Raw genomic sequence first — 144,179 nt, forward strand, 5'->3', positions numbered from 1 at the left:
AATATAACTACAAAGGGTTAAAGAATTGTTACCCAATGATCTTCTCTTTAATTTCCTCTCAAAATCTCCCCCTCCCGAGCGCCAAATCGTATTTCCAACTTTTGAAACTAAACCCTCGAAATTTCATATTTCTGCCCAGCTGTTTCCGCATCTGCGGTCCCGCTTTTGCAGACCAAAGGTCGCATCTGCGACTTCTCACTTAAGGAGGACTTTCCACACCTGCGACTAAATTACTGCAGATGTGGTGTTGCTTCTACGGTTATCTGACCGTATCTACGGACTCTGGCCTCTTCCTCACTTCCGCTTCTGTGACTGCTGAGCCGCTTCTACGGTGCCGCACCTGTGAAACCTAAACCGCAGGTGCGATTATGACAGAACCAGCAGCTGAAGCTGCAACTTAAATTCCAAAATCTTTCCGTCAACCATCTGAAATCATCCTGAGGCCCCGGGACCTCAACCAAACCTGCCAACCAATCCTAAAATATCATTCAAACTTGTTCCAACCATCGGAATGCTCAAAATAACATCAAAACAAGTATTTTTCATCGGATTCAAGCCTAAGAATTCCAAAAACTCTAAAAATATGCTTTCGATCAAAACTTATATCAAACCTCGTTTGAATGACCCGAAATTTTGTACACACGTCACATTCAACACTACGGAGCTACTCCAACTTCTGGAATTCCATTCTGACCTTCAGAACAAAATCTCACTATCGAACCGAAAACTTCAAAAATTCAACTTTCGGCATTTCAAGCCTAAATTATCTACGGACCTCCAAAATACAATCCGAATACGCCCCTAAGCCCGAAATCACCCAACAAAGCTAACAGAACCATTGGATTTCCATTCTGATGTCGTCTTCACACTGTTCCAACTATGGCCAACTTTCCAACACTTAAGCTCTCATTTAGGGACCAAGTGTTCCAAAACTCTCCGAAACTCAAAACCGAACGTCCCGACAAATCAAAATAGCAGAAATAACTCAGGGAAAGTAGTTACTAGGGGATCAGGGTGTTAATTCTTAAGACAGCCGGCCGGGTCGTCATAGAAGGGTTTCTTATTTTTTGCAATAAAAGTTGGGTATGCCTATAGGTCTAAAATTGTGCTATTATATGTAATGTGTTAGAAATCCTGCCTGTAGGTCTAATAGTGTGCTATTATATGTGATGTATTAGAAACTATGCCTATAGACTTAATGCTTGGTTCTGTTACGTTCTGCTTTTCTAGAAACCATGCCTATAGGAAATTGTATGATCCAATATGTGTGCAAAATGCCTGTTTACATACTGTTCTATTCAAGTTATAGAGATTATGCCTATAGGATCTAAACTGGATCAAATTGTAGAGATCATGCCTATAGGATCTAAAACTGGACCAAATTGTAGAATGCGCGTTTACAGGCCTGAATTTGTTTAATTATAAGTTCTACTGAGTTTCCAAATACTGTGATGTTACCCTTACTAGAAAACATCCCTATAGGATTCAAAAAAATAATTCTGGATCTATTTCTGTGGCTTGCCACTTTCTACTATCGCATAAAACACCTAGATACCATGTAATAAGCTTAATCGTATTATGCTAAAATCAGTAGGCAAACCTATGTAGGTTCTACTTATCGCATTAAGAAACTGATTTTTGTACTTGACTGTTTGTTCGTTCACTCAATATCACATAGATATCCTACCTATAGGATTCTGAAATTAATAAAATTTGTCAATGTTAACCAATTTGGCGTGCATTTGATGTCTAAATGTGGAGGCTAACTTTAGCCTATACTTGTTTCTATTTGAAAGACCTAACTGTTTTGTCTATCGCTTAGTTTTTCCCCCTTTTGAGCAACCTAAGTTAAGGTCTAGAACCACACTGAAATAGAAGTCCAAATGCCTCCTGGACCATAGGCATGAGACATGTAGTGCACGCATAAGGCACGGTTTAGAATCAACTAGTGCGCTTTAGGTAAAAACTTAAAGATAGTAATTGGGTAGCAGGAGATGATAGTCTGTGCCCACTGAATAATACGAGTAACACCCTATGTCGAGGGAGTTACGAAGTATTATTTATGTTGCACGGGGTGATCCATTAGGTTAAAAACCTTAGGACCCCACCCTCAATTTCTATTTAAAATAAATCATTTATTTTATTTGTCCAAATTGCTTCCTTTCCCTTAGACTAATTCATATAGTTAAGTTCAGCCGGGACCCACAGTTGTGGAACACGAAGAGTGCCTAACACCTTCTTTTCAAGGTAATTTCGAGCCCTTACCCGATCTTTTGTGATGTAAATTGGTCAGAAAGAGTTGTTTGCAAATAGGTGCCCTAATGTACCTTAAAAATCGTTAGTGGCGACTCTCTCTTTTAAAACCCTTCCTTAAAAGAGTTATCACGTGTCGAAACCTGATTTCACGAGAAAAAGAGGCGTGACAGGCGATGCCGAATCGAGGTTCCCTCACCTGGAAAAGTTAGCAATCGATTTGCTAAGCACTTCAGAAATCCAAAACCGTACTTTCAATGGCATCATATATGTGTCGTAACCTCTTACCTGCTGAGGAATATCATGCATAAGCCCAAGCTCTCGGCCAAGTTGTCCAAATGGGCCGTGGAGATTAGCAGGTACGATATCGAGTATCGACCACAAATTGCCATAAAATCTCAAATTTTGGCAGACTCCGTGGCCGATTTTACACCGGCCTTAATACCAATGTCGAAAAACAATTACTGCTCACCTCGGGGGCTAATTCGGGAATCTGGACCTTGTTCACGGGTGGTGCCTCCAACACAAAGCGGTCCAAGCTCGGTATCGTGTTAAAACCGCCTACAGGAAGTGTAATTAGGCAGTCTAGAATGAGGCCATAATTGCAGGTCTAGAACTGGCTAAGAGCCTTGGGGAAAAAACGATAAAAGCCAAATGCGACTCCCTGCTCATTGTAAATCAAGTCAACAAAAATCTTAAAGTAAAAGAAGAACGGATGCAGAAGTACTTGGACAAATTGCAGGTGACCCTCCACCAATTCAATGAATGGACTTTGCAGCGTGTACCTCGAGATCAAAACAGTGAGGTCGATGCACTGGCCAACTTGGGATCGGTTGTTTACTCCGATGAATTCAGCTTGGAAGCAGTAGTACAACTGATGAACTTGGTGGTAGAAGAAGGTCATACTGAAGTAAACTCGACAAGTTTGTCTTAGGATTGGAGAAAAAATACATAAAATACTTGAAAACGGGAAAATTACCTTCGAATCCTAAGGAATCGAGAGTTGTGCACACTAAGGCTGCCAAATTTTGCCTAGTCGAAGGGGCATTGTTCAGGAGATCCGTCTTCGACCCACTAGACAGATGCTTAGGTCCGAGGGAGACCGAGTATACCACGAGAGACATTCACGAAGACGCTTGCAAAAACCATTTGTGGGAAGAATCCTTGGTTTGAAAGCTAATCTGAATTGGCTACTACTAGAACAAAATGGATAAGGATGCGAAAGACTTCGTGCGAAAATGCGACGAGTATCAAAGACACACCCCGATGATTTATCAACCGGATGATGCTCCACACAGTCCTATCGCCATGGCCGTTTATGAAATGGGGAATGGACATTGCCGGTCCCCTGCCATGGACACCCGTGTAAGTTTCAGTTCATACTATTCATGACCGATTACTTTTCCAAATGGGACGAGGCTCAGGCGTTCGAGAAGGTTCGAGAGAAAGAAGTTATCGACTTCATCTGGGATCACATAATATGTCAATTTGGATACAAGTTAAGATCGTTTGTGACAACAAAAATAATTCGTCGGCAGCAAGGTAAGTGTTTCAAGGACAACAAGATCAAGAATATATTATCAATGCCTTACCACCCTAGTGGGAACAACAGGCAAGCTGAATTGATGAACACAACTATACTCCAAAACCTAAAAATAGGTTGATCGGTTCTAAAGGAAAGTTGAAGGAAATCTTGCCCGAAGTCATGTGGGCATATCGTACGACTTCGAATTCAAGTACCGGAGTGACCCCTTTTTCTCTGGTCTGCAGAGAAGAAGACTTAATACCAGTCGAAGTAGGGGAACCGAGTATCGAACGGAGAGGCAATGACCACGGGCATGGAATTGTTGGACGAAGCAACGAGTAGGGAGGTATTATAATCGAAGATCCAACCTCCAACATTTTCAAGTCGAGGAATTGGTATTGAGAAAAGTAATACTACACACCAGGAACCCAAATGAAGGGAAACTGGGTCAAAATTCGAAAGGACCATATCGAGTCATTAGAATAACTGGCAAAGGCTTGTATAAACTCGAATCGGGAAACGATGTACAACTATTGAACAACTGGAATGTGGCACACTTAAAGAGGTACTACTACTAAGGTAAGAGCTTAATTTCGTTTTAATTTAGTTACATTACGGACTAACTTATGCAGGTACTTGGCCAGGGACGAATATGACTATTAGGTCTGAAAGCACGTATTGTACTATTTTCGCTTTGAACTGATTTTGTCCCGAAGTGGTTTTTCGGCAAGGTTTTTAATGAGGCAACAATAATATGTGCCACCTTAGTTTTGAAGACCGACCGTAAACTAGAGTTGATGATAATTTGCAACAAATCAACAATATCCGAGCCCTCACGATGTTGGCCTCAAATATTGGGGGCCATCACCCCTAGGTTAGGATTCTTAGAAAAGGAAAATTTTATATGTCAAAAGTCAAGTCCTTGTAATTAGGATTCATTTGTAAGGCTCAAATGGTCATGCGAACCATGCCCACATAGTCCACTCTAGCCACGACACAAGTTTTATGCGTCACCGATTATATACCTTACATATTAAACAATGACAGAAATCTCTATTTCCTTTACCCTTTATTACTTTGCATTTTACTACTTCGATCCTTGATCCTAAAGCCCATGGGCTACCCCTACTCGGGGACTGTCAGCCTATAAAAATTTGGACAACTTGAGCTACCTAATCCTGAAGGACCCAAGCCTATTATATAGTGCCTGAATACAAAAGGCTATGGACACCCTAAAAATGGATCGGAGATGTCCAAAGTCCGTACTCAGAAAGTAAGGCCCTTACGAAAAATCAAAACCTATTAAAATGTTACTGTCATGACCCAAACTGATGGGCCGCGATAGTTGCCCGAATCCTACATGTCGAACATCCTTAACATGCGTTTAAGATATAAAAATGGATAATATATGTGAGGGAAATCGATCCAAAAGACACATATACATATACATGCGGAATACAATGGGCGAGCCGGCAAGGGTGCTATAGACAACTATATACTCAAAACTAAAAGTCGACAAGGCCACATACTATCCAACTATGCATAACTGTCTACAAAGCTCTAATAGGAATACAGTTGTACAAAGACGGGACTAAGCCACGTCATACCTATATATATATATACACAAGCACATCGTACCAAAATCAAAAGCAACTCCAGATCAAGTGGAGCACGCCAACTCTCGTTGATCAAGGATTCTAAGAAGGGGGACCGTCGGCTTGCCTACCTGCATCTACGGGCATGAAACACAGGCCCCGGGAAATAGAGCATCAGTACAAATAATGTACTGAGTATGCAAGGCATGAAAATCAGTACATAAAAGACATATATGAAACATGGAATGTAGAAATTCATGTGTAAGTCTAAATAACTTTGTAAATTCTGGAACATTTATAATGTCGTGCACGTGTATATAAATGTTATTCCATGCATACGTATAGGTGTACATAACATCATCAAGCCTCTGAGGGCATCCCATCATATCGTCTCGGCCACTGTGGGCAACATCATCAACATACACCAATTGATCTGGCGGTGGTGCATATATAACACCGTAACCTTTTTCTCGTATCCCATATAAATATAATATACATATATACGCGTATATAACGCATCTGATCATGGATCAATGTACGTGTATAAATGCACGAAATGAATAAGAAATAAGTCAATAAAATTTTCTCGGGATGCCATAAAACTTAATATGCCTTTCGGATAAACTTTATTAAATACGTATTTTCTGAGACCCATGAACAGACGATAGAGTAATAAGACTTTTGGGAGAATAAGAATATACACATCTTTAGCATTTCTACGAATAGAGTAATTTATTAAAGTTGTGCATTTGCTCGTTTCGTTTGTGTCGTATAGATCATGCCAAAAAAAAAAAGAAGGGATAGCCTTAACATACTTGGAGTAGGGAAAAATCTATATGATATTCTTGGAAAAGGTTGCACCGTACTCCTTTAGAACCGCAAAATTTTTACGTTGTTAAGCTTCTAATAATTCTCGTTAGATTTTGGTTGAAAGATGTTTTGTTGAAAGCTTTGCAAAAATGGATAACGTTCTGGTTGTGTCTTTGTATTCAAGACATGAGAAAACGAAGTTTATTGAAAGCTTTGTGAAAATGGCTAATGATAGTTTGCCATTAGTTTGCCACCTAATGCCTTGAGAATAAATGTGAAATGTCTACAGTCTTGAAACTTATGAGAATGTTAATGTCTTGAAAATGAATGTGCAATACTTTTACATTAGTTTGCCACCTAAGCTCATATGACTACTTAGTCATATGTATTAATGGTGGCTTACTGCCACGTGGGGGTGGGGTGTGGGTGGGGGTGGGTGGGAAAAGTTAATCTTTATCTACTTATTAGGTAATTAGGTAATATTCCGTTACTCGGTAATTAACCAATTACCTACATAACTAAGAATTGTCTCACATTACTTAAAATTCTACTCATTTTAATACACTTTATACACCATACTACCATGGTCATATGGTACTAGTCCATAAATATCGGGTATTATCGCTCAACCCGTATTTTATCCCAAATCGGCAACCTTCATCAATGAAACTCATTTTCTTTAATTTGTGTACCATTTACCCTTCATGCACTTACTTATCGCTTGTTATAAATAGCATAAATACGTTAATCTCAAGATAATCTCATCCCCGAGTCTGCATCGATTAACTGAAGACGAAACTTTAACGTACAAAAATATGAGATGTAACATCCTTCCCCCCTTAGAAACATTCTTCCTCGATTGTTTAACTCCCCGGGATCTATATAACTTTGGCAGAGTTGCCTTTGTAACAATACTACTATGAATGCTTCCTATAGAAACTCAATAATTCAATGTCATATAGGACCACAATCATCAATAACGACAATGGCCTCACACGACCAATGACAATACCTAACACAAGAATCCGTACGCGTACCTTAAGGTTGTGATGTCTCAATCGGACCCTTCTCTGGAGGAGGAAATAAGTAGGGATATCTAGACATCATGTCTTCCTCGGCCAAGTCATTTCTTCCACATTGTTGTTTCTCTAAAGTACTTTCACCGAAGCTACATCTTTAGTTCTTAATATACGAACCTGTCTATCTAGTATAGCAATGGGAGTTTCTTCATATGATAGATGCTCTATGATTTGAACGTCATCAACTGACACGATTCTAGAAGGATCTCCAATACATTTACGGATCATAGACACATGAAAGACTGGATGTCAGAAGGCAAGTCCAACTCATATGCTACCTGGCCTACCTTGCGTATGACCCTATATGGTCCAATGTATCGAGGGCTAAGTTTTCCCTTCCTACCAAACCTCATGACACCTTTCATCGGTTATACCTTTAGGAAACCCAGTCGTCAACCTGAAACTCCAAGTCTCACCGTCGATTATCTGCATAGGACTTCTGACGGCTTTGATCTGCTAATAGTCTTTCATGTATAAGCTTAATTTTTTGCCTATTGTACCAATTCTGGTCCTACTAACTAGTTTTCTAAACATCGAACCACCCTATGGGGGACCTACACTTTCGTCCATAAAGAACTTCATTTGGATCCATCTGAATACTGGAAAGGTAGCTATTATTATACGTGAACTCAATAAGTGACAGATGATTATCCCAGCTACCCCTGAAGTCTATCACACAAGCTCGTAACATATCCTCAAGTGTCTGAATAGTACGCTCATCATGTCCGTCTTTCTGGGGACGAAATGTTGTACTAAGACTTACCTGAGTCCCCTGTCCTTTTTGTAAGGACCTCCAGAAGTTAGCTGTAAATTGAGCTCCTCTATCCGAGATAATATATATAAGGACACCATGCAATCATACTATCTCCTTAATATAAAGCCTTGCATAATCCTCTACGGAATATGTAGTCCTAACGGGCAGAAATTGGGCTGACTTTGTAAGCTTATCAACAATCACCCAAACCTAATCGAACTTAGGCTGGGTACGAGGTAAGACTACGATGAAATCCATATTGATTACTTCCCATTTCCAAGTCAGAATCTCCATAGCCTGTAATAATCCACCTGGGTTTTGGTGCTCAATCTTAACCTACTGACAGTTAGGACACTGAGCAACAAACTCCGCTATATCTTTTTTCATTCCATCCCACCAATACACTTTCCTAATATCATGATACATCTTTGTCGCTCTTGGATGGATAGAATAACGAGAATAATGAGTTTCTCCCATAACTTGCCGACGCAGACCTATAACATTAAGGACACATAATTGTCCTCAAAGTCTGAGGACCCCATCTTCTATAATTGCAAACGGTGTCTTCTTCTTCTGAGGGGCGGTATCCCTATAATGAACTAATGCATGATCCTCGTACTGGCGTTCCTTTACTTCAGTTACTAAAGAGGATGTTGTCGTATCCTGAATAGTAATTCTAATATCACATGAGTCCAGTAACCGAACTCCAAGACTAGCTAGCTGATAAACCTCATGGGATATTCCCTTCTTTTCTAGCTGTAAATATGACAAGCTACCCATAGATCTACGGCTGAGGGCATCGGCTACTACGTTCTCCTTCCCCGGATGGTATAAAATATCAACATCATAGTCCTTAAGTAACCCCAACCATCTTCTTTGACATAAATTCAATTCCTTTTGCTTGAAGACATACTAGAGGCTCTTATGATCCGTATAGATATCAACATGAATGCCATACAAGTGGTGCCTCCACATCTTTAGTGCATGAATTACCGCGGCTAACTCTAAATCGTAGGTTGGGTAGTTCTTCTCGTGGTTTCTTAGTTGTCTGAGCACAGTACGCATCTGGATGCTCAGCCTCTGAACGAGAATACACCAGTATATCATCGATAAATACAATTACAAACAGATCTAAAAAGGGCCCGAACACACGGTTCATTAAATCCATGAATACTGCTGGGGCAGTGGTCAAATCAAACGACATAACATGAAACTCAAAATGCTCATAGCTAGTCCTAAATATTGTTTTCGGAATATCTTCCTCCTTAACCTTTACCTGATGGTACCCAGACCTCAAGTCTATCTTTAAAAAAATACTCGGCACCTTGCTACTGATCAAATAAATCATCAATCCTCGGGAGCGGGTACTTATTCTTGATCGTCACCTTATTCAACTACTATAATCAATACACATCCATAAGGAACCATCTTTCTTCCTAAAAATAACACAGGTGCTCCCCATGGTGATGTACTAGGTCTGATAATGCCTTTTTAAAGCAAGTCCTTTAGTTGTTCCTTCAACTTTTTCAGCTATATGGGGGCCATTCTATAGGGAGGAATAGATATTGGATGAGTATCATGTAGTAGGTCAATAGCAATTTCTCGCTCTGGCGGGAGACCTAGAAGCTCACCGGGAAAAATATCGGGAAACTCATTAACCACAGGATGGACTGAATGGTTGATGACTCTACTTCCACACCCTAAACCCGAACTAAGTGATAAATACAACCCTTTCTGATCATCTTCCTTGCTACTCAATTTCTCGCTCTAGCGGGAGACCTAGAAGCTCGCCGGGAAAAATATCGGGAAACTCATTAACCACAGGATGGACTCAATGGTTAATGACTCTACTTCCACACCCTAAACCCGAACTAAGTGATAAATACAACCCTTTCTGATCATCTTCCTTGCCTTGGGATAGGAAATAAATCTACCTCTCGGTGACACCATATTACCTTTCCACTCCAAAATAGGCTCCCATGGAAATTGAAATCGGACTATCTTTGATCTACAATCAACGTTGGCATGACAAGAATCCAACCAATCCATATCCATTATAACATCAAATTCTACCATATCTAACTCGAGTAGGTCCGCTACGTTAGATCAACTATGAAATACTATTATACAACCCTTATATACTTGCTTAGCTATCACTGAGTCCCCAACAGGTGTAGACACCTCAAAGGGTTTAACCAATTCAGTTTTTATTCCAAACTTACTAGCAACCAACAGAGTAACATATGATAAGGTGGAACCTAGGTCAATCAATGCATATACATCAAATGAGGAGACCGATAATATACCTGTAACAACATCAGGGGATGACTCTTGATCATGTTGTCCTGCCAACGCATAAATGCGGTTCTAAGGACTGCTCAAGCTAGATGTTCCACCTACACCTCTACCACGACTCATTGGTGCTTGTGAATCTTGCCTAGGGGGCGTATTGACAATGACGAACCAGTTATAAATCCCGCTTGCTGAGCTATGCTTGCTTCACCTCTCGTTAGACAATCCCTCATAACGTAACCCAGATAACCACAAGTATAACAAACACCCAATCCCATACGGCACTGCCCGGCATGCTGCTTACCATAATGAGTACATCGTGGCAAAGGAGACCTCATCTGGCTTGACTCACCCCTATACTGAGAACCTAAGGCCCTGGAATTCTGACCAGGCCCTGAATATGTGGAACGATCAAATCTCTTACCGCCAAACTGGGGGTGAGCTAGCCGTTGGCTGGGCTGGATACCTCGGGTACTGTTGCCTCTAACCACCTCGAAACTCACACGAAGAACCCGAAGACCTATCTCTCTTATTTTGGGACCTATCATGCTCACAATCGGCCCTATGTTTCTGCTTATACTCCTCTACACCCTGGGCATATGCCTGAATATGAGAAATATCTATGTCTGGCTGAAGTGAGACCGATATACAATTGTTAAGCAAGTGCGGCTCTAATCCTATCACGAATCGGTGAACCCGATCCTCCATCTTAGATACAATAGTGGGAGCATACCTAGCCAACGAATCAAATAGAAGACTGTACTCCCATACACTCATGTTACCCTACCGAAGGGTCAAGAACCTATCAACTCTAGACCGTCTAAGCTTTGGTGGCAGATAATTATGAAGAAAAGCTTTTGTAAAATCTTGCTATACTGCTAGAGGGGCATCCTCACCTCTAGACAATTCCCAAGACTCGTACCAATTAACTGCAACATCTCGGAGTCTATAGGAAGTTAGCTCAACTAACTCAGTCGTAGTGGCCTTCATTACCCTTAACGTCCTCTGCATTCTATCAATAAATACTTGAGGGTCTTTATTTGGGTTTGCTCTAGTGAAAACCAGAGGGTCCAAATTAATGAAATCATGAACCCTTGCATTGACGGACCTATCTACATAACCAATAACTACTTCCTAATGCCGAGCCTGCACAGCTACTAATTGACTTAATAGTTGAATAGTATCTCTCATCACCTGACCCGGTGTATCTGGTTGAGGTGCTGAACGTACAAGGGCGGGCGTTGCAGCTAGTGCCCCTCGGAGTTCTTCTAGAAAGGGCGGGGTATGTGAAGTATAAGATATAATCTCACTATGAGACTCTCCCCGAGCCCTGGTAACTCATGGCGGTCGACTAGTAGTCTCACCATCCATGGACATTCCCTTCTGGGCAGCTGTAGTTTTCGGAGGCGTCATTAAAAACGTAACATATTGTTAGGAACATGAATTCTTATATCGTACCATGTGAGATAAAAAGATAGGATAACATCTTATATGTCCTGTAGCCTCCTATCTATAAGTGTGGTGCACAACACATCCATAAACAAGACTACTAGACATGGTTTGTAAACAACCCTAGGACATAGCTGCTTTGATACCACTATTGTCATGATCCAAACCGATTGCCCGAATCCTACATGTCGAACATCCTTAAGCATGCGTTTAAGATATAAACTTGAATAACATACGTGAAGGAAATCTATCCAAAAGACATATGAACGTACTATATACTCAAAACTGAAAGCCGACAAGGCAACATACTATCCAACTATACATAACTGTCTACATACCTTTAATAGAAATACAATTGTACAAATACGGGACTGAGCCATGTCATACCCATATATATATATACACACACATTCTAAGAAGGGGGACCGTCGGCTTGCCTACCTACACCTGCGGGCATGAAACACAGGCCCCGGGAAATAGGGCGTCAGTATGAATAATGTACTGAGTATGTAAGGCATGAAAATTAGTACATAAAAGACATAGATGAAACATGGAATAAAGAAATTCATCTGTAAGTCTGAATAACTTTGTAAATTTTGGAATATTTATAATGTCATGCACGTGCATATAAATGTCATTCCATGCATAGGTATAGGTGTATATAACATCATCAAGCCTCTGAGGGCATCCCATCATATCGTCTCGGTCACTCTGGGCAACATCATCAACATATACCAACTGATCAGTTGGTGGTGCGTATATAACACCGTAACCTTTTTCCTATATCACGTCTAAATATAATATAATATACATATATACACGTATAAAAATCCATTAGGTCATGGGTCAATGTACATGTATAAATGCATGATATGCATAAGAAATACGATAATAAGATTTTCTCTGAATGCCATAAAACTCAATATGCCTTTCAGATAAACTTTATTAAATACGTCTTTTTCTGAGACCCATGAAACGACGATAGAGTAATAAGACTTATGGGAGAATAAGAATATACACATCTCTAGCATTTTTACGGATAGAATAATTTATGAAAGTTGTGCATTTGCTCGTTTCGTTTGTGTCGTATAGATCATGCCAAAAAGAAAGAAGGTACGGCCTTAACATACCTGGAGTAGGGAAAAATTCGTATGATATTCTTGGAAAAGGTTGCACTGTACTCCTTTAGAACCGCAAAGTCGTTTTGTTGAAAGCTTTGTGAAAATGGCTAACGTTCTAGTTGTGTCTTTGTATTCCAGACATGAGAAAATAAAGTTTGTTGAAAGCTTTGTGAAAATGGCTAACGTTAGTTTTCCATTAGTTTGCCACCTAATGTCTTGAGAATGAATGTGAAATGTCTACTGTCTTAAAACTTATCAGAATGCTAATGTCTTGAGAATGAATGTGTAATACTTTTACATTAGTTTGCCACCTGAGCTCATATGACTACTTAGTCATATGTATCAATGGTGGCTTACTGCCACGTGGGGGTGAGGGTGGGAAAAGTTAATCTTTATATACTTATTAGGTAATGTCCAGTTATCCGGTAAGTAACTAATTACCCGCATAATAAAATTATCTCATATTACTTAAAATTGTACTCATTTTTAATACACTTTATACATCATACTACCATGGTCATATGGTACCTTGTATGGTACTAGTCCATAAATATTGGGTATTATCGCTCGACCCATATTTTATCCCAAATCGGCAACTTTCAATGAAACTCATTTTATTTAATTTGTGTACCCTTTATCCTTCATGGAACTTACTTATCGCTTGCTATAAATAGTATAAATACGTTAACCTCAAGATAATCTTATCCCCGAGTCTACGTCGATTAAATGAAGACGAAACTTTAACGTACAAAAACGCGAGATGTGACAGTTACCCTCGGCAAAAACATCATCTTAGACACTTAAGCACCTTAAAGGCCTTTGGTTTTATCAAATATTCAAAATGGGACCCCATTCGAGACTCTAAAGAATGGATGTTCTAGACTACATTTTATTTTATGCTACGGCATTCAAAATGATATGCAAATAGAAAATTACAAATAGATGCGGGAAAGTAAAGATATGGTGTTGCCAAAAGGGGAAAATTTTATATATTACAAAAAACATTTATAAAGGCACAATAATACGGCCTCAAAATAAACAAAAAAGAAAATACACAATGAAAAACTAACAAAGAACTAAGGCATTTATGCCTGGTCTTCACGAGGGCTCGACTCGTCACTAGAACCGTCAGAACCCTTAAAACCCTTAAAGCCTTTGGGACCCTCAGGCTCATAGTGTTGCTTTTCCCCGGCCTCAAGTCTCTTGGCTTATTCAATATCGGCAGACATGTCAAAACCTCGGGAATGGACCTCCTCGAGGGTCTCTCTCCTGGATAGCCTCTTTACGTACTCGGTCTTCTTCTTTAAGCGAGCCTCGGCTATCTCCATATCATCCTTATACTGGGACAGCATTTCCTCTGCATCAGAGGAATTAATAGAAGGTACCTCCAACTTGGACAATAGCGCGGCATATTCTTGGCCAAGGCATCATGTTACGTGACGGATGAATTCATCTGTGCCTGAAGTTCATCGTTTAGCTGAGACAACTTGTCATACTTATTCTTTTCCATATGGAAGTAGTCCTTGATCAATACCAGCTCCACTTTTGCAGCCTTTTATTCTAAAGCAAACAGGTCCATCCTGCCCGTCCACTCCTTGGTCGTGGCTTTAGCCTCATCTATCTCAGCCCAAAACTAGTCGATCAGTTTTACCTTCTCTTGGCCATGCGAAGTTCCGTTGTTAGCCACCACGAGTAGCTTCTCGTTTTAAACCTCAAAGATCTTTACTTTTGTATCAAGGTAAATGTGCTCCCGCTTCACGGACAAGGCCTCTTTTAAGCCTTTTACAGCTCGGCTCGGAGAATTAGGAGGTCCTTGAGGGCATTGTCTTGTTGCTCACTAAGATCCATGTACATGTCCTTATTTTGGACTTGCTCTTTGAGCTCGAACTGGAGTTGGTTGATCTCCAAGCGGGACCGAAGGAAGCTTTCATGGTGAAGCACTAATGCTTGAAGAATAATGAAGTCATTAGAACATGTCTAAATGCAAGCAAGATTGAGTACGAAGGGTAGGCGCCATACACGATTTAGTGCCTGTTGTGCCTCATTGAAGAGGCTCGACCTGCCTACTTTATTCATCTTTACTTGGTCTTCCTCGGTCACCTGACAATGAAGGTAGCTGGCTACGCCCACCTGAGCGAATAAAGCTCGAGTGTCCGTTGGGATAGTAAGAACGACCGTTCTCTTGTGGTTGGGGTCAACACTTGGGGCAAGGAGGTGCTTCATTAGTTTCGGGCTTGAGCTCAGTTCGCCCGCTCCCGATGGCGCATTCTTTTTTTTGACCTCCTGGTGACCAAGCCCGGAAAAGTCCTCCAACGCGGCCATGTCCATACCATTGAAGAACGTGTTGAGGGCATCATCTGGGACCGGTACCGTCTCGTTTGATTTCTCTTTACCTTCTTGAGCCTCTTCAAGAATGGACATTGTATAAGACGGTGTCACTGATGACGCCCACAACACACCTCAATAAGAGATATGATACGGTTGTATGCAATAATAATTACACAACTAAGAGTTAAGGTCGAATCCACTAAGAGTTATGCGGGGTGTTAGGAGTATATAATCAAAGAAATCAAATGGGTTATCTAAGATTGCACTTCCACATAAAAGTTTTGTTTTCTACTTCTACTGTTACTCTAATGAATGCAATATAAAGGAAATAGCTTAGAGATAAATGTTTTTTTGAGTTTTTTTTCAAATAAATTAAAGGCTAGGGTTGTAACCATAACCTAGATGTTTGCTAATAGGATAAAGATGTTAATGCTTGTTTTGTTGATTGGGGCGTATTATAGCTCTCAAATCTACATTACCCATTCAATACCTCTCGGTCAGAGAGTGATTTTGTCCAATTTGGCTTTCTCAAGTCCAAATGGGTATCAAACAAATCAGTTGATATGAGCTCAAGTCGGGTTCTTACTCTTTCTAGTTTGAACCCTTTAATTAGGCTAATCAATCTCTCAACTAACCTAATTCCTTGTTAGCTAAGTTATCCTAGACTAGGCACTTCTTTCTCAAGTAGAGCCTAAGTTAAATAGGAATGAGTCAATGTTTGCAACCATTAATTCTAAAATTGAAGCATCAACTAAGCTATATAATCAACATTCAATCATAAATAAGAACTAAATTAAAATACCGAGAAGGTTTATATACTAGGGTTGGGTCACAACCCTTATAAAAGTCTAGCTACTCATAATGGAAATTGCAGAAAATAAAGAAAAAAGCTAATTAAACTCATAATGGAAGATTAAAATGAAGAAATCTAATATTAAAATACTCAAATAAGCTAAAACTTCCTAAAATAGTAAAAATAAATGGCTACAACAGCTTTGGATGTTCAAACTTGACCTAAATTTGTGAAACTCATCTATTTAGGTAGGACCAAAAATTGTGGACAAAAATGCCCCTCAGGAGGTTCTGCGGTCGCACAAGTCCATGTGCGATCCTCAAATTTCTTTAGTTGGCAAGAAGGTGAGTTTCGCGGCTGCACATTTCTGGACTGCGACCGCGAGGCAATTTCTGCGGCCGCACAATTTTTGTTCAGTCCGCACTTCACAAAGGCTTTAGGATTTGGATTTCTGCCCATTCTCTGAACTTGAAAATATTTGTCGTTGCAAGACCAGTTCTGCGGCAGCACAATCCATATGCCCTGCACATTGCTGAAACTCCTGATGGGCTCTTTAGCTTGGGTTACGGCCGCAGATGGAATTCTGTGGTCCACAATTTTTTCTGCAGATAGACGAGGTCAAGTTTTTTCTTCTGCGCCTTTGGGGCAGAATTTTTTCTTCTGCGCCTTTTATTCCCTTGTGCTTCGGAACACTCCTTTTTGAGTGGGATTTCATCATGGGAGACCAAACTTCCAGCATTCCTGCAATTTACACAATTTCATTAGTTTTGGGAACACAATTCAATACTTTCGGACTAAAACAAAAGCAAAAAGGTTTTAATAAGCAGTCAAAATCCCCTTATCAACTCCTCCAAACTTAAGTCTTTGCTTGTTCTCAAGCAAATAAATTTGTTCCCACCACCAAAAGTTAAGGGTCATTTCAGCGAGTCAAAGGTGATCCATTTAGACATCAGTTAGGACCAACAATTACCCACACTACTCATGCATTATCAACAAGGAGACAAGTTAAGCATTCATGCACATATAGTTCTACTGTGACATTTGAGCTTCAATAATTGACTTTACTCATAAAGGATTCTTTCTCTATCATGTAGGCCATGGTGGACACAAACTCTTCCTCCTCTACTTTCCATTTTCCAAGCTCACTCAAGAAATTTAGCAATCAATCCAAAGATTCATGAAGGATTCACTCATCTCTCATAAGAGAATGTCACAAATACGACCTCAAGTACCATAGGCTTGCCCCTCATGTAGATCGCCACTAATGTAAGGTCACTCGGTTTGAAATCAGGTAGGACTTCTTTTGGGATGTAATGAAGGGTTTTCTGTTAGGGTAGGATACCATATGGGTAAGTGGTTATAGCTTTCCTTAAGCACTCCTTTGTTCATTTATCAACTCACACTTTCCATTTCTTAGAGGCACTGTCTTCTCATTAAGAGACTAGAGAGAGTTAACATCACTCTTTCTTGTTCATTTTATTCTTTTTCTCCCTTTTTAATTTCTTAATGCTTTGGATAATTACCTCTATTTGGATCTATTCAACCCTTCCACTTATTCACTTTTTGCATTTTTTTTTTGTTCTTTTCTTTTCTTTCCTTCTCTTCTCATAGAAATCAGTTCTTTCTCTTTTTATGCCTTGATACCTTTTTCAAGTTCCTCATCTCTCCCCCAAACATACGTTTTAGGCCATATATTTTACAAGAGTGTTAAGGAAAGCTCGGGTGCCAAGAGAGGGTCACGACAAAACGGGTAAAGGCTTGTAACATTGTTATCAAATAAGAAAGACTAGAGGATCAAAGGGGTTGAGTAGGGATAACGACATTGGTTGGTAATAGAAGAACTCAAACGGGACAGGGAGAGCCTACAACTACTTCTCAAACCAAGCAAAACTTAGGATTTTGCCTTGAAACACATTCGGGGCAAGTACTAGACCCTTCACACTGACACTTGGACTAGCAACAATTCATCTCACTCCTCACGCAACTAGATTGTAAAAGAGGATAGAGTCGAGGGCCCACAATGACCACATTTAAGTTTAAAGATCAATATGGTCCAATTAAACCACCCGATGATTGCCAAAGTCAACACAAGAGTCACAAAGTCACTAACTTGAGCTATTTTTTTTGGAAACCTTGTCTCTAACCATAAGCACGTAGTTAAGTGTGTTGTTGCAAATTGAAGCATGGTTGACTCTTTGAGCGTGACTTATTTAGGTCTTTTTATTCATTACTACTAATATTATTTCCTAAACACAAAAATGGAGTCATTCTCTTAAGAAGGTTATCGCGACATCCATCATTGGGATGAGTCATCTGGTTCGCACAACAACTACCTTGGAAAGAACCATGGCGTTAAGAAACCAAAGGCTTATTATCTACTAAAACATAAGAAGAAGCTACTAAATCAAACAATAACTAATAAGGAAACAAAAATAAAGAAGCTAATAAGCAAAAGCTACTGAAGATAGAGTGAGTATACATAATGAGAGAGAGAGAGAGGGAGAGAGAGAATATATATACATAATAAGAAAAGAGAGAATATTATCAAGTTATTACAGGCCAATTGTCTGAGAATGTATCAAATGTAACAAATAAACTCCACCCCCCCCCTCCAGAATAAAGGTAAGCATTGTCCTTAATGCTTGCAAAATAAGAGTAGAAGAGGGAAAAGAGTGAAGAAAACTCCTTATATCTCCTTGGACATCTCTATGTCCCCAGCAATGTCATCGCTCTCTAGCTCAGCCAACTGGATCTCATCATCCTTGACTCTAGGTATGGCCGGGTTGGCGAACATCTGACGCACTTTCTCAACAGTATCTGCAGGAAGGTCTGGCTCCTCAGACTTCCTAGTTGGTGCTACCTGTGCAGATGGGGCTGAAGGATATGGTGCCGACTGGTGCGGGTCAAGTAACATGTCAAATGGAATGTCTCCGGCTGTAGCAATTATGTTCACCTTTTTCTGGAGCTTATCCACTGACTGCTTGCTGGCCTGGGACTTCCTTATCTTTTTTACTTCCTCTCCTAACTCTTCGATCATTGACCCATGTTGTACCAAGGTGTTCATGATTGTGTTCTGGTTATCCAGAAGATTCTTCAATGTCTCCTCAATGGTTGAGGGAAGTTAGGTGCCTGAGCAGTTGGCTACACTGCAATAGTACTGGACAAGTCAAACAGCTTTTCAGTAATTGTCTGCATCTAATTGTTGAGACTTACCAATGTATGGGACACTTGCAGTGTAGAGAGTGGGACAGTAGGTGAAGGCACTGGCTTCAAAGCCGAGGTGGGAGTTGTAGCAGGAACTGCAAAATAGGGGTTGTAGATGATGGTGGAGGCATGGCTGCGGCATTGGAGGAAGGCTCGGCCGAAGTGGGTGGAACATCAACTTTCTTAGCAACTACCACAGTTGGCTCATCAGACTAGCCTATGGTGGTAGAAGTATGACCTTTCTTTTCAGGTTGTTCGCATCCATCAGTGAGTACCAAGAGAAAGGCTTCTTCGGTCTCACCTTTGTATCATAATCCCTCGGCTCTACCCATGCATCGGTGAGATATTCTATAATAGTGTTGGGAGATGGGTAGGACGAGTCATATTGTCGAGCAATCACTGAGATGTTGGCTGACATCATGGAACCCACATTGATAGGTTACCCAGCCATAATAGAAGCAACCAAAATTGCCTGAGGGATCGGATGATGAGTCTCATTTTGGCTTGGGTCTAGTCTGCTGCACACAAATGTCTGCCACCCATTTGTCTCAAAGCTCAAGGACTTTCGATGGATAGGAAACTCAGTGTTAATCCATGGTAGTGGTGGCCCTGGTGCTGCTAGAATCTCCGCTAACCAAGGTCGGGCTGCATCTCCCATTGCATACTTCTCCAAATATTCCTTCGGCTCAACAACTTTGAAGCCCGAGTTTGTGTTGAGTGTATGTTGGTCAAATCTCACTTTGAGGTTACACACTTTGGTTACTTTTGTCCCCTTTTTGATATGCGCCACATTGGGTTAGAATTCACGGACAAGTTACTCTTTGGCATCCACTACACTCTGAGTGAACCACATCCACCCCTTGCTTTCCCTGAACTATCTCAACACTGATGGGTTGTACCTCTACAAGTGTTTCAATGAAAACTGTCGCTCAAGGGTTAGTGACCTCGTTGTCCACCTTGTACAAAAGCTAGTAAAGGCAGCCAGGCTAACAAAATGGTCCTTCCAAACATCTTTCTTTTTCGATCTTTCAAGACCGGCAACCGTAGAATCTCCCCCTCTGCTATAATCGGGGATATCCTGAGCTGGTGTATTCTGTTCCTCATGGACAGGTGTATCCGATACCTCAGAAGCCTGACTAGCACTTTTCGATCCCTCGAAAGTGCTATGAGATGAGGACAATTCTTCCTTGAGTTGGAATCACCCTTTATACTTTGACTATACGGTCGACTACTCGTGAACAGAGGCTGAGTTGCCCTCTGATGCTTTCCTAGATGGGACATATGAACTCGCCTTGGAGAGGTCTGCACCTCTCCCTCTCGCGATTGTTGTCTTCTTTCTAATTTCCTTTTGTTGGCCAAGAGGTAAGGCTCTCTTGCCTCGTCCCTGAGAAGGTTCATCCCTCCCTTTAGAATTGACGCCTCATCCCCTAGATCGAACCAGTGTCTGTATCAAGCAAAGGCGATTGTTAATAGCAATTCAATGTACAAACATACACAGGAGATATGCAAGTAAGGCATAAACCAGAAGACACAATAAGGGTACTAAGTCAAAGCATGCTTGTAGGGAACAGGGTCTGCGGTCTGCATAATTTTTCTTGCGGCAGACCAAGCTTTGTGGACTGTACATTGTTTATGTGCGGTCGCAAAAGTCAAGTGCGGTCCACACAATTTCACTTGCTCCCGCACCTCTGAGACCCACAAATTCCAACTCTCTGATGATAGAGAATTGGGTGATGTGCGGCTGCAACATGTTTTCTGCAGTCCGCACAATTAGACCTGCGGTTGCACATTAGAGTCAAAATGTATGGACTCTCTGATGACTGTAAATGGGCTATTTTGCAACCGTGATGAGAATTCTACGGTCCACACATTTTAATTCACCGCCACAGAATAAGTTATTCACTAAGATGCCCCAAATTTCACATATTCGGACCACACAAATTCAAGTGCAGGCACAGAATTTAAAAATTACGTACAGATCAGTTATTTTAGTCTAGGTTTTTCAAATTCGTGCATACTTTGACATGGAAACGTCATAGAAACATGAATTGAATTATAATGATAAATGGCCTAAAAATAACTAAACTGCTACAAATTAAACTAAAATGAAAAAATTAACAAGGAATTTGAAGCATACAAGATGAATGAGCATAAAGAGTGAGTGATCAAAGTTGTTGGGAGTGTATACAGATGAAATCACCAAGAAGTTTTAGCAGAGGAATATTTTTTATGCTCAGAGAGTGAAAAAACGTAACAAATACCTTTGTTCCTCTATTTATATGACTTGGTTAGATAAGGGAAAGAAGGACGAGTGCGGCCGCAGATTTCCTATGCGGTCGCAGATTTCCCTTGAGGCCGCACATCGACCTCTTCTCTGACATGCTCAAACTTCAGAGAGTTTATATTTTCCACCTCTCATTTGTGCGGTCCGCAAGATAATTGTGCGTATGCATTGATTTTTTGCTACAACACCCATAATCGTGCGGTCCACACAAATCTACTGCGGTCTGCAATTCTTACAACAATTAGCCCGATTTTTTTCCACAATTCCTGTAAATCATACTCAGTCATGTAGCACACTTCAAATCAAGTTAGAACAAAAGTAACACCTAACTACCAAAGAAAAAGGAAAAGAAACATGGGTTGCCTCCTAAGATGCGTCTGATTTAATGTCACGGCACGACGCAGAATACAATCAATTGAAATGACTGCCACGACGTGGCTATCTCCAAATTTTTACAAGTAGTGCTTCACCCTGTGACCATTGACTCAGAATACTTCATTATTTTTGTTCTTCAAGTCCAATGCACCAAAAGGTGTCACACCCACAATTTCAAAAGGACCATTCCATTTATACTTTAGCTTCCCGAGAAATATCCTCAACCTTGAGTTAAACAACAATACAAGATCCCCCACCTTGAACTCTTTGTTCCAAATTTATTTGTCATGAAGATATTTCACCATTTCTTTGTACAAGGACAAACTTGCATAAGCATGGTACCGTAACTCATCTAATTCATTCAAATGTGCAACCCTCAAGTTACCGGCTACATCCCAATCAAGATTCAACTTCTTTAGAGCCCACATGGCCTTGTGCTCAAGTCCACTGGAAGGTGACAAGCTTTCCCGAATGCCAACCAGTATAGTGACATTCCAATATATGTTTTGTAAGTTGTTCGGTAAGCCCATAATGTATCATCAAGTTTCTTGGACCAATCCGTCCGATTAGCATTTATTATTTTGGATAAAATACTCTTTATCTCCCGGTTGAAGATTTCCAGTTGACCGCTAGCTTGTGGCTGATAAGGAGTCGTGACTTTGTGAGTAGCATCATACTTACTAAGTAAAGTGTGGAAAGCCTTGTTGTGAAAATGTGATCCCTCATCACTTATAATAGCCCGTGGAGTACTAAACCTTATGAAATATTCTTCTACAAAAACGCCACCACACTTCTCACCTTGTTGTTGGGTGGAGCCATGGCCTCAACCCATTTGGACACATAATTTACCGCGACCAAGATGTAGGTTTTTCCACAAGAAATCTCAAAAGGACCTATGAAGTCAATACCCCACACATCAAAAATATCAATCTCCAAAATGATAGTGAGAGGCATTTCGTTTTTTTTTTAGATTCTACCGGCCTGTTGACATTCATCACATCTTTTCACTAACTCATTTGCATCCTTGTAAAGAGTGGGCCAATAGAAACCACAACTAAGCAGTTTGGTTACCTTTCTCGCTCCACCATGATGACCACCATATGGCGACGAATGACAAGCCCCAAGAATTTCACCTTGCTCTTCTTCCGGTACACATCTTCTAATCACCCCATCCATACAAATCCGGAAGAGGTATGGTCCATCCCAATAATAATCTTGACAATCCCGTTTGATATTTTTCCTTTGGTTTGAAGAGAACTCATCCAGAATGATCCCCCTAGCAAGAAAATTTGCTAGATCCACGAACCATGGAACCTCTTTCATTGAAATAGCCAAGAGTTGCTCATTAGGGAAAGAATCACTAATTTCAAGGCCATCATGCGGCCTCCCCTCCTCCAAACGAGACAAGTGGTTGCCACTTGGTTTTCACTACCTTTTCTATCTTGGATGTCAATATCAAACTCTTGCAACAAAAGCACCAATCTCATCAACCGAGCTTTAGAGTCCTTCTTGCTCATAACGAAGCATCGCATGATCTGTGTAGACAATGACTTTTGCACCTATCAAGTACGGGCGGAACTTCTCAATTGCAAACACAATGGCAAGGAGCTATTTCTCCGTTACGGTATAGTTCACTTGGGGACTATTCATGATCTTACTAGCATAGTAGACCGGATGAAAAATCTTGTTGATGCATTGCCCCAAAACAGCCTCAACCGCTATGTCACTTGCACCGTACATGAGTTCAAAAGGGACACTCCAATTTGGAGCGGTGATGAGGTGAGTAGTTGTGAACTTGAACTTTAACAATTCAAAAGCTCTCATGCAATCATCATTGAAGTTAAACTTAGCATCCTTCTCAAGAAGCTTGCACAACGCGTTCACCACCTTAGAGAAATCTTTTATGAAACGCCACTAAAACTCCGCGTGGCCTAAGAACTCCGCACACTCTTCACCGAAGTTGGAGGTGGAAGTTTAGAAATCACCTCAATCTTTGCCTTGTCAATTTCAATTCCATTCTTTGAGATTTTGTGGCCAAGTACAATGTCCTCCTCGACCATGAAATGAAATTTTTCCCAATTTAGCAAATTTGTTTCTTCACATATTGCCAACAATTTATCCAAATTTGCAAAACAATCATCAAAAGTATCTCCAACCACCGAGAAGTCATCCATGAAAACTTCAAGGTAGTCCTCCATCATATCTGTGAAAATAGCCATCATACACCTTTGAAAAGTCATCGGTGCATTGAACAAACCAAATTCCACCCACTTCAAAGGAAAATTACCACATGGACATGTAAAGGTTGTTTTCTCTTGATCTTCCAGAGCAATAAAATTTTTGTTGTAGCCAGAATACACATCAAGAAAGCAATAGAAAGCACGACCGGCCTATCTATCAAGCATTTGCACTAAGAAAGGAAGTGGAAATTGATCCTTCCTTGTGACTTTGTTGAGCTTGCGATAGTCCATACACACTTTCCAATTGGTCACCATTCTTGTAAGAATCAACTTATTCTTTTCATTAGTGACCACCGTCATGCCCCTCTTCTTTGGGACACATTGAACCGGAGAGGTCCACTAACTATTAGAGATGGAATAGACAACCCCGACATCCAACCACTTGATAATCTCCTCTTTGACAATTTTTTGCATAGCCTCATTGAGTCTCATTTGATGTTCAATAGATGGTTTGGCGCCATCCTCCAAGTTGATCTTATGCATGCAAAATGCGGCGCTTATCTCCCGAATATCCGTCAAGGTCCACCCAATAACCTTCTTCCTCTTTTGTTGAACCGACAAAGTGGAATCTACCTGCACGTTAGTCAAACAAGAGGAAAGAATAACTAGTAAAGAAGAACAAGGACCAAGAAATTCATACTGAAGATATGGAGGCAATGGATTCAACTCCAAGGTAGGAGGCTATTCAATAGAAGGCTTTGTAGGAGGAGTTGTCCTATTTTTAAGATCCAAGGACAATTTCCAAGGTGCATAGTTATACGACCCCATTCCTTGCAAAGAGTTCACATATTCCATGAAGCCATTCATCTAGTCATCATCAAAGTTGAGCAAGACGACCTCCAACATATCACCAACATTGATCATAGCACTTGTTTCATCAACAATAAAATTGGTCACCAAGTCCACAAACGAGGACACATCATTACTATTTGGTTGCCGCATGGACTTAGGCACATGGAAAACCACTTTTTCATCACCAACACGAAAGGTAAGTTCTCCGGATTTAACATAACAAAGAGTCTTCCCCGTGGCAAGGAAAGGTCTCCCAAGAATAATCGGCACCTCATAATCAACTTAACAATCTAAAATGACAAAATCTGCCAGAAGAATGAAATTATCAACACGAACCAAGACATCTTCAATCACTCCCAAATGTCTCTTCATAGTATGATCGGCCATTTGTAGTCCCATAGAGATGGGTCTTGGTTTCCCAATTCCCAAAGTCTTGAAAACCGAATAGGGCATCAAATTAATACTTGCCTCATGATCACAAAGAGCTTTAGCAAATTCGACACTTCTAATTGTACAAGGAATTGTGAAAGTACCGGGATCCTCCAACTTAGGAGCCATTAATTGCACAATTGCACTCACTTGATGAGTGACTTTGATGGTGTTAAAGTTCATTGACCACTTCTTTGTCACATGATCCTTCATAAACTTTGCATAGCCAGGTATTTGCTCAAAATCTTCAACTAATGGTACATTGATTGAGAGACTCTTCATCATTTAAATGAACTTTTTTAATTGATTCTCACCATATTGCTTGGCAAGTCTTTGAGAGTATGAAGGTGGAGTCTTAGGCAATGGTGACTTAGCCTTTTGCACTACTGGCGCCGGTATATCAATAATTTGATCCCTAGATGAGTTCACCTCCTCTTAAGCCTCTTTCACACTACTATCAATATCAATTTGAACTTTATCATTTGATTGCACCACATTATTCGAGATCTCTGCTTCTTGTACCACTTGCTCATCATCCACAAGTTGCCTTTGACTTAAGGTGGGGGCATTCCCACCTCTTCCACTTCTTGTAATAACGGCTATGGCATGCCCCATGTTGTTTTTACCCTTTGGGTTTACTGCCGTGTCACTTGGTAGTGACCCTTTAGGACAAAAATTTAGAGTTTGAGAGATTTGCCACATTTGAACTTCTAGGTTGCGGATTGATGTGTTGTATAAGGCAAGTTGGGCATCCGAAACGGTATTCTTTTCCATCATTTACTTGAACATATTCTAAATACGCCCCATCTCATTGTTGGAAGAACTTGGACAATGGGAATGATAAAGAGGTTGCTCGATTGTTGATACATCGGGGACCTTTGAAAACTAGACCCCGATTACCTTGATTATTGTTCCATCCGCTTTGATTGTTACCCCCCAATTTTCTTGATTGTTGTTGTTATGCCAATTTCCTTGATTGTTGCCACCACTCCAATTACCTTGATTGTTAGAATTTCAATTGCCTTGATTGTTTTGAGGCTGCCATTGTTGTTGGTTCGGGCCTTGGAAGTTGTTTCTTTGCCCTTGAAAGTTGTTCACATATTTCACCTCCTCTTCTTATTCATTATAAAAATTATCTTGATCAAAACCACTATCCTCTTGCACATAATTCTCCACTCGATTTTGCACTTATGGACCCTTGGTCCTTCTCTTGTTTAACATCATGTTCACCCCTTCCAAGGAATTGACTTGCTTAGAATTTTGCACTTGATGAAGTTGAGCCTTTGAAAGTTGATTGATGATGGTAGTCAATTCAGCAATGGCTTGCCCATAGTCATGCAACTCTTTGTGAAGTTGGATTATGTTTGGATCACCTTGCAGAACATTTGTCCAAGATTTCCACGCCGATGATGTTTCTGCCATTTCATCCAAAATCTCACACGCCTTCGCATAAGGCGTAGTAACAAATTTCTCACTGGCAAGTTGATTCACTACACATTGGTTGGTTGTGTTAATCCCACGATATAAGGTTTGTTGAATCATGTTTTCCATCATATCATTGTTGGCACATTCCTTGACCATTGTTATATATTGCTCCCATATCTCGTGTAGTGGTTCATTTGGCTCTTTCTTGAATGATAAAATATCATCTTGAAGTGTAGCCATATGCCCGAGAGAGAAGAACTTAGCAATAAATTTCTCCGTCAAATCATCCCAAGTCCGAATGGAATCATTCGGTAATTGTTCCAATTAATCTAAACCTTTCCCCCATAGAGAGAAGGGAAAAAGCCTTAGCCTCAACGCATCTTCGGAGACATTTGTTTGTTTGCTCCTACAACAAGTATCCACAAACCCCTTAAAATGTTTATACGCATTTTGACTTGGAGCACTGGTGAAGAAAACCTGTTGCTCAAGCAAAGTAAGCATCACATTGGTGATTTGAAATTTGCCTGCCCTAATACAGGGAGGGACTATTGCACTAGCATATCCTTCATTGGGTAACACCCGGTGTGGAGCCTCTCTTGGTGGAGGTGGGGGTGGAGCGGGGACATTGTCATGACGCACTCGACCTCTTTTATTGGCTTGAGGTTCAAGAGGAACCTCATCAACTTGCCCATCGTCGAAGTCCACATTCCCCAAAGGCATATTTTCGAGTTCATTTTTTGCTGCCATAATTGTACCAAAAATTGTTTCACACAAGTTAGTAACAATGGAAGGAAAAGAAGATAGACCAAAAACAAACCCAAATATATAGCTAACACCGTTTTAACTCCCTGACAACAGTGCCAAAAATTAATGACGCCCACAACAAACCTTAATAAGAGATATGATACGGTTGTATGTAATAATAATTACCCAACTAAGAGTTGGGGTCGAATTCATTGCGAGTTATGAGGGGTGTTCGGAGTATATATTCAAAGTAAGCAAATGGGTTATCTAAGATTGCACTTCCACAACAAAGTTTTGTTTTCTACTTCTATTGTTACTCTAATAGATATCATAACTTAGGTGTTTGCCTAATGGGATAAAGATGTTAATGCTTGTTATTTTGATTGTGGTGTATTATAGCTCTCAACTCTACATTACCCACTCAATACCTCTTGGTTAGAGAGTGATTTTGCCCAATTTGGCTTTCTCAAGTCCAAATGGGTATCAAACAAAATAGTTGATATGAGCTCAAGTTGGGTTCTTACTATCTCTAGTTTGAACCCTTTAAATAGGCTAATCAATCTCTCAATTAACCCAATTCCTTGTTAGCTAAGTTATCCTAGACTAGGCCCCTCTTTCTCAAGTAGAGAATAAGTCAAATAGGCATGAATCAATATTTGCAACCATTAATTCTAAAATTAAAGCATGAACTAAGCTAAATAGTGAACACTCAATCATAAACAAGCACTTAATAAAATACCCATAAGGTTGCACACTAGGGATGGTCACAATCCTAGTAAAAATCAATCTACTCATAATGGAAACTGTAGAAAATAAAGAAGAAAAGCTAATTAGACTCATAATGGAAGATTAAAATGATGAAACCTAATGTTAAAATACTCAAATAAGCTAAAACTTCCTAAAATAGTAAAGAAACGGCTACAACAGCTTTAGATGTTCAAACATGACCTAAATTTCTGAAACTCGTCTATTTATAGAGGGCCAAAAATTGCGGACAAAAATGCTCCTTGGGAGGTTCTGCGGCCGCAAAATTCCATGTGCGGACCACAGATTTCTTTAGCTGGCAGGAAGGTTAGTTTTGCTACCGCACATTTCTCGACTGCGGCTGCGAGGCAACTTCTGTGGCCGCACAATTCTTGTGTGGTCCGCACTTCACAAAGGCTTCAGGATTTGGACTTCTGTGCATTCTCTAAACTTAAAAATATTTTTCATTGCAAGACCACTTCTGCAACCGCACAATTCATGTGCGGTCCACACAATGCTGAAACTCCTGATGGGCTCTTTGGCTTGGGATGCGACCGTAGATGGAATTTTGCGGACCGCATATCTTTGCTTATGCACCCTTTATTGCTTTTTACTTCGGAACACTTCTTTATAAGTCGGATTTCATCATGGGAGAACAAACTTCCAGCATTCCTACAATTTACACAATTTTATTAGTTACGGGAACACCATTCAATACTTTCGAACTAAAACAAAAGCAAAAAGGTATTAATAAGTAGTAAAAATCCTCACTTATCAGTCCCCACGATGTCAATTGTCGTGCCCCCTTTTTCCCTCGCGGGAGTTCGGGTTTCGACATTTATGGGGGGGAATAACTCGTTTCCCTTTTGGAAATTTGGGTATTTGAAGAGTCGCCATCTAACGGATTATGGTGTATTCGGGCACCTAAAGTGACTAACGCATGTAACTAGTATGAATTACCAGAGATTAGTGTAAGGGCTTGAAATAACCTTGAGGGGAAGGTGTTCGGTACCCTTCGCGGTCCATAACGGTGGGTCCCGACCGAACTTAAACTATGTGAATTAGTCATTTTAACAAATAAACAATTTTAACACATACTCGCAAGTAAGGCATGTTTTGACATTCTAAGTACATGTATGATTCAAGTAATGAAAACAAGGGAAAAGGTTTGAACAATTTGTACATATGTAAAGAAAAGTAAATTCATTTAAACAACGGGAGTTAGGAAAGAAGGGTCCTAGGTTGGTTAGCCTACAGGATCATACCCACACAATGCCCGGTAATCACTCCTCAATGATGGGCTACACCTAACATTAGCGCGTAGTCATCATATCCTTACTACCCAATTCCCTCCCCTTGGTCATAGCCTAAAGCGTTCTAGCAACCTTGAAAGATATCCTATGCGTGCACTACATGTTCCTTCCCCATGGCCTTGGAGGTATTTAGGACCTCTAATTAGGTAGTTCTAGACCATCCTAAGGTACTTAAAGGAGAAAATCTAGGCGTCAACCAAAAACAATTAGGACTGCATTTAAAGAGGGAATAATTAAAGGCTCACATTTTACCTCCACAAATAGAACAAGTGCACGTCTCAAACAACAGTTTTCAGATATTTAAGAGGAATTCTAGAACATGATATCTAGATGAGTAGAGAATATGCAATATTAAGTTGGACCAAAGTGTCAAAGACCTATTCAGCTTGCCCACTGCTTTTAGACATGTTGAATATGAGCGGTCACAGATAACAGAACATAGTTTTACAGTTGTAGGATTTTTAAGCGCCCTATAGGCTTGCCTAGGCGTATAATAGTGATATCCTATGAGCATGGTATCTAATCATTAATCAGGAGTGCAATAAATCAGTAAACAGTTTTAAACGGGTAATTTGGATCTTATAGGCATGCTTTCTAGTAATATTATTTAACGCAGTATAAAGAAACGAGTAGATTAGTTAATTAAACTGATTTAGAATCTACAAACATGAATTAAAGTTAAACTGATTTTAGGTCTAACTAAATTGGTTTTAGATCTTATAGGCATGATTTCTAATTGAAAATAAGGTGAAGCAAGCAGAATTTATCTGACCAAAGCGAAATCCCTATAGGCTTGATTTCTACTAAAACTGATTTTTAATCCTATAAGAATGATTTCTAAGGAGATGAATTTGAATACATGTTGTAATGGAAACTGAACTTCAATTACTTTACACCATATAGGCATGACATCTAATTATATGAAATGGAGCAGGTAGAATTCATTTCAACCAAGAAATCATATAGGTAGATTGTCTAACACAGCACATGTAAATCAAATAAATCCTATAGGCATGTTATCTACCCAACTTTACCCACAATATACAACTACCCTCCCTTTTCACTAGTCATCCCAGTATTTGTTTACAATTAATTATTACAGACCAAGAATTGAATAAATTACATAAATACAAATATATATTGATCTATAGGGAGCCTGAAGTTAGCCCAAAATAGTTTCCCAAGCCTCCAGTAGTCTCAAATGCCCAAAGTTCCATAGCCAATTTTATGTCTAGGTGTGTCAAAGTTCCCTAAGGACCTCAAGGATCCCGGGCAGTGCTCACACCTAGACCTTTCTCAAATAATAATTGATTTATGTGCAGTGTGGAAGTGCCAGCCCTGATATGTTAGAGTTCATAGAGATCTCAAGGGTCTCTAAGCAGTACACATATCAGAGGGGTGGGACTTAATAATCTAGGAGTAAGTGAGCATAATGGTTTGAAAGAGTTTAATAGACAGTATAAAGAAAGTTCTTAGGAGTGAAAAGAATTTCTAAAAAGCAGTACTGATTTAGGGATAAAACAGTTTGAGGAAACTATGAAAAACAATCTGCAATCAGAACACAAGTCATAGAACAAACAGGCTTCAGGAAGTACTTTGGCAAACAGCTTTCACACAAGGAAAAAGGGGTTGGGAATACAGAGAATATTTCTTAATGGAGCACATAAACAATAGGATGCATAGAGTTCTTAAGGGGTTCTGCAAAACTAGTAGGTTAGATAGAATGCAGGTCATACAGCAAAGATCACAGCAGAAATATGTTGAGGACATCTAAACAACACAGCTAGAGTCACTCTAGAGGGATTAAATAACTTAGCAGGAGTGAGGCAGAACAGGCAAGGACTTAAACGGGCATGTCAGGTAAGTATTAACAAGTGAAGGCATGCTAATTATACAAAAGCAGAGTTTAGGCATGCTAGATAAACAGTAGTCAGTCAAACAGGCTTAGTTACATATGTAGACATGTTAAACAAGATAGCAACAAGCAAGTAAAGTGGAAACATGCTAATCACAGATTTGAATAGGCAGTATTTGGCATGCTGGGTAAGCAGTAAACAGAAGTAAGAATGGACTCAGGCCATATGAACTAAGGCAGTAAATAAACACATAGGTTTAGATTCTTAAAATTAATGAGAAACATACCTAGTTAAAGAAAGAAAACACAAGATGTGAGAAAGGTATTGTGATATTTCCAGCCTTGGCTTGCAGCCGGCTAGAATAACAGAGATCACAAGTAGTAGAGAGAGCCATTTTAGAGTGTAAAGGTCATAGTTTCTGAACTATTGTTCGTGTTTTGAAGTGAAAATAGGTAAGGTCAGATATAGTAATCAAGAGTTAAACAAAATAAGGTAAAGGATCAATTATATAGCAATTAGGGAAATTCACAGAATCAGTCACACACGTGAAATTAGTAAAGTCTTCCCCTTAATCAAGGGATAATCACTCAACGGTAAAAGCATGACAGATATTTAAGGAAGGAAATCAAGTAAGATTTGGGTACAGAGTAGGTAATTAGGGGCAAATGAACAGGAGTTCAATTAAGGAAACAATTAGTAAGAATCAGCAAGTAACATCGTTAATTCAAATAAGGCAAGAGAAAACTAATTAAAGAAAGAAGTTCAATCAAACTAGAAAGAGTTCAAATCAAACCAAAAATAAGAACTTCAGAATAGTCAAGGGTTTAATTAAAAGAGAAAATCACGTAAAGAGTCATCTAACATCGCAGACAATTCAAATAAGCAAGAAAGGAATAGTCAGAATTCAACACATAGGTTTTAACGAAGCAAATTGGTAAATCAAGAATCCAAATCAATTACTGATTTAAGGAGAAAAGTATAGGTTTACTATGAATAGGCAAAAAATGAACATAGACACATAGAATCAGTATAAAAGTCAAACCAAGAACATTAATAGAGGCACATTAGGATAAAAAATCAAAAGACATCGAATTAGGCTAAAGAAGGATCACAGAAACCAAAGTATAGGACAAAGTCAGTACACAAGTAACTCAAAAACCAAACAAGTGTTGAAAAATTAGGGTTTTTAGCATAAACGAGTTGGGGTTGGGGTTAAAGCAAACCTTACAAAATCGGTTAAAACACATAAGAAACAGAATATTAAACACTCAAAATTCTGAAACATTTTTGGAAAAGAAATTTTCGGGAAACCCTAGTTTAGAAAAACTGGAAAACCATTCGAAAATCAGAAGGTCTTTGTAAAAATCAGAAGGTTCTTGTAAAACTCATATGAAATAAGTTCGATCTATCTCAGATCTTGCACAGATTTGAGAAGTTCAAAGGACAAATTAGGGTTTCGAGGAGAACAATCACAGAGATGAAGAAGTTGGTTTAGAAATCCATAGATCATAGGAAGATTTACTCGAAATCGAACCGGAACAGCCTAAAACAGGCGGGCAAAGACCAACGGCATAAGCAGTCTAACCCTGGTCCCTTGAGGACCCCAGAGACGATGAAACCATCGTAGGAGAGGCCATTAGAGGCCTGGGGTGGTGAGCAACCACCATGAATGGCCATAGATGAGTGACAGCGAGGGTGGATTAGGGTTAGATTTTGAGAGCATTTTGAGAGAAGAGGGGATCAGATGTCGGCGTGAAAGGAAAGGGAAATAAGAGGTTTTGGGGGGTCATTAGGTTTAATTTCTGAAAGGGGAGATCTGGACCGTTGATCAAAATGATCAACGGCCAGGATTTGGCAAGAGGTGGGTCGGGTGAATGCTGGGTTTGGGCTGGGTAGCTTTTAGGCCCGATTGGGATTGGGGGGTTAAAATTGGGCTAATTAAATAGGTTGGGTCCAAAATGAAAAGGGAATGTTTGTTAAATACGTAATTAATTGCTAAAATAATTTGTAAAAATAGTTAATAAATTATAAAAATGATTTTCATGCATGGAAATATTTTAAAGTAATTACGTAATATTTGAAAAATATAAAAGTCTATTTTTCGATAAAAATAATGTAATAATGCATGCATAGGCTATAAATGCAAAGTAATTACAATTGCATTCTAAAAATACATATGTGGCTATTTGTACAATAATTGAAACTTAATACGAATGCAAATGATAAAATTAAGCCACAAAAATTATTAAAACTATTTTGTGATGCAAAATGATGGGATAAATTAATTAAAAATATTTTAAATGCAGAAATTGTATGAAAAATACTAATTGTTGCCAAGGCATAGTTTTGAAAATATTATAGAAAAAATTGGGTATCAACATCAATAACCACCAGCTACCTCCTTAGGGACATGAGCGTCTTCTTGGGAGGTTGCGGCCTCCATCTCCCCCTCTCGTTCCAGAGCTAGAGGGGGATCGACCTCGTGGTCACCTTCCTCGACTACCGCCTGCTCCCCCTCATTGAGGGTCGAATCGTGGGCAATAAACTCAAGGTCGTCTTCCTCGGGATAATCCCTGAGCCGGTAGAGGGAATTAGAGTTCGATACCCTAGACTTGGAGCGATTTTGCTTGTTTGGACACGGGTGGTCACCCTCTTCTTCTTTACCTCGGCGTCTGGGGAGCTCGAAAACTTCATCATCTTCTTTTTCTCCTCCTTTGCGGTAGCCCCGAGCTGTCCCGAAGTGAAGGGTTCGGCAAGCGAGGATGGATCTTCATCCTCATCCAACGACCTAAGTTCGGTGGTCTTGGGCAAACCTATAGGAAGAAAGAATACTTATCGATGTATAAGCCAAGAGTATGAAGGTACTCATTGGGAGAGAGCCTCACCACGGGAATGAGCCTCCATTTGTCCTTAGAGAGCTTGCGCCAAGCGCGCTCGATGTATGGCATCTATTTGCAGATCCCCTCGATCCACTCCTTGAAGTGGGGGACTGCATTGGGAACTTGGGAAATCGCTGCACAACGACAAACACAAGCAGTTAGCAAAATAGTAAAATGGAATGCCAGATACTCGAGAAGGAAAAGGCTTGCGGGAGGCGTTCCACTTCTCTGGGTGTTGATACCCAATTTTTTCCTCATATATTTTAAATATACATATATACTTTCAAATAGTGCACATGCATTATCATTTGTTTACAAGCATGCACAAGTATTTTTCATAATTTTTCTATAATTTTAAGGGTTTTAAATCAACTTATTTTTTGCATTTTTATTGTATAAATATCTAATAATTATCTTTCATATTATTTTTATGATGATTTAATAATTTAAATTTATAATTTATGTCAACATAGTGTTTAAATATTTTTAGTGCATTTTGCATAATTACATTTGTATTTTTTGGTTGCACATCTTTGCAATAATAGACCATTTTAGTATATAATTACATTACTTATGCAGGAAATGATCTTTTATATTTTTAAAATGTTAAATAACCATTTTAGTGCAAAAGGGATATTTTTGTGTTTATTTATTATTTTTACAAAAATTTTACTAAATAAATTGGGTATTTAAATAACAGCCCATTTTTAGGATTATTTCGGACCAATCCCCAGCCCAATTACCTAAAATATACTAGCCCAACACCCCAACCCAAATCAAACAACCCCTAATCCAATACCCAACCGGTAACCCATTGTATACCTGACCCAAAACCTTTCTTTCAATCTTGGTCGTTGATCTTTCAATATCAATAGCCCCCATTCACCTCTCGCCCCTTTTAATTAAAACCTACCCTAACCCTAACTCCACATTCCCTCCAAGCCACCGACCTCACACTCTCTCCTATCCTCCTCTTCTGAAACCCTAGCATCGTCACCCCTAATCTCTTTCGATTCCAACCAGATATGGAATCAATAGGGGATTTCCTTACCTTATTGATCATCTCTCGCTATTGGCTACTCGTTTATGGCATAACATAATTTCCTGCCTAACATGGTAAGCTGATTTCCCTCATTCTGAGCCAAATCTGGTTCGAATCATCACTCCTTTTTCATCTATATTCATTCTTCGTCTCTTTATGGTATGAATCTCTGAGATTTTGTTCGATTCTTCATTTACCCTAAAATTAAGGCTCAGATCTTTTCAGATCTGCTATAGCCTTTCCTTTTTGTTAAGTACTTCTCTTTAATGTTTCTGTATACCTATCTATGTGCATTTTTGTGATTTTTGTTGATGTTTCTGACTAGTTTTACTTGCCCTCAAATTAAGGCTCAGATCTTTTCAGATCTGTTATGGTTCCTTATTTTGTTAAATATTTCATTAGTACTTTTGTATATTTACCTGTGTGCATTTTATTTGATTTTCTTCTGATTATTTCTGACTAATTTTACTTACCCTAAAAGTTATGGCTTCCGATCTCTGTTTCATTTTCTTTATTGATTATGTCTATCTGTTTGTGACTCTTGTCATTAATTGCTTCACTTACCCTAAACCTAAGAGTCCTTGATTCCCCAGATCTTTTTGATTCCCTAAATTACTGTGACTACATGTTTTACGCGTCTTTGTACTGTTACTTCTGGCTTACCTTAAATAATGTTCTGAGTTTCCTTTCCTTAATTAGTTGATTGATTACTTCCATGTTTATGTGCTCTAGTCTAATGCTATTTAAACTCCTCCCTTTTCCCTTCGGACAAGACTTAGAACTCGAGTATTTCTCACTACTAAAACTATATACTATACTGTTATTCTATTCTGCTTTGATTCCTGGCCGGCTAGAAGCCAAGGCCAAAAATCTTCTATTATTTGCTGATGTTGATGATCATTGCTGCATCACTAAATTTCTTTCTGTTTCATCTGAACTAGTAAGTTATTGAAACTTCCCTAATTTTTCACTTGTTCAATATGCTGTTGTTATTAGACTCATTGCTCTATGTGTTTTAGACATGTTTAAACTCAGTGAATTAATAGATGAAACCTATTTAATTGTGTGTAACTTAAAACTGCTATTTGGTATTAATTATGTTTTGACACTGATTCACCATGTAGACTCATTAATTTGTTGTTAAGTTTGTTGTCATGTTATTTACTTGATCCTGCACTCACCATGTTGTATCCTCTTTGTTAATGTTTATTTATAACTAATGTGCATATTGACTCATAATTGATCTCACATGACTTATCCTAATCTGAATTCCTTGTTGCCTTTGTGAAGCATGTTTAGAAGTTGGTCTTCGTCAGCTTGTTTCAAACTTGTTAGTTTCAAGTATGTTTAGTTTCAAAGTGTTTGTCTCTACTTCTGTGTATGATTCTATCCCTAAGTGTACTTCCAAATCCTGCCTTGCACTCTTCTAAATTCTAATTCTTTGCTGGCTGTAATCCAAAGTAATCTAAGTACTTTTCCTTGACCTTCCTGGTGTGAGCACTGCTCAGGGTCCTTATGAGACCCTTGTGAACTCTGACACACCAGAATGTGGTCCATAGTTTTTCTTTAATTGGTTCTGATATTTATACTCTAGTGTAAGCACTGACCGGGGTTCGTGAAGCACTTGGGAACTCTAACACTAGAGAATTGGGTTTGGTATGCGTATCCTTGAAACAAAGGTGAATCAGTCATTGGGGTCACTATGAACACTGGCTTTTTGGAGTTATTGTGGATTGAAAGGTCCTGGCCTATCAAGATATTTCTGGGCCTGCTGCAAGGCTTCCTATAGTCTATACACTTTATAATTTAGTCGTTTGATTCTGGTCTGTAGTAATTATTTGTAATGACAATTGGGGGTTATAATAAAATTGGGATATGGGCTTATTTGATATTCTGTATAAAATGGGTAGATAACATACCTATAGATTTTTCTGCTATTATATGTTAGATAACATGCCCATGGGTTTTACTTTACGCTCGAAAATTGTATTTTTAAAACTTGTCTAAATATTTGCGTATGCTATCGCATGTTAGATAACCTACCTATAGGGATTTCATTCTAGCTCAAATAAGTTCTGTGAGTATACTGTCTATTCTGCTTCACATGATTAGATACCGTACCTATAGGAAATGCAACTTATAGCATACTCTGAATTGTTCCTTTAGAAATTACGTCTATAGGTTTTTAGTTAATTGTCAACACTCGCTAAGTTAATATGTGTATCTCTAAGAATTAATAAGTAGTTTCAATTACCAAAAGTAGAATTCATGACTATAAGAATAATTATCACTTGTGCCAAATATTAAAACTGGATTCAACATGGTGTCTTGCTAAGTACCACTAGAAAGCATGCTTATAGGAGTAACTAAATCTGAATATTTCTGTTGTCAGCTGTCGAGAAAATCATATAGATAACCTGCCTATAGGTTTAAACGCTTATAATTGAAACCAATAGGCAATTATAGAATCACCTAGAAATTACTTTCATAATTTGTCAGCATGTTTAAAATCCAGAATCGCATAGAACTCATGTCTATGGGATCCAATAGCCTTAACTGTTAAAACGGTCAACATGCTAATCTGTTTGCTTGCATTTGCTGCTTAATGTGTGGAGGCTAAAATGAGCCTTTAACTGTTCTTGTATGAAAGTCCAACTTGTTTTTGTATGTCACCTAGTTTTGCAATTTTGAGCAACCTAAGTTGAGTCTAAAACCATCCAAAATAGAGGTCCCAATGCCTCCAGTACCATAAGTAAGGGACGGGTAGTGCACGCATATGATACGAGTTAGAGTTGATTATATCACTTTAGGTAAATAATTTTAAAATAATAATCGGGTAGCAAGAGATAATAGTATGTGCCTGCTGAATAATATGAGTAACACCCTATCTTGTGGGAGTTACGAAGTATTATTTATGTTGCACGGGGTGATCTTTTAGGCCCCATTCCTATTAAATAATTCCCTCGCTTCTTTATTAGACTAATTCACATAATTGAGTTCAGCCGGGACCCACAGTTATGGACCTCGAAGAGTGCCTAACACCTTCTCTTTGAGGTAATTTTAGACCTTACTCGATCTTTGGTGACGTAGACTAATCAAACAGAGTTATCTGCAAATAAGTGCCCTAACGCACATTAATTTGTTAGGTGGAGACTCTCTCTTTTAAAACCCTTCCTTAAAAGAGTTGTCAACATCGAAACCCGATTTCACAAGAAAAAGGGGCGTGACATCGGGAACGATAGAAATTTGGAGGGATGAGGTCTTCTATTTTCACCCGAACAAACCTCCCCTGCCAGCCTTGATCTTGGTCATCATCGATGCTCAAGAACAAAGCATTGCTTGCTCAGCGGACGAGCTTGATCAATCCCTCTCAGAAGATCGGGGACAATATAGACGAAGCAAATTGTCGAGGGTGAACCGAGGTGCTTTGTTATTGTTCACGAAATGTCGGAAGAGGATTACAATCTTCCAAAAGGATGGGCGAATCTGCCCAAGGAAGACCTCGTACCTTTTGCAGAAGTCGAGAACAACGGGGTCCACCGGGGCGAGCATGAAGAGGTAAGTGTAAACACTTAAGTACTCCTCTACGTGAGTGGTAATGTCATTGATAGGAAAGGGGACATCCACCTCCTTGTCCTCCCAGTTACAGTATACCCGGACTGTAGGTAGTGTTTCCGCAGCAACGGAGCATATGTACCTCCATTCTCCCTAGCCTCAGTCATGTTGGCTGGAGGCCTTCTCAATGTGGAAGTCATTCCTAATAGAGCAGCCCTCGGGTACAAAGCTCTTTAAGGGGGCTCCTGGGCCACCTCAAGAACGGTCACCTCGGCATCTGTGGTTGGGTTGGAAGATGAAGGAGCGGTTTGCTGAGACATGTATTTGGAAGTTTTTTCCATCGAGATCTAGGAAAGATGAAGGTTTGATAAAACAATATGAAGTTTTGAAGAAAAAATATGAAGGTTTGAAGAAAAAATATGAAGATTTGAAAGTGGGATGAAGATATAAAGGTCTGGGTTGAAAATTCAAAAATAATGTATGAAAGTTGTGGATGAAGATATGAAGGTCTAAGGAGCAATGTATGAAGATTTGAAGGAGTTAAAGGCAAGTAGAGAATTCGAGGGTAAGTCTAAGAGTTATGGAATAGGAAAGTAGAGAAGTAAAAATTTGTGGGAGCTTTTATAGAGGAAGGACAATCATTGCATGACGTTTCACATTCGAGGACAGTCAGCCGGTGGCTGGCACAAGTCTAAGTCAGAACGACACAATTGATGGGATATTTTGTTGACCTGTCACCTCGGTTGTAACGTATGAAAGAAGGAATCGAGGTCCATCTATCGCTTCCCATTATTTCGGTAAAACTATTCTTTAAAAAAAGAGGGGACTATCTGCGTCTACCCCGATTCCTCGATGAGAGAATGAAGGGAGATCATGGATCCGCAAAATTGTAATCAAGGTTAGAGACCCTTCGTATCGAGACCTAGGAAGAGTGAACGATGCATCCCTCATCAGGTATGGTAAAGTAATGCACCCCAGGCTAAGTATAAGTTCTAAGACTTCAGGAGACACGGTGACCGATGTTGTAATGTATGAAGGAAGGAATCGGGGCCCATCTACCTCTTCCCGTCATTTCGGTAAAACTATTCTTCAAAAAAAGAGGGGACTATCTGTGTCTTCCCCGATTCCTCAATGAGAGAATCGAGGGAGAGCACGGATCTGCAAGATTGTAATCAAAGTTAAAGACCCTTCGTATCAAAACCTAGGAAGAGTGAACGATGCATCCCTCATCAGGTATGGTAAAGCAATGTGCCCCGGGCTAAGTATAAGTTCTAAGACTTCGGGAGACACGGTGACCGATTTTGCATGATGGATAGAGAGTCGTGATGCTCACCCTCAACCGGATATCATGGCGCAGATCTCGCACAATGTTGATTATGGATTAGTAATTACCGAGAAAGAAGATTTTTACCTTTTTATACTTTTACTAGGAGTAAAATTCTCCTACTATATAAAGGGAAAGTTTTTCTTTAGTCTCACACATTGTAACACGTAATTCAAGGTAATTTTAATTTTACCATCTAGCAATTGTTAAGAACTTTTCTCACTTGTACTATTTTTCATTCACGACTAGGCTCGAACAGAGGGTCCAATCGAGGATGAGGTCGCTGTTCAATCCAAGATTAAGCTTGGTCATAACATTACGATTGAATTTATCGTTTATTTCGTCTTTAATTCATTTATCTGCTATTCTTAATTATTCATGTTGAATTAACCATGTATCCTTTAAACCACATAATTTAATTGTTACCTAATTTTAGGGCAAACATGTAGGGCAAGTTAATTAAGGTCGGGAACTAAAGCTTTGTTGCCTTGTTGTTTTGATCTTAGAATTAACACAAAGAAAAGTCTTGCTATCTTAAACTTTGTTGTTTGTTCATAATACAATGATTTTGTATCTCCGTGTGTGCTACAAGTATCTATATAGCATTGGGATTCAAATCAATCCTACATGTCCGGTGTGCAACTCCATGAAGAAAACCATTGATCATATCTTCTTTCAGTTCCTCAAGGAAACATCCTTCTAGAATACTATCTGCACATTTGCTAATGACTAGTCCATGCACCTTCAGTTCACTCCTAGAACCTGGAATACCACTTGGAACAAGCTAAAAGCCGAAGACATTAAAGATCTTTTTGAATGGCACTTCCCACTGCCCTTCTGCTTTTAGAATATTTGGTTAACTAGGAGCAATAACCTCTTCAATAAGAGGAATGATCATGTCCAAGCAAAGTTGGTGATTTCTTAGGCTACTAAATATCACCTGCTAGCTAGGACTAAGCCTCAAAGGCAATGGACAATAATCAGTGTTAAATGGGAATCACCTGCTAGAGGATTCTTCAAAGTTAACACTGATGGTTCCTCCATTAGTAACCCTAGGGTAGGACGATCAGGGTAAATTATTAGGAACGACTCCGGAAACTGGGTTTTAGGCTATATGAGAGGTTATCCATCTATAACCAAATATCTAGTTGATTTACTAGCAATGCAAGAACGGCTTAAGATGGCAAAGGAGCATAATATAACCCCTCTTATAATCAATACTGACTCAAAAGAGATCATTAGAATGTTGGAAATTTGTTATATCCCTTATAACAACTTTGTTTTTGAATGCAGGTCATTGATGACCCCGTCGGGGAACCCAGCAATCAACCATAGCTTCAGAGAGCAGAACACGGTGGCGGACCTACTAGCTAAGGAGGGAGAAAGGAAGACACTGTTCAACACCACTAGGATTATGGAAGTTCCTTCGGTGTTTGTCAATGAAGCACTCTGGGCAAACATCCTAGGAACTACTTTTGTTAGAAAAACTCTAGTCTATAATATAACAAATATTGTCTCAAACAATACTATCCAACTGGACAGCTCCAATGTGGCGCTACCCATGTAATTACCTTTGTTAATTAAGTATCTGGTTAACTAAAAAAACTTTGTGTGTGCTCAGAATATATGCAAGAATTATAAATTTTTAAGGCAAGTATAATATATATGAAAGAATTATAAAATTTTAACAAATACGATATTAAATTATGAACTTGGAGTTTTAAAAATGAATGAGTTTAATGGCAAAATCTTAACATATTGAACATATCAATTCAAAATTATGAGAGGGTAATGAATATATTTTGTAATAGCTCGTTTTGGAAAGCATGAGAAACATGGCGAAAATATTGTTGCATATATCTAACGCATTAAATGGAATTTACTTTGTACACAGAAAATACAGCTCTTTATATTTTATCTTTTTTATACGTCCCAAACTACTCCCTAGACGTGATTGACACCTAGCTAATACCATTTGCCAAGCGAACCCCTTTCACAAACATTTAACCATTTACATAAACACTGGAGAAAAATTAAGTGCATGCTAAAGGTATTATTAATAGTTAAAGACGAAATAATTATTACCCAATACCTTAGACAATTGATAAAAGAACTAGTAACTACTCAAATAATTAAACTCTAGCTCAAATCTCACACTAGCATCCGATTCTTCACAATATGTATATGTTCAATACTTTTATGAGATGATATCACTACAAAGCTAATTTTGATGATACCTTTTTGTGGCTCAATATCTGTAAAGAATTAGAAAAATATGGAGAAATTTATTGTTGTATTTCCTATCTCAATCTGTACAGTAGCTCACGTATATATGCAACCTAGAAAGAATCTAAGAAATATCTAATTGTTACATGTGTCCCTATTATATTTGTGTATTGATAACTAACTACGGGATAAATACAAAAATATACGTATAGCAAATAAAATTATTTCTAGAACATTCTGTTAACGTGCGTCCTTCCCATGCTCCGTGACAACGGCGGTACCCCGAAACAAAGGGGCCAGTCTTCGTCGTGCCAGGGTATCCCGATCCGGATGCCACGAGTTGGGCTCTAGTCAGAGCCAAATTAGGTCTAAGGTTTTGTGAGTGCAAACAATCAAAAAACAGGCTCAATAGTTGTTTTCCCAATCCAATATCCTCAATACTCTCAGTAGGTCCTTATCTTTCAATCTTCAGACAAAGATGAAAACATTCTCAATTAAAACAAAAGCTTCTTCCTAGGTCACAGCCTGCTCGACGATTTGTGAACCATTTTCGGCAATATTTTCTCCGTCAACACTGTCCCTCAAGTTGGAGGCCAATTTTCGGACTCCCAACTTGGATAACAAAGAATGATGAAGAGGTCCGACGAGGGCTTTTGTAAAGAGATTTGCCAATTGGGAAGAAGACGGAACAAACAAAAGCGGAATCAAACTATCAAGCAGTTTCTCAAGAACGAAATGGAAATCGGGCTCTTTATGTTTCGTTCGTTTGTGAAAGATAGGTTTTTTAGCAATATGGATCACTGCTTGACTATCATAGTGGAGAGGAACAGGCAAAATCGGAGTGACAGTCAGAACTTGAAGGAGACGAACCACCCAAGTTATTTCTGCAACAGGACGTCGCATTGATCTATATTCTACTTCTGTCGAGGATAAAGCAACAACCGGCTGCTTTTTCGACTTTCGAGAAATTGGACTTCCACCAAGACTCAAGAAGAAACCACTCACTGACCGCTGTGTCTCAGAACATGAAGCCCAATCGGAATTGCAATAGGCCAATATCTGAAAAGACAGAATTGCAATAGGCCAATATTTGAAAAGACGGCGTAGAGGATAAGAACAATCCAAGACTAGATCTCCATTCAAATAGCATAGGGTGTGCATAGCTTCCCGGAAGTGACCTGTACAGGGTGATTGCATATATTAACTAAGAGTTTGGACTGCGAAGCATAGGTCCGGTTGAGTGTTTTTTAAAAAATTCAACTTTCCTAAAAGTCTTCTATACATGAGAGGGTCTAGATGAGGTGTTCCACGAAAAGAGGAAAGTTTGAAATTGGGATCCAATAGAGTGGAAACAGGTCGTAAACCTGTACAATTGAATTCAGAAAGCATCTCCATAGCAAATTTTCTTTGTGTAACAACCAATACACCATTTTCACGCACCAATTCCATACCAAGAAAGTAATTCCCAAATCCTTTATTTTAAATTCAGGGTCAAGGAATTGTTTCAACTCACTAATTTCGTTCGTGTTGTTTCCAGTCATCGGTATGTCGTCAACATAAATTGCAAGAATAGTTACCAGATTGCCATTTATTTTGAAGAAAAGAGAATAGTCATTGAGGGAATAAATAAAACCCATGGTGGCCAAAGCAGATGATAGCCTGGCGTACCACTGTCTCGGGGCCTATTTAAGGCCATACAATGATTTGCGGAGCCTGCAAACATGAGAAGATGAAGGTGCAGACATACCGAGAGGGAAAGCACATGTTTACCTCTTCATTCAAGTCATCATGAAGGAATGCGTTATTCATATCAAGCTGGTATAATTCCCAACCTTTCTTTACCTGAATAGCTAGGATGCACCGAATTGTAGTCATTTTTATAACTGGGGAAAATGTCTCTGTGTAGTCAATCCCTTCTCTATCCCCTCGAATGACCAAGCGTGCATTTAAACTTTCCAAGGAACCATCGGACTTCAATTTCACTTTATAGACCCATTTACAAGGGAATGGCTTCTTTCCTGCTGGGAGTTCCACAATATCCCATGTCTTGTTAGATGCTAATGCGTCAAATTCTTAGGTCATTGCATCCTGCCAACCAGGGTGTGGTGATGCTTATAGATAGGAGGTAGGCTCAGTGATTTGACAAATGAAAGAATTGAGTGCTTGGTTGTGTTGAGTCAAGCCAGAAAAAGAGGAATGATGAAGAAAACAAACAAGAGGGTTAGGAGAAATAACAGAAAAAGCAGTATCACAAATATAATCAGAAAAATACTTAGGTGGATTGTGGTCCCGTTGAGATCTGCGCAGCAGTTGCCCTGGTGCAGAGGATAACACTTCAGTAGAGGGGAAGGGTGATACAGCTGATGTACCCGTAGAACGGTTAGACACAGGGGAAGAACAAGGAGAACGTGTTTGATTGGGTGTTAATGTAGAAGTAGAGTTAGGACATTGTGTAATGATTCTAGAAGGAAAAATAGCTTCCGTAGATTGTGGGAGACATGCTGGAAAAAGTTTGGTCATAGGAATAGAATAAGAGAAAGGAAAATTGTTTTCTATAAACCTGACATTTTCAGAGACAAACACCTGATTAATCTGCAAATTGAGTATTTTACACCTTTTTTTCCCAAAAGGATATCCCCAAAACACCCCAGGAATAGCTCTAGGATCTAGCTTATCCCTATTTCTAATAAGAGTAGAACTAAAATACATACACCCAAAAGCTTTAATAAAATTGTACTCAGGTGTATGACCAAAGAGAGACTGTTTTTCAACACTGTAGAAGGGTATCTGTTAATTAAATGAGTAGCAGTAAGTAAACACTCCCCCCAGTATTTCATAGGTACATGCGACTGAAACAGAAGGGCTCTACAAGTTTCCAACAAATGTCTATGCTTACGCTCAACCACACCATTCTATTGAGGACTTTTCACACTAGAGGTTTGATGAATTATGCCTTTGGAATTGAAGAAATCCTTAGGAAGTTGTCCTTATCCTTAGGGGTGTCAATAGATATTCGAAAACCGACTAAACTAACGAATCGTACCGCACCGAACCGATTTTTAGGTTTCTTTTTAAGAAACAATAGATTTTTATATAAATCTATAACTGCACCGATAATTAGGTAGGTTTTTTATTTTATAAAAATAAATCGAAAAAATATCGAATAAATTTTACATATGGAAAATATATTTATTTGATGCATTAAATTTTCTTTGGGCCTTGGAATTATGAAAACTATTACAAGCCAACAAGTAATTAAACTCAAAATACTAATTCCTAAAACCTATTATGCTACTTCTACTTAAACTAAGTTATTTCAAGTATCTTTATTAGCAAGACACAAAGTATTCTAGCGATTATAAGTAGCAAACTACAATGTATTGAATAAGTTTCCTTTCATATAATCTAGATTTATCTTTTTGAATATTTTATCTTTTATGGACTTTATTCTTGAGCCCCATCTTGGTATATCTTTCAACTCGTGTGATTTATATTTTCTTTGACTTTGTTTGATTTATTTTACGTTGTTGTAGAATAGTTGATGGATCTATACTCTAGCCATCTTTTTTTTAATTCATCACCCTTTAAACAACAAAAATGTCTAGAGAGTTTTGCTAAATTCTATAAAAGAACGTATGTTATTGCATTCTACTTCTACTAGTGAATTTTACATGATATTTAAAAAAATACCGAAAAGTAACTGAATCGTACCGATACCGAAGAAAAACCGACATGATTGGGACGGTTTGGAAAAGTCTAATTTTGGTTATACATAATAGAATAACTGAAAAACTGGTATGGTACAAATTTTATAAAATAACCATTCGAACCGAACCATTGACACCTCTTCTTATCCTAGCTCATAGGTATTGTCCGACCTTATAACTTTTACTTTGGTTGAAAATTGTTTTTTAACAAAAGTAAAAAAAGATTATATGGCAGGGAAAGCATTTGATTTAATGGAAAGTAAAAATATCCATGTACTTCTTGAGAAAGCATCAACAATACTGAGAAAATATTTTTCTCCTTTATATGTGGGTATGTTATATGGTCCCCATGTGTCTATATGTTTAGTTCAAAATTTTCAAGAATTCACTTGCTGAGAAAGACTAAGATCAGACTGCTTATCCACAACCCGTGGAGTTTTGGGATCAAATTGGTTGTCTCCCAATGTTAATGGAAGTTAAGACTAGAAAATAATTTTGAAAAATAAGGATCTTCTTAGAGAAGATGCTCTGATACCATGTAAAGAATTAGAAAGATATGGAGAAACTTTCGTTTGTATTTCCTTTCTCAATCTGTACAGCAGCTCACGTATATATACAACCTAGAAAGAATCTAAGAAATAACTAAATGTTACAGGTGTCCTTATTCTATTTGTGTATTGATAATTAACTACTGAATAAATACAAAAATATATGTACAACAAATAAAATTATTTCTAGAACATTCTGTCAGCTGGGCTCTAGTCAGAGCCAAATTAGGTCCAAGGTTCTATGAGCCCAAACAATAAAAAAAAACAGGTCCAATAGTTGTTTGCCTCATCCAATATCCTCAATATTCTCAGTATGTCCTTATCTTTCAATCTTCAGATAGAGATGATAACATTCTTAATCAGAAGAAAAGCTTCTTTCTAGTTCACAGCCTGCTCGACGTTTTGTGAACCATTCTTGGCAATATTTTCTCCATCAACAATATCTTCTAATATGCCCAAATTATAATATTACTATATAAAGATTTTATCCATTATAAATTGGTCTACATAACAACATAGTAGTAGTAGTATTTAATAAAAAATTCTAGAAAATAATGATTTTATCCATTATAAATTGGTCTACATAACAGCTACTATTATTTAATAAAAAAATTTGTAAAAGTAAAATTTTAACAAAAAATATACTTCCTCCGATCCTCAATAAGTGATCAATTTATTTTTTTATTAAATATCCAATGCGGAAGGATAGCCCAAAAAGATAGACAACACATCCCACCTATGTGACGACAGTAAGAAGTGCGAAGTTTTTCCTTTTTCTTTTGTTAGAAGTACGAAGTTGACCATAATTTATTTTGTGAGGACTACGCTATAGTATAGACTACTATAGTATACTACTACTGTTTTACCACTTTGCTACTCTCGAGGTCTTGTAGTGCACTTTCATTCACTCGCTTCTAAAGCACGTTTGCCTCACCCTTTCACTCAACTACTACATCACCCACATATTCTTTTGCGAATAGATCGGCACTACTTTAAAAGTTTTGGACCTAATTGTCAGAAAGAATACTTGGGAATTTATTTTATACTTTCTTCTTTGATCTTTTGGTAGATTTTTTGTTTCGTATTTTCCATTTCATATACTCTCTCCGTTTCAACTTAGATGAGATAGTTTGATTCGACAAAAAGTTTAAGAAAAAAAAAGACTTTTGAAACTTGTGATCTTAAAAGTTTAGGGCAAAAATTTTGTGAGGTCATGATATTTGTGTGGTATATAAAAGTTTCTCATTAAGGGTAAAATAAATAGTTTAAAGTTGAATTATTTTCAAATTTAGAAATGTGTCATTTATTTTGGAACAGACTAAAAAAAAAGTACTTCATTGTATACAGGTAAAACCGGGCTCGTGATACACTCCGGTTCCAGACGTAATAAGCCAAGCCCGAGACATGATGGCAAGGGGCCAAAAATCGAGGCGGAGTTCTCATCGAGTCGGAGTCCAGGGGCATAACGCCTATCCTCGAGAATATCGGGGTCATGGTTAGGGACCGGTCCTAACTTTGAATAACTTCGAAGGACGTTGTCAAGTAATCAAGCACGGCCAACAGAAGGCCGTGATATCCGTCATCAGCCGAGTATCACGGCGGAGATCTCGGCACGTATCGATAGGAACCGGCAATCAGTTAATTAGATGATTTTTACCTTTTATAAGAATTGTACCAGAGTGAGACTCTCCTACTATATAAAGAGTGTCTGATGATTCATAATACACGTTGTATCACGCATTCCAAGGTAATATATTATTATTTTTCTCTGTTATTAGCTCTCTTCTTGTTCATTAGTGTTGGCCACAGTGAGCCCGGATCGAGGGTGAACATCTCACTAAAGCTGAAAATATCCGCGTGGTTTGAATTTATTTTTATCTTTACTTGTTCAATCTAATTCAATTTATTGCTTTGTGTCAAATTAATCCGCATATCCTTAAAACCACTTACAAATCCAATTGTTATCCGATTTTGAGGGTAAACACTCATCTAATTTGAAACGGAGGAGTAACTATAAATGGGTAATTTTTGGAAGCAAGTATAGCTTTCGAAGAGAGAGATGAATAACGAGTAATTATCATGGAGATTTAAGTTATATATAGTGTAATTTTTTTTTAAAAAAAAAAAATCAATTAATCTTGATATGTACTTGTAAGTAAATTATCATTTGATTACATTTCCAGCATAATTATTAAAAAGTATATTCGTAATTACCTAATAAATAACACGATTGTGTAAGTAATTTTTAACCCACTGTCAATAGCAATTGACTTAAAGATCTTATCATAAAAGTTTGGCTTTGTGAATGCAACAAGCCGCTTGGTGTAAAAAAAAAAAAAAAAGGAATCACACAGTAAAAAGTAATGTTATATATAGTAGTCATATACTCCCTCAGAAGAACTACGTACTAAATTTAGGTGCTTCAGCACCCATTAAACTTTACACAACATATGTATCGTCATATAAGAAATTTAAAGCATCTGATATAAAAGGAAAAGAAAACACTACCAACCAAAAAATTAAGTAGTTACTACACATCAAGAAAAATTAAGCACCCACGAACATAAAATTCTGGATCCGCCACTGCCTCTGTCTCAAATTATCTGTTGTGACTTCTAAAAATAATTGTCTCAAATTATTCGTCATTTTATAAGTTTAATACACAATTAATTATTTTTTCTCATTTTACCCTTAGTAATAATTGTTCTAGCAGATGGAGATAATACATAAATAGAATAACTATTCAATGAAGATAGAGAATATATTAAAATACTAGTTAGGAATAACTGGTCTTCGTTGGCACTTGCAAGGAATCCAAGATTTATCCCCTTGGTGCATACTAGTTGGCACTTGAATGCTGCACTTGAAGTAACCGAAAACCAGTAGATTTTAAAGTTTCTGCTGTGCAGATTGAAGGTCTTGGTGCTTTGGATAATACAGCTGCTACAGGGGTTGAGGCAGTGATTAAAGATGTTGAAAAGGCAGAAGGTGTTATATCTACTGGTGAGGTTTTAAAATCTGGTGCACAAGAATGTGGTGATGCTTTGGATAATACAGCTACTACAGGTGCAAAGGCAGTGAATAAAGAGGATATGTGCCCTCAAAATCCTGCAAATGTTCAGGTCAATGCTGGGGTACAAACAACTTTTTTGAATGATGCAACTAATAATTTGGAAGGACATGAACATGCTTCAACTTCCTCCAATGAAGATGGACTTAATAAGAACACAACTGGGAATGATTGGACTGTGGTAAGGGAAGCTTTTACCAAGTAGAACACACCTACAGGTGCGAAGACACAGCAACAAAAGACGAGGGGTTCAGGTGATCGACGAAATGCTCTACAAACTGTCGCCAGTCCAAACAGATTTGAAATCCTAGCAAATGAGGTGGGTGTTGATATAAACTCATCAACTCTAAATGATCCTAAATTGTTGCAACAAATAATTTCAGCTACTACCTGTGACAACCACAAGCGAGATAGTATGTTTTCTTCTAAGGAATTGAGTGTTCGATGTAATGCTTCGGAGAACAATTTAGTTGGGATTTCAAGCCTAAACTAAAACCCCACAAACAATTAACAGAAAACACAAATGAAACAGACAAAATAAAGGTCCAAAAAAGTACTTAAATATCTACAAATCTAAAGGAAAAAACCTGCCATCAATAAAAAGTCTTATCTTAAAGAACCCACAAACAATTAATCACAAGAAAACCAACGAAATATACTTACTCAGAACCCAAATTAGACTATTCAACCCAAGAAAAAAAGCACAAAGTAAGCAGATAAATAAAGGTCCAAAATAGTACATATCAATAAATCTACAGTTACCCAGAAGCCAAATTAGTGTAAACGAAAACCCAAATTAACGAAGCATACCCAAAAATTAAACAAAATAAAATTACTTCTTTTTAGCCTAAGAATCTGAAATTATAAAAAGTTCAAAGCTTTGAGTATAAAAGAAAGATTGTACAGAGATACCTAGATATTGTACACAATAAAAGATTATTTTTTCATCTCCATTAGTAAGAAACTAGAAAAATTGAATCTTAAAATATAAGAACAAAACTAAAAATTGAAAAAAATAGAAAAGTTTTGAGCAAAGAAATACTTACCAATAGAGAAAGGGATGGAGATTTGCAATATATGGGTGAGAGTAATCTGAAAACACATGCAACAGAGAATTAAAAGGAATGAATTAGGTTAAGGAGGCAATTAAGGTGAAGCTGCAGTGAGAGAAAAAAATGGGGAATAGACAATGATATTGTACTGGGGGAGGGGGGAATATTTTCATTAATTCTAATATTTGGGGGGAAATTTTGAGTGAAATTTTATATAAGAAAATTTTAAACTTTTGCCTATAGGTTCCTAACTGAACGTCTTTAGCCTTATAGAATTGGGGGAAATATTTTATAAAGTGCAATTTTGGTGGGAAATTTTTTGGGAAATATTTTATAAAGAATTTTTAGGGTAAGCTTGTAAAGTGTTGTATTTAATATGATAATATAACAACTCTTTAAAAACGTTTTAGATTTAGGCAACACTTAAAAAATGTTGTCTTTATATTTAAAAGAAACGCTTTATAAGTGTTACCTTAAAAGCTGTGGCCGAAGACTATACTCAAAGGTCACGCCTAAAAAGTGTTCCTACAGATACTTTTGACAACACTTTTTAAGCGTTGCCTAAATTAGTGTGGCTGAAGGCATAAAATGTTGCAGTGTTCGGACAGAACTTTAAATACAATTAAAATCGAAAAACAAAATATTGCACAGCTGATTAAGCTCATATATATATGGTGCTTTGCATGAGTTATTCTGTCGGTCGTTATTTAACAATTAATTGTGTTGAAAAACATTTCAAGTGTATATATTGTTTCCATTGATGGTTTTCTTGTATGGACAGTCATTTGATTTATTAGCGGATAAGGTAAGAAATCTTGCATATAATTACTAATGATCAGAAAAGGATATTCATTGATTTGATGGGTTAGATAAGGATTACACCTATTACACCGAATAAGAGAATGATATTTTACAAGTTGCATTTATATATTCTCATGTACCACATTAAAAAGATAAATCAAAGTATTGGATTCAACCCGCCCATAATAAATATTGTTTGTTTTGGACATCTTATATATTTCGAACCTTCTCACTAAACAATGTGTTACTTTATTCGCACATCGAACACAAATAATATAATTAGTTCTAATGACTAAGTTAATCACATTAATTACTTCAGGAAACCAAACAAGTAAATGTTGCTCTTCATGTGGCAATTAAAGTATTTTAAAAGCCCTCGTCCATGTTATTGCTTCTAAATGCGTCCTTTTAAATATATTTCTGTTTATTAGTAAGATACTTCTTTATAAATGATGTAACTTGGCCGTGAGATAATCGGGTTATTGCAACTCACACACAAGCTACTATAATATAAAGTATAACAATCAATCAATATATATATATATATATATATATATATATATATATATTATAAAAATATTTTTAATGGAGTTTTGGCTATTGAAACTTTTTCTTATTATAAAAACGGACAAGGTCCGAAAGCAATAAATTTTAAGTAGATTTTTTGTCTTCGGATACTGAATCGCATACTTCCTTTTAATAAAAAGTAGTAATTAATAAACTAATAATTATCAAGTAATTGTCATCGAGATAAAATAATCATTCATGTTATAATTAATCATCACGTGTTCGATATTTTTGTTTCGATTAAGCAGTTAAATTTGTTAATACTTATGCCGTTAATTAATAGATATTGACAATTGACATTATCCTCTACCATAAAATAGTACTCCTAGTAGATGGAATTACCAAAACTGGACAAGAAATTTGGATGACCACTTTGTGCGTATTATTAAGGGTAATAAACGATAGTTATTGTTGAAGAAATTCAACCCAAAAAAAGAAAAAGTGAAAATATAACTCCCGTCAGAAATTTCTTCCTTTCTGGCATGAATTGTTTCTCACGCTCCTTGAAAGAGTTGAAACAAAAGGAGTAAACCAAACCCTTATTTTCTGAAAAGCTACCAGACAGAAAATGACAAAATACATGAAAGAAATGTTAAAAATTGGATAAACTATTAAGATGAAAAAAGGAGAAAAAACATTAACCAAATGAAAGAGAATTTGTCACAGTACTAACTTGATGAATTAAATTAACTGTAAAATTAATTAGTATAATTTTTTTTTTAACTCAACCAAACCTCTGTAATTCTAGTTTAAGGCATAGGACATAAAGGTAATTTTAGGCATAGGGAGTTTTAAGGATCACATCGTCTATCCCTTTAACTGAAAACGACTGCAAGCAACCTGTGGTCTACCTGTATATATATCCCTCTCACATTAATAATATATTCATTAATTTTTCTTCTGAATATCCAATAAATCAAATAACAAAATAAAGTACTCCATTATTTTATATAACCATGTCTCTCTCTATATAAATGAGATATGACGCGCAAACACCGACTCAAAACGTTTTGTTCTGGTTTTTTAGGCTTTTAGTTGTTTCTCTGCAGTTGCTCTTTTGTCTCCAAAACACAGAAAAAATACTAAAAGTTGATAAAGAACAGAGAGAAAATGGTGGATCTTAAGAAAGTTTGCTCCATGTGCGGCGACGTCGGCTTCCCGGAAAAGCTCTTCCGCTGCTGCAAGTGCCACCACCGCTACCAGCACTCGTATGCTCCGCCACCCCTCCCTACACACACACACACACTCATACATCATGTCGATGATGATTTTCTTAATTAGAATTGCTTTACCCATCGTTGAAATTAATTTTTTTTAGTTTAGATTTTTGTTTTTCTTTCTTGGCATTAACTTTCTTGGGAAACTTTAGTCCACAGATTGGTTTGCTTTTATAGTCTTTTTGACTGATTTTCTGTCCGTATTCTCTTTGTTTTGCCTTTTTCTTGTTTGTGGCAAACCAAACATGACATTAGTCCACCGCCACCATGCGCTATTTGAGGGAACACACATATATCCTACCCAGACTTTCAATACTTCATAATTCGGAAATTTTAGTTTGTGATCATATAACGATGATTAGGCCTTGTTATATTAATTACTTCACCTTTATGTTAGATACTATATTGTTATTTAGAAATCTTCTTGTCTTCTCAGAAATTTAGTCGTACCTTCTATTTTTTACTTTTATTTTGTATGATAATAGTATGAGATCATGAGTCATAATTATTGATGTTAGTATGTCATGATTAGTACTTAATTGTGATATTCCGTGTACTTGCAAATACTGTTTTTTTTTTAAAAAATATTTGTTTTAATGTATGTGTAAATATCATACAGGTATTGTAGCAACTACTACAGTGAATTATCAGAGCCAGTTCAGGTATGTGACTGGTGTCAAAGTGAGGGAAGAAGCAGCTCGAGGCGTGGAAATTCGTCTAAGAAATCAGCGGCGGGTAGTAATTCAGGAGTAGGCATAAGCAGCAGATCAGAATATCCAGGTGATAAAATTAAACAACAGCATGATCATAGGGAAGAAGGAACTCATGATCAAAAGCCAAAGAATAATCACGGCGGAGCACCGTCTCCTCGTACGTCCACTCGCAGGTACAAGCTTCTTAAGGATGTCATGTGTTGAAGAAATTCACTAAAGGAAAGAGAGAAGCTTAATTCTCAGGTGGTTAATCATGTTAATATTATGGATAATTGTATGTTTTTTTTTATTTTAGTTTACTCTTTTGACCGGTAAGAGTTTTCTGCCCTATATGTCCTAGCTGAATAAGTTTGTTAAAACACAATGGAGCTCTATATACAAATTAGTAGTAGATGATAATCATGCGATAATATGGGTTTTTCCATATGCCTTCTCTTATAAGTATATTATATCTTTCTTGTCTTTTTCTTTTGCGTAATATCTTTTCTTGATACTTAATTAATTCCCTATCTTCATTATAAGGAAGTTCATGCAAGAAATATATATTACCACTTTTGTTTTTCCAACGGAAGAGATTAATCTTAGTGACTCCGGATTTAGAATCTAAACTATGTGTATATCATTTAATGCGATTTTACTTTTCTTAATTTTACATGTATATACAAAGTTCGAGTAGAAAATAGTAAGTTTAACCAAGTCCACAAAAACCTAACCGTCACAGTAGGGATTAATACTTTCTTGATATAGTAGGGTTTCTGTGGTAGGGGCTGGACATTTTGTCTATGTCAATTCACAACTTATTTGGGTTAGGGAGTAGAGGGTATAGGCTTAGGGGTGGGGCTAAAGTAGCACTTCCACTTGTGCACTCTATTGCTTGCATAGTTGAGTCTCTTAAGAGGAAAGGAAGGGGAAAAAAGTTGAGTCTCTTAAGGAGAATTGAATGCGCCTTTAATTCCTTATTGCATAAGAATTCATAGTACTTAAAGCTGGTAACTTTTTCCAGGTTCATTGAAGGTATTTATTGAGACCTCTCTTCCCCTTCTCTTTATTATTTATTGGAAATAAACTTAGAAAAAGTAGTAATATTTTAAAAAGTCAATGAACTTGGTAAATTGTACTTCCGCCGATACACAATAAGTGACTATATTTTTGTTTTTTAACTTTTGGTCCAAAATAAATATTCATTTACATAATCAAAAAGAAATTAATTTTATTTTTTCAAAATTTGGCCTTATTTACATATTTCAATGTGTCAAGATAACAATTAATTTAGTCAATACATTTTTTTTCTCGAGGAGTTTTGTATTTCTTTAATGGATGTGTCAAAGATAAAATGAGTATTATACTACATTGTAATCCAGTGGAATTGCTTTGGGAATTTAAGAAGATTGGTATGAATTAAAGTGACGTTTATCTCCTAGCTAATCAAGATTATCTGCTAATTAAGTTTCGCTCTCGAATAAGTACATAGGTGATAAAGCTTTGTCAACTGTTCATCTTTTGTCTTTTTCTGTTGTGTCAGCAAAAAGCTCCCTCGAAGTGAAAGATTGAAGTGTTAGTCAAGCCATGGGACATTACTTCCAACGAACAAATTAAAATCACTCCCAAACTTCTTAATTTTCCTTTTTTTTTCTTCTCATTTTTCTTGTAATGTGGTGTTTGATGAGTCAAATTGAAAGTGCATAATCCGATTGTGCTGCCTATGGAGTAATTACCTCCTACCAATATAACTATTTAGTTCTCTGCCTATCAAATTTTAAGTGCATGATTAAATTATCTCGTATTTTTTGTCTCTATATGGTTGTTCCACACTTCTTTCTTCTTGCTATCCACCATCTCTTGGGTTATTTCTTTAAAGTCTCCGGATCCCCTCCTTGAGTCTTCCCAGTTAAAACGGTTAGATTTTATTTAAATTTATTATTGTATTATTCTTTTATATATGTACACACACATGTTGTAGCTTTAACTTAAAATTACAAGTCCTAAGAGTGAGCAAGACTCACGTTTTGAACCTATTTTCATGGTAAGAAAGGTACGTAACTCAATAGATCACCTATAGATATAAAAGAAGGTTTATATGTTTATATATATATATGATAAGATAGTACTAGTAGTTGTGTGTGTCCAAGTGCATGTCTTTTCACTTTTCTTGATTTGTAAACTATCGAAACAAGAAGCCACATGGTGGGCTTGCTTGGCTTCACAAATCACAACTTTTAGTTTGAAAGCAACAGTTTCAAGATGAAGTAGAATCAACACTGATTAGAATGCAATATTCTAGTTGCTTCTTCCGTTGGTATCATATTCTTAATTATTATTTAAACAAGAAAACGTACTCTTTACTTATACAAGTAACAGTAAACGAAAGTATTCTGATTTAGCTTTTTTTCCGATGTGCAGATTCTTTTCCCATCGATCCATGCAATGTTGTTTACTAACGTGGTATCTTTGCTCTTTTTAAGCAATGGCTTTTCGTTTGTTCCATTTAGTTTGGCTAATACATGGCTTTTTGTACGTTTTCTCGATTTTTCTTTTCTTGAAGAGAAACCTAATATGCAAAAGTTTGAATAGTTTAATCAATGTTACATTAAGTACATCGATGTTGACAAACAGGCGTGATTAGGCGGAATAGGGTTGTACACATTCGAATTGCGAGAATGGGGTTATACACATGCAGTAATGTCCATGCATGAGATCTATCTTTTCAGCAACGGTAAAGTTACGTTGTTCGAGCCGCGGAATCAATTACTAATGCGTGCATCAAGATAGGCTATGTAAACGCGGAATGCTTCGTGTAATAGACTACCTTTTTTAATGTCCCGGGCTTGTAATTAAAAGGAATACATTTCCAAGACCAAACTGCTCGAAATTGAAAATATGAGCCTCCAACTTTAAAATCTTAAGCAATGAAGCATTTCATGACCTTTTCTGGATGCTCTTATTATATCTCAATGTGAGAGCCGATAGGTACTATACATTTCTAAGATCCTCTTACATGTCACATGTTTATCTGAGCTCGAAAAATATATAGGATTTCTTAAAGCTTTTCACTTTAATATTTTTATCCGTAAGTACTATATAGGTAGAAGTGGCTTGATTGAATATAATGAATCGATCAGAGAAAAAAAGGAATGTAAATTCGGAGTGACTTGACCGACTGAGTTAGAGAGAAAGAAACCGACGTGATAGAATACATATAGAAACAATACACGTACAATCTTTGTGCTATTCCTAGTAAAATAGCACAAAGAATATGAAATTGGCCAAAAATGACTTTTTATAATAGAGCTTTAATGGAGTAATAGTACTACTTTTTTGTAGTTTTCCCTAGTCATTTATACAAAAAGTAACTTTCACAGTTCAACTGACTCTTTTATCATTTTAGTATCATCAACTCAATAAACAGGTCCCCACTCTTCTAACTACATGGCTTATATTAACCCCAATGAAAAGTGTTTTTAACTCTTTATCCATAATACTGTGTGGTGGAAAGCTGTGGATGGTGATATACAACGAAAAAATCTCAGTTTTGAGTTATTCGGGTAGGTAGTGTAAGAAAAATCTACACAATTAACATATAGAGTAATTATAAAAAGAAATTGTAATAAATATTTGTTAGGATCATATGATAAAAATATGTAACTTACTATCACAAATTCAAATTCAAGAAAAGTGCAAAAATTCTATATTCTATCAAATATAACTTTTAATTTTATGCTAGGTTCTTGGTACTTTTATGTAACAATCCAACTCACCAGTGATGTTGTTGTATTGGGAAAATCGAGTTTACATATTAAAGTGATTGGAAGATGACGTGTCATGACACGAAGACTGGTCAAAGAGTGATGATTGGCAAAGAGACACTAGTTGCAATAGATACGAGCAGAAGGTACAAGTAGAGGCACGAGCAGTTATTCAAAAGACTCAACGCTCGTACCTATTTATACTCAAAAGTCAAGGAGAATGAATCTGACAACATAAGAGAGTACAAATACAGTATTTAATAAGCAGTAAATACTAAAAACGTTATAGAATCTATATTAAATTACAATGATTATGTAACGTAACATTTAATGCCTTTAATCGTCTATAGTGACCTAATTATAACAAAGGCAAAATGTTTATCTTTAAGATAACTATAAAAAGGAGAGAATGAATCATTTATAAAGACACAAAAGATCATCTGAATATACTGGTTTATTTTGTTTTCTTTTGTCTTTCTTATTGTTAGCAAAATTACTTTTCTTTATTCAGTTTTGATTATCAGTAACCCGTGTTCTTCTAAATTAAAGTTTTGACTGAAATTCCACTTTTTGGTTAAACAATTGTCCGCTTTAATTCCATGCCCGCACAGTTTTAAAATACGTTATTAGGGTCCAAGGCATGTTTACTTATATACCAATATCTCTCGTGCTTTATCGATGAGAGATTGGCCTAGGGTGTCACATACACTCTTTAAGGACTCATCATATTTGCTGAGGTTTACCCCACCACCGTTAGGGTCATACACAAAGTGACTTTCATACCATATATAATAGCCCGATTCAATAATGATATTGTCCACTTTAATCTAGGCCCCACGATTTTAAAATATGTCACTAGCTAAAATCTAAAGCACGATTATTTATATAATATAGTAATAACATCTCTTCCCTATTTTATCGGGTGAAATTCGCCTAAAATATCACATTATGACATCAATCAACTTTTGGTATCACACTTGGAGTTCAGTGCCCAAAATGTCAACTTTGCAGATATTTGTATTCTGGCGAGATTAAAAAGGGAAGAAGATATTTGTCCCGTGTTTACGGCATCATGAGAGCAATTGTTGAGGCTTGAGGGCAACAATGATAGTGACCCCCATTCACTTTTATTGGAGCTTTTTAATTCAATCTTTATTTAATTATTTAAAAAAATCTAGTATTGGTTGCAATTACGGCGACGCAATATTCGATGATAACTACGTTTCCCTTGTTTATTTAATTTAAAGTGGGATTTGTAGTTAAGATTCTAAGCATGAGTTTTGAGTTATCTTCATCTTCTTGTCTCGGGAGATGAGAGATCTGCCTATGCACTACAATCAGTCAATCACTACGCAGACATGATAATGTATTCATATTTGCATCAAACAAAGTAAATATATTTTCCATAATTAAGTTAATATTTACTCTCCCTTTAATTTGATAGTTATGAATAAATTATTTGTTTGCTGTAAGTATTTGTGCCTGTTTTTTTCCTTCATATTTTTATATATCCTAATTAAATTAATGTAATTTGATTAAATATGATTGCAAATAAAAAAAATTGAGTTCATCCCGTCATCCTTTTATAGAATTATCTCGTTGAGCTAACCTAAGAGTTCCTGGTGATTTCACGAAACCTTCCCCTATAAGATAGGAATATATAATTGGGAAAATGACGTTATATAGTCACTCTTAAAATTATAATTGAAAAAATATTTTTTAAAATTTTATATACGTTTTCTGCTATTGAATATAAATAGTTTTTGGTGCGGGCTAAAAGTAAAAATATTAGCTTTTTGTAGACTAAACTGAATATGTTCAAACAATTTAGAAGAGTTTTGTTGGACCCTTAAGTGGGCTAGTCATATTGAAGGACTGGATTGGCCTCCTATTGAGGGCCGGTTTAGAAGATACAAGTTCCCAAATGTGAGATGTGACCCTCGTAAAAATTACGCGGAGTAGCCACTTTTGAAAGTGGTATTTATATTTTATCCAGTATTTTTAATGCTGAGCAAAAATAGTCACTAATCTATTAAAATTAATATGAAAAGACAGTGTTACCCTTTCTTCTATCTCTTTTTCTTCCCAAACCCTCTATCAAAATTTCAAAACCCTTTCTCCCGATCAAACTTTCCCAAACTCCTCTCCTCTGATTACCAAGAGAACGATAGGCACCTCACATTAACATACTACTTGCAAGATAAAATGGCAAAATTGAATTTTTCACAATCTGTGGACTGGAAATTCGATATAGTTATATCATAAATAATTTGTCCTACAAAAAAATTAAAGATAGCTAGCCTCTTTCCCGTGAACATTTTATTCGCATTTATAGGTTCAACAAAATCAATCTATCTAAATCAGGCAGATTTCAACTTGGCAGATGTGCACGCCAGATGTGAGAGGGTTCTGTGTCCGACGAATAGTAAGAAAATCCCCAAGAATCCAAGCGTTCTCAGTGTGTGGAACAGATTCCACTGCAAGCAGATAGGCAAACAAATATGTTGAATTAGCACGCAAGACTATGTCTTTGTTCAAAAGTTAAGGATACTTGGTCCTGAACTTAGAATTATAAGTTCAAAAGTTAAGGACACTTGGTCCTGAACTTAGACTAACAAGTTCAAAAGTTAAGAACAATAGGTCCTGAACTTAGGCTAAGAAGCCCAAAAGTTAAGACAATAGGTCCTAAACTTAGACTAACAAGCTCAAAAGTTAAGGACAATAGGTCCTGAACTTAGACTATTAAGCTCAAAAGTTAAGGACACTTGGTCTTGAACTTAGACTTACAAGTTCAAAAGTTAAGGACACTTGGTCTTGAACTTAGACTTACAAGTTCAAAAGTTAAGGACAAGTAGTCCTTAACTTAGAGTTACAAGCACAAAACTTAAGGATAGGTGGTCCTGAACTTCGAGTTCCAAGTTCAAAAGTTAAGGACATGTAGTCCTGAACTTAGAGTTGCAAGTTCAAAAGTTAAGGACACTTGGTCCTGAACTTTTATGAGCAGAAGGGTGTTTTCGTCCGGGCAGGTAACGTTTATTAAAGCAGTGGCTAAAGACTAAAGACATTTTAAACAATAACTTAAAAAAAATACATATGTTATTAGAGGCTAACCGTGCACTTCCCCCGTGACCTTCCTTCCCCTTAGAGGGTCAATATTGAGGGCCGGGTTCGGACTTTTTCTTAATAAATAATCATAAGTATATATAACTATCTACTGTTGACATCATGATCGCAGATATATCACTGATTTGGATTTTTTATTTCTTTCCATTTTTATTCAAAGGAGTATTGGGTTGTTTAGGTGGCTAGCATTAGCAAGTGAGATAACATGGGCTCGTATTCAGATTATCCATCAGATAGTCTTGTAAAAATAGCACGGTATAACCAGTTTTCAGACTGTTCATTTAAAAATAGCCAGCGTTTACTAAGTCAATAAAAAATAGCCACTATTTTGCTGCAACAGAGATCGGTCCAGCATAATATACTGGAGTTCGGTTCATCTGTGTATGAACTCCAGCATATTATGTTGGACCGGTATACTTTGCTGGCTCCAGTATAATATACTGGAGACTGGAGCACCGGTGCTCCAAACTCCAGTATATTATGCTGGACCGATATACTTGCTGGAACTCCAGTATATTATGCTGGAGTTCTAGTGTACTTATGCTGGAACTCCATCATATTATGTTGGAGTTCCAGCATACTTATCCTGGAACTCTAATATAATATGCTAGAGTTCAAGTATACTTATGCTGGAACTCCAGCATAATATACTAACGCATTTTTCGGGTTTTGAACAGTGTTTTCGCTCAGATTTATCTTTACATGAAAAGTGGCTAAATTTCGATTACTTTTGAATTTGGGCTATTTTTGAATGACCAGTTGTAAATCTGGCTATTTTTGAATTTCATCCATCAGATAGTCTTGCGACACTTCCATATTGTTTAGGCCGAACTCATAAGCGACCTCTTAAAGTTGGCATTATTTTTTCATTTTAACATCTTATCTTAATCATGTTCCATTTGAACATTCTAACCACATTTCAAATGCATCACTTAAACACAAAAAACTACAAGAAATGACACAATTTGAGAAACACATTACATGTTTTTATACCTGATATACGTTTAATACTACAACAACAACAACAACAAAATAGTCATGCTAAAATGTTGGTAATAAAATTTGAAAAGGACATGAAGATGAATCCCAAATACTAGCAACCTCAATGCGCAGAGAAAAAAAGTTACGTAATTGATAGGGGTTGGAATTGTTAAATTTCGTCGAATGTTCGGAAGAGAGGGCTTAGCTTGGTTTTCAAGAAAAGCATGAAAGTAACATCTTTAGAGAAGCTTCTTCTTCATTTCTGATGCAACACAAAAAACGTGATAACTATTACTCATATTGATAATTGGTCCAAGGATGATTGATTGAATTTCCATTGTCAAGAAACTATACCAATTACCACTTCCCTTGTACTAACTATATGAATGTGGATGAAATACTGCCAGTATATGATATTATGAATTAATTAATGACACATGACCAAAATTAATGAAGGAAAATTAAATGCCTCAGAATTGGAGAAAGGAAAAAGGGAATATGAGTAATAGTTATCCGGTTTTTTGTGGACTTGAGAGTTGGGAAGACTGATCCTGATCTTAGAGAACATAAGAGTTAGTTCACTCAATGCATCGGTGATCAGCTAAAGTTGTGGACAGGGATAATATTATTATTTGCTTTTTGTTTATTACTATTTTGAAGATCATTTAACTTGAAAGGTTCTTGGAGTAAAGTCATTCCAAGGTTGATTATATTTCATTACAACAGTTAATTTGACAAACATTAAGAAAATACACGTGAGAATTCACCAAATATATTGAACAAATTTACTTTTACGTGGAAACATTAAGAATACCGTATAATTTTAATATATAGAAGGATTCAACAATAGAATTTTCGTGGATATTTTTAATAGTAATTAAAATCCAAGTTAGCTATATAATGTCGAAGAATTTTTCATGCTCTATGCAGCCTTCTTAATTATATTAGATTCTAGTGATGGATGTAGAATATAAGTTGTAGTTCAGTTGAACCCAATAATTTTAGCGTAATCTTTATATATACATGTTAAAATATTTAAATATTAATACTATATTTTAAATTTAACAGACAAAATATTGATCAATGGGTTTAGTGACATCTCTAATTCAAATTTTAGATCTGTCCTCTTATACACAACTAACATAAACTCCTTTGAATCATGTCTCACTGACAAGAAAGTGCCAAACAATTGATACGTAGAATAGTCAAGGACAACAGTTGGTCCAATTATTAGTATTCTACTTAATGACAATAAAACACCCAAATAAAAGTAAAGATATCATTTATTAGGAAAACAATAAAGAAAGGGAAAATAGAGAATGAAAGAAGACCATGAAATACTAGATATTTATGTGTTATTTGATCATTAAAAATCCTTTTATAGGGGACCCTCAACGCATAAAAGCTTGATAAAAAATACTTTCATGCACGGAACAGCTTCACTATTATAAACCATTTTTAATTGTCTTTTAATTTGCTTATTTACCAATTTTTATACGTGGTAAAATGTTGTGTTGTAGTAAACACGTTATTCCAAGTTGAACAACCTCTGAATATGCTGTTAAACCTATAAAATATCATAGAAATATTAAACCTCTGAATATGTTGTGTCGTAGTATTTCTATGCGTTTTTCCATAGAAAGAAATACCAGACAAAAGAAAAATATAATGATGCAAATTTTGAAAAATGGGAATTCACCTGCCTGCACTTGCCTGCCATGCATGTCCAACCCTTATAGCAAAAATAGAAACTTCTATTTTCTCGTGAAAACGTTTGAATGTAATTTGTCTTACCCCTCATCCTATTCAACTAGTATCAATTAAGAAACTGTTGGGATTAGGCCGAAATACGAAGTGAGGGGAAATGTGGGAAACTTAAATTCTTTGATAATTCAAGATTAATCAGTGTCTAAGTACATGCATATGATAATAAGATTAATAAGTCTTCTCTATACTATATTAACTTGATTAACGAAATCAAAGTTTAGTCAGTGTGATATGAAGGTGGGATAAACTAGTTAGCAAATATATATAGATATATATCATTCATAAATTTCATATCTAAACTTCCTTTTTTTGGTGGGGTGGGGGTGGGGGTGGGGGTGGTGGGTGGAGGGGGAAGTATGTAATTTTGTAGATGCATGGTAGTACTAGATTGTTGTGGCCATTAAAGCAAGCTTGAAATTATGAGAAGTTCAAAAGAAAATAGATTAATTTGCGGTCACCCAATTGAGAAGAAGAGTGAGCTTGTTGATGTTGAGGAAGTTGGTATTGTTGCAGCTGCAGCTAGTAGTGGCGAAGCCAGAATTATCCCTAAAGGGAGTCAAAATATAAATAAGTAAGCATATGAAAAAGTTAAGGGGAGTCAACACATAATATATATATACATAAAAATAAAATATTTAACCTATCTACGCTGTATAATTTTCCGACGAATGAGTGTCAATTGACTCCCCTTGCCAACGAGTGGCTCCGCCACTGGCAGCTAGCTGATATGCTCTTTGCCTAAAACAATCCATTGAATTACTTGGTGGTGATATGGCCACTGTCACTGTTGATGAATGTGCTCCTGATTCAGCTGGAGACTCTTCCCCAAAAGATAAAACAAAATTTATTCAAAAATAAAACCAAGAAAACGCCAATATTCAATTTCCTATCATGAACAAAAAGGGAACCACTATACAGAAGATAACAAGAGTTTAAGTTTTATGCGTTCTAGTATAAAAAAATATTTACATAGTTAGGACACTTATAAGGTAGTTATAAGTCATATCTTTATTATTTGTATTAATTGGCTGGAAATCTAGTAAAATTAATGTGTTGTAACTAATATGCTATCACAAGTTAATTAAATTACACTATAAAAAAATCTTTACTTGTGAGGATTTATCATGAATTGACTGTAGTTTTATGCTGGCTATCTTCCTAATGCGATCCTCCTGGCCTCTTTGCGTTATCAATATATATTACTCCTCTATTTCAATTTATATAAATTTATTTGACTGAACACGAAGTTTAAGAAGAAAAAAAAAGAAGATTTTTTATTTGAAATAAGACACATATATTTTGTGTGGCTATAAATCAATGTATAAAGTCAAATTGTTTCCAAATATGAAAAACCGTCCTTTTTTTTTGCCACACACTAAGGAGCCTGTTTGGACATAATAAATTTTTTCCTTTTGTCCAAAAATTTTTACTTTTTTTCGAAATTAGCGTTTGTTCATAAAATATTCAATTTTCATTTGAAGATGCATTTTGAAAATTTTCGTAAATTTGAAAAATTTCAAAAAGCTGTTTTTCAAAATTTTCACTCAAATCACTTACAAAACATCAAAAATAACCCAAAATTCTATTCATGTCCAAACACAACTCTAAATTTCAAATAAATTTCACCATTTTTTGAAGTTTTACAATTCTTATGTCCAAACGCCAACTAAAAAGAAAAATAGGTTCACATAAATTGAATATTTAAATCCCAAAAAGCCGTAGGAGATGAAAGTTACTTGAATTAAGCTTGTCGGATAATGAGGCTGTTTCTTGTTGAGGCTGTTTCTTGTTGATTACTTGCTGATTCTTCCTCCTTCTCCGGTTGTGATCTGCCAATCTTTTCCGGCAACTTCTTTTACCATTATCGAATTTTGACAGATCATGGAACCTGCGCAGCTTTTTTATCAGAATAATTATGAAATAATGGTACTAATTATATTGAATTTAAGAAGAAATTAAAAAAAAAAAACTTTTCTCTGTGTTGATTAAAGCTGATGATTCTTTCTTTTAATGCTTAAACCAAAACGGAAAATGCTGTCTTTACTATAAGAAGCAAAAATAGGACAGTATGTAACATGTCATAACGGGGTAGCAAAACTAATTGAGGAACATAATTTTACGGACATAATTGCCCTCTGGATATATCTCCCATGTACGTACGACTTTTCAACTCCTCAAACCCCAATCATTAGCTCTTTAACATACCAAAGGGCATTTCCGTCATCTACTTTCCCATCTCCGTGGAAGTTGGAACGACGCATTCTCATTGTTACAGTCGTACAATACAAGATTATTGTAATGTGGAAAAGGAAAAACACATGGAAAGGCAAAAACAGTCCAAGGTTTCTAATTATATCTGTGTGTTTTTTAAGCATAAAAAGAATAAAGTTAATTAGCACTCTAATATTATTCTAACTTCAGTTCATCACATAATTATCATAAAATAGTGTGATTTAATGCATAAAGATTTTTTTTCCCAACGTAATATAACCTGCTGCATTGTTGGCAGAAGCGCTGAGTCACACCGGCGGCAATAACGGTGGCAGCTTTTGAGTGAAACTCACACACTTTATGTCGTCGGTGGTAGTGCTTTGCATGAGTGAGATCAGCGTTGCAGCCGTCAGCTTGGCACTTCGGCGAACCGGCCTCCACCGCCCTAGTCCGTCGGAAAAGCCGGTTCACGAAATCGTCTTCCGACGATGCAAAATAAGTTCTTCCGCCCAAATTCAACCCAATCCTACTAGTATTAGTGAAATCAATACCACCCATAAACTGGAGTTCGCTTTTTGGTAAAACCGTATTGAACCCGGTCGAACCAGTAGGTTGTAGAGAAAGCATGGATGTATGATGTGTTTGAGAGTAGGGAACATCATAAGTGTGTGGGTTGTACAAGGAGCTAAAATGGTTGTTATTTGGAGTTGTTTGAAATTGGGGAAATTGATGATTTTGTATTTGTTGTTGTTGTTGTTGGTCGAGGTGGTTTCTTATAGGTGAAAAATGGGCAAGAGGGTTGACAAAAGGGTCAAAAAATTGATCGTTTTGGTCAGTTTCTTGGGTGGTTTCCTCGCCGCCAGTTTCCCATTCATAGTCCAGCATAATTTCTCCTAACTGTTCACTGCCAATAAGCTGTGTATAAATAAAGAAAAAAAGATAAGGAAATTGGAAATTATAACATCTCTATATATCTGAAAATTGAAAAAAAAAAAAGTTGGGAATTTTTGAAGTGAGGGTGGAGTGGGGAGGAAATCTGCAGGGAAGATTTTGTGGAGTGAAAAGGCTGCAGCTAAAGACTTTACTGTTTAGCATTCAGTGAAGAGAGTTTTAGTAGGTGGGCTTTATAGGACTATGTAGGTAATAGCAATAAATAGAAAAAAGAACATTTTTTTTCCATCTTTTTGAGTTCTCAACAAAAGAATAAATAAAGTTTGTGTGTTGAGTTTTAGAATGCCTTTAAGAGACATGTCGGTTTATTGGAGACTTATTGCTTTTCTTGCTGAATGAATTTAACTTAGATAGAAATTCAAGTTTTTTTTTTTTAAATATATAACATTTTGATTTTATATATATATATATATATATATATATTAAAGAAGTTCTCGTAGACTACCACGTGTTGTCGGTACAACTTCAATAAAGGCATGTCCGACGTCTAAGCGAACTCTTAAGAAGTGATCGAAGGGCATGGCCGATAATGCTATTGAAGATCAAAGTCGAAGAGTCAACAAAGATCGAGAACGAAGAGTCAACGAAGATTAGAGTCGAGGTCGAGCACTCACCGTAAATAGAGTAAATAACAACTAGTTTTATGATAAGACATCAAAGGAGAATATTCTAGTGGATATTCTTTGTACCTGTATTATTAAGGTATTCTAGGTATATATTCCTTATAAATAGAAAGAGACACAAGAATCGGGGAGAGAAGATGTTCACTTGTAAGAAAACACACTGACTTTATAGAGAGAATCTGGCGTTATTGCAAGCACACGAGAAATACATTTTTACTAAGATTCTTGCATGACTTTTCCGCTTGATCCAAGAACTACTTGAATATTCGAAGACTCATCAATCATTCATCATTGTCAGAAGGAATATCCACAAATCTCACCCCTTTTCGGGTGACTCGCATGTTCTTATTTACTTAAATGGCATTCATTTTGCTATTTATTATTATTATTATTATTATGAGGTTTTGGCATGGTATAACAACATACTCATATAATTGGCAGAAAATAGCTCTAGTTATAGATATTGGCATCAAATAACCAATAAATGTATATCACAATAATAATATGTATATCACAACTCTTTTTTTTCTTCTTTGTCTATACCAACATGTATATTAAAATTTATTTTCATTCTTTGTATATAAATAATATTATTCTTTTTATATCAATAATATAAATTATATATATAGTTATTGCTGCATTTATATCAATGTATATCACAATAAAAATATTGTATTATTTGAATATCACAGTGTATAGCACATCGGACATATGTATATCAAAATAGATATCATAAGTTTATTTTTCTTCTTTGTGTACATCAAAAATTAATTTTCTTTGTATACTAAAATATTATTTACTCCCACAATTATATTTATTATTTTTATATTTTAGAACTTTCTTAAACATGCTATATCAAAAATTTATTTTCCGTTTTTTATCAATAATTAATAATTATATTATTTGTATATCACAGTGTATAACATAATAATAATGTGTATATCAAAACAATTATTAAAATTTTATTTTCCTTCTTTGTATAACACATTTCAGATTGAAAATTCAAGTTCAAGATGACTCCACATGTGTATCCCCTATTGTAACCCGTGTATATCTCTATGTACATCAATGATATCTCATGTATATTATGTGTATCTGTGTATATCCATGAAAATTTGTGTTATATATACGATATATAATGTGATATACACGGGCATCCATAAAATTGTGTTGTATACCGATATACAAAGTGATATACACAGACGTCCTTAAAAACTTGTGTCTGATATACACTGATGTACACGATATACAAAGTGATATACATATTTCACAGTTGGATTTTTAGGTATGATTTTTTGCTCGAAACTAGTCTAAATCACTTTTAATCTTGCTCAAATTTTGTGTATAGCTTCGTTTAGGTATTTTCAACTAATTTCAATCACACTCGCTCATTCAATCCAACCAAAAAAAGGAAGAGAGAATAAAAACAAAGTTGAAATATATTTGTTCTCTCTTAGTTTTTGTTAATCTTGCTCAAATTTTGTATATAGCCTCGTTTAGGTATTTTCAACCAATTTCAATCACACCCACTCATTCAGCCCAACCAAAAAAAAGAGAGAAGAAAAACAAAGTTGAAATATTTTTTTTCTCTTAGTTTTTGTTTCTGATTTTCTCTGATGTGAGATCAACCTTACCTTTTCATCCCACTGATTTTTTTTTTTTTGCATAATTTGCAAGAATTTTTGCTAAACTATGAGAGCAAAAGAGAAGAGATAGAAGAAGAAATACAAGGAGAGAAAGGGATAGGGAAGCTAAGTGTGTAGTTTTTTTAGAGAGAATATGAAAGAGAGTAGTTTTTTTTAGGATTTGGCTATATAATGCCAATTGTTTGGGCTATCTTTTCCAAAACTAATATAAGGCTAAAAAATTGCAAATCCCTATTATGGGTTGATATAGGATGCCATTTTTTCTTATTATTTAACGCTACCTACCACCTTTTGGGTCATTGAATATTGTTAGCCTTGTCTACATTTACTGCCATTCGGTCAAATATACACCTTATCTACCACAAAATCGGATATCTTGTCTATTGGGATATTAATATTAGCTAAGATTGACTCTACTTTATTTGAATCTAATTGGTTGAACCCGGATCTAAATTTTGGGTCGAACATATATATAGATATCAAGCCTTTTTTGTTTATGTTGAACTCTTTAACTCCAATTTTTCATAATTTTTACTCATTTTATTGGTCGTTAGGCCGCAATATTTCATACATAAGTGAGATTTTCTTAAGGAGAAAAATTAGGTAGTGTTTGATTGTTGGGATAATGGGGTAGTAAGCAAAGGGTTGGAGGAATAAGAAACTCTCTGTTGTTGAAGAAAATAAAATATCTTCAGGCTGAGGTGCGGATATCTCGCTTTATTTAAGGAGATTCAAGCCCACTGCAACAAAGTCTTCACTGGTCCAGCAGTAATCCTCTTGACTTGTCTCCCCAGGATACAACAGCCCGATCACGTCGTATGACTCGAACAAACTCTAGACAAGCTGTTGAGTCCAAAACTCCACCAAGATGAACACCTTCCTTCAATAAAAGTAAAAACTCTCTTCTTCTTTTTCACAACTTTAACCTCACTTTATTGAAACACTCCACAATTATTTTTCATAACACATTAGGGAAGAAAGACTCCTATTTATAGGTGTAGGAATTCTTCCTTGAATTAAATTGGAAGAAAGTGGGATAATAAGTTATGAAATCATGGAGAACATGAGATAATTAGTGTGTAATTAGTGATAGAACATGGGAGAAGAGTTACAACCATTTTCTACATCATGGAATAGTGGGAGTTATGGGAGTTATGACCATTTTCTATATCATGGAGTAGTAAAAGTTATGGCATTTTTTATTTTAATATTAAAATGCTAAAATACTAACACTCTCCCACCTTATGCACCGTTTGGAAGTGAGAGAGATAAAAGAGAGCAATTTAGAACTATTCAAAACCTACTGTACTTGGCCATTACAAATCAAACAAAACAACTTGGGAAACACATTTATTAGTTGAAACACATTTATTATTTGAAACGCATTTATTTTGTCTCTCTATAATGGCATCTTTGTATCTCCTCAAATAATTGTCTTATGTCTCTCATGTTTGTGTCTCTAGCTAAGAAGAGAGAGATAGAAGTTGAGAATAATAGTAAGTAACTAACTGATGTGAGGCGGCTTTGCTCAGAGATAGGTTGTATAACCATTTACAGCCACTAGAAAGGATACAGCCATACAGGGAAGAGGTGAGGAGAGCACATTATAGATGGAAGTAGGGGTGACAGACGAACGGGTTGGGTCGGATACAGGCAGACCGAGAATGGGTAATACAGAAGTAGATAAACTATTCGACCCAACTTATATTTAATACGGATAGAGAAAATCTTTTAATCGAGAGATTATATTATAGATGACTTCTGGATTATGATCATTTTTGAGAGAATACCTAATCTCCAAAACATGAAAACCTCCAAATTTTAATCTTTATTGATTATCCATTTTTAAGTGATAATATGGATCTTATTCACACTTGACTCATTTCAAAAGAAGTTTATTATCTAACCCATTTTTTAATAGATACTCCAATATGGATGGATAACTGTTTTTCTTAAAATCTATTTTGCCACCGCTAGATGGAAGCAGCGACTTCAATTACGTATAAAAAAGTTTTATGTTGTTAGTGTAATTTAACCTTTATAGAGGTTATTTCCTTTGTTTTTTGGATTGTCAGATCATGTTAGTTACAAATAATTATTTATTACTGTGAGTAATTTCACTTAATGGTGTAAATCTATTAACATTATCATTTATCAGTGTACAACAATTAAACTTTTTTATTTACAAGTTTCACCAAAGTTATCTATTCTAACCCAACCTATTAAGAATATAGTATAATTGGATGCTAAAAGTCACATTATTCTACTTTTAATTTACGGTCTCGATTTCATGTCTTAATTAGAATTGAAGAGTTCTTTATGGGAGGATGCTTTACAACCTGTCATATGCCTTCTCCGCATGAATCTGAATTAGCCGAGCTATGAATTTTAATTTAAATACATGTTTGGAGCAAAAAATAAATGTGAAACTCTGTTAGGATCGAAAAACTAGGTGTCATGCGGAAGCTAGTAAAGCAAACCCTCAACGATGATAAATCAGATAACAAAAGAAAAATCTATCAAAAGAGACACAAACATATAACGTAGTTCGGTCAACTGACCTACATCCACGGGCGGAGATGAGCAATTCACTATGATAAAAGAGAGTACAAAATATCGAGAGAACAACCTCACGAAGAGGCAAACACAAGTGACACACTAACATTTGTCCCGTAAAGTTCTCACCCTAAGCACGACTCTCAAACATCATATGGCTGCATTGTGGATGTTACTGAATGAGAATGATGGATCTTCAATTTAAGGAACTCCAAACATTTTTCTACAAGAAAAGGAACTAGCAAAATATGGGAGATTTGTAATTTCCTTCTACAAGAAGGAAAACTCAATTAAGGTAAACATGTTGTCCTTTCCTTCAATAAATAGGAAAACAAAATATGGTAAGAAAATTAAAATGTATTCACATTGATAATGGTGGTGAATATTGTGGTCCCTTTGATAACTATTGCAAGGAATTCGTTATCAGAAAACTCCGCCCAAGACGCCTCAATTGAATGGTTTGGCAGAGAGGATGAATAGAACTCTGGTTGAAAGAGTTAGATGTCTGCTTTCAGAGGCTAAACTTCCAAATACATTTTGGGTGGAAGCACTTAACACTGTTGCTTATGTTATTAATTTGTCTCCTGCTGTTGCTTTGGATGGTGATGTCCCAGACAGAGTTTGGTTTGCCAAAGATGTTTCTTATGATCACCTGAGAATTTTTGGGTGTAAAGCTTGTGCGCATATTCCTAAAGATGAGATATTGAAACTGGATGTCAAAACTAAGCAGTGCATCTTTATCGGTTATAGTCAAGATGAGTTTGGGTATCGGTTTTATGATCCAGTTGACAATAAACTTATTAGAAGTCGTGATGCAATATTCTTTGAAGACCAGACTATTGAAGATATTGACAAAGCTAAGAAGATAGATTCTCAGAGTAATGAGAGCTTAGTTGATAGTGATCCAGTTTCTATTGCTAAGGCACCTATTACACATGAAGTAACCCAAGACAATAATGGAGTTAGTGATCAAGATCAAAATGATCATCATGATGTAGACGTTATGGATGCTTCAGTTGATGAAGTTGTGGTTGATCGACAACCAATTCCTGCTCAGGTAACTACTTCGAATGCTCTTGAAACCTCTCTTAGAAGATCTACAACAAAAATCGATGCGCTATCCTCCTGATGAGTATGTACTTTTTACTGATATGGGAGAACCTGAGAATTATGATGAAGCCATGCAAGATACTCATAAAGATCGGTGGATTGAAGCCATGGAAGATGAGATAAAGTCACTCCATGAGAATGGAACATATGAGTTAGTGAAATTTCCGAAAGGTAAGAGAGCTTTATCTAATAAATGGATATTCAGAACAAAGCAAGATAACCATACCTCTGCGCCTAGATACAAGGCGAGGTTAGTTGTTAAAGGTTTTGACCAGAAGAAGGGAGTTGACTTTGATGAAATTTTCTCCCATGATGTGAAGATGTCTTCTATCCGTGTGGTTCTAGGCTTAGTCGCAAGTCTAGATTTAAAAGTTGAGCAGATGGATGTCAAGTAAATGAGGAGATTTATATGGAGTAGCCTGAGGATTTCGTAGTTAAGCTTGCAGATAAGCATGTGTTTTGCAGAAATTTGGCAGGCATGAAGCCTGTCAATAGTTCCTCTACTTGAAGATACATTTGGTCTCTTGGCTGGAGAGGGAGTTTGTTGGGTATATGCCCATGTTGTCCAGCCAAAGTCCCAATGGCCTAATCCTATTCTCTTTTGGTTTCCATTCCTATTCGAAATTGGATTCGATTTTTGTTCCCATTTAGAGTTGTTTTGTCTTTAAGGGAAAGCACCACTCATGATCTAAAAATAGGACAACCTTGAAGAATTATTATATGCTCATTGATACAAGTCTTTGAAATATTTAAGCACATAAGAGTGATTTTTGAGAGAGCTTTCATCAAGAGAGAAGAGAGAAGAAAAGTATTTGTGTTGCTGCAGATTTTTATTCTGACTAGCCAACGTCAAATTGCGTTTTCCAATTTGTTAACCGTTGGTTCGAGCTAAAATTTTGATTGAGTGTTCATAACATCTTGGTCTTTGATTTGAACGGTGAAGATCGGATTTGGAGGTTCGTACATCTGATTTCAAGCCTCGAACAATAGCTTCATTTTTGTGGATTCTCCTCTTTCTTCAATTGATTTATTGCTATTGTTGCTCCGTATTTGGCACTTGTTGTGTAGCTAATTTGAAAAACTTTTGTAACCCTCTTATTGTTATAGTGGATCTTTTTGGATCTTTGTACTCCCGTAGTTTTTATCTTCGATTTGAATGGTTTTCCACGTTAAAATTTGGTGTTCTTTACTTTTTTTATTTTCGGGTTTGCCTCTTTCTCGACATAACAAAGCTCTAACAGTAATTTGTTAAAGATGAAAAGGAGAACTCTTTCTCTGTTATTTTAATTTGAAATTACATAAAGATCTATAAATTTATGATCCATATTATTTACTAAGAACGTACGCCTGAGAGACTGTTGCATGCATATACTATTATTTCAAAATATCTTCAATGTACATAGTGTTTAACTTAAAAGATTTTGAACTATTTTAAAGCAAATCAATCAAAGATGAAGGGGTAAATCGTAGTCAAACCTAATTAATACCGGATCGAAAAATTGAATAATAACAATTGCATAATAGATGAATAGAGTATCAAAGATCTTATTAAAATTGAGCACTGTCTTTCCTCTCCGTAGAGAGGGAAGAAGAATTACAATTGCTTTGCCCTTTCGGGGTACCAGAATGGAGCTCTTCTCCTCTTTTCTTTTTGAAAAGTCCCCATCTTCCCCTTTAGAAGTGGAGTTTTATTCTTCCCTTTATTCTATGAGAGGGCCTGGAGAAAAAAGCCGCCCCCTCGGAGTTTCCTTTTGCTTGTATATATAGTCGAAAAACCCTCTTACCCTTGCCACGACTTGGCGTGTCTGGGTCAGTGAAGTTTCCTGGTCGTGGAAAGGCATTGCTTTCGTCGCTGTGTCGAATGTCTTAAAGGATGGATGAGGTTAACTTCATTGACTTCTTCTACCTGGTGGCAAGAATGGGGTCGTTGCCACCTTGGTCGTGGTGGTCAGATCTTGACCAATACAGTTAGTCCCTCTATTCGTCGGGGTCGTGCCTCATTGGGATCGACAGACGGAACACATGTGTGACGTATTCGAGAGAAATCTGACCCCTTATTCTGTTCCTTAGTTGCATTTTGTTTATTTTGGATGGCTTGTGGATGTTTTTTTAGTACTCGTGAACTGTTACGAGGGTTTCAGAGTCGTAACGCCGGTTGGTAAATGAAGCCTTACTTCGTGCGCAAGCCATCATTATGACACACATTTCTGAGGAACTGAAACGTTTCGTGTCTCGTTGGATTCGAATGGTGACTCTCGGGTTTCAAGCTCGGGGAATTTGTGTCTCTTATAAATAGGGAAACTTTGTCATCTGCTTCTCACACTTCATCGTTCATTTTGAGAGAATTCCCCGGATATCTCTTTTTCTGATATCTCGAGTTCCTGCTTATTTTCCTGCTCATTGCAACCCCTAATCTTTTCACTTCTTCCGGAAAGTTTTCCTTTTTTGCTAAAAATGGCCGGCGATTCTTATCGTGACAATCTTCCTGCCGCAACTCCGGTAACTGAGAACCCTGTACAGGCCATCAGAGAAGTGGATGCGGTAGAGGATGAGGAGGTTACCTCGGTGGATGAAATCCTGCCCCGCCCAGGAAGGGACGCGACTGACTTCAGTATCGATGGTGGAATAGAGCCGGAGGACATTGCTCCCGTTATAACAGAGAGAGGTATCGTGGAGTTGAGGGAACAATGGGGAATCCCTAGTTTTGTCGAGATACAACCGGTGGGGAGGAACGATCAGGTTTAATTCGACCGTCCTTGATTTTGTATGTTCTATGCCTACCCCTTCATTGTAGGGTACACACTCCCGCTTCCTATGCTAGTGGTGTATTTCTGCCGCTACTATGAGGTGTGACCTGCTCCGTTTTCCCCTTATTTATACAAGTTGTTTCTTATGCTACTCAAATACGCGGAGCTCGCCGGTCGTGAGGTCACTCTGGGCTATGTGCTTAGCCTTTTTGCTCCCCAATTTATTCGAGGCCCGATGATTCATGCACGTCCTCGGGGATCGAAGGGTCTGGTGGTGAAGATGGACGATAGAACCAATCGTCACTTCTACGAGAATTTTTTCTACGTGCGGACCGAGCATATTGTGGTGGACTCGACGGGGTTCCCCCGAGAGATGAAATTTTGCCCGTAAGTCTGCGTCTTTGATTAACGGAATGTTCGATTTTTTTTGTGATGTGGATACTAAATTGCCTTATTGTTCTGTAGCTGAGAAGTTACCCCCGCCGCCTCTTGAAAGGATTCGTGAATGGGTGGAGGCCATTCTTCCCCACACGGTGGGGGTTCGTACCTGGTCGACTTTTCACGAGAGGTTTGGACGTAGGCCTCTTACAGGTGAGATGACGTCCTTATTTACTACTCTCTTTATTCATTTTTATTTCGCCTCTTATACATTGTTTGTCGTTGTCAGGGAGGGTACGGAGAGCCAGGGTCCCGCAACTAGCCTTCTGCCAGCCGGCTGCATCCGCTCATCTTGTCGCGGTACCTGCTGTATGTCCTTCGTCGACGGTTGCTTCGGTCGAATCTGCAGCCTTGGTTACTCCAACAAAGGCTGCTTTTCAGGACGAGGTCACATCCAGTGCCGTCCGTCCTACGAACGAGTCACCATCGATGGGGGAGGAGGAAGGGCTGTCAAAAAGACGAAGGGTAGAGTTCGAGATGGCGCCTCCGACAGTGATTAACCTGGACGAATCTCCCCCGACAGGATCAGGGGAAGGCGTTGCCATGGCGTCTCCCGTAGAGGTGGAGCAAGTTGTCAAAGCTGGCACCGGCAGTCAGTGCCTGGAAACTCCGGTTGCCGCAATGGCTCAGCCAAAAGTCCCTATTGTTACTGATGTTCAACGCCCTGTTGGAGCGGAGGACCAGATCTTAGCGCCGGAGATAAAAGAGCTTAGAAAAAAAAGAATCCCATTAGTGAAGGTTCTTTGGAGAAATCATTCAGGCGAAGAAGCTACCTGGGAGCGAGAAGAGGATATACGAGTTCAATATCCACATTTGTTTCGGGACTAGTACAAGGTAAATTTCGAGACGAAATTTTTTTTAGGGAGAGAGAGTTGTAACACCCCAAAATTTTTACAATATTTGCATTCTTGATTGAGCATTTTTTTAACGAGAAAATATTTTACTTTGCACTTCCTAAATGTGAAATGGTCAGTATATGAAAATTTCTTACTTAGGTTGTGTTAATATTGGCAAGGAAGTTCCATGGTGTTGCTATATGTAACACTTAATATTATTTTGACGAGTTGTTATTAAATATAGTATATAATTAAGTTTTGGGTTTCCAACCTTTTGTATTTATCTAAGAATATTTAGTAGTTGAGGAATCATTTTATTTCATATCTATCCGTAAGCTCCCTATTCTTCTACTCTTCCGAAACAAAAAAAGAAGAAGAAATATCTACCTCTCTCTTTCTATCTCTATCTTTCTACTCTATCTCTCTATCTCTATCTCTCTCTATCTTTCTCCTCTGTAAGAACAAGAAGCTGAAGGTTCATAAAAAAAACTCATGGATTTCTACTAAATCAACACACAAAATTCGTTTTTGGTGAAGATCAAGTTGCTCCTCTTGGTAAGTTTCTATAACCCGTTTTTATACTAGACATCTACTAGTATTTTCTATATATCTTTTTGTACAGAGCTCCGATTTAAGTGATCTAGGACTTTCTGGAAAGGTATTTCATAAATCTACAACTCTTATAAAGGAATCAAAATCTAGTTTTGTTGTTATGTACCTGAAAAAGAGTCAGAAAGTACAGGGCAGGTGCTGTCCAGATTTTCAGTTCTTGAAATACTCCATGTACTGCTGTTAGTAAATTTAGCATAACGTTTTGTTAAAAGTTGATATGGTGGTGATTCAAGATGTTCTGAAATGGTAAGACATAGATCTACAACTTTTATGAAGACTATAAAGTCTAGTTTGTCCGTATAGATCTTCAAAACTGAGTCACAACTTAGAACAGTGATACTGTCCAGAATTTCTGTTTCAAACGTTTTTGGGTAATTTTCACCAATATCATATTTAGTTGACTTGTTAAATCACTAAAATTATTTATATATTTGATTATGTATTTAAGGTATATAAACCCTTGAAAAAAAAACATCAAAGGAGAAGTGTTTGAGGAAGTGGACAGATTTGGTTTGTTTACGGCGTAGACGATTCGAACGTCCCCAAGTTGTGATTGAACTGTTTTATGGTAAAACACCAAGGTTTGCGTATAAACTTGTACTCTTTTTGCTTGCTGGAAATATGTTGAAATAACCTGATATTTTGTTTTTATTGTCTTCAATTTATATTGTTTTATTCGTATTATATTAAGTCTTGTCAGAAATTTGCTAAATCGCCCATTCGTACGGATTGTTTGATCATTTTGCATTCTTGTTGGGACTTTGTCCTTCTTGTGGCAGTGATTTGGTCACTCACTTGGCATGCCTCTTGATTCGGATCTTTTGCCATCTTGACTTTGGATTTGTAGTTCGTCTTGGATTATGGAACTTGTCCGTGTTAAGTACGAACTAGGAAGCCATTTTTAATATGGTTCTTGATTCTCTTGTCTATTGGGTTTTGACCCTACTTGATTTGGGGCTTCGGTCCATCTTGATATTTGATTATGCTTAGTGTGATGGCATGACGTACATATTGGGCGAAAAATGGATAATTGGTATACTTCCTTAAATTGATAGTATACACTTTCTAGACTCTTGAGCATTGTTATTAATATTTGGAAACATTTCAAAGTTTGATATTGGTATGTTTGATATATTTGTTCACTTGTTTTAAATTATGTTAAATTGAGCTAACTATGACTGAAAAGGGGAATTGGAGAATTTAATGACTCCAAGCCTAAAGTTTATACACCACTAAGCTTTATGCTTAGCGATAGTTGTTTTCTATCGTAGGAAATGTTCGGGATGAAATCTGAAGATGTCCAGGGTGAATTGGTCTTTTGGAAGAACTTATGAAGATCACATTTGCATATGCACCTTGGTTTTGCATAGTTTTGGGACGTATACATGATGTACAGGATATACAGAATATATACATATATATATATATATATATATATATATATATATATATATATGTCACACTTATGTTATTTGGAGGCTTGTTGGGTTTTAAAGACCAAAAAAATCTTGTAACTTGAATTTGTAACCTACTTTATTGTATTAGGGTATTTTAATGACTTAGGTCTTGTAATATGCTGAATTTACACTTTGTCTTGTAAATATGTAGAAAAGGAGAAAACTAGTTTCCCTTTCTTTATACCCGATAGTTTAAAATTTATGTATAATACAAACTTGCAGTGATTTTGAATGAGTGTATAAATTTGTTAGAAAGTTGTTTTAATCTCTTGATTGCTCAAGAAGGGTTATATCACCCTGTGTTAATATTTTGACATTGTATTTTATGTTAAATAAAATTATGGTGTATGTTAAAAAAATATATATTGCACTTTGAACCTTTTCGCATGGGCCTATTTCCGCTACTAAATTACTTTTGATATTTTTATTAATATCTCTTTTAATATTTTGTTAGTAGGGAATTAGATTTGTTTCTTAAGTAGTAGCCTCCCAAAGGGGTTGCTACAAGTTTTGGTATCAGAGCCACGGCTTGTGATTCTAGGATTTTTTTTGTTGTGATAGTACGTAGTATTTGTTGTTATTTTTTTTTTGAAATGACTTGGTGTTTATAAATTTTTGCATACTTGTTTAATTTAATTTATTGGATTCTGTGTGTACGTGCATCATGTACATGTCCCTAATGCAGTGTGATCTTATCTTTTATAGGAATTTTAATATGGCCTCTTCTTCGAATAGAGCTGTTGAATCCGTTGATGAAAGTCAGGCTCAGCATAATGTCATGCCTCACCTTCAGGGAGAAAATGAGGAACCCTTGCCTGACCTAAATCATCCTCGTGTTAGTGGAAATGAAGTGGGCAGTAATCCAAGAGCAATGAGTCATAATACTCCATTTATGACTCCTCCATTCCAGCAAATGGCTGAGTTCTTTCGTCACTTGGCTGGGACAAGGTCAGAACCTAGTGAAATGAATTTTGAGAAGATGAGAAAAATGGGCGGAGTTGAATTTGAAGGCACTACAGATCCCACGGTAGCTGAACAATGGCTCGAGCGCATGGAGAGGGTCTTTGAACAACTGGAGTGTACTAATGCTTCCAAATTTAAGTATGCTATCTCTCTTTTACAAAAAGACGCCTATGATTGGTGGGTAAGTGTGCCAAATGCAAAAGCAAAACCTCCGGTGCTGACTTGGGATGACTTTGTGAAATTATTTCGTGCAAAATATGTTCCCCCTGTCTATTGTGATGCTAAAAAGAAAGAGTTTTTGAATTTAAGACAACGAAGTATGTCTATTGCAGAATATCAACAAAACTTTCTCAGGCTTTCTCGCTATGCTAAAGGTATTATTGATGGTGAAAGAGACAAGTGTAGAAGATTTGAAGAAGGTTTGAATGGTTACATTCGAAAATCAGTGGCAATCTTACAACTTGATGATTTTTCCAAGCTGATTTCAGCTGCTCTTACTTGGGAAAGAATTGACAAGGAAGAAGCTAGTAAGAGAGAAAACAGGTTTAGGAAGGGTAATTCAGATTATGGCGGTCCATCCAAAAAGGGAAAGTTTGATTATTCCAAGACTGAGAGTACACATAAATCATTACATCATAAGCAGAACAAGTCGAATTTTTCTACTGCCAGTACTCCAAGTTATGGCCAAGGCAAAACTCATACCCCTATTTGTGCACAGTGCAGAAAGAATCATTATGGTGCCTGTAGACGAGCTTCCGGTGCTTGCTTTAATTGTGGAAGTATGGATCATAAAGTGAAGGATTGTCCTAATCCTAATCCTTTTTCGTATTCACATACAGATGGATCAGTTCAAAAGCCTGTCACTATTCATTCTCAAGCTAATAGCAGTGCTAGACCTCGAAATATGCAAGCAGCGGGTTCGAGTGGAGCTAATCAGGCTGGTGGGTCAAGGGCTACTGCATGAGTTTATGCTATGAGACAGAAGAATGACCAGGATGGCCCAGGCGTGGTTGATGGTAAATTTCACTTATTTGGCATATCTGTTGTTACACTATTTGATCCTGGATCTTCGCACTCTTATGTTTGCTCATCACTTGCATTTCCTGATACTGTTAAATCTGGGAGACTTGACTTTGATGTGCTGGTCACGAGTCCATTAGGTCATCAGGCTATTGTTAACAGGATTTACCGAGATTGTCCATTCATGATTCAAAATCTGGTCTTCCCTGCCGACTTGCTTGAAATGCCCTTCCAAGACTATGATGTTATTGTTGGCATGGATTGGCTCCATAGGCACCACGCAGTGGTTGATTGTAGGTTGAAGCAAGTGACATTTAGAACTCCTGCACATTCACACATAGTAGTTCAAGGAGAAAGATCATTGACATCTAATATTATTTCAGCGGTCTTGGCAAGGAAAATGATTTGTCAAGGTTGTGATGCCTATCTTGCTCATATAGTCGATACACGATTGGGGAGTCCAAGTCTTAAGGACATACCAACTGTGTGCGACTTTCCTGATGTATTTCCTGATGATCTTCCTGGGTTGCCTCCAGAAAGGGAGATTGAATTTCCTATAGATCTTGTCCCGGGAACTACCCCTATTTCTATCGCTCCTTATAGAATGGCTCCAGCTGAATTAAAAGAGTTGAAGGCTCAATTGCAAGAACTTCTTGAGAAAGGTTTCATCCGTCCCAGTATTTCACCTTGGGGAGCTCCTGTTTTATTTGTGAAAAAGAAAGATGGCACTCTTAGGCTTTGCATTGATTACCGACAGCTGAACAAGGTAACAATCAAGAACAAATACCCGCTGCCTAGAATCGATGACTTGTTTGACCAACTGAAGGGTGCCAGCTTATTCTAAAAAATTGACTTGAGATCTGGATATTATCAGTTGCGTGTGAGGGAGCAAGATGTTCCTAAAACTGCTTTTAGGACCAGGTATGGCCATTATGAATTTTTGGTAATGCCATTTGGTTTAACAAATGCTCCTGCCGCATTTATGGATCTAATGAACCGTATATTCAAGCCTTATCTCGATCAATTTGTGGTAGTGTTTATTGATGATATTTTAGTCTATTCCAAGAATAGAGAAGATCATGATAAGCATATCCGAATTGTCATGCAAATTCTGAAAGAGAGACAACTCTACGCTAAGCTTTCCAAATGTGAATTTTGGCTGAATGAAGTGGCATTTTTGGGGCACATTGTATCATCTGAAGGTGTGAAGGTTGATCCTAGTAAGATTCAAGCTATTGTTGATTGGAAACTCCCAAAAACTCCAACTGAGATAAGGAGTTTCTTGGGTTTAGCAGGATACTACAGAAGGTTTGTGAAGGGCTTCTCTATTATAGCTTCTCCTTTAACCAAACTTTTGGGGAAAGATACTAAGTTTGTATGGGATGACAAGTGTCAAGAGAGCTTTGAAAAGCTCAAATCCTTGTTGACACAAGCTCCAATACTTTCTTTGCCAGCTGAAGGAAAAGATTATGTGGTATACAGTGATGCATCTCATCGTGGCTTGGGTTGTGTTTTGATGCAAGAAGGGAAAGTAATTGCTTATGCCTCTCGAAAGTTGAAATCACATGAGTTAAATTATCCCACTCACGATCTTGAACTTGCTGCCATTGTTTTTGCCTTAAAAATTTGGAGGCATTACTTGTACGGAGAGAAGTGTCACATATTTACTGATCACAAGAGTTTGAAGTACTTGGGTACACAAAAAGAGTTAAACTTGAGACAACGTAGATGGATTGAACTCATCAAAGATTATGATTGCACGATTGATTATCATCCTGGTAAAGCCAATGTGGTTGCAGATGCGTTGAGTCGCAATTCCCTTGCAAGTTTAACTCTAAGTCATTTGCCTTTGCTTCTTGAATTAAGAACCTTGAATGTTTGCCTTTCATTTAATTCTAATGGTTCTATCATTGCTAATTTGCAAGTCAAGCCAGTCTTACTTGAGCAAGTCCAAGAAGCACAGAAGTTAGATGAGAAGCTGGTGAAACGGGTTGAAGAAGTCCAAAATGGAAGAGAATCAAATTTTTCATTAAGGAAAGATGGTACCTTATTTTATAAAAATAGGTTGTGTGTTCCTAATGATGATGAATTGAGAAAGCAGATCTTGATTGAAGCACATAGTTCACCTTATGCAATGCATCCTGGAGGTACTAAAATGTATCGGACCATTAAGGAACACTATTGGTGGAGTGGTATGAAGAAAGACATTGCAGAGTTCATTTCTAAATGCTTGGTATGTCAACAAATAAAAGCCGAACATCAAGTCCCAGCTGGTTTACTGAAACCTTTGTCAATACCTGAATGGAAATGGGAAATGATAACGATGGACTTTGTTTTTGGACTTCCACGTACTCAAAGAAATCATGATGCAATTTGGGTCATTGTAGATAGACTAACTAAGAGTGCTCATTTCTTGGCAATCAGAATGGACTACTCACTGGAATGTTTAGCAGAATTGTACATTAATGAGATTGTGAAGCTGCATGGAATCCCTGTTTCTATTGTGTCCGATAGAGATCCGAGGTTTACATCTAGATTTTGGTCTAGTCTGCAAGAAACTTTGGGTTCCAGGTTGAATTTTAGCACCGCTTTCCATCCACAAACAGACGGCCAGTCTGAAAGGGTAATACAAATCTTGGAGGATATGCTTCGAGCCTGCATTATTGAGTTTAAGGGTAGTTGGGACAAACATTTGGCCCTAATAGAATTTGCTTACAATAATAGCTACCAATCAAGCATAGGCATGCCTCCTTATGAAGCTTTATATGGGAGAAAATGTAGAACGCCTCTTTGTTGGAATGAGGTTGGTGAAAGAAAATTTGTGGGTCCTGAGATTGTGCAACAAACTGAAGATAAGGTAAAAATCATCAAGGATCGTTTGAAAATTTCTTCAGACAGACAAAAGTCCTATGCTGAATCTTAAAAGACGTGAAATTGAGCATCAGGTGGGCGATAAGGTATTTTTAAAGGTATCTCCATGGAAGAAGATTATGAGATTTGGCCAAAAAGGTAAACTTAGTCCTCGATTTATTGGACCTTATGAAATACTTGAAAGAATTGGTCCGGTTGCATATAAGCTAGCTTTGCCACCTGAATTAGGTAAGATCCACAACGTCTTTCATGTTTCTATGCTTCGAAAATACCGCTCAGATCCATCTCATGTTCTTCCTATTGAGTCTATTGAGGTTAATCCTGATTTGACATATGAAGAAGAACCAATTCAAATCTTAGCGCGGGAGATAAAAGAGCTTAGAAAAAAAAGAATCCCATTAGTGAAGGTTCTTTGGAGAAATCATTCAGGCGAAGAAGCTACCAGGGAGCGAGAAGAGGATATACGAGTTCAATATCCACATTTGTTTCGGGACTAGTACAAGGTAAATTTCGAGACGAAATTTTTTTTAGGGAGAGAGAGTTGTAACACCCCAAAATTTTTACAATATTTGCATTCTTGATTGAGCATTTTTTTAACGAGGAAATATTTTACTTTGCACTTCCTAAATGTGAAATGGTCAGTATATGAAAATTTCTTACTTAGGTTGTGTTAATATTGGCAAGGAAGTTCCATGGTGTTGCTATATGTAACACTTAATATTATTTTGACGAGTTGTTATTAAATATAGTATATAATTAAGTTTTGGGTTTCCAACCTTTTGTATTTATCTAAGAATATTTAGTAGTTGAGGAATCATTTTATTTCATATCTATCCGTAAGCTCCCTATTCTTCTACTCTTCCGAAACAAAAAAAGAAGAAGAAATATCTACCTCTCTCTTTCTATCTCTATCTTTCTACTCTATCTCTCTATCTCTATCTCTCTCTATCTTTCTCCTCTGTAAGAACAAGAAGCTGAAGGTTCATAAAAAAAACTCATGGATTTCTACTAAATCAACACACAAAATTCGTTTTTGGTGAAGATCAAGTTGCTCCTCTTGGTAAGTTTCTATAACCCGTTTTTATACTAGACATCTACTAGTATTTTCTATATATCTTTTTGTACAGAGCTCCGATTTAAGTGATCTAGGACTTTATGGAAAGGTATTTCATAAATCTACAACTCTTATAAAGGAATCAAAATCTAGTTTTGTTGTTATGTACCTGAAAAAGAGTCAGAAAGTACAGGGCAGGTGCTGTCTAGATTTTCAGTTCTTGAAATACTCCATGTACTGCTGTTAGTAAATTTAGCATAACTTTTTGTTCAAAATTGATATGGTGGTGATTCAAGATTTTCTGAAATGGTAAGACATAGATCTACAACTTTTATGAAGACTATAAAGTCTAGTTTGTCCGTATAGATCTTCAAAACTGAGTCACAACTTAGAACAGTGATACTGTCCAGAATTTCTGTTTCAAACGTTTTTGGGTAATTTTCACCAATATCATGCTTAGTTGACTTGTTAAATCACTGAACTTATTTAGATATTTGATTATGTATTTAAGTTATATAAACCCTTGAAAAAAAAACATCAAAGGAGAAGTGTTTGAGGAAGTGGACAGATTTGGTTTGTTTACGGCGTAGACGATTCGAACGTCCCCAAGTTGTGATTGAACTGTTTTATGGTAAAACACCAAGGTTTGCGTATAAACTTGTACTCTTTTTGCTTGCTGGAAATATGTTGAAATAACCTGATATTTTATTTTTATTGTCTTCAATTTATATTGTTTTATTCGTATTATATTAAGTCTTGTCAGAAATTTGCTAAATCGCCCATTCGTACGGATTGTTTGATCATTTTGCATTCTTGTTGGGACTTTGTCCTTCTTGTGGCAGTGATTTGGTCACTCACTTGGCATGCCTCTTGATTCGGATCTTTTGCCATCTTGACTTTGGATTTGTAGTTCGTCTTGGATTATGGAACTTGTCCGTGTTAAGTACGAACTAGGAAGCCATTTTTAATATGGTTCTTGATTCTCTTGTCTATTGGGTTTTGACCCTACTTGATTTGGGGCTTCGGTCCATCTTGATATTTGATTATGCTTAGTGTGATGGCATGACGTACATATTGGGCGAAAAATGGATAATTGGTATACTTCCTTAAATTGATAGTATACACTTTCTAGACTCTTGAGCATTGTTATTAATATTTGGAAACACTTCAAAGTTTGATATTGGTATGTTTGATATATTTGTTCACTTGTTTTAAATTATGTTAAATTGAGCTAACTATGACTGAAAAGGGGAATTGGAGAATTTAATGACTCCAAGCCTAAAGTTTATACACCACTAAGCTTTATGCTTAGCGATAGTTGTTTTCTATCGTAGGAAATGTTCGGGATGAAATATGAAGATGTCCAGGGTGAATTGGTCTTTTGGAAGAACTTATGAAGATCACATTTGCATATGCACCTTGGTTTTGCATAGTTTTGGGACGTATACATGATGTACAGGATATACAGAATATATACATATATATATATATATATATATATATATATATATATATATATATATATATATATATATATATATATATATATATGTCACACTTATGTTATTTGGAGGCTTGTTGGGTTTTAAAGACCAAAAAAATCTTGTAACTTGAATTTGTAACCTACTTTATTGTATTAGGGTATTTTAATGACTTAGGTCTTGTAATATGCTGAATTTACACTTTGTCTTGTAAATATGTAGAAAAGGAGAAAACTAGTTTCCCTTTCTTTATACCCGATAGTTTAAAATTTATGTATAATACAAACTTGCAGTGATTTTGAATGAGTGTATAAATTTGTTAGAAAGTTGTTTTAATCTCTTGATTGCTCAAGAAGGGTTATATCACCCTGTGTTAATATTTTGACATTGTATTTTATGTTAAATAAAATTATGGTGTATGTTAAAAAAAATATATTGCACTTTGAACCTTTTCGCATGGGCCTATTTCCGCTACTAAATTACTTTTGATATTTTTATTAATATCTCTTTTAATATTTTGTTAGTAGGGAATTAGATTTGTTTCTTAAGTAGTAGCCTCCCAAAGGGGTTGCTATAGAAGTTGTCGTCATGGGCTTGAGAATACGGTACATTTGGCTTTTTGTTTTAAATTTCCCCCTTGTTTGAAAGCATTAGTTTAATTGCATTTCTATTTTTCAGACGTATATGGTGGAGGTGGAAAACATCCGTAGGGCCAATACTCGGTCGAGGATTTTCTTGCAGATGTTGGAGAAATACCGTCGCTACTACAACAGGTGTCGTGAGTTGCATGAACAGCTGAGGACGGATCCCCGTAACCGGGCTTTGGGCAAGGAATTGGAGAAAAGGATCAAGAGTTGCTGCAGACGATCCGTAGCAAGAGCGAGCTTGAGGAGCAACTCCGCCTCAAGGACAAAGAGCTCTAATTGGGTAAGGGGGTCGCTGCGGAATGTGAGTATTTGCAGGGCAAGTTGAGGTCGATGTAGGCGGAGATGGATCAGAACTTGGTTCGAGTCGAGGAGATGAGCCCAGAGTGGAGAGGGAAGTTGGCTGCGATGGAGAGCAAGGTTGCTGGTTTAGAACACATTGAGAGAGCCTGGTCTGAGGCTTTGGCAAGGGCGACGGCCTTGGAGGACACCATTCGCGTACTCCAATCTGAATAGGAATCGGAGAGAGCGACAACTACTCTTAGGGAGGCGAGGCTCGAAGAACGCATTGGGACGATTGATCAGGAGGCGTCGACCCTGGGGGATCGAGTCGCGGCCTTGGAGGTGGAAAATTCACAACTACTAGCCCAGATTGCGTCACCTGCCACTGCCGTTCTTTGCCACGTGCATGAGCTCTAGGTTTATGCTGAAGCTCAACGGGATATATACAAGAATTTGAGGGAAGCAGGCACCGTGACTGAGGCATTTTATGAAGAAGCGCGAGCGAAATCTCGTGAGGCTCGCACAAATTGTGGATACGATGTGGCGACACCCGAAGCTAATGGTGGTGCGGATGGTGATGATGACGAGCCTTATGGAGATGGTGATGACGACGGCGGCGATGACACCGAGTAAAGAAAGTTGTACTTTGTTTTTATTTTCATTTCATTTGTCGGTTGGCATCTGTTTGTTCCCCCATTTTTATATTTGTTGGTTGGCTTGGGCCGTATGTAAGCGGCGATTGCCCACACCTATGACTTTGCATGAATAAAGAGTTTTCTTCGCTATTTGCCTTGTGCTTCAATTTTTGTTCTAGCTATTTGTGACTGTCGCAAGACGGATGCCCGCCAAGCGAGTCCTGGTTTTCCTTCTACTTTTTGGTGAAGTCGTTTGGCCTCGAAAGGGTATTCATTCGAACCTGTCGAAATAACGACCCGTCGTGGTTTGAACGAAGTTGAAACTTTTTTTTTTCCTTTTCTGATGGCGAAGGCCCTTGGACTTAAGGGTGTTATTTCGAACTTATTGAAATAACAACCCATCTGAGTTCGAACGAGGTCGGACCTCTCTTCTTCTTTGATGGCGAAGGTCATTGGCCTTAAGGGTGTTATTTCAAACTTATCAAAATAACAACCCGTCTGAGTTCGAACGAGGTCAAACTTTTCTTTTTCTTTGATGGCCGAGGACCTTGGCCTTAAGGGTGTTATTTCAAACTTATCGAAATAACAGCCCGTCTGAGTTCGAACGAGGTCGGACCTCTCTTTTTATTTGATGGCGAAGGCCCTTGGCCTTAAGGGTGTTATTTCGAACTTATCGAAATAACAGCCCGTCTGAGTTCGAACGAGGTCGAACTTTTCTTATTCTTTGATGGCGGAGGCCTTTGGCCTTAAGGGTGTTATTTCGAACTTATTGAAATAACAGCCCGTCGTGATTCGAGCGAGGTTGAACTTTTCTTCTTCTTTGATGGCGGGGGCCCTTGGCCTTAAGGGTATTATTTCAAACTTATCGAAATAACAGCCCGTCTAAGTTCGAACGAGGTCGAACTTTTCTTCTTCTTTGATGGCGGAGGCCCTTGGCCTTAAGGGTGTTATTTTGAACTTATCGAAATAACAGCCCGTCTGAGTTCGAACGAGGTCGAACTTTTCTTTTTCTTTAATAGCGGAGGCCCTTGGCCTTAGTGGTGTTATTTCAAACTTATCGAAATAACAGCCCGTCTGAGTTCGAACGAGGTCGGACCTCTCATTTTCTTTAACGGCGAAGGCCCTTGGCCTTAAGGGTATTATTTCAAACTTATCGAAATAACAGCCCGTCTGAGTTCGAACGAGGTCGAACTTTTCTTCTTCTTTGATGGCAGAGGCCCTTGGCCTTAAGGGTGTTATTTCGAACTTATCAAAATAACAGCCCGTCTGAGTTCGAACGAGGTCGGACCTCTCTTTTTTGTTGATGGCGAAGGCCCTTGGCCTTAAGGGTGTTATTTCGATCTTATCGAAATAACAAACCGTCTGAGTTCGAACGAGGTCGAACTTTTCTTCTTCTTTGATAGCGGAGGCCCTTGGACTTAAGGGTGTTATTTCGAACTTATCGAAATAACAGCCCGTCTGAGTTCGAGCAAGGTCGAACTTTTCTTCTTCTTTGACGGCGGAGGCCCTTGGCTTTAAGGGTGTTATTTCGAACTTATCAAAATAACAGCCCGTCTGAGTTCGAACGAGGTCGAACTTTTCTTCTTCTTTGATGGCGGAGGCCCTTGGCCTTAAGGGTGTTATTTCGAACTTATCGAAATAACAGCCCGTCTGAGTTCGAACGAGGTTGAATTTTTCTTTTTCTTTGATGGCGGAGGCCCTTGGCCTTAAGGGTGTTATTTCGAACTTATCGAAATAACAGCCCGTTTGAGTTCGAACGAGGTCGGACCTCTCTTTTTCTTTGATGGCAAAGGCCCTTGGCCTTAAGAGTGTTATTTTGAACTTTTCGAAATAACAGCCCGTCGTGGTTCGAGCGAGGTCGAACTTTTCTTCTTCTTTGGCTAAGGCCCTTGGCCTTAAAGGGTGTTCTTTGGGGGAGTCCCAATTTGCTTAATTTTGCTTGCATTGGAGAATATGATGCATTTCATAGGGGTGTCCCAGTTTGTTTAATTTTGCTCGCATCAGGTGGCTCAACGTCGTGGACATGAGATGCTAATATTTTGCACAGGCTCTCGTTGCACGCGTGTTGCAGTTTCCTGTACGACTTGGGTCGTTCGTCTCGAAGACGCCACCGGCCGGGAGGGTTTTGGCTGTGTCGTAATCTTTGGTTCCTCAATCTGGGTACCCTGCGCTCGTTTGCTCGCGTGGATTTTACGTACCCGGTTTTGACGAAGTATGGGGGATGAGGATGAGATGTTCCTTGCCTCTGCCCGACGGTCTTGAGAGAAGGGGATAAGCTGGATTGCAACACCTTTCGCCTTGTCCGGGATATTCGAAGCCGATAGAGCAGGGAATTCCAGACCTCGCGAATCCGTTTGGTTTCTTTTCCCTCAGCGCGCTCTCCACATCTTGCGTGAGTTGGGTTCTCTTCTCGTGTTTCTTAGTTTCGATCTGGGAAAAACTAGGAATTTTCACTAGGAAATCCCCACAGACGGCGCCAAATTGTTTGACCCAAAAAAATTTGAACTCTTTTTAAGCAAATCAATCAAAGATGAAGGGGTAAATCGTAGTCAAACCTAATTAATACCGGATCGAAAGATTGAATAACAACAATTGCATAATAGACGAATAGAGTACCAAAGATCTTATTAAAATTGAGCACTGTCTTTGCTCTCCGTAGAGAGGGAAGAAGAATTACAATTGCTTTGCCCTTTCGGGGTACCAGAATGGAGCTCTTCTCCTCTTTTCTTTTTGAAAAGTCCCCCCTCCTCCCTTTTAGAAGTGGAGTTTTATTCTTCCCTTTATTCTATGAGAGGGCCTGGAGAAAAAAGCTGCCCCCCTCGAAGTTTCCTTTTGCTTGTATATATAATCGAAAAACCTCTTACCCTTGCCACGACTTGGCGTGTCTGGGTCAGCGGAGCTTCCTGGTCGTGGAAAGATGTTGCTTTCGTCGCTGTGTCGAATGTCTTAAAGGAGAGATGAGGTTAACATCATTGATTTCTTCTACCTGGTGGCAAGAATGGGGTCGTTGCCACCTTGGTCGTGATGGTCAGATTTTGACCAATACACGTAGTTGTACAAATGACAGGGACTAATTCTGTCCGATAGGCTAGTATATAATTATATGTACCATCGAGCACGAGTTTTGCTGTCATAAAATAATTTTGTCGAATCAACCTGGCATGTTCGGTGATTGTTATGTTTACTTAACTTTTCGGCCAGATTTAATATATTTTGTTGGCCAAATTTATTTTTCGAGTAATCAATCATAAGTTTAGTGATTCTATTGCTTCAATAACATTCGTATAAAACATGTAATAAGTTGACTGGCCATTTAATAAATTAACTTTATTATTCGTAATTTCCTACGGCAAATTCTAAAGCCTCCCATACCCGCAAGTCGTGCTATTTGTACATTATGGCCCTTTACAATTTTGAATTTAAGAAAATAATCTTTTTAGATATCTTATGTGTAAAAGACATATCTCTTACATATAAAAGTAAATCTCTCATGTGTAAAAAAAAGAGTTAGGGTCATAAAACTAAAAATAAATTTGTAAATCTCCCCGCAGTCCATATCATATCAAGTACTTTAGGTTCAGCGATTCAGCATAAGCAAGCAAGTAAGCAGAATGTAACTTTCATCTTTTCCTTTCTTATTTCTTTTCCCTTTATTTTTGTTTCAATTGTTTTACGAGAAATAATTATTCAAATATTTAACATGGCTTCAGAGTTTTATTGCATTGGGTTGGAAAAAGTCTGCCACAGAGTTGACTGTAAGTGTACGGATAATCCACTTAGTCAGACAAAGGTATGCTTGACATTAGAAGTTTGGGACAAACACATACACATATTCATTTCTATGTCAGTACACTTGGTTTCTTTTTTCTTTTTGCTTCACACGCCCCATAAACCAAGTGTAATAGAGTTTCTTTGTTTGCTATTTTCGCGAGAAAATAGATTACTTGATCATTAATTGTTGTGTTTTTTTCAATTAACTAAAATGGGGACAAATAACGTAATAAATATACCAACCTAGGAGAGGTGGACCAAATGACATCGGTGAGCCATCTTTCAGATAGCTCTCACCCCCAATTCCCATTGCAAGTGGACACTAAGAAGTGCAAACAAAAGAGACATAGAAAATCTCATTGACATTGAAAACGGTCTGTTGAAAGCAATTTGGTAAAACGTGCTAGAATTTGATTTCTTTTTCAACCAATTTTCATTAACGTGTCACTCCAAATACCTTAACAAGTCTGATTGATAATGTGGTCAAACTGCAAATACACTTCGAATGGAGGACAAGAAAGCAAAAGACCACTAGGCACTAGCTATACCCTTCTTTTCGTAGAAACTTATCCGCATTCGATTTATACCAAACTATACTAATTTACCATAGTTAAGTAATAAATAAAGACAAATATATATATATAATAATTAATCGAAATATGACTAATCATAACAATGTATGTGAACACATGACATAGTTTTAAGAGTGACCTTTTCTCAAAATCCTAAATTTATCCTTTCTTTCTCGCAGTAATTTCCATTTTTTCACTTGTATTTAAGTGTATGTTGCAATTTGCAAAAAAGCTGTTACTTACTAATTTTTAGCTCTTGCTTATCATGATATGTTTAAGTGCCTTTGGTAGCCTTGACACATGAACATAAAATAGAAAAACATGTCCGATGATCAGATAATAAAGCAAGGCCTCACCAACTACAGCAAATGCCCTGGCAATACCAAAGTCTTGTGGGGCTGCAGAGGCAAAGCTCAGAAAGATTTCCATAATCATCACAGCAAAACAAACGTCTTGTTTCTTTGTGTCTAGTCATCATCTCACAAATCTTAATGATGGCTAAAAAATGACAGTAGTGATCATAAATGCATTTCCAAATAATTGGGAGTACAAGCAAAGGCAGGGGTCCGACACTCCGACTCTCCCACCCCCCTCTCCAATATCCAGATATCTACTTGCAACAACGAATTCGAGATCTAGAGTCAGTCAGTGGGTTCAAATGAGTAATATGTATATATTTTACCTTTTTGCATATGTATACATAATTAGAGCGGAAAACAATGAGTTCAATTAAACTCAAGAACTTGTCCTAATTCCGTCCAAGATTTTCAGATGGAATTCAATTATAGGAGTGTCTAACAAGAACAATGATTTATTTGGACTGAGAAAGGTTGCTGCTACCTGCAGTGCTTGCCCAGGAACAAAGAGTAGTACCTATCAGTGAAGACAATACATTGAGGAAGAGAAGTTGCCAAGAAAATTATAAACACACCTACAATAGGGTTCAATCATTCACTTTCGGAAGAGGAAAAATGTGCACACTTTTATGGTGTTGTGGTCCTACAACTATATTTTAGCTTTGTCAGTCTCCCAAACATGTAGTGCCATGTGTAACATACCAAGAATGGTGTCATATTATTGCACCTTCCTTGGTCTAACTATTTTTGTTCGAACGTGAACATCATGTCCAAGGTAAAAGATTAAGAATTGTATTAAAACTTCCTCATTGGGGGATGATTTTATATATAGCAGTTTATAGATTAATTTATTTCCGCAGAGGTAATATAGGAGGCCCCCTTTCCAAAGTTTGGACACAATTGACAATTTTCACTCTCAAGTTTCGACTATAGCATGCACATTGACTTAATGTGAAAATGTGATAATAATACCAATTACTACCATATAGTTCTCCCCTTTTTATTGTAGCAGTTCAGAGAATAATGTTTCCACAGACAAAATGTCCCCTCAAATATCAGGACACATTTGTCCATTTTCACTCTGGACCGTGGCATTAACATGTGAAGTTAATTCTTGTACCGAATCATTCTCCCTTTTCCAAAGGAGTGGGGAGGGATCAGAAACTCAGAATATTAACTGAGAGAAGTTGTTCCTGGCTTCCTGCACAACACTATCATACCAAAGTTCTCCAAAATATAGACTTATCCAAAAGCATATAATCTAGGAAAAATCATGTTACAATGACCATAAAAAGAGGACCCTAGATACCTTATTTTTCTATCTAATCCCCTTTCTCTGCCAAAGTAGAGAAATAGAAACGGCCAATTGATGTTATGCATGCACTAGCGAGAAGAACAGCAAAGTCACATGCACAAACTCCAAAATAAGTCTATGTGCTATCTATCATCCTACAGTCTTATATTAACGAAACTGAGATAATATAGTTTGTATCTTTCAGGTAACTTATACATGATTTTGAGCTGTAGAGGAAAAAAGAGGAGGCGCTAATCAAATTCTGCTCATTTTCCCGAAGTGAACCATACAATCTTGACAACCGTTAGCAGCACATTGACATTGATATTTTCACCCAAGTGTGAAGCAAGTCTGCAATAACTTATGTTTTTCCCCTTCTCTAATGCAGAACCAGAAGCACTCTCTTGGCGGTTGCTCAGAAGTCTAGACATTAGATAATCACCAGAAGAATTCCCCGGCAGGAAGATAAACAAACTGACTAAACTCCACTCAAAATTTCTCCAGCTAGCTACATTGCTAACACTACCGTTAAGAATATTGCTGCTCACAGTTTTAGATTAGGTCTTCAATTGCTGAAAGCACCTGAAGAGTCTCTCTTGCTAGATGCTGTGATTAATAAACAAAGAAAGATGATTTCACCACCTTCAAACTACAATCTGTTTCTTGATGGATGGAAATGCTACAAGTGTTTATTTTAATATGGAGATGCTGGTGTTCTAAGTACCATGCACAGATGTGCAAGAGGTAGGGAGTACAAAGATTTACCTTCATATGCAATATTTATTACACTTGTTGATTACTCATTCTGCTCGGTCCTGAATGGTCAAAAGAAAAAATATATACATTAAGGCATAAAACATTTAGAGGAAGACAGATTAAAAGGGCAATGCAACCACCAAAGCTTACTTTGGTTTGTCAGTTAAAGTCACCATAGATCTGAGGACATCTGGATTAATACTATCTGCAAGAACTCCTTGATCCGATATCCATAAAGACTTCTCCTTTACAAAGCTCTGGAGTTTCTTCGCTTCGTAATCAAGTAGAGTTTGATCTGCATCAAGTAACTAACTATTTGGACCGGTTCATATTTCAAATATTGAAACAGAGTAGAAGAACAAAGTAAACACTAGAATTCTCTGCAAGAATAAGGAAATGAATTATGAAAGAGAGAAAAGTAAAGGGAGACATAAGTTAAAGTTAATGGTCATTCTAGCGCTGCAACTTGCATAAAATCATTCCTACACTCAATAAGACCACCCTAATGTGGCAAGTCATGATGGGGTTGGCTTTGATAAGGACCAGAAATCTACTTATATGAAAGAGCAAGGTAAACAAATTTAAACAGCTGGCAATCAAAGCTAAATTTGTTAAGTTTCACATGAGCATGACTGCACAAAAATATGGGGCTCGAAGGGATGACAGAAAATGGCCAAGGTATACTGGTAGTAACATAGGTTGCCTCGTGGGATGTCTTTGCCTAGAAAATTATTTACTTACTAGACGAAAAAAGAGCAGAAAACATTGTTAGGCAACTAAGTAGACCCAAGTTAAGAACATTAATTTATATGAAATGAGGGTGTTAAGGCAATATGAAACAAAATGATAGACAAAAAATAAGAAATCCAAGAAACAAGATAAAATCGTCTACAGTATAAAATCCATCTCATTGCAAGTATACGCCCTACCTTTATGCTTAGACTGTTGCAATAAGTGATCCTCCATGAAAAAAGAATGACACAATTTGGATCACAAAGGTCAAACAAGTCTACTTATTGTATATTAGAAACTAATAAGAAGTATGTAGCCTTTTAAACCTAGAATATTTAAGAACGTATTCAAGAAAATCTTAATTAAAAAATTATTTGGCTCTCCAAATAGTGCATCATTTATAAAATGGATCAGAGGAATGTTCACTCTCTAGAAAGGCAAATTCACCGCCATCACTTGTCTATCCTCTACTTGGTGCAGTGTCCGGTAGAGATCATGCATCATGGCTTTAGCCTATCGCTATTCTTTGCTCATTCTAATCTTAATAGTTGTAAAAACTGTTTGTGTTCTCCTTTTTCTTCTCTAATGTGATAAACCCCACTCCAAACCCTGTGCCTTCAGGAGTATTCTCGTTTTTCTTTCTCTGACGTGATAAATTCAAATCCAAACCCCCTGCTCTCAGGAGTCAACAGTGGCCCTTTCTACTTTGTTCCCTCGGTGGTTCAAACCTCCACCCTCTTGGTTTAGAAGTTGATCTTGTAACGAGAGCAACCTCACTTGCAACCCAATTCATGAGAGGAAAAAGTCTCAACTCTCAAAAAATTTGTTTACATCTTAAATAACTTCTACCAGCTTTACAACAACAACAACAATAACAATAATAATAACAACAACAACTTCTATCCGCTCTTAAGCAACTTAATTTTAATATATTGTTCTTCTTCACTGGTGACTGGTAAAGCTTTGTCTCTGAAAATGCAGCTCCTGAAACAGCACATGTTTTCATATATAGAAACTTCTTCCTCGTGCATTCATGTATAACTCAATCACTCAGATAAAGCGGATGAATTATACTCGCATAAAGTTTATATGTAAGTGCATACTTTCTAATAAATATTCACAACACAAATGTGGTAAGAAAGAAACCTTTCTCCAGAATGGTATGAGCAGCATGAAATGGTATATTAGCAAATACATCAGCTCCCGGGAACATGACCCAAGTCTTCTCCTTTGAATCGTGATTACCACAGGTTGAACAAACCTCTTTCACCAGTGGTCTTGATTCAACATCCCTCATTAGTGACTCAAACGGTGTAGGAACGCTAGTTTTTGTCGTCTTGGCCCTCCTCCTTAGTGCAGTTAATGCTTCCCTGTTCCCATTCCTCACTCTATCATTTTCAATTAACTGCATTACATTACACATAGTTTGTTTATACATTTGAACAGAAACTATTTTGCTTCAACCTAGAGGGCATTTCAAGTACCTGTTGCCGAGCTAATAAAAGATTTTCAGCTTCTATTTCAACCTCAATAAGCTTTTCTTGCAATTGTTTCATTGAGTCGTCCATTGATCTCTGAAACTGCAATAGCAATTATGAGTGTCCGCGACTTTCCACAAACTAATTCATCAAGTTTCTATGCACAAAACAACTCTGGCAAAATAACTTTGGAAGTAATGTCAGCATGTAAGGGGAAAGAATGAAATAGAATTTTAATCTCCACCAATCATATTCTCTAATACAATCAGACACTAGGGGCGGGCGTCGGCCGGTTCGGTTTTCATGAAGTTCGGTTCGGTTTTTTCGGTTTTCTATTTGGTGCACCAATAACCGAACCAAAATTAGTTCGGTTTCTTTGTTAATTCGGTTCGGTCGATTTTCGGTTCAATTCGGTCAGTTTGGTCTTGTCGTATTGAGCTTTTCAATAGAACTTTTTCTACAAAAAAATATGTTTAATTTCATGTTTTAGTGCAATTAAAACTTGAAAATACGATACTTATAATATGATTAGCCAAAACATTTATTTGACGTAGGAAACATAAATTAAATATGAACTAGGAGAAGACTCAGTCCTGCAAAGACATCTGTAAAACATGAACATACTAATATGAGTCCAGCTAAATCTAAGGCAGTCGTTGCAAATGAGAGTTTGCTAGAATTGATGGATATTACTTAGCCACAGTCGAGAGGAGAGAACCAGTCATGGGCAGACGAAACGGAAAATATGGAAGCTCAACCAATACAAGAAGAAAACTTCGAAAACCGAAGTTGCAAAACCGAGCACCGAACCAAATACCGAAATTATAGAAAACATAAACCGAAAACCGACCGAATAAGCAAAAAAACCGAAACCGAATGAACCGAAATTTACGGTTCAATCGGTTTTTTCGGTTCGATCGGTATTATACTCACCCCTATCAGACACACTTCCGCATTCGTGATACATATATGCAAAAAAATAAATAAGTCATAATTTGTGATACTCGTCACTGAGCTCAATTAAATGTTATTCCTAATTTCCAACGAACTTGCATAAAAAAAGGAAATCATGAAGTATTAAGATGCTTTAATAATTAGAATCTATATGTCATTAGAAAGAGGTGAGGGAAGAGCTTTCCGGCTTACAGAGTGCCGAGGGACGAAGGAGAAGCTTTGAGGTCGCCGGTTGCTTAGCGGAGTTCAAGTTGGGTTTTGCCGGTAAGGATTTCCGGTGTGTGACCCTGAGAAACAGCGATTTTGGAATCAGGATTTCAAGAGATTCGGCGGCGGTTGGGAGCGATTATTTGTAGCAACCTATATTTTTACTCTATATTCGTTGGCGAAATATATTTCACTAAACAATACTTATTTACTTGGGACAGAGGAAATCAATTGGTCTCTTGTCTTTTTTGTTTTTCTCTTTCATCTTTTGAGGAAACTTTTTCTTATTTTGAGAAAAATACCTATCTTATTAGGAGTTGCATGAATTCAATAGCTTAATATATTTACAAGACATAATTTGTGATAAATTATGACAAAAAATTGGTAATTATTGATAAATCTAATATAATAGTTAGTAGATTTATCAGTTATTATATATCAATATTATTAAACCACAATATTAAATGCAATCTATTCAAATATTATATCCACAATATGATACATTATGAAACAATTGATAACAAGCTATAAGGAAGGAAACATTTCTTTTTCGTGTTTTGAAATTTTTTATAGGACTAGCTTTTGATGAATTCTCTATCACACTGTTGGACGAAAGAAACATGCTGAAGTGTGGGGTAGCTGATTCAGGCCTTACTTTTAGTTGCAATAAATCTTCTAGGAAAAAAACCTCAAATTTAGCAAACATTTACACAGGGCGGCTTAGTGAAAGCACATATATTTTAGCATATATTCATTCTACGAAGTTCTCTACTTCTTTAGACAACTAGTGTAACAACAATAGTTAAAAATTAATCCAACTAGTTCGCATTGCCTCATGATGCAAGGAAGTACACCTATGGAAAACTACAGAAACAGGTGCTCCCTCTCTGTTCCATATCCATCTCTAGCCTTGTGTATGTTACAGGACAATAATCATGCTTATATAGCTGGCTGTATCTCTAGCCTTGGATTGGAGCATGTTTTTCAATAGCTAATAACTATATTGTTTGGTTTGAAAACTAAACTTGTTTTGACTAAATTAAACAAAGAACTGTTATTATAGATATACAAAATAGCACATGCAGTTCCTTGTTCAAACTCATTAATCTGGAGATATTTTAAACTTAAATTATATTTCCACTAAATTCCTTCGCATAAATTCTTTTTCCCATGGATTTCAAATCTTTGACCATGCTATTCCCTTATCCTCCACATCATAGGATGTCAAATACTTTTTTCCCATAATTCCATTAACTATTGATAGAACTTTCAATTTCTGAACTTGCGTATCTCCTATTTGACCTTGAATATTTGGTTGCTAAATTAGCAAAGTATTTGCATTTTTATTAGTCATGAGATCGAGCAGTGGTGCAATAAAAACCAAAACAACACATCATGATTCATGGAGAAGTAATTTTCTGAAAGACAGCCTCAACTTAATTAAACTCGGCCAAGCATTTTCTCAAACACAATATGTCCACAAATTCAACAAACTATCAAAATCCAAGACTTTAAAGCCCTAGCTCTCCCAAATTCCCACTAGAAATAGCATTCAACGGCTTCTCGTTTCAGAAATAAACAATCAGAATCACCATCAACAAGATAAAATCTCGGCAAAAGATTCAAACATTGAGCAGAACGGGAAAAGAGAGAGCGGGAATAGCAAGAGGAAAAGAAAGCTGCAGCGAATGAATAAAAATACAGAGCAAAGAGAGAGAGAGAGAGTAGTTACGTACCTAAGAATTTTAAAGGAAAGAGAAGAAATTGCTGCTTTCTTGAAGAATCCACAGTCGCATACAGCCGAGAGAGTGAGAAAGAGAGTTGAGAGGGAGGGAGACAGACAGACAGTGTATTTTGTTTCTAGGGGTTTGATTGTTTGATCGATTATACCCAAATGCCCCCTTAAAAAGTTAGGCAGAAGGAACATTTTTAAAAGAAAATTAATTTAAAAATAACGTTTACCAGTGCACCAAGGTAGTCAATTGAGCATGAGGGATCACAAATATATTTATATAGATAATTTTAAAATTTATACTTTTTATATATAGGCTAGGGAGGCTCCGCATAAATCCACCCCTACCAATTTACAAGTGCACCAAAGTAATCAATTGACCATGGTGGCCACAAATATATTTATATAAATAATTTTAAAATCGATACTGTTTATATAGCCTAAGGAGGGAGCATGAGTGCATATACCTAGGGGTGTCAATGATTTGGTTTGGTTCACCCAGTTATTTTATAAAATTTGTATCATATTAATTTTTTTTGATTATTCTATTATGTATAACCAAAATTAAATTTTTCAAAACCGTCTGAGTGATATCGGTTTCTCTTCGATATCAGTGCGATTCGGTTAATTTTTGGTACTTTTTATATGTCATGTAAAAGTCATTAGTAGAAGTAGAATGCAATAACATATGTGCTTTTATAGGACTTAGCAAAACTCTCTAGATATTTTTACTGTTTAAAGAATGATGAATTAAGAAAACATGAAAGATGACCAGAGTATAGATCTATCTATATTCTACAATAGCGTAAAAGAAACGAAGCAATAAGTTGCTACTCATAATCGCTAGAATACCTTGTGTCTTGCTAGTGAATATATGCTGAAACTAATTTCGTTTCAATAGGAGCAGCAAAATAAGTTTGGGAATTAGGATTTTGAGTTTTAATTACTTGTTGGCTTGTAATCGTTTTCATAATTCCAAGGCCGAAGGAAAATTTTAATGCTTTATTACTTTAAAACTTAATATATAAATATATTTTCACATGTTAACTTATTAAGTACAGTTCAGTATTTTTTTCAGTTTATTTTCATAAAATTAAAAATTTACCCTAATTATCGGTATGGTTATACATTTATATAAAACCCTACAATTTTATTAGAAAAAAAACCTACAAAATGGTTCTGTATAGTGCAGTTCGATCGATTTAGTCAGTTTTTAAATATACATTGACACCCCTAGATGTACCCCACCCCTCCTCATAAATCCGCCCCTATCAACTTACTAATGCACCTAGGTAATCAATTGAACATATTTATATATAGTAGATAATTTTAAAATTGGTACTGTTTAATGTGTTTATATATAGCCTAGGGAGGGGAGCATGGCACATATACCCCACCCCTTCCACATAATCCGCCCCTGTATGAGGCTTCTGTTATTGATTTTATTTAATTTTATGATAACATTTCATTCACACAGTTGCGAATACAGATTTTCAAGGGACACCAAAATCGGACCAAACCTCAGAAGTGAGCACATTAGTATTCAGCTTTTCGATCTGAGCATTATAAAGTAGAAACGACTAAAAGAGTCCGTAAGTTGGTTACTAAGTAAGAGACCAAGGAAGCATTTTAAGTAGAAAGATGATTCTATCATATACTCCAAGTAGTAATAAACTGAATATTCCATTTATTGCACTTCATCTTCCCACGTTTATTTTCCTCAGCGCGCAAACTCACACCATTATTAGTTGAGGCATGAATACGCCAAGGACTTTTCCTCGATCAATTCCTTCGCTGTTGCGTCCATCTTGGCTCTTGAAAACTCATCTATCTTCAGACCTGCATCAGAGAAACAGAAAGTTCAAACAAAAGATGTTCACTAGACAAGCTCAAACAAAAGATGTTCACTAGCCTGAGTACTAGACTTTTTTTTAAGATAATGGTGGTGTATGGGCCATCTTGCGCGAGCTTGACTAGCGCAGGTGCTGGATAACTTTATCCACCAACTCTTAGACAAATAGGATAAAATTACCTAGCATTTCTTGCCTCTTCGTGGATTTAAACTGTGTTTTACATACCCCGTGCGAGTACTAAAATGACACAGACAAACTAACCTTGCACAATTGACCATTCTCCTTTCTCACAAGTAACTGGAAAAGAGTAAATTAAGCCAGGTGGGATGCCATAAGATCCATCAGAGTAGACTCCCATTGAAACCCATGTCCCCTACAAAAAATATGTAAGCAAAATTTAGTCTAATAAACCAAAGTGACATATGTAAGTGTTATAACTATACAGAAAGATAAATGGGATACTGAACCTTTGGAGTGCCCAGAACCCAATTACGTATATGATCACAAGCTGAGCTAGCAGCAGATAATGCACTTGATAGCTTTCGAGCTTTTATGATGGCGGCCCCTCGCTGCTGCACTGTTGTGATAAATTCTGTGTTCAACCTAACATTTTCAGCGAAGCTTATTAGTACTGATTTGATCTTCTTATTTTGATTATATACTTTCTTGTATTTGAGGTATAAAGTTATGGATAGTATGTCTGCCTAAAGTTGTAAAGATATGAAAATATGGCCTATTAATTGAGTAGAGCAATTTACCATTGATCATTAGCCACAAGTTCTCTGACAGACTTTTCACCACTAGTAGTTTTTACTGTTGCATGATTCACATCTGGATACTGAGTTGAAGAGTGATTTCCCCATATTGTTACATTCTTTACATCACCAACATGAACATTTAGCCTCTCTGAAACCTGACCTAAAGCTCTATTGTGATCAAGCCTTGTTAGGCAAGTGATGTTTTTCTCCGGAAAGGAAGGTGCGAATTCTTTCAGAATAAGCGCATTTGTGTTAGCTGGATTCGCAACAACCAAAACCTGCAACAATCGCAGACCACGATAAACATGTCTATTTTTGAGTTCGTGTTGTCTTCACAGATTACAAATTGAATAACAAATATTTTTTTTTACCTTGCAATCAGGGGCAGCATGCTGTTCTAAGGCAGAGGCCTGTGCCTTATAAATTGAAACATTTTTGGACATCACATCCTTTCTTTCCATCCCTTCCTTTCTTGGAAATCCACCAACCATAACAGCAACATTGACATCTTTACAAGCTTCGACAACATCCGTTGTAGCAACAACACCTATAGAACAATAATATTCAATATATTCACTAAGTAAAAAAGAAAAGAAACAAAGCTGTGTGAATGCTTTTCTCTTCTACTGTTTGACCTTTCCGGTCATTTGTATGTTTTCAATCAATTGACACATAGTTCAGTTACTTTAATGTGACAAAAGAATAGTTTTGCTAGTTTACTGTTTGGTAAAATATAGTGGCCATACTTGAAATTAAGGAGTTTCTTACCTTTGAGAAGAGGCAAAGCTGCATCAATTAATTCCATTTTTACTCCTTTCAATGCCTCAGCAGCAGGTTCAATATCAAGCATGTGTATGATAACAGGTTGATCAGGGCCTAACATGGCTCCTCGAGCAATCATCGGAACAAGAGCATATCCAATTTGACCTATTACAAGACAAGTTCAAACCAACATGAAGCATCATCATACATCTTTTACCATAACTCTAAATACTAAAAGGAAGACTAAAGGGGCTGTGAATTATTCAGAATCAGAATGTTTTGGCACCATATTGCTATTGGAATGTGATGGACCGACGTGAACAGTGCGATTCATATAGCCAAATGAAACTTGTTTGGGATCGAGGCATAGTTGTTGTTGTGATAGTCGAATGTTAAAAAAACTCTCTTTTTCACAATTCAGCTATTATTGAGCAAAATCACATGAGCTAAACTGCTAATCACTATATCCTTGTTAACCGATCAACAAAATCCACTTTTAGAACTTCTTATAGCATGTACTATTAGGAGGCCTATTTCCTGATTTGTATATACGAGTTGTAGCAAAGGGGACCATAATCAAAACATTCAGAAGCCGAACAGAGTAAATAAAATGTTCACAGTATAGAAAATAATTGCAGCCATATAATTAATTAACATGCCTGCAGCACCAGTAACAAGCACTGTAATGGGATCCTTTTCTATATTCAAGAAGCTCCATATGTGCCTAACAATCTTCCATGACAAACACGCACAACCCAACAAAACAAGAGGCTTTTCCATCGATCCCAAATATTCCATTTTAATAAGAAAATAAACAGAGAGAAATTTCACAGAAGCTCACACGATAATCGGAATTAGGTACTGTAACACGATACATTTATGTGATTTTTAAAGGAACAAAAGAGGAATTTTCACAAAAAAGAAGTTTGAAGACAAGGCAACCAAATGACAAAGACAAAATCCACAAGCTATGAAATAGAATAGTAACTCATCCATGTCAAGAAAAGAACCTGATATAACTACCAAAATGAGAACGAATGATTATATGATCATGGTGTTAAAAAAAAAAAAAAAAACGTACCGGCGGCTCCAGTGACAAGAACTCTAGTAGGTTGTTTTGCCATGGTTGAAAAAATGCAGAGTCTGAGTAGATAATATTATGAAAGTTAAATTAGTTACTTAAAATTTTACAATGTTAAGGTCTGTTGATATAGATTATGAGAAGTAGAGTATGGAGGTATATAGAAATAATCCAAGGAGAATTTATAGGGATAAGTTGCCTAGAATATAGGATATGGCCATCAAAAGCAGTTGTAGCAATCACAGGAAAAGCTGAATGTTCGTTGCTGCCTCACGGACTTGGCATCAATCGGACTTGTTCAAATTTTAAATTTTTATTAGGAGAACGCCTGAGACGATAACTGTGCTACCCGTGCAATGACTTTTTCCTTGTTATTGTCTCTTTGCTCTGTAATTAACAGGAGAAGATAGCATATTTAACAAATAGATTTACTTTAAATATTAAACTTTGTAAATTTCTTTTTAATTAATTTTCAATTGCAAAAGGATAAGACAAAACTTATATTTGTGTTTTTGAATATTCCCTCCGTTACCGTTTATTAGTCCTTTGTTTTAAACATATTATTTTCTTTCAAGAGAAAATTATTATTTTTTTTCAATATTACCTTAATATTAAGTACTTACACTTTTTCTAATTTCTCAATGGATGTACCTAGTCAATAGAGCATTAGAAAAAGAAAACGGAGGAAGTAGCGGAAAGTAAACGGTCAAGAAATTAAAGAGTAAAACACTTTGTTGCTTGAATAATTAATCCACTTTACTACTGCTTCAATTGTAACACAAGATTCCTCTTATTTGCATATGGCATAATTATGAAAGCACATGAATAGTGTAATTGTTTTTAAGGTACAAATTTGTTAAAGACGAGAATAATATTACACATCAAAACTTTTAAAGGTGTGTCACCACTTTGCTGTTTGATCATATCTGCTTAAAAATTGCTATTACACACGTCAATCAGCGTCTGATACGTGTCATAAATCGTTTAAAAAAAAAAAAAATCTCTGCCCCCACCCCCACTCCTCATCTTCCCAAAGAAAAAAATACAGAAAAAAAACCCCCACCCCCTCCTCATCTCCCCAACCCCATCATCTTCTCCACCATCACCATACTATCACCAACCCTTCCACTACAAGCACCTTCTTCCCCAACTATAGATTCAACTCTTTTCCCGATTTTTAACAAGTTTTAACAGCATCCATCACAAATCCTTATAGAAATTTCAAAATCAAGCTCAAACGCAAAGCTTCAAACTTGTTAATGGTGTTTTTTGAATTTTATCAAAATTAATCACCTAAGTAAATTTTTATTCAACAATAATCACGAATTCAAACTAATTTTCTAGGTCATGGAACATCAAAATCAACAATACTCGATTAAATTTTCAAGCTTTTTCAAAAGGTCAATAATGGTGATTTTTACAAGACCCAATAGCTCATATTTTCTTCTTCCTTTTCTTTTTCTTCTTAGTCATGGGGGTTGAAGAGACGAAATATGAGGGGGTATATAAAATTAGGATGGAGGTTAGGGAAGAAGACGAAACGGGAGGGGGGAGGAGGGGGAGGAATCGCTGGGGTGTGGGTTGAGGAAGAAAACGTGGGTTATATTTTTTCTTCCTTTAATTTGTAAAGAAAATAGGTAAAAAAAAGGAAAAATAAAATAAAAGAAATTAATTTCAGATGAATTTTGTAGTTTTCACGTGCCTCTTTTATGTGTACTATACGCGTGTGACACATGGCAAAAGAGGTGTGTAATTGACACACTTTTAAAAGTTTTGGTGTGTAATACTGTTTCTGTATTTAACAGATGTGTAAGAGGGTTTTGAGTATAAGGTCGATCGATAAAGTATGTATTTTGCCTTGTTTTTAATGCATCTTCTGAATTTGGAGCTTCCTTTAAAAAGTTATAAGAATATTTTACAATATTTATACTTCAACAAGCATTAATTAGTTGACACCTTTTAGCCCACATAATAAAGAACACCACTATTTCCCATCCTATTTTGTATAATATCGTTTGAAATTGATCGAACTAAATTTACTGTATGTTTAATCCGAAATCGGATTGTTAGTTAGATTAATATTCTGAAATAGAAAGTCAAGTATGTACAAAGGAGGATATCTTGTGTTTATCTCAAAAATACGAATAACAATTAAATTTGATTTGTGGTTTTAAAGATATGTGATCTAGTTCAATACCAATTGACAGTCAAGAAATGTGAAGTAGAAATGAAAGAAATAAGAGAATCATTGTGCAATAGTGACCTCGAGGTTGGTTTGGGATAATAAGAACAATAAAGCAAGAAAGTAAAGTAAGTAAGAGCAGTAGAGCTAAGAACTGATGAACAGTAGGCGAAAAAGTAGAGAGTATATTCTTTGCTCAATGATTGAGTGATGTTACAAATGATTGGGGTCCCCTTTATATAATAGGGGAATCCCTAAATAAGGCATATTTCTATTTATAGTAAGGAATATTCTTGGTACAACTATCTAACCACCTAGTACGAAATAATACAATCCTATTCCGGAATTTGCGCCGTGATCTTGGGGATATGGCAGGAATATAGCCCATTCTGTTACAAGTCCGTAACGGTACTACTCCAAGGTCAAGCACACTCGACCTCGGTATGTATCGTGCTCTGCCTTCGATCTCTAGTCTGGTCCCTCGAGTTCGAACTCGATCTTGCCTGGGCTCGGACTTTGGATGACCTCTCGAGTATATAGATCGAAGGCATACGATCTCGACCGTATACAGATAGTCCCCGCGTTTCTTAGAATAAGATGATAAGAAAGGATTTGATCCTCGTTTTCCCGGAGTCTTTAGTGATGACGTCATTTCCGTAACGTAGGCGCTTGAAGTGACTGAAATGTCCCGTCGATCCACTTCCCTAAAACATTGAATGCATGCCAGTACTGGTCGGCCACTAGCTCCGCTGAACCATCGTTGCTCTTCTATAAATATGAGGCTATTCCTTTGCGTATAGAACTTTACTCTTTCATTACATATTTCCCTTCTTCATCTCTTTCTCTAATCACATGTTTCCACCGCCTCTTTAAATGCTGGGAAACACCAGGTTCTTGTAAAAACATCACATTTCGATACAGCCTGTATTCTTTAGCCTAAAAATCATGGCTAAAACTTTCAAAGCGGTCCCCAGAAAAGATAAAGCATCATTTTCTTCTACCTCTCAGCCGGCCAAATCGGTGGCGCCGCCGACTCTTGAAGAAATCAGCCCTGGCCCTTGCGTGATTAAGAAGGACTTCAGTGTTGAAAATCCCCCCGATGTCTCAGGCCGGTGCGAGCATACGTCTCGATATCTTAGTTTGATATCGGAGAAGAACCTCGAAGCAATGAAGAGGGCCTGCGGCTGGGAGACGAGGTCCTAGTTCAGATCCCGAGCCCCAAGGAAAGCATTACTACCCACATTGAGGGGTTTTAAGTGTTTACACTTACCCTTTCATAGTGGGTCCCCTCGATCCGGTGGTGATAGACTTCTGCAAAAACATACGAAGTCATACTCGGCCATATTCACCCCTCCTTTTGGCGCATCGTGATCATGATGCGTTATTTTTTCGAAAAGGCCGAGGGGTTGGAGTTCACCCTCAGCCATCTGATTCGATTGTACCGGCCCCAGCTGTTTCGAGGGCTTGTCAAGCTGCAACATCGAACAAAGAAAGCCTTTTTTGCTTGTAGCGACGAAGCCAAAGATCGAGGCTGGATGAGCCGATTCATCAGAGTAAGGACTTCAGATGTCATTCCCAAGGATAAAATGTCGTTCCTGGAGAGATGAAACTTTAACCGTAAGTAGAGTTCTTCTTCCCAATATCCATTCATTCTTAGCTTTCACACCTCATAATGCCTTTACTCTTTCTGCAGCCACTGCCTGGGCGCCTCACGCGGTCCCCAACCTCGAGGACTGGGTCCGAAAGTTAGCCGACACCTCCTCCTACGATGAGCGCAAATGGCGTGAATTATCGAGGGGCAAGTGGGAGGCCAAATATCATGGTAAGTGCTTTTCACAAGTTTCAAATACTTTCATATATTGGTGGCGTCGACTCATTCACATTTACTTATGCAGGCATCGGAGATGTCTCCGAAATGAAGCCAACGGGTCCTGGGGAAGGGATGTCACGACCCAAAATCCAACCATGTCGTGATGGCACCTATCGTGATACTAAGCTAGCCAATTATTTCCGAATACTCCATTTTTCAAATAAAAACTAAAGGAAAATCATAATCTTTTAACATAAATTCAATAAGATAAAAGTAGAAATCAAAATCCAGCGGAAAGAAACACAATCCCGACCTCGAGTGTCACTAAGTCATGAGCCAAAACTACTACATCTGTTCGAAATAACATGACCAACACGGTATGAGAATATCCAATTAAATATACTAAAGGAAGATAAGGAAAGGAGAAGGCGGAACTGCGGTCGCCAAGCAGCTACCTCGAAATCTCCACAGAAAGTCTCCAACCAGCAAGATCAGCAACCGCTACCATGCCCCGAGATACCTGGATCTGCACACAAGGGTGCAGGGAGTAACGTGAGTACACCAACTCAGTAAGTAACAAGTCCAAACTATGAACTTACGGTAGTGACGAACCAAACCTCAACAGGTAGCAATATTTAATTGTACAGAAAAGTAGACATGCTTAAAGTTCAAGTAAATTCTCAGTAGTGATTAAACACAATATGAACAATACAGAGTATAAAGCTCAGGTACCTCTAAGTACCAATGCACAGATAGCATGATCAATGTTACGTATAATACTTCCACACTCGGTACTGTATATGGCCCATTCGACCCAGGGAAGATCCATCCCGAAATATATATATATATATATATATATATATATATATATATATATATATATATATATATATATATATCACAGACTATAAGTCACCTAGTACCGAGGAAACCGGCCAATACATCCTCATGGAGAAGATCCATCTCCATACCAATACTTCGTACAAGATCCATGTTCAAAGAAGATTCATCCCTCAATATCATCAACTGCGCTTACTGGGGTGTAAAGACTCCGGAGGGAATTCTCTGAGCCCAAGCGCTATAACAAGCCAACGAAGGCATGTTCAATATCTCATTGTGGTGTGCAGCCCGATCCCATACTGTCACTCAATATCAGTCTCTTGGCCTCACTCAGTCATTACTCTCCAGTCTCACACAAACGGGCTCAAAATGTCATGATACTAGCCCAAACAATGATATGATATGTCAAATAGCAATAATCGAGACTGAGTCATGATATAATATGCATGAACAGGACTGAGTATAGAATATAAATGATGCTAATGACATGACAACAAGAAACGACCTCTCGGGTCTCAACTGTATTGGCGTGAAGCCTTAACATGGTAGTTAGAATGATTTGCAGCTCATTAACTTAATCACATAGATACAACATAAATATCAGCAAGAAAGAGTCACTAAGCGGTGCTCTGGAATGATTTAGACCGCATTTCTCATGGTGCACGCCCACACGCCCATCACTTGGCATTTGCGTCACCTCAGTAGTAATCATAGAACACATAGTTCGAGGTTTCAAACCCTCAGAACCAAGTTTGGAAGCATTACTTACCTCAAGCCAAGACAAACTCTATCCCGCGACGCTTTTTCCTCTCGATTCGGCCTCCAAATGCCCCAAATCTAACCAAAATCACAACCATAACATCAATATATGCTAAGGGAACAAAGCCAAAGCGAAAATAATCAAATTACATCACAAATCCCGAAATTGGTCAAACTCGACCCTCGGGCCCACATCTCGGATTCTGATAAAATTCATAAAACTAGAACCCTTACATTCTCACGAGTTCATACATACCAAGAATACCAAAATCCGACCACAAATGACCCCTCAAATCTCTGTATTAAGGTCTCCAATTTTCAAGCCTTAAACCCCCAATTTTTACTATTAATTTCCATAGATTTCAAGCTTATCAGTCAAAAACCATCATAGAAACAAGTTTAGGGTCCAAAAATCTTACCTCTACGAAACCCTCTTGAATTCTCTCTTCAAATTGCTCTCCCAAGCTCAAACCCGCATGAAAATGGTGAAAAACCACTCAAAAATCGCGAAGGGCTAAATTTATATGTTTTGTCCCAGCTAAAACGCTTCTGCAGTCGAAATCTTGCACCTGCGGTCCCAGGTGCGCATCTACAGAATTCACGTAACCACCCAAGGACCACACCTGCGATCAAAATCCCGCACCTGCGCTATTGCAGGTGCGCTCAAACATCCGCATCTATGGTTCCAGCTCCTCTCACCCATTTCCGCAGCTGCGGCCCCCTTTGCGCTTCTGCTGGCCCGCACCTGCGGTCCCCAAGCCACAGGAGCAGTTATGGCAGGAGCTTCAGCAACTTCAGCTGCAAATTTCCAACTCCAAACCTCCCGTCAACCATCCGAAATCACCTCGAGGCCTCCGAGACCTCAACCAAAAGTATGAATAAGTCATATCACATTATACAAACTTATACCAACCTTCGGAACACTCCAAACAACATCGAATAATCAAAACACCCTGGGATTCAAGCCTAAGATTCCCAAAATTTCTGAATTCCGCAAATGACCAAAAAGTCTACCAAACCTCGTTCGAATGACCTGAAATTTTGCACACGCGTCAAAAATGATACAACGGTCCTACTCTAACTTCCGGAATTTCATTCCGAACCTTATATCAAAATTTTCACTACCAACCGAAAAGAGCCAAAATTCCAACTTCGTCAATTCAAGCCTAAATCTACCACAGACCTCCAAATTACATTCTGATCACGCTCTTAAGTCCCAAATAACCTAATGAAGCTATCCGAACTATCAATTCATATCCGCACCCTTTTTCACATAAGTCAATATCCGATTAACTTTTCCAACTTAAGCTTACTCAAAAGAGACTAAGTGTCTCAAACCTCTCCAAAACCACTCCGATCCCGAACCAACTAACCCGATACCACATAATACAGTTGAACAAGACATAAAGAAGTAGAAATTGGGGAAATGGAGCGGTAATTCATGAAACGACCTGCTGAGTCATTACAAGGGACCAAGTCTTCGATTCCGGAATTGGAGAAAGACAACAAAAGAAAGAAGGTTTCAAAGCCTGAATACCCTCAAGACAAGAAAACCCCTACTCGAAGGCTACAGAAGAAATTTGCTAACGTGGACGTAGATTCGGCCCATGATTCCCTAGATGACGAAGAAAATGATGGTGAAGAACCGACGTTGGTGTCGTTCCCCCTTTTTCCCTCTTTGCATCGAAAAATCGGGTTTATGACATTTTTAGGTATGGGACAACTCATTCCTTTTGGGAACTGGGTTTACATTTAAAGAGTCGCCGCCTAATAATTTAAAGTATATTAGGACACCTATAGGGTTCATTTCTAAGTTTGTCTGATAACCAGAGATAGGGTAAGAGCTTGAAATTATCCTAAGGGGAAGTTGTTAGGCACCCATCAGGATCCACTAGTGTGGTTCCCGACCAGACAGTTTTGTGAATTTTGTACAATTAGCAGATAGACAAGTATAGGCTCAAATAGTAGGGGATTTGAGTTTGAACACATAAGAGTTTGAAAACAATTATTAAAAGGCGAATTTTGAAAAGGAGTTACAATTCTACAAATACTTGAGTATAAAAGAGGAGGGGGGTCCTAGGTTTATTTATAATATGGATCACAACAATGCGATACCCGGTATGACACTCCTCAAAAGAGGGGATACATGTGGTATTAGCACACCGGTCATCATATCCATTCTACCCTTCCCACCCCGTTAAGGTATTAAAGCGCGGATTGGTCTCGACCTCTATTGCATGCTATTACCCGTCCCATTCCTATCAGTCCCGGAGGAATTTAGGACTACTATTCCTATAAGAGGGAGGGTTTTAGGCTGGCTCTTGGGTTTTAAAGGTTAAAAGGCTAATACGACATACAAAACACGTAGGACTGCATATTAGGAGAAACATATAAACAAATAAGAGGCCCATATATACCTCCACAGACAATGCACATAAATGGCATGACTTAAACACATTTACGGTCAGAATTTAAAGTACTAAGGCAGGATTTTAATTATTGAAGCAGACCAATTTATTATATAACTCAGATAAGAAGTCCGAATCAGGACTGCCTGTTGGTTGTAGTAGTGCTAATTAAACAAAGGCGAGTTCAGTTTTATCATTATTACATAAGGCTTGCCTAAGTGTGTATTGGTGATGTCCTATAAGCATGATATCTATCAATGATTAAGAAGGCAGCAGAGCAGTGGTCAATTTAAACAGGCGATTTGGATCCTATAGACATGCTTTCTAAACAATATTAATAAAAGGAGTAGGTTGTTTGAACTGATTCAGAACAATACGAGTCAAACTGATTTTAACTAAACTGGTTTTAGATCATATAGGCATGATCTCTATTATAGCTGATTTCAATTCCTATAGGCATGATATCTAAGTATCAAAGACTGATTTTGGTCCTATAGGCATGGTATCTAGTCGAACGTGAAATGAATCAGGCAGGATTTACAGCAAAATTCCTATCGGCATGATTTCTATAAAAATACTGATTTTAATCCTATAGACATGACATCTAATTTCGAAGTTGATTTTAACCTTGTAGACATGATGTCTGATTATAGCCATTTAGATCCTATAGGCATGGTGTCTAAGTGTGGAATTAAAACATGCAGAATTTATTAAAAACGGATCCTATAGGTATGTTATCTAAGTGCGTGAAAGTAAAGCATGCAGAATTTGAATTAAAACAGAACAGATCCTATAGGCATGTTCTCTACCCTTTTAATAGCTAAAACATGCATAATTACCCCATCCCTTTTCACTAGATAATCCCAATATTTGTTACAAATTATTACAGGGCAAAAGACTGAATTACATCCGGAAAAAAAAATGTAAAAATAAGAAGTCACAACCATAAGAAGTATGATTCTGAATTCCTCTATGAGTTATAGAATAAACTACCTCAAATGCCAATGTTGTTCAAAACCTTTCTCAGACTTGGGTGTGTCAAAGTTCACTAAGGGTCTCAAGTGACCCCAGGCAGTGCTTACACCTAGGTTTCCTAACAAGACAGAAATGAGTGCAGTGTGGAAGGGCCAGCCCTTATGTGTCCAAGTTCAGAGGGAGCTCAGGGGTCCAAGGCAAGACTCACATAAGAGGGGTAGAACCTAAGTTCTAAGAATATAGAGGAAGTGCAGATCACAATTGAAAGAGATTTATTTAAAACTGGTTTGAAAATAGTAAGTGGTAGAGTGATTTGAAAATAGTAGTAGTGACACTCAAAGTACACAGAATCAGCAGTTACACAAAGGGGTCAGGGGTTTTGGGATTACATTGCATAAAGCATATGACCCCAGAAAGGGTCCGGTTTGGTCATGTACAACAATAGATGATGCTGGCATGCCCACAAACCAACCAAAGAACACAAACACATAGGGGGATATGGGGGTTTGGGATTCATAAGTCAGCAAATCACATAACAAGTGACTGACAAAGTACATACATAAGGGAAAAACATTAATTTAAAAGGGGAGGGAGCAGAGTGCAGCATGCTTAGTAATGCAACTTTATTACAGAAACATAAGCAAAAGTAGACAGGCATGAGAGAAGTTGGAACAATTACAGAAACATGTTGTTGTTGATGCTTGAAAATTAACTAGGACATACCAGTAAAGAAGCAAAGTGCAGAAAGAAAAAGCAAGCAAATGTCCATAGTCTAGCCTTGGCTTTCAGCCGGCTAGAATAAGCAGTAGCACATGTAGCAGTAGAGAAAAGGGAGAAAGTTTTGAGTGTAAGTGTGTGTTCTTGAACTCAAAAAAAATGTTTGTGTCTCTTAAAGAAGAGGGGTGCAGGGTATTTATAGTTTTTTTGAAAATGAGTGAAAAGTAAGGTAATAAGTAAAGTCTTAACACAAACATGAAAACAATCACAAGTCAGAATCAATTAACACAAGTGATTCCCTTTAATTAAGGAATCACTGTTTAACAAGTAGTAGCAGGTTTAATTAAAGAAAGAAATCAGTTTGGGGACAAATTGATTATTGCCATATAAGGGGCAATAAAAGCATAAAGTGAACAATCAAGTCTAAGTACAAAATATGCTTATTTTGGGAAAGGATTCAGCAAGGTAAAACATCACAGTAAAGGGAAAGGAATTGATTAATTTTAAACAGGCGAGTGAAATTAGGGGTCATAAAAGAAAATCTTTTTGCAATCAGTCACAAGACTAAGATCAATCAAGGAAGAAACATGATTCTGCACTTCAGTATATAAATAGAGTGAACAGAAGCATCAGACATTGGCAAAAGAAACAACATACAATAGTAGCAGAAATAAGCATAGGATTCAGTAGTGAACAAAGTTAGACAGCCAGGGCTCACACGTATAGCCAAAGTGAAGAAGAGAGTCAAAACCAAGTAAAGGTCTCGCAGTAACAAGTGTGGAAACCTTTTGAGAAATTAGGGTTTCAACAATAGTCGAGTTAAAAAGATAGTAAAACTCAGAATCAGATAAGTCACATAAAAAGAAGAGAGTCTGAAATAAGGAACTTTTAATCGCGTCAAGTATACATTCAAACATGCAGTTTCAGACCAAAAGACCTAGGGTTTTCCACAATAATCGAGTTTAAAAGATGGTAAAACTCAGAATCAAATAAGTCAACAAGAACGGAGAACGTAATCGAACCAGTACACACTTAAACAAACATTTTCAGAACTCAGATGCGACCAAAAAAGGAATTAGTGTTTTCAACATGCTGACTCAGATAGAAGAACAACATAAGCAAAACATAGCAAAATCACAAACAACATTAAAATCGGAGAAGAAATCTTTTGAAAAACTTAAAGGAAAACCCTAATAAAGAGTCGTTTTGAAAGAAAAGTTGAAGAAAGTTCGAGAAAACACTTAAGACATTCATAGTAAGCATAGATCTATGGTAGATCTGAAAGAAAAATCAAAAATCTTAAAGATTAGGGTTTTGAAAAACCCAGAAAAGGTGAGAAAGACCTTGAAAGTTACCGATCTAACTAGGAACGTCAAGGATCTGCCTTGAAAGGCCAAGAATGGCCGGAGAAAGGTGATGGATGGTCGGAGAAAGGCCATGAACAAAAGTTGAGCAAGGACTGGACCAGATCCCTTCGAGGTCTGGCCATGAAACCACAGAAACAAACACCCAGGAGCCATAGCCAAACATATCTCCAATGGCCACGAGAGGCCATGAATTCGGCAGGGTTTAAGGCGGATTGGGGTGGGATGAGATGGCGGCGGCTAGGTTTCATGAGGGATTGCAGAGAGAGTTGAGAGAGAAGGGATCCAGAGGCGGCGATTGGTGAAAAATGAGGCAGGTTTAGGGATCTTTTGGGTTTAATTATGGAAGGGCGAATGGTGATCGTTGATCTGAATGATCAACGGCCTGGATTCAAAAGGGTAGGTAGGGGAATCCGGGTTGGGTCATTTAAATGGGTTGGGGTTTGGGCTTGAAATGGAATTGGGCCGGAGAAATTGGGTTTAATTTGGGGTCGAATTTAGGCTAAAATTGAAATGTAACTAGGCTATTATTTAAATAACCAAGTTTCCCCTTTTAAAATTATAAAAAAATGTAAATTAATTTCTGGAAATAAATTGAGAGCACTATAATAATTTTTAACATATAATTAATAATAAAAAAATACAGGACCTAAATTTATGAATATAAAACACAATTGAATCTTAAAAGGGCCAATATTGTAATTATATGCAATTTAGCTTAAAAATACTAAATAAATTTGTAAAAATGTGAAAAAATCGCCTTAGATATATCTTAGCATAAATATAAAAGTCCAACAAATGAATTACCTAAATAATAATTTTGGAAATAATTATTGGGTTTTTGTCAATAAAAGAGGGAAATAAATTGATTTTAAAATCTTTAAAAATTATGAAACAATAATAAAACATTTGGATATGCTTACATATGCATATACATGCTATTTTGAAGTTATTTTTCATATTGAAAATATGGAGAAAAAAATTGGGTATCAACAGTTGATGCCTCAAACTAGGAAACCAATCGAGACCGCCAAGCCCTCTAAACTAGAGACCTCATCCAATGGTGAGGGAACCTCTAAGAAAGATTCGGGCAAGGCCCTCGCATTCCTGGAGGTTGAGATCGTTTCTCCGCCTTTAACAAATATACCGGATGGGGCAAGTGCGGAAACCCTTGAATCTAATCATAACGCCCCGAGTGAAGAACTCGGGGCCATGACAACAGGTCACTCCCTTTCTCTACCATCTTATTCCGAGAAAGAAATCGAAGATGCTAACGCTCTGCGTACAGCCGATCTGAGCAAGGTCCTTGAGGAAGATCCCTTTCAAGGTTGATTTGCTGGGATTGAGGATACCACCGACCTCAGTTATGCATCCACTATATTTGAAGAGGCTCAACATCTCCTCTCTCCGGTAAATATTATCTTTCATTGTTGTAATTTCTTATTCCTTTCCTTTCCTTTGACTACTATATCTTCATTTTATGCATAGGCCATCGTCGAGTTTAGAGCTGAGCTAAGCCAATATGAGGTCGAGCTTAAGAAATTTTCGGGCAAAGAGAAGGCCCTAAGGCTCCTCTGTAGCCAAAAGGAACCGGGGCTTAAGGACCTTCAGGCTGAATTGGCCAAAGCTCGGAAAAATAAGGCCGATCTAGATGAGCAAGTAACTGTGATTTTAATAGAGTATGGTCTTCTTAGCCTTACTTCGGAGGCTAATACTTTGGTGTTTCAGTTGCAGCAGAAGTTGGAGATGATTGGGCAACTTCGGAGTAAGGTTGATCAATTTAAGGCTGACTAGCATATGTGGAAAAAGAACGTGGATCAGCTTACTACCGATAAAGAAGCTGTCACAGTCCAAATGACCTTGGCTGAAACTCAACTCTGAGGAATTAAACTGAAGGGTCTGGCCTAGGCCAGGAAAATCGAGGAGTTAGAGGTAGATCTTGCTAGAGCCCAGGCTGAAGCTGCACAAGCTAAGGCTGAAGTTGAGAAGACGAAGGCCACGACTGATAAGGCCATTGCCGCATACTTAAGAGATGTCATGTCTGTTCAAGCGGAGTTGAGGGAGGCCTCGAACCAGGAAAAATAGAGCAATGATTTGGCCAAGTGTCAAGCCCGGAGGGAGACGCTCAAAGAAATCCACGCCTGAGGGTTCGACCTTACTGAAGAGATGGACGAAACATAGGCGCAGGAAACCGATGCCAGGTTTCTTGTCTCTTCAGATGATGAAGATATTGTGAGAGGCTCCAGGGGAGAGGAAAGTGAGGAAGGTATTCCCGAGGAGGAGGAGGCTCTCACAGATAGAGCCGCCGAGGGTGCGGTTCCCGAGAAAGCTGCTTCCGGGGACGTAACCCCAAAATAGATTAGGTTCTCTTTTTTTTTGTGTAAGGGCCTCTTCTAGGCATTGTAAATATACTTTTTGTAAAACATCCTCTGTGAATATAAAGAACCTTTTTGCTCTATCCTCAACTTGTGTTGAATTTCATTTTGTTCTCATTTGTGGAATATTTCGACGGAACAACTCAAATGGTTCGTCCGAGTATTGGTTTGGACTTAGAACACAATAAACCCTTACGTTTTTATTGATCAATATAACACCCCTTAAGGTTTTGTTAATCCCCGAGCTAAGTTTAAACTAATTCGATGTAAGCTCGAGATGTCGGGACCCTCGAATCCGAGATGAGTGAGAATGGGGCCTCGAACTATATATGTTTTAGCCCTTAGGCTCTTTAAGCTGGGCCAATTCGGCCTCTAGAATGGCTATATAATTTTCCCCTCTTTTCGGCTAAAAGACTTAGTGAAAATTTAATTATGCCTTAGCATGTGTTTTTTGTACTCATTGGGTTTTTCGAAGGTTTGACGAATCGAAACCTTTATTAATAGTTTGTTTGTGTAAATATAATCGAATACCTCTTGAGGTTTTTCGAAGTTTGATGTTATCGAAGCCTTTAGATTATTCGAGGGCTGAATTTATCGAAGCCCTTTATATTTTGATTTTGCCAAGGGTAGCCTGATTTAACTGGTTTTTACAAAGTGTTTGAAGGCCTTTAATTTTATGGTAGAAGTCAGACATCTCCGAGCCGCATTATTTCGGCTGTAGCCTTTTTATATGACCGTAGTCTTTAATATGGTTGTAGCCTTCGGGTATGTCACTTGGAATTAATTCTTGATAACCTTTTGAACTTGTTCGAAAAGTTAGTCCCCGAGTATATTGGTCTTGGCCTTTGTTTCAAGGGGATTACACTTTGAGGTCTTGTGAGTCCGAGTTTTCGACGACTCGAGTGTGCTGGCTATCGATGACAGTCCCCGAGTATTTCGGGTTGCATTTGCGTTTTGGCTCTTGGGCCGCTTCCCATAGGATTGTAAGTGTAGAGCTCGTATAATAGTAAGCTTTTTTGAGACACAAAGTATTTTTGATATAAACAGAATGCTTCTTCAAATAATTGATACATGCGTACATGTTTTGCCGTCGGGGCTCGACTATTCTATATGGACACAGTTCATTTGACTGTTTGGCCCATTATAAAGTTCTCCTATCGAGGAACTCCAAGGCGTGAAGTATTTTTCTTGAAAATGTAACCTCCGAGGGTAATGCCCCCCAGTATTCAAGGTTGATTGAAAAGAAGCCTTGGATACTATTGAGTTTTCCTTATGTAGCACATAGTTGTTGCCTCGTTAAAAAGCTTGCCGGTAAAACCCATTTGGGACAAAATCCGATCTAAGGGTAAAAGAGTGCAACACATGCTTTAAAGCCTAAGGCCTTCATGTAAAAAGGGTTTCTTTGAAGTCGTATGCCTTTGATAGCGTCGATCGAAAATCTGCAGTGAGTTAGTTTTAAACTCAAATGGAAAAAAGGATAAAGTCATACCTTAGTAGTAGTATCGTTTGAGTAATGATATGTTCCAATTGTTTCGCAGTTGTTCACCTTACATTGTTCTAAGTTTGTAACATCCTTTGCCGACAACTCCAAGGATTCGGTACAGTCCTTCCCAATTCGGGCCCAGTTTCCCTTTATTCGGGTCTCGAGTATTGAGGGTGATTTTCCATAGGACTAAGTCCCCAATTCCAAAGTGTCGGAGGTTAGTCCTTCTATTGTAGTATCTTTCGATCCTTTACTTCTGTGAGGCTATCCAAACAAGCGTTGCTTCTCGCTTTTCATCTAATAGCTCGAGGCTAGTGTTCATAGCCTTGTGATTTGATGCCTCCGATGCATGTCGAAACATGGAGCTGGGTTCTCCGACCTCGATAGGGATTAGGGCCTCAGATCCATAAACTAAAGAGAATGGTATAGCCCCCGTGCTCGACTTTGATGTCATTCGATATGCCCAAAGGACCTCAGGTAGAACTTCTCTCCATTTTCCCTTTGCATCGTCCAACCTTTTCTCTAGGTTTTGAATGATAGTTTTGTTTGTTGACTCGGCCTGTCCATTTCTAGTTGGGTGGTACGGTGTTGATAATATCCTCTTTATTTTATGTGCCTCGAGGAACTCTATCACCTTGCTGCCGATGAATTGTTTTCCATTGTCACATACAATCTCGGCAGGTATCCCGAACTGACATATGATGTCGTCCTAGATGAAGTCAATAACTTTCTTTTCTCTAACCTTCTCGAAGGCCTATGCTTCCACCCATTAGAAAAATAATCAGTCATAAACAAAATAAATTTAGCTTTACCTGGGGCCGTTGGTAGAGGGCCGACTATATCCATTCCCCATTTCATGAAAGGCCACGGGGATAAGACCGAATGGAGTTGCTCCCTGGGCTGATAGATCATTTGTGAAAATCGTTGACCATTATCACATTTTTTGACAAATTCCTTAGTATCCTTTTCCATGGTATCCCAATAATAACCTGCTTTGATAATTTTGCGAAAAAAGGACTCGGCGCCGGAGTGATTTCCACAAGTACCTTCGTGGACTTCTCGTAGAACATAATCGGTGTCCCCTGGCCCCAAGCATTCTGTCAATGGTCCATCGAATGTTCCTCGGTACAATGTTCCATCTTCATCTAATGCAAACCAAGCAACCTTATGTCGCAGGGCCCTCGATTCTTTGTCTTCCGATGGGAGCTTTCTGTCACACCTCCGTTTTCCTACCCCGAAAGGGTATATAAGGGAGTTTTTTCAATTTAAGTGACAGTCGAAATGAGATTATTTATTTAAAATCAGAATCGCCACTTGGGATATTTATGCTGTCCCAAGTCACCGGTTTAAAATCCCGAATCGAGGAAGTTTGACTCTTATTTATGGTCTGTGAACACAGAAATTCGGGTACGGAATTCTGTTAACCCGGGAGAAGGTGTTAGGCATTTTCGAGTTCCGTGGTTCGAGCACGGTCGCTTAACTTTTAATAATTGGCCTATTATCTGATTAATTACACATTTTTAAACATATTGTGCATTTTTAACTTTTTAACCGCTTTTAGTATTTAAGGAATTATTTCAAGATTATTTAAAACACATCATAAGCCACGCTACATGAAATGCACCCGTGGTTCACGACACGTTCTATTTAACCTTGTTGAAATTTAGAATCGGGTCACATGAAATGTACACCCAGGTTTTAGTAATTACAAATCACAACTACGTCACGAGAACCAATACTCGTAGCCATGATAATTATCTAATTAACGCGCCTAAAGCAAACTACGAAATTCATTCTTTTAGTATCTAAGTTACAAAATTAATATGAGGGTCATAGGTGATCTAATTAAGATGGCACACCTCACTCCATTTTTAAAGAACTACACTTACTTGAGATGACCTTATGATATCCTAATCTAGAATTGATACAAATTTAATGGGCAGCTATAGTAGTAAAGAGTTTGAAGTACATGGTTGGGCCCTTAATTATTCGAAGCCCAATTTTGGGTTTGAGCTTAAACCAAGGAAATTATTCAAAGAGGGAAAAATTGGGCTCAAGAGAATGAGCCCCAGAAAAGTGACCGAGCAGATGCTTCTCCATTCCAAAAAGGGTCGCCGGTTTAGGCCTGATAGCACTCAAAGCGGGCTATTTTCTTATGAAGCCCAAACAATTCACATTTCAAGTTTTAATAAAGCCCACTAGCATACAGATAAGTGATATGTTAGCCCAAATATCACAATACTTAGCTAGCCATGTTATACATCCTTTAAACAAATTGTTCTACTATTACTGCACCATATATATATATATATATGAAGATTTAAAACTATTACCAATTTATTGCTGAATTCACACATATAATTGTCCAAACAATATTGAAACTCTAAACACTCAGATTGAATATATACAATGGTGACGATGGATCCTAACTAAATCCAGGTGTTCAAAGCTAGTAGCTAAACCAACGAAATCATGATAAGAATTTAAACCTGGACTAAATCCTTAATACTAACCTAAATAATTTTAAATAAAATCAAACAAGAGATGTTCATCATCTAACCCCAATCCATACTATAGAAATTTTAAACAATATGCTTAACCAAGGACTTTCTAGCCAAATCACAAACTAACATAATAAGCTAAAATCCTAAACCAGCCTTGACAATGATATACAACTTCAGTAGCATGAATGAATGAAGAGAACACATAAGATAAAACTAAACTTAATACAACAATTGGATTAACCTTTAAGAGAACATATGAAATAACATTTAGCAAACTAATATTAATCTTTAAATCTCCACACTTGTATACATGTTTCAAACTTGCACTTCACATATCATTCAAGGTCCAAAGGATATTTGTATGTCAAAATAATGCAAACAGAGTGGGGATTTCAGCACTAGCAAAACAACAGCCAAGCAGCAAATCAACAACAGGACTCAGCCCTTTTTGGACCCTCTTTAAACCCAGCAAAATCAGAATTATCATGAAGAGGAAAGTATGCTCTTAAAGTTGCAAAAAGGAATCAGAAAAAAACTATCCAGTAATGCAGAAAACCATTTGTGTATTTTCTAGGGTATTTTCAGAATGCCAAATCTCTAATGAAGAAAGCAGGCAGGCACTTCTTTTTCTTCTTCTTTTTTAAGGTTTGAATTCTGATGAATTTTTCAGAATTTTTCGTGCAGAGAATGATGCTCAACGTCTCTCTTTTGAGAATGAAGGAAGGGCACTACTTATAGGCCTCTAAGGCCATGTACTCAAAACAGAATTGAGAATTATTCCCAGCCTGCAAAAGACATATTTTTTAACTAACTAGGATAGCTGGCTGTCTTTTATTGGCTCAACATATTTGTGCTAACCAAATAGGGACAACTGCCCTCTTTCTAGAGTCTTCCAAATAGGAAATATCTGGAAACCCTTGTTATTATCTCCCAAATTAAACCCTTAAGTTTCCAATTGCTCAATTAACCCCTCCTAAGGATTTGCAAACTATGGCCAACAAGAACAAAATCAAAAGATCAAAGTTTCAAAAATAAAATGCCAAACAGAACCCTACTGGAATTCAAACCTAAAGCTAAATTAATCAATGAATGGAAACGGTTACCTAAATAAATCTAACAAGAAAGAGCATGAATTTTCGGATAAATATGGATGGTAAACAAAAATGCATATGAACCCTAAGTAGACCAATTTTATGCTACTGAAGGTAAACAGTGTATACCAAAGTGCTAAAATTTCAAGTGCCCTAATAAATGAACCAATAAGAAGAATTAAAAAGTTACGAACAACAGGGAATGAATCTAAACATGGTAAGATTAAACATGCGGCCAAAATCAAACCAGTAACATGCGGAAATAAAATCAAACAAAAAGAAAGAAAAGATAATTTACCTACACTTTCCCTTTCAATACTGGAACTACTATGAACTTGATCAATCCATAATTCAGAAGTGAACTTGAACTACCATTAATCGACTGTTCTTGTGTTTTGGGTTCACTTAACCATCCAACGACCGGAAAAGCAAAAAAGGGGAAAAAATTAGGGCTTGAGATTTTCAGATTCAAGATTCGAATAATTGGAGGGTGTTTTCGGGGAAATTGGTGATAGATGTGGGAAGAGGAAGGGACAGTGGTTGCCCAATATCGATTCGGGGAAGTTTGGAGGGATTAAGGTTTTAGGACTTTGAGTTTAGATCTAAAATTGGGGGAATTTGAGAGGGATACGAGGGAAACTATTTTGGGATTCGGAAAGAGGAGAGGACGGGGATTATAGGGTGTAATTTTGGTGTTATTTAGAGGTGGTCCCCCGCCGTGAGGCAATTTCTGGCGGCATAATACAGCGGAGACAACGGTGAATATGAGGGCGGCTAGGGTTTCCGTCTTTAAGTTTGAGAGATGGAATGGGGGGGGGGTCGAATGGGTATAGGAGACATTTGGACAGTTTAATGCAAATAGGTGACCAGTTCCGGGCCGTTGGATCACAATGATCCAATGGTCATGATGAGATTAGGGCGAAACGGGGTCGTTTGGGGATGGGGCAGGACCGGACCGGGTTAATATATTGGGCTGGGGGTTGGAACGGGTAAGGGTGAGTTTGGGCTTAACCTGAATTGGCCCAATTTGAATTAAAACAACCCTTTTGCAATTAACCCTATATTTCGTATTCTTTTTGTTTTTGTTTTTCTTTTCTCTTTTTTTTTTTCAATTAAAAACCTAAATTAAAATCCTAAATTAATCTAGATTGTAAAACTAATCAATTTCATAAAAATTATAAAAAATACCTTGATCCTAAATCAAAAGAGAAAAAATATTATTCTAAAATTAAAGCTAAAAATGCAACAATGGACCATTTTTGTGATTTTCATTTTTTAATAAAACAAATAATTAATTAATTAACCTTAAGAATGTAAGGATAAAACCTAAATGCAATGCATGGCATTTTTTCATGATTTTTAATTTAAATTAAACGTGCACAAAAAATGCAAATAATTAATAAAATTCTACAAAAATCCTATAAAATGGCAAATAACTGGAAAAAATCTATTTTCTTGGATTTTATAGGAGTAATTCATATAAGGCAAAAATCACGTGCTCACAGCTGTCCCTCTTTGCTCGGAAATACGAAGAGTTTTCGGGCAAAGATAAAGTGAGTGGATACGAGCGATTTTTGCCCGTTTGAATACTCCGTGGGAAGCACTTTTTGAAAGATTTGACCACACCTTGCTTCCGAGGTTGCCTACATATCCTTGGCTATAAAGGAATCGGGTCAGTATAGTTCAGGAATTTTTGGTAGCTGGGACTACCGAGAAGCTGTGATTTCACTGCTGCTGCTGCTGCTGATACTGATCACTAAACTCCTTATTACACCGAGGCAAAATAAAAAGAAGCTAGGCTAAATTGTGATCTATGAATTACAAGAATCCTATCTACCATCTTCAAACTAGGTCTTGTTGCATCTATAGTTTTGTTGTGTGTCTTGAACCGTTGACCAGTTTTCTCAAGGTGAATTTATGTTGTTACTAATGCGAATTGAATTCTGAAATGGGTTCCCTTGTTTTCAAGGTGGGTGCCTGATTGCCGACACTTGAACTGTGTTCCCTTATTCTCCAGGTGGACGCCTGATTGCCAAAACTTGAACTGTATTCCCTTGTTCTCCAGGTGGGCGCTTGATTGTCAAAACTTGAACTGTACTCCCTTGTTCTCCACGTGGGAGCCTGATTACCAAAAACATGAATCGTATTCCCTTATTCTCCAGATGGGCGCCTGATTAACAAAACTTGAATTGTATTTCCTTGTTCTCCAGGTGGGAACCTGATTGCCGAAACTTGAACCGTATTCCCTTGTTCTCCAGGTGGGCGCCTGATTGCCAAAACTTGAACTACATTCCCTTGTTCTCCAGGTGGGCACCTGATTGCCAAAAACTTGAAATGTATTCCCTTCTTCTCTAGGTGGGCGCCTGATTGCCAAAACTTGAATTGTACTCCCTTGTTCTCCAGGTGGGCACCTAATTGCTAAAAACTTGAATCATATTCCCTTATTCTCCAGGTGGATGCCTGATTAACAAAACTTGAACTGTATTCCCTTGTTCTCCAGGTGGGCGCCTGATTACCGAAACTTGAACTGTACTCCCTTGTTCTCCAAGTGGGCGCCTGATTGCCAAAACTCAAACTGCATTTCCTTATTCTCCAGGTGGGCACCTGATTGCCAAAAACTTTAACTGTATTCCCTTGTTCTCCAGGTGGGCGCCTAATTACCAAAACTCAAACAACATTCCCTTGTTCTCCAGATGGGTGCCTGATTTCCAAAAACTTTAAATATATTCCCTTGTTCTCCAGGTGGGCGCCTGATTGCCAAAACTTGAATTGTATTCCCTTGTTCTCTAGGTGGGCGCCTGATTTCCAAAACGTGAACCATATTCCCTTGCTCTCCAGGTGGGTGCCTGATTGCCAAAACTTGAACTGTATTCCCTTGTTCTCCAGGTGGGCGCCTGATTGCCAAAAAACTTGAACTGTATTCCCTTGTTCTCCAAGTGGGCACCTGATTGGCAAAACTTGAACTGTTTTCCCTTGTTCTCCAACTGGGCGTCTGATTGCCAAAACATGTACTGTATTCCTTTGTTCTCCAAGTGAGCACCTGATTACCAAAAACTTGAACTCTATTACATTGTTCTCCAGGTGGGCGCCTGATTGCCAAAAACTTTAACTGTATTCCCTTGTTCTCCAAGTGGGCGCTTGATTGCCAGTACTTTAACTGTATTCCCTTGTTCTCTATGTGGGCGCTTGATTGCCAAAACTTTAACTGTATTCCCTTGTTCTCCAGGTGGGCGCCTGATTTCCAAAACTCTAACTGTATTTCCCTTGTTCTCTAGGTGGGCGCCTGATTGCCAAAACTTTAACTGTATTCCCTTGTTCTCCAGGTGGGCGTCTGATTGCCAAAACTTAAACTATATTCCCTTGTTTTTCAGGTGGGCGCCTGATTGCCAAATCTTGAACTCTATTCCCTTGTTCTCTAGGTGGGCGCTTAATTGCCAAAACTTGAACTATATTCCCTTGTTCTATAGGTGGGCGCTGTCGTGCCCCAAGTCCGGGTTTCAACATTCACGTGGTGTAATGACTTATTTCCTTTTAGGAATTGTGTATTTGAAGAGTAGCCAACTAACGTATTATGGTGCGTTACAGCACCTAGAGTGATTAACTCTTGGGTTGGTTTGCATTACCAGAGATTAGGGTAAGGGCTCGAAGTAACCTCGAAGGGAAGGTGTTAGGCATCCCTCTTGGTCCAAAAAGATGGGTCTCGGCCGAACTTATATTCACAAATTAGTCTATATATAAACAGTTGAATCAAATAAGTTGCAAGTAAAGCACGTTGGATAGTTCAAGTAGTAAGATAAAAGTTTGAGCAAGTTGTAAAAGATGAAAGTTTTAAATAAAGAGAGGGTTTGGTAGAGAGGGGTCCTAGGTTGTTTGTCCTATAGGATCACCCCATGCAATGTCTGGTAAACGCTTCTCGATAAGGGGCTACACGTGACATTAACGCGTAGTCATCATATCCCATGTCTACACTTCCTATCCCCTTATTCGTCATGCAAAGCGAGTGTTTAGTCACTGATACCTATTTCGTGCTGCTACCCGTCCCTTCTTAATGGTCATGGAGGGAGTTAGGACCTCTACCTGTAGGTAGTTCTAGACGTACCCCTAAGGTTTAGAAAGGCGAAAACTCTAAGGCGACACTCAAAACATTTAGGACTTCCACATAATAGGAGCAATTAAGAGGCTCACAGTTTCCTCCTCAAACAAACATACAAGCAGCACGACTCAAATACAATTAAGGTCTTTATTAATCAAAGTCCTAAAGCAGGATCTCTAAGTGACCATGTAGAAACAAACCAAACTTTTTATACCCAGAAGTTATAGCCTAGTAGTTGCCTAGGGATTCCCTTTTTTAAAAGCTTATTAGAATCAGAAACGCTAAGTGACAGAGACAAAGACAGCTTCAGAAAAATGCAGTTTTGAAAACGCCCTAAGGCTTGCCTATATGCAGAATATTGCAGAAACAAACAGGTTTTTGAGATAGACTCCTTTATTACCTATAAGCATGATATCTAATGAGATTAAACCAATTTTGAAAGAACTTGTTTCAGGAAATATTTAACACTTACTAAGACCAGATTTAAAAATAAACTAGGTGTAATGAAATTGACTTATTAGGATAATTAGACTATCAGACAGACTTGCGAGTAGAGATCCCTATAGGCATGGTATATAGGCGTATTACTGATTTTAATCGATTTGTAGCAACATACAGGAATACTCGTTAAAACTAAACTGGAGTTGAATCCTATAGGCATGACATCTACTGATTCGAGACATAATTGCTTGGAACCTATAAACATGGTTTCTAGCATGAAAAAGTGCAAAACCTTATGAACATGATTTCTATTTGATGCAAACGAAATTGGAAGTGAAATTCTATAGGTCATGATTTCTATTAGGTAAAACAATCAGATTTAGAAGAGAAAACCTATGAGCATGCTTTCTACTTATGCAAATAGTCAGACTTCAAAAATAAGGTCCTAAGTGCAGGATTTCTACCCATATTACCCTTTAAAGTATGCATCTACCCACCCTTTTACTAAATACCCCAAATATCTGTTTACAAATTATTACAGACCAATGAATGAATTACATAAATAAAATAGAAAATCAAAAAACTATTCTATAGAGAGCCTGCAATTAGGCCCAAGTTTCCCAAAGCCTCCAATGGTCTTACAAGCCTCATTTCCATAGACAAATCAGAGTCTAGGTGCATCAAAGTTCCCTAAGGGTCTCAAGGACCCCGGGCAATGATTACACCTAGACTTAACAACCAAGAATTGAACCAGTGTAGTGTGGAATGGACAACCTCAGTATGCCAGAGTTCAGAGGGCTCTCAAGAGGATCCCAAGGCAGTACATATACTAGAGGGGGCATAACTTATTGACTAAGAGCAAAGTGAGAGTGCAGGATATAAGTTGAAAAAGGTTTATTAGAGACTGTTTTGAAAGCAATTAGTAAAACAACAGAGGTTGTTTGGAAAGAGGTTGGAGTGGTAAACAAAGTCAAGCACATCAGGATAGGATCACATACAGAATCCAAATGAATTCAATAGTCACATAGGGGTCAAGGGGTTTGGGGATACATAAACATTTGACTGCAAACACATAACCCCAGTAAGGGTCTTAGGACTAGTTTGGACATGCTCAGAAATAGTTGACACTGGTATAATCATAAACCAGTCATGGAGAACATAAACACATAGAGGGGGATAGGGATTTGGGATTCATAAGATGGTAAGTACACAGTAGGTAATCAACAAGGCATGCATTGAAACACATATAAGGGAATACATTAACCTAAAGGAAAGGGGGGCCATAATAACATGCTAATAAGGTAACTTAACTACAAGTTTCACAACAGAACCATAAGTAGAAGCAGACTAGAAATAAGAGAAACTGAAATAATAAGAGAAGCATGTTGTTGTTGAGGCTTTAAATTAAAACTAGGACATACCAGTGAAGAGAGAAGTAAGCAGAATGAAAGAACAAGAGAGCACAGATGATTAGCCCTGGCTTGCAGCCGGCTAATAGCAGCAAATAGCATAAGAGAGAGGGGAAAGTAGAGATTTTTAGTAAGAGAGGTAGTTTTGAAAACCAAGTGTTCGTGTTTGTTAATGAAAGACTTAGGGTATTTATAGTTGAAAGTAGGTAGTGAAATAAGGTAAGAATCATAGTAGTATACTAATTGAAGAACTCAGAATCAATCAATTAGAGAATCAAGGAAGTACTCCCTTAAGTTAAGGGAATTAAATCAAACGGGAAGATTCAACATCATATAAGGCAAGAAGAAAAAATAGTGCATGACTAAATAAGGAAGGAGTCAAGGTTCAGTAAGCATAGAGTAGTCAATTAGGACTAAATTCATAAAACCTTAATTAAGGATATGACTAAGTAGAAATAAAGCATCATAGCAAATATGATAACGAAATCAGTCAGCTTAAATAGACGGGGTAAAGCTTTTAGGGCTTTTAAAAGAAAATCTTTCAATCAAACCATCAATTAAGGAAATCAGAATCAATCAAGAGGGAGTCATGATTCTGTATTTTTAACATATAAATAGAGAAGATCAAACAGACGTAACAAACAAGCAAGGTTAGCTATAGTGACAGAAAGAAGCAAGAGATGAACAAACAAAATGAGCATAGTCATACAGAAGTGACATGAGTAGGCTAAGGATTCGGTAAAACACATTCGAAGCATGGTAACCACGAAAGATTAACAAGAATCAAGTAAACAGGCTAACACACAGAACCAAAGCAAAGAAAATCTTAGAAATTAGGGCTTTTGACATAGGCGAATTAAAAGCAGTAAGAACATAAGATCGGTCAAAATAAGCAAGGAAAGAGTTTTAATCATAAAGAAAATCGGTTAAAACATGTGTATAAAGAACTCCGAGAAAACCCTAATTTTTTAAAGAAAGTAAAAACGGTTTAAAGTTGAGTATCTTTGAGAAGAAGTTCAAGAATAGTGCAAATCATAGGAAGAAACTGACTTAAAGCGTTAAAAATAACATAGATTTAAGAGATTCAAATGAGAGTTAGGGTTTCAAAAGGGAAACACAAATAGAACGAAAGAACTTGTTGTAAACTTCACCGATCGTAACATATAAGGTGTGATTTTGCCCAAAATCACACCGGAGAAGCCATGAGTAACAAAAACAGAAACCCTATATCCAAATCGGCAAGGCTCAGGACCCTTGAAGGCCTTAGAGATGATCAGCAAGGCGAGGGGGAAACCATTAGAGGCTTGGGGTTGAAAGGTGGTCGCCGGAGATGACCGGAGAAGGGAGGCGATTGACAGAGTCTAGGGTTAGGTTGAAAGAAGAGAGAAGATAAGAGGATTTGAAGGCGGAGGATTTAGAAAAGTGATTAGGGTTAGGGGGTCTTTAGGATTAAAAAAGGAAAGAACAAAGGAAGGCCGTTGATCTTTTAGATCAATGGCCAGGATCTGATGGGTTTGGGTCAGGTAGGAAGCATTTGGGGCCTGGGTCGGGTTTTTTAATAGGATATTGGGTTGGGGAGGGGTCCAAATTAGGCTAAAATTGAAAGCCAAATTTGGCTATTATTTAAATAGCCAATTTTCCCTATTTTAATTTATAAAAATAATAGGTAATTTCTGGAAAATAATTTAAGGTGCTAAAATGATTTAAAATACATAATTATCATTTTAAAAATATAGGGACCAATGTTATGCATTTAAAATATATTTATACTTTAAAATGGGCTAACATTGCATTTATATGCAATTTAGTTTAAAAAATACTAAATGTAATTATAAAAAATGCATAAAAATTATATTAGCCATATTTTGGAATAAGTATAGAAATTAAATACATAAATTATCATAAAAATAATTTAGGAAATAATTATTGAAATTTTATGAATAAAAGGGAAGAAAATGAATCAATTTAAACCCTTAAAATTATGGGAAAAATAATAAAAACCTTGTGCATGCTCATATATGCATATATATGCTATTTTGAAGGTATTTATGTATATTTAAAATATATAGGGAAAAATTGGGTATCAACAGGCGCCTAATTACCAAAACTTGAATTGTATTCCCTTGTTCTCCAGGTGAGCGCTTGATTGCCAAAACTTGAACTGTATTTCCCTTGTTCTCTAGGTGGGCGCCTGATTGCTAAAACTTGAAATGTATTCCCTTGTTCTCCAGGCGGGCGCCTGATTTCTAAAAACTTGAACTGTATTCCCTTGTTCTCCAGGTGGGCGCCTGATTGCCAAAACTTGAACTGTATTCCCTTGTTCTCCAGGTGGGCGCCTGATTGCCAAAACTTTAACTGTATTTCCCTTGTTCTCCAGGTGGGCGCTTGATTGCCTAAACTTTAACTGTATTTCCCTTATTCTCTAGGTGGGCGCCTGATTGCCAAAACTTGAACTGTATTCTCTTGTTCTCCAGGTGGGCGCCTGACATTACAACAAAACAGACAAAACAAAAGAAACTTTTCTGCCCCAGTTTGGTATCTGAGTGCATCTGTGAGTGTTAATCGAATCATGTTATCCAAAATCTCTAGGAACTTAAAATCTAGATCCCATTATCCAAGAAGGTCCTAAAAATTTTCAATTGAATCTTATCTTAAGAGCGAAAGCTTTAAAGCCAAATTATATTTCCTCAATGTAGAGCTTATGCTAAATCTTGTTACCTAGAAATGTCTTGAAATTTAACTAAGTCCCATTGTCCAGGAGGGTCCTGAGAACTTTTTTAAAAAAAAAATACAAATTGAATCCCATTATCCATGAGGGCCCTGAAAACTTCAAATTAAATCCTATTATCTAGGTGGGTCCTGAAGATTTACGGTCGAACCTGTCTGGTACATGCTTTCCTCATGGAGGGTTCCTCCGGCACAAACGAAATTTCCTGCCCCTGTTTTAATCACAGAAAATTTTATCAGTTTTTAAAAATGTGGTGGTTAGTTTGCGACATTCTTGCTGAAGGTGGCCTTTTCACTACTGTGCTTTGTTTTGACTGGCTACCTTGTCCTAGCCAAGAATTGTTTGCCATTCCGACTGAATTTCAACCACAGGACCCTGAATGACCCGAGTGCTCTGCACTCAACCTGCTGTTTTACATTTCTGTCCTTCCCATTTGAACCTCTGTATCTTCCCCAAAATTCACAAACCACTCGACCAATGGAACTTTCACTAACACCTTATTTTCCATTTTGCATCATGCTATTTCTGGTATGTTTTGGCCAACTTTGCTTTGTGTAATTGGAAGTTGGTAGTAAGCTTTGAAATCCCTTCTTGCTTGCTTACAGAAGGCTGACACTGGAAAATCTTTAGAGAGATAGACCCAAAAGAAATGAAATGCAATAACTTCGAGAGTTAGGAATAAAGAACAAAATCCAAAACAGGATGACTGTTTGAGGGAGAAAAGGAAAAGAGACTTATATGAGTGACACATCTGGCACCAATGATTATGACATGCATTTCGGATTAATCAGCCTACAGCCTGTTCAACCAATCACCTTTCAGTTGTCATACTTTATGCCCTGGGATTTCCATATTCTAATCTCTTTGCAAAGTCACTGACCTTGTTCGGCTCGCAGTGCCCTAAAGGGTTTTCACAAACAAACCTCTCTCATTTGTTCATCTCTCAACTCACTATCGCCTCATGGTACCCGTGAAGGTTTTCATCGATAAGACTCTCTCATTTCAATTTCTCTTATCTTTCCATCGACCTACGGTGCCCGCGAGAGTTTTCACCAATATGACTATCTCATTTATTCATTTTCCTTGTGTAGAACGGAGTGTCGCCCCTGATAACTCATACCTCTATCTCGCCTGACTTGGCATTCCTCAAAGATTGATCAGAAGGCCTTTCTTTGGACCGTAATGTGGGCTTTTGGATGGGAAGGGAAAAGATATTATATAGGCTTAAAAACAACTGAAATGAGTTCAAGATTACAACTTTTGGAATCAGATCTCTTATGAAACTGCAACTTCTGCCCCAGTTTCTTTGCCTGGGGACTTTTGAATTTCATTTTGATGGGACCGAACAGTGAGACTGCCTACGTATCCTTTAAAGGAATTAGGCCGAACGTAGTTCATGTCATAGGAATTGCTTTGTTTTTGTAACTTTTTTTTTCTCTCTTTTTCTTTTCTTATTTTTCTTCTTCTTTTTGTTTCTTTACTCTTTTTCCATTCTTTTCTTTCTCTTTTTCTCTTCTCTTTTTATATTTTCTGTATCTGTACTTCTAACTTTGCTTCTGATTCCAAAGGAGGGGTATGAAAAAAAAAAATAAGGCTCAAGAGGGGTAACAAATGACAAACTGTTTTGATAGCAGAATAAAATGTCTTCGTCATTCCAATCTTCAAAACATGCCAAGTACAAACAACACAATTTAAACCAAAGAAATTATACATAATATCTTTTGACTGCATCAGAATTGATAGTTATATCTACACATTTGCCTTCTATATATGTTAAATACAAAGCAAATTGGACAACACTCTTGTTATAATGAACGTCCCTTGTCAATTTGGGGCGAACTTGCCTTTCACTTCAGCCTGATGTGGAAGGATGCGTTTCAATACTTGCTGACCCACTTCAAATTTTCGGGGACGTACCTTTTTGTTGTATGCTCGTGCCATTATCTTTTGGTACAACTGGCCATGACACACTGCTGCCAGTCTTTTTTCGTCAATCAGACTTAATTGCTCCAAACGGGTTTTGACCCACTCATCATCATCAATTTCTGATTCAGCAACAATCCAAAGGGATGAAATTTCAACTTCCGCGGGTATCACTACTTCAGTACCAGATACCAACAAATAAGGAGTTGCACCTACTGAAGCGCGAACAGTAGTGCGATAACCCATCAAAGCAAAGGGCAACTTTTCATGCCATTGACTGGAACCTTGCACCATTTTCCGAAGTATCTTCTTTATGTTCTTCTTGGTTGCTTCGACTGCTCTATTCGTCTTGGGGAGGTATGGGGTGGAATTTCGACGCATAATTTTAAATTGTTGACATACTTCTTTCATCAAATGACTGTTAAGATTAGCACCATTGTCTGTGATGATTACCTTTGGGATTCCAAACCAACAAATGATATTTGAATGAACAAAATTGACCACTGCCTTCCTGGTCACAGATTTGAAAGTTTTAGCTTCAACCCACTTAGTAAAGTAGTCAATGGCCACCAGAATGAACCTGTGTCCGTTTGATGTCGCGGGCTCAATTGGTCCAATGACATCCATGCCCCAAGCAACAAAGGGCCACGATGCAGACATTGTATGCAACTCAGATGGAGGAGAATGGATCAAGTCTCCATGTACCTAGCATTGATGACACTTGCGCACAAAGCTGATGCAATCTCTCTCTATGGTGAGCCAGTAATACCCTGCTCTAAGAATTTTCTTTGCCAGAACATTCTGGTATTTCTTTGCCAGTAATACCCACTCATATGCGGCCCGCAAACTCCGAAATGTACTTCAGTCATGATAGTCGTGGCTTGATTAGCATATGCACCTCAACAGCCCAAGGTCTGGAGTTCTTTTGTACAAAATTCCCCCGCTCAAGAAAAATCCACTAGCCAAGCGCCGAATAGTTCTCTTTTGATCCCTTGTGGCTTGTACCGGATATACCCCATCCTGATGTATTCCCTGATATCTTGGAACCACGGTTCACCATCAAGTTCTTCCTCAACCACATTATAGTAGGCATCCTGATCACAAACTTGAATATGCAGAAGGTTGACATAAGCTTTGTCCGGATGGTGCAACATTGATGCTAAGGTAGCCAAAGCATCAGCAACCTCATTATGGATCCTTGGGATATGCCTGAATTCTATTGATCGAAACCGTTGACAAAGATCATGCAAACATTGCCGGTATGGTATGAGCTTTAAATCCCAAGTCTCCCATTCTCCTTGAATCTAGTACACTAAAAGGTCTGAGTCTCCCAATACTAAGACTTCTTGAACTCCCATATCTACTGCTAACCTCAATCCTAAAATGTATTCCTCGTACTTAGCCATGTTGTTGGTACAATAGAAACGAAGCTGGGTTGTAACAGGGTAGTGGTGCCCTGTTTCAAAAATAAGCACGACCCCTATTCCGACACCTTTCATGTTAGCGGCTCCATCAAAGAAAAGTTTCTAACCTGGTTTTTCGACCTGATCCACCTCGTCAATATGTATCACCTATTCATCGGGAAAATGCGTTCTTAACGATTCATACTCTTCATCCACCGGATTTTCGGCCAAATGATCGGCCAATGCTTGGGCTTTCATAGCGGTCCAAGTCACATAGATGATGTCAAATTCTATGAGAAAAATCTGCCACTTTGCAAGTCTTCCTATGGGCATAGGCTTCTGAAAGATATACTTTAGAGGATCCAAGTGAGAAATGATGTAAGTAGTGTATGACGACAAATAATGCTTCAACTTTTGTGCCACCCAAGTCAGGGCGCAACATGTCCTTTCAAGGGGAGTATACTTAACCTCATAGGATGTGAAATCCTTGCTGAGATAATAGATGGCTTGCTCCTTCCTGCCAGTGATGTCATGTTGACCCAACACGCAACCGAACAAATTGTCCAGGACTGTCAAATAAAGAATTAAAGGCCTCCCGGGTTCCGACGGGACCAACACATGTGGGTTTGACAAATACCCCTTGATCTTATCAAATGCCTCCCGGCACTCATCAGTCCATTTGACCGCAACATCCTTCTTCAGCAACTTAAAGATGGTCTCACAAGTTGTTGTGATTTGAGCAATAAACCTACTGATGTAGTTTAAACGCCCGAGCAAACTCATCACCTCAGTCTTGTTCCTTGGAGGTGGCAATTCTTGGATAGCCTTGATCTTTGACGGGTCCAGCTCAATGCCTCGACGACTAACTATGAATCCCAAATATTTTCCGGATGGAACACCAAATGCACACTTGGCAAGGTTGAGCTTAAGATTGTACCCGCGGAGCCTCTGGAAAAACTTCCTCAAATCTCCAACATGGTTGGCATGTTGCTTTGACTTTAAGATCACATCATCCACATAAACCTCAGTCTCCTTGTGTATCATGTCATGGAACACAGTAGTCATTGCCCTCATGTAAGTTTCCCCAACGTTTTTCAAACCAAATGGCATTATCTGGTAGCAATAAGTTCCCCATGGTGTGACGAATGTTGTCTTTTCTGCATCTTCCTCATCCATCAAAATCTGGTGGTATCCCACATAGCAATCCACAAAAGAACCGATTTCATGTTTGGCGTAGTTGTCAATCAAAATGTGGATATTTGGCAATAGAAAATTATCTTTTGGACTTGCTTTGTTGAGATCGCGGTAATCAAAGCATACCCTGGTCTTGCCGTCCTTCTTTGGCACTGGCACAATATTAGCTAACCAAGTAGGGTATCGCGTGACTCGAACGACCTTTGCGGTCAACTGCTTTGTGATTTCTTCCTTGATCTTCACACTCATGTTAGTTTTGAACTTTCTCAACTTCTGCTTAATGGGAGGGAATGCCGGCTCAGTGGGCAATTTGTGAACCACCAAGTCAGTACTTAGACCCGGCATGTTATCGTATGACTATGCAAAAATGTCTTTATATTCGAACAACGCTTTAATTATTTCCTCCCTAATTTCTGGTTCCAAGTGTACACTTATCTTGGTCTCCCTGGTGTTATCTAGATCCCCTAAATTGATTGGTTCAGTTTCATTCAAATTAAGCTTGGGTTTCTCTTCAAAGTGACTTATCTCTTTACTAATTTCCTCAAATGCTTCATCTTCATCATATTCTATTTCATCATCACACTCTATTTCTTGGATTAGTATTTCAAAGTTAGATTGCTTTTAAGACTTGGCTGAAGGTTCTTCATGCATGTCATATCATTGAAACCAGCATAAAACGAACTGTACAAAGAAAGAAGAGAAAATGACACTATCAAGAGTAATGGAAAAGGGAAATTGCATTTTATTAAACTAAAGGATAGAAGGGTTTGTACATCAAAATACACGGAAAATAAAAATCTGAATTACAACCCTGGAATAATCCAGATAAACTGAAAGGAAAACAAAACAAACTACCAAAACACCTTCTGGATAGGGAGAGGAGTGGCATCCGAATTGTTAATCTTCACTTTTGGCCCAACAAACTGCACATCCATTTTGCTGGAACCTTCCCCAGTTTCTACCATGTTCACCTCATCAAACAGACTCTGGAACCTTTTAACCAATTCCTCATAAAAATCAACCACATGCCTTGGAACTGTTGACACTGGACGCTTCACAACCCCTGCCTTGATGAAAGACCTGGAGAGACGTGGGACTGGCTTAGGGAGCGACCATGCCTTCTTTTTCAGCTTTCGAGCCTTCTTCACATCATCCCCTGTAGGCTTGAACCCTAGAACAAATGTGCCTAAATTTTCACGTAAGGACACTGGCTGCACAATACCTTGTAGAGATGCACCCAGACCCTTGCCTGGCATAAAACCATTTTTCAACATCTTGGTTGCTACCATGACGATTGCAGATGCTAACTTTGGACCCGGGATGTATTCCCCTTTTGGAACCTTTTCAACTAACACTGTCTTAGACACTTGATAGACCCATGCCCCCTTATCCTCTTCAGCTTCAATAAATGGGACGAAGGTATCATTGAAAGCACATAAATTCTCATCGCCATGCACGACGATTTCTTGTCTATCCCATTCGAACTTCACCATCTGATGTAAAGAGGATGGAACTGCCTTGGCAACATGTATACAAGGCCTACCCAACAACAAATTGTAAGAAACAACCACATCTAGTACCTGTAACTCCATGGTGAATTCGACTGGTCCTATTGTCAACTCGAGCATGATGTCACCAACAGAGTCTTTTCCTCCCCCGTCAAAACCTCGAATGCATATGATGTTCTTGTGAATCCTCTATCATCAACTTTTAACGTGTTCACAGTAGAGAGAGGGCAGATGTTTGCACTGGAACCATTGTCAACTAACACCCTCGTGACCATAGACTCTTCGCATTTCACTGTGAGATAGAGGGCTCGATTATGTTCCGTACTCTCCAGGGGCAAATCATCATCAGAGAATGTGATCCAGTTAGACTCAAATATCTTATTGGCAGTCTTCTCTAGATGGTTCACAATGATTTTGTTGGGGACATGAGCTTCATTTAGAATCTTTATTAGGGCCCGACGATGCTCATTTGAATGGATCAAAAATGATAACAAGGAAATCTGAGCAGGAGTCTTTCTCAACTATTCTATGACGGAGTAATCTTGTACCTTCATTTTTCTTAAAAACTCCTCCGCCTATTCTTCAGTGACTGGTTTCTTCACTAGAACTAGATTATCTCTGAGTGTTTTAGCTTTCCTTACCTCTTCTGGGGTAAAGCATCTCCTCGAACGAGTTAAACCCTGGGCCTCATTGACTTTTTCTTTCACTTCCTTCCCCTTATAGGTTATTATCACTCACTCATAGCTCCATGGGACAGTCTTGGTGTTAGCTACCGGCAGCTGGGTCACAGGTTTGATAATGATAGGGTCTCTACGAGCACCCTCCACAATTATGACTGGTTTACTTGCGACCCCCAGCACGATCACCTTTGACTTTTATTGCTTTGCTACAACATCACTTGGGGACCTCCTTTCAACTACCACAACTGGCTTATCATTTGGCATGCTCATCTTGTCCATCGATCCTTTAGCTATCAAAAAGGTTGATTTTGTGAAAACTAGGTCCTTGACCGACTTACTTTCACTAGACCGGATCATCATGACAAATTGTGAAGGCTTCTTGGGCTTTCCATCTTTATGCACTATCTCAATCACGTGTGTTTCAGCATGGGCCGATAATGGGTTCCGATTGATATCGGGTGCTTCTGGGCTCTGGACCACAATCTGGTTCGTATCAATGAACTCTTGGATTGCATTCTTCAAGTGCCAACACTTTTCTATGTCGTGCCCCGGAGTATCATAACAATACACACATTTGAGAAAATAGTCTAGGTTCTTTGGAGGGGGTTTGGTAGTTTTGAATCAATTGGCCTCAGAACATCCAACTGCCTCAATATTTAAAATAAGCTGGTATAAACTTCCCCGAGCGGGGTGAAGGTTTTCTTCTGCTGCAACCTTTCATTCCTGAATTCTGGTTTGGCTCAAAAATTTGGACCAGTGGGGTTTCGGTGTGTTTGTGGTGGTGGTTAAGGGTTTCGTGGGGCTGGTGCACGCCATTGCGGGTGAGGAGGGGGTTAAGCATATGACTGTGCATGATGACATGATATTGGGGTGGTCTGACTGAGTATTGAGGCTCTGGTGGTGGAAAGTAGTGTTGGGTTGGACTATATGGAGTTGGGGTATAGGTTTGAAGCTGGGGTCGAGGTTGGATGTAGTGGGTGGGAGAATCCCCTGGTCCGTGCCATGATCCTGAAATGGCCATAACGACATCCTCTTTCTTCTTTTTCCCAAGCACGCCTTCGGTGCCATTCTAGATTGTTTGCGTAGTTGCTTTAATGGTAGAGTAGCTCATGATCTTGCTTGACTTGAGCCCTTCCTCTACCATCCCTCCCATTTTTACTACTTCATTAAAAGACTTACCTATGACCGAGATCAGATGACCAAAGTAAGTAGGCTCCAAGGCCTAAAGAATGTATTCCACCATATCGTTCTCCTCTATTTGAGGGTTAACCCTTACTGCATGTTCTCTCCAGCAATAACCGTATTCCCTAATACTTTCACTAGGATTCTTCTCAATCTTAGTCAAAGACAAATGATCTGGAATGATCTCGATATTGTATTGGAAATGATGAGCGAATGCTTGGGCCAAATCTTCCCAGGTATACCATCTGCTGTGATCATGATAAGTGTACTACTCCAATGTCGCGTCACTCAGACTCTGGCTAAAGTATGCCATTAACAACTCATCTTTCCCACCGGCTCCTCTCATTTTATTGCAGAATCCCCTTAAGTGGGCCACGAGATCTCCGTGCCTGCCATACAAGCCAAACTTGGGCATTTTGAACCCAACAGGTAGATGTATGTCAGGGAACAAACATAGATCTTTGTAGGCTACACTTACATGACCTCCCAATCCTTGCATGTTTCTGAGAGATTGTTCTAAGCTTCTCACCTTCCTAAACATCACCTCATTTTCTGGGGTTTTAGGTGGTTTCTCAGTCTCAACGGGGAGGTCGAAACGAGGAGTGTATGAGTAATGATCTAGGGCCTTGAAAGTAGGCTCTGGGGGATAGTACTGATTATCTTGGGTCTGGAATAATGGTTCACTAGAAGATCAATGGAGTGTAGCTGGTGGAAGTGCTATGAAAATAGGGGTAGCTGGTGGAGGGGGTATAGGGTTGTTTTGGCTGGTGGAGCTTGTATGGTTTGGGAAGTGGTGCCATGATAGTGGTGGTAAGGGGTGAAGTTTGGTGCATGTTGCGGGGATGAATCTGTAGTGCGAGGTTCTTGGGAATGAGCCAAAGATGGGATGAAAGAGGGGTTTTTGGGATATGATGGCGGGGGATGCCCTTTCATCCATGCCTTATACATCTCTGCCATTTGGTGTTTCAACTTATGTAACTCCTCTTTCAGACCCGATTCAGTTTCCTCCACCTCCCTCGGGTGATCAATAATGCTTGCATCCAATTCTTGGCCAGTCATGATCAACTTGTCTTTGGACCTGGTGTTGTACGGGTGAGTTGTCAGAATGCCGCACAAACTAACCCCCTTCCTGTACTCAGTGACAACATCGAACTTGTAAGTGTTAAAGATTTAACATATAGGTAACCGCACATTTAGGTTGCAATGCACCTAGACAGTTAAAGCTTCCATCGTGCATTTGAACAACTGCATGCTTCATCCCGGCTTTTAACTAACTCTTCACATTTTGTGCTTTCTATTCTCTCTATTTTCGCTTTTTGCTCCAAACCCTCTTTAATCACTATTGCCCTTTTCCACTCATTTTTGTTACTTCCCTTTTATTTTGCGCTCATTTTCTCTCTTGTTTTTCCATTACTTCCTTCCACTCAATTTTCTTTTCTTTTATTCCCTTTCCCCTTTTCTCTTTTTTTTTTTTCTCTTTTTCAGTTTTCCTTATTTTAGGGTTATGATCGAATCCTATGGGGATTGCCTACGTATCATGATGCCACATGAATCAGATCATTACGTAGTTCAGGGGACAAGTGCAAAATTAAGGAAAGATACATTTTTTGGGTTTTTCAAATTTTCATAAAATAAATAAAAAAAATATCCCGATTACAATGACTTCCCCTACAGATTCAAACATAAAAACTGACAGACTCAACAAGTGGACGCCAAAAGAAAACTGAAAATACAGACTAAAAATGAACTAACAAACTCTAAGAGAAACTGACAATGCAGACTCGAACAAATAAAATCAAGAATACATAAGTGCCTCAACTACTGCTCCAAGGGCCCGCGGGACATCAGTCGGTCTCGCCGCGGGCCTATGCACCATATCTTCTTGGAGGCAAAATAGGTCATCCATGATCTTCCAGACAAAAATCATAATGGAAGCGAAGAACATGGTCCTGATCATGTCTTCACATTCGTTGCATTTCATCACAATGTAGTCCGCAATCCTCCTAACCCTTTCCCCGACAATACCCTTCTCTCGTAGAAACCGTCCGATCTGCTGAGATCTGGCCCCCAAAACTTGTTCGGTTGTATGATTTTGCTTTTGAAGCTCCTGCACGTCTTTTCTAGCTGCGACATCAGGGAATGACAATGTTCTCTTTCCGCTTTGAAGCTCTTTGTTTGTTTGGCCATCTCATTCTCGAGGGTAGTTAGTTTTTTCTTCAAGTTGGCGGCTTCTCCCTCATATTTCCCTTTCAATTGCCGGACAAACTCTGCCTGTCCCTGTGCGTTCTTCGCTAACGGTGCCCGGGCTCTCTCTAGACTACACTCGGATTTTTCCAAATCATCCCCGTACTCAGTTATTTTCCTCCTAAGACCATTTATGAGTCTTTCATCCTTTCGGCTCATTTCCTGATTCTCAACAGCTATCTTCATTTTTTGGATCTGGGCTGCAAGGGCTTTATTTTCTTAGGCCAATTTCTTTTTCTCCCCTTCATCAGCAACGACCTATACACTTTTGTCACATTTAAGATCGCTGATTTGCCCCTCCAATTTGCTTATTGTGGCTCTATAGCTTGTCTCTTTTGCCAACCAATCTCATTGCTCCTGTGCCCCATCAGTGAATTGTTGAACATGGGGCCTTTTGGCGGGCCTTTTGGCGGGCCGTTCAGGCTCTTGATGGACTTGATACCTTTTACCATATCAAGTTGTATAACTAGGCTCCAACTCGCCTTTGGACAGATCCCGTACTTGAGTCTTTGGCTCCAGGAACCTACACTGATGCCAAATTCGGCGCACCTTTTCTTCTAGGAATACAGCTTTTGGCCCTAGTTCGATGACTTGTCGACTCAAATCTTCATCATGTGGGATTGTCTAGTACCTTCCTAGCTGGCGTAGAACCCTGTGTGAGGCATAGGGCTGAATGCTCCGGAGACCCATTAATAGAAGAAAGCACACTTCGGCCAACGTGTAAATGACTTCAGTGACCGGGAGCAACCCGAATGTCCACTCAATTTTGCTTTCGGTCAAAGAGCTCAAATGTGAAAACCATGCATCCGTACCTTCCGGAAACTCATGATCTCCACCTGGTTTTCATGTTCTTCAATGCATTTAAGATAGGTCATACCACAGTTCATGTACCGCGGACGATGGCAGAGATGTTCTTCCATCCAAAGTTGTAAGAGCATGTTGCAATCCTCAAAAAAATTTCCCCCTCCTCGGCAAACAATTAGAGCTCGATAAATCTCCACTAGGATCATCGATACAATGGTGCCATTAGCCTTTTTAGTCATGAAGTCGGCTATTCCCACAAGCCCTAACTCTATATTTCCATCATTTCTTGGGCAAATTAAGATGCCCAGGAATGCCACTATAAAACCCAGTCCCCGTCGGGCTTCCCATTTACCTTTGTTACCTGAATGAGTTAGACCGGTATCTGGGGCCTCAAAACCGTGGGGATCCCTGTAACATCAGTACAAGAAGTAGAATATGCAGCATCCCTCAACCAAATTTCCGTCTTTAACTTCCCGACTGATACTTAGAAGATCTAGAAATTTATGAGCAGTCACCACTCTAGGTGCCACTGGGTATTAATTTATGAGATTCCCATTAAAACCAGCATAGCCCACTATTTCCTCAAGCGTAGGGGTTAACACAAAATCAAAAAAATGGAACACATTATGCGTCGGGTCCCAGAAAGGTATCAAAGCCTCAATTATATCCAACCTCGGCTTAATCTTCAACAGACCAATGAGACCGCCCAAAGCTTAATCTAACGGGATTTGTTCGGGGACTGTGAAAGGTTCATTTTCAATAGTGCTCATCCTGCACATTTATTTAAAGTGACTGGTTAAAAGGCCATGATTTATTTTGACTCAAGAGAAAATTATCAATTTTCAAAAATTAAAACAAAACACCTTTGCAAAATACGGCCCTTCAGCACCTCAGGAAAGAAGATTTTAGGGTTGTGTTTGCTAATCGGCCAAAAATTTGAAAAAGGATCATATGTGGCTATTTTTGCAAAAGCAGCCTTCCGGCGCCCTTTTGGGGAACTTTCGCTATTTTAGACAAGAACAACATTGTCTAATTTTATTTATGACAAAATAATAACACTTTATATTTTTGGGTTATTTTTGTAAAATGGAGTTGGACCCGATGAGGGTTGCCTACGTATCCTACATCCGGTGATAATTAAACTTGCGTAGTTCGATCAATTTTGACGCAATAGAAAAACATAAACATTTTGAAATAGTTTTTCCTTTTTTTTCCAAAAAATTCGGCAGCGCTTCGGGTTATTTGGACACCAAGTTTTTTCATAGGCGGGTAATTTCCTCTCTGTTACCTCAACTTGTTTTTTCTCAAATTTTTCTTCCCTATTCTAGAAGCCGGTCAACATGCAATCCGAGTCAAATAAATGTGCAAATAGCAAGTAAAAATGCATTAGGATGGTCTTTTGATTTCGGGTACACCTGTCCTAGACGGACCCAACCCTTGTGTTGAGTCCCCAAAGTCAAATGCACATGATGCAAACAAGCACTCCTACTAGGGATCTGGCATGAGGCTATGTTATACTATGTTTAAAACATTGGTTTATTTGTTCTAGACCTGGCTTACCCGAGCGGACAGCTCGAGCCGGGGGGGGGGGGAGGGGGGCAGCGTACCGGGAATACAGAAGCTTCACCGGCTTTGCAACTTGTCTAAACCTCGTTCTAAAATTGGGATATGACTCTAACAGAAGAGAAGCTACATGAAGTGCACCCTTCCCAAATAATTTAGAAGACTCAGAGAGAGGAAAGTTTCGTAGCAATATAGATACAGTTCAACAATATCAAAGCGGTAAAAGAGCCGCATTTAGCACATTAGGCTCAAACATATAAAAATCGGATAATAAATAAAAGCCAACTATAACAGTTATTCTAAGCACGAATTCTGAACCCTAAACTAGAAGTTCTG

At 37.8% G+C, this 144,179-nt stretch overlaps 6 protein-coding genes and 1 long non-coding RNA gene across 15 annotated transcripts; 3 read left to right on the forward strand and 4 right to left on the reverse strand.

The window, feature by feature from the left end:
* Window positions 1–22,828: 22,828 nt before the first annotated feature.
* Window positions 22,829–25,605, reverse strand: LOC138872736 (uncharacterized). Its single transcript, XM_070151153.1, has 6 exons — window positions 25,231–25,605; window positions 24,482–24,675; window positions 23,848–24,088; window positions 23,534–23,728; window positions 23,295–23,421; window positions 22,829–23,178 (listed from the first exon to the last, which is right to left on the reverse strand). Exons 1-6 carry the CDS (start codon window positions 25,603–25,605, stop codon window positions 22,829–22,831), a joined length of 1,482 nt encoding a protein of 493 aa, XP_070007254.1.
* A 27,483-nt stretch (window positions 25,606–53,088) lies between these two features.
* LOC104231242 (uncharacterized) lies at window positions 53,089–57,882 on the forward strand. 3 transcript variants are annotated; one of them, XM_070166497.1, is made up of 3 exons: window positions 53,089–53,384; window positions 54,013–54,279; window positions 57,828–57,882. In XM_070166497.1, exons 1-3 carry the CDS (start codon window positions 53,287–53,289, stop codon window positions 57,865–57,867), a joined length of 405 nt encoding a protein of 134 aa, XP_070022598.1. In that variant the 5' UTR covers window positions 53,089–53,286; the 3' UTR covers window positions 57,868–57,882. The 3 variants fall into 3 exon arrangements, with proteins under 3 accessions (XP_070022598.1, XP_009782497.2, XP_070022601.1); XM_009784195.2 differs by lacking the exon at window positions 57,828–57,882 and adding an exon at window positions 56,507–56,716; XM_070166500.1 differs by lacking the exon at window positions 57,828–57,882 and adding an exon at window positions 55,629–56,465.
* Window positions 57,883–64,026: 6,144 nt separating this feature from the next.
* Window positions 64,027–67,037, reverse strand: LOC104231244 (squamosa promoter-binding-like protein 8). Of its 3 annotated transcripts, none has more exons than XM_009784197.2 (4): window positions 66,212–67,037; window positions 65,457–65,608; window positions 64,361–64,531; window positions 64,027–64,266 (listed from the first exon to the last, which is right to left on the reverse strand). In XM_009784197.2, exons 1-3 carry the CDS (start codon window positions 66,814–66,816, stop codon window positions 64,365–64,367), a joined length of 924 nt encoding a protein of 307 aa, XP_009782499.1. In that variant the 5' UTR covers window positions 66,817–67,037; the 3' UTR covers window positions 64,027–64,266; window positions 64,361–64,364. The 3 variants fall into 3 exon arrangements, with proteins under 3 accessions (XP_009782499.1, XP_009782498.1, XP_070016047.1); XM_009784196.2 differs by having other exon boundaries at window positions 64,361–64,540; XM_070159946.1 differs by lacking the exon at window positions 64,027–64,266 and having other exon boundaries at window positions 64,445–64,538.
* A 9,969-nt stretch (window positions 67,038–77,006) lies between these two features.
* On the forward strand, window positions 77,007–81,011 carry LOC138885544 (uncharacterized). 3 transcript variants are annotated; one of them, XM_070166506.1, is made up of 3 exons: window positions 77,007–77,393; window positions 77,899–78,031; window positions 79,613–81,011. In XM_070166506.1, the coding sequence occupies exon 3, from the start codon at window positions 79,623–79,625 to the stop codon at window positions 80,832–80,834; it is 1,212 nt and encodes a 403-aa protein (XP_070022607.1). In that variant the 5' UTR covers window positions 77,007–77,393; window positions 77,899–78,031; window positions 79,613–79,622; the 3' UTR covers window positions 80,835–81,011. The 3 variants fall into 3 exon arrangements, 1 of the variants encoding a protein (XP_070022607.1); XR_011404916.1 differs by lacking the exon at window positions 79,613–81,011 and adding an exon at window positions 78,230–78,635 and having other exon boundaries at window positions 77,015–77,393; XR_011404915.1 differs by lacking the exon at window positions 79,613–81,011 and adding an exon at window positions 78,722–79,142 and having other exon boundaries at window positions 77,018–77,393.
* Window positions 81,012–84,363: 3,352 nt separating this feature from the next.
* On the forward strand, window positions 84,364–86,602 carry LOC138880271 (uncharacterized). Its single transcript, XR_011402744.1, has 2 exons — window positions 84,364–84,821; window positions 86,150–86,602. It is a non-coding gene; the product is annotated as an uncharacterized lncRNA (long non-coding RNA).
* Window positions 86,603–93,781: 7,179 nt separating this feature from the next.
* Window positions 93,782–99,851, reverse strand: LOC104231245 (uncharacterized). 2 transcript variants are annotated; one of them, XM_009784199.2, is made up of 7 exons: window positions 99,714–99,851; window positions 97,963–98,057; window positions 96,823–96,918; window positions 96,485–96,743; window positions 94,757–94,901; window positions 94,616–94,665; window positions 93,782–94,456 (listed from the first exon to the last, which is right to left on the reverse strand). In XM_009784199.2, the coding sequence occupies exons 3-6, from the start codon at window positions 96,904–96,906 to the stop codon at window positions 94,647–94,649; spliced, it is 507 nt and encodes a 168-aa protein (XP_009782501.1). In that variant the 5' UTR covers window positions 96,907–96,918; window positions 97,963–98,057; window positions 99,714–99,851; the 3' UTR covers window positions 93,782–94,456; window positions 94,616–94,646. The 2 variants fall into 2 exon arrangements, with proteins under 2 accessions (XP_009782501.1, XP_009782500.1); XM_009784198.2 differs by lacking the exon at window positions 97,963–98,057 and having other exon boundaries at window positions 99,714–99,841.
* Window positions 99,852–101,220: 1,369 nt separating this feature from the next.
* Window positions 101,221–104,314, reverse strand: LOC104231246 (malate dehydrogenase, cytoplasmic-like). Of its 2 annotated transcripts, none has more exons than XM_009784203.2 (7): window positions 104,164–104,314; window positions 103,089–103,247; window positions 102,692–102,867; window positions 102,321–102,598; window positions 102,030–102,165; window positions 101,824–101,935; window positions 101,221–101,548 (listed from the first exon to the last, which is right to left on the reverse strand). In XM_009784203.2, the coding sequence occupies exons 1-7, from the start codon at window positions 104,204–104,206 to the stop codon at window positions 101,454–101,456; spliced, it is 999 nt and encodes a 332-aa protein (XP_009782505.1). In that variant the 5' UTR covers window positions 104,207–104,314; the 3' UTR covers window positions 101,221–101,453. The 2 variants fall into 2 exon arrangements, with proteins under 2 accessions (XP_009782505.1, XP_009782504.1); XM_009784202.2 differs by lacking the exon at window positions 104,164–104,314 and adding an exon at window positions 103,742–103,937.
* Between the last annotated feature and the right edge of the window lie 39,865 nt (window positions 104,315–144,179).

The sequence above is a fragment of the Nicotiana sylvestris genome, chromosome 1, assembly GCF_000393655.2.
Source record: "Nicotiana sylvestris chromosome 1, ASM39365v2, whole genome shotgun sequence".
Classification (NCBI taxonomy): domain Eukaryota; kingdom Viridiplantae; phylum Streptophyta; class Magnoliopsida; order Solanales; family Solanaceae; genus Nicotiana; species Nicotiana sylvestris.

What these genes read in the sequence shown, in the direction of transcription:
- LOC138872736 (XM_070151153.1), bottom strand. Translation starts at nt 25,605, where the DNA reads ATGAAGAGTCTCTCAATCAATGTACCATTAGTTGAAGATTTTGAGCAA. An exon ending in TTGACAAGGCAAAGATTGAG is followed by an intron (nt 23,729 to 23,847) that starts GTGATTTCTAAA and finishes GCGTTGTGCAAG; the next exon opens with CTTCTTGAGAAGGATGCTAA. An exon ending in TCAACAAGATTTTTCATCCG is followed by an intron (nt 23,422 to 23,533) that starts GTCTACTATGCT and finishes CGTACTTGATAG; the next exon opens with GTGCAAAAGTCATTGTCTAC.
- LOC104231242 (XM_009784195.2), top strand. Translation starts at nt 53,287, where the DNA reads ATGGTGGATCTTAAGAAAGTTTGCTCCATGTGCGGCGACGTCGGCTTC. An exon ending in CACCACCGCTACCAGCACTC is followed by an intron (nt 53,385 to 54,012) that starts GTATGCTCCGCC and finishes AATATCATACAG; the next exon opens with GTATTGTAGCAACTACTACA. An exon ending in CCTCGTACGTCCACTCGCAG is followed by an intron (nt 54,280 to 56,506) that starts GTACAAGCTTCT and finishes TCCGATGTGCAG; the next exon opens with ATTCTTTTCCCATCGATCCA.
- LOC104231244 (XM_009784196.2), bottom strand. Translation starts at nt 66,816, where the DNA reads ATGCTGGACTATGAATGGGAAACTGGCGGCGAGGAAACCACCCAAGAA. An exon ending in TTCTGCCAACAATGCAGCAG is followed by an intron (nt 65,609 to 66,211) that starts GTTATATTACGT and finishes AAAGCTGCGCAG; the next exon opens with GTTCCATGATCTGTCAAAAT. An exon ending in ATCCGACAAGCTTAATTCAA is followed by an intron (nt 64,541 to 65,456) that starts GTAACTTTCATC and finishes CTTTTGGGGAAG; the next exon opens with AGTCTCCAGCTGAATCAGGA.
- LOC138885544 (XM_070166506.1), top strand. Translation starts at nt 79,623, where the DNA reads ATGGCCTCTTCTTCGAATAGAGCTGTTGAATCCGTTGATGAAAGTCAG.
- LOC104231245 (XM_009784199.2), bottom strand. Translation starts at nt 96,906, where the DNA reads ATGGACGACTCAATGAAACAATTGCAAGAAAAGCTTATTGAGGTTGAA. An exon ending in TTTTATTAGCTCGGCAACAG is followed by an intron (nt 96,744 to 96,822) that starts GTACTTGAAATG and finishes AATGTAATGCAG; the next exon opens with TTAATTGAAAATGATAGAGT. An exon ending in TCATACCATTCTGGAGAAAG is followed by an intron (nt 94,902 to 96,484) that starts GTTTCTTTCTTA and finishes TACTTGATGCAG; the next exon opens with ATCAAACTCTACTTGATTAC.
- LOC104231246 (XM_009784202.2), bottom strand. Translation starts at nt 103,880, where the DNA reads ATGGAATATTTGGGATCGATGGAAAAGCCTCTTGTTTTGTTGGGTTGT. An exon ending in GCTTGTTACTGGTGCTGCAG is followed by an intron (nt 103,248 to 103,741) that starts GCATGTTAATTA and finishes GTCTTGTAATAG; the next exon opens with GTCAAATTGGATATGCTCTT. An exon ending in ATGCTGCCCCTGATTGCAAG is followed by an intron (nt 102,599 to 102,691) that starts GTAAAAAAAAAT and finishes CGATTGTTGCAG; the next exon opens with GTTTTGGTTGTTGCGAATCC.